Source organism: Phaethon aethereus (genome assembly GCF_964289735.1).
Source record: "Phaethon aethereus genome assembly, chromosome: 5".
Classification (NCBI taxonomy): Eukaryota; Metazoa; Chordata; class Aves; order Phaethontiformes; family Phaethontidae; genus Phaethon; species Phaethon aethereus.
Genome location: NC_138579.1, coordinates 69,425,531 through 69,569,709, shown reverse-complemented (window position 1 = coordinate 69,569,709; position 144,179 = coordinate 69,425,531). Strand labels below are relative to the sequence as shown.

General features: G+C 40.9%; 5 protein-coding genes across 5 annotated transcripts; all 5 read left to right on the top strand.

The window, feature by feature from the left end:
- Positions 1-22,589: 22,589 nt before the first annotated feature.
- LMO2 (LIM domain only 2) lies at positions 22,590-30,845 on the top strand (the record flags this gene model as incomplete). The annotated part of the gene is made up of 3 exons (XM_081999984.1): positions 22,590-22,630; positions 26,258-26,473; positions 29,245-30,845. The coding sequence occupies 3 exons, from the start codon at positions 22,590-22,592 to the stop codon at positions 29,462-29,464; spliced, it is 477 nt and encodes a 158-aa protein (XP_081856110.1). The 3' UTR covers positions 29,465-30,845.
- Positions 30,846-41,167: 10,322 nt separating this feature from the next.
- On the top strand, positions 41,168-62,871 carry FBXO3 (F-box protein 3). Its single transcript, XM_082000764.1, has 11 exons — positions 41,168-41,461; positions 44,784-44,873; positions 48,219-48,382; positions 50,852-50,966; positions 53,277-53,481; positions 55,089-55,134; positions 57,427-57,511; positions 58,371-58,493; positions 58,946-59,061; positions 59,458-59,648; positions 61,747-62,871. Exons 1-11 carry the CDS (start codon positions 41,355-41,357, stop codon positions 61,870-61,872), a joined length of 1,368 nt encoding a protein of 455 aa, XP_081856890.1. The 5' UTR covers positions 41,168-41,354; the 3' UTR covers positions 61,873-62,871.
- A 5,850-nt stretch (positions 62,872-68,721) lies between these two features.
- CD59 (CD59 molecule (CD59 blood group)) lies at positions 68,722-71,186 on the top strand (the record flags this gene model as incomplete). The annotated part of the gene is made up of 3 exons (XM_081999884.1): positions 68,722-68,788; positions 69,405-69,506; positions 70,993-71,186. The coding sequence occupies exons 1-3, from the start codon at positions 68,725-68,727 to the stop codon at positions 71,184-71,186; spliced, it is 360 nt and encodes a 119-aa protein (XP_081856010.1). The 5' UTR covers positions 68,722-68,724.
- Positions 71,187-83,938: 12,752 nt separating this feature from the next.
- LOC309406090 (uncharacterized protein) lies at positions 83,939-124,166 on the top strand (the record flags this gene model as incomplete). Its single annotated transcript, XM_082001115.1, is given in 29 exon segments — positions 83,939-83,983; positions 84,628-84,771; positions 85,859-86,005; positions 87,144-87,266; positions 87,933-88,100; positions 88,476-88,661; positions 90,142-90,264; positions 90,450-90,563; positions 92,226-92,547; positions 92,906-93,015; positions 93,410-93,527; positions 94,273-94,364; positions 95,243-95,393; positions 99,128-99,237; positions 100,114-100,237; positions 101,082-101,212; positions 102,797-102,906; positions 103,097-103,265; positions 103,634-103,738; positions 104,017-114,847; positions 114,850-114,908; positions 115,196-115,347; positions 116,882-117,041; positions 119,364-119,516; positions 120,582-120,749; positions 121,689-121,786; positions 122,141-122,275; positions 123,182-123,296; positions 124,008-124,166. Coding segments are annotated over 29 exon segments (14,622 nt in total).
- A 5,016-nt stretch (positions 124,167-129,182) lies between these two features.
- LOC309405517 (actin, aortic smooth muscle-like) lies at positions 129,183-143,132 on the top strand (the record flags this gene model as incomplete). Its single annotated transcript, XM_082000296.1, has 8 exons — positions 129,183-129,311; positions 130,909-131,037; positions 135,180-135,290; positions 137,948-138,032; positions 139,271-139,432; positions 139,995-140,186; positions 141,590-141,771; positions 142,989-143,132. The coding sequence occupies 8 exons, from the start codon at positions 129,183-129,185 to the stop codon at positions 143,130-143,132; spliced, it is 1,134 nt and encodes a 377-aa protein (XP_081856422.1).
- Between the last annotated feature and the right edge of the window lie 1,047 nt (positions 143,133-144,179).

Below are 144,179 nucleotides of genomic sequence, written 5' to 3'. Positions count from 1 at the left end.
CTCATCACAGAGGAAGACGGTAGATAAGAATAACCCTCAGCCTCTCCTATCTCTTTGATTTTTGTCACGTTTTGCCATGGGAGATGATTGAATGAGCTCAAGTCTAACCACGGCTTAGCAAGAAAATGTTCCTGTTATCACTTCTGAGCTAAAACTGGGTTCTTCTAAACGTTTTCCCTTTTGAGGTACAGTAATTGCTCTCCGATTAGGCAGGAAACTGTACCAGCATTATTGCTCTAAAGGAGCCAGCGTTATCAAAAAACAACACATCAGGGCCTGTCCTCACAGGAAGGGAATCATAAGTAATCAGCAAGGCTATAACGCAATTGGCTGCTGGTCCCTCTGCGCAGAGGGGACAGAGTGCAAAAAAAGCCATTTTAGGACTTGTGTTTGTGGCCAAAGCGTTTTAAAAGAGCCCCGATTCCTCTTTCCCTCCCCGCTTGGCTTCTCCAAAACTGCTCTGTTTCCTCAACAGAACATAAAAAAGCTCCGCGTGCGCAAGAACGTCCTTCCACCCCAAGGGTTATTTTGCGAACTGGTGCCATCCCTTCCCTGAATGCTCCACCAGTTTGCACTGGGAAAGCCAGTGTCATCGGGCAGCATTAGTCACGGGGAAGGGCTGCCGTAGTGTAGCAAGGTGATGAAGATCCTTGGGTGACGCAGTTCCTACGCTTTATTCCCTTTCAGGTTACCTCTCTCGGAAGCTCTTTCCCAAAGATAGGTATGCCACAACGTGTGTGAGTACGGCACAGGAGCAGTGGTGGGTGCAAAGTTGGTTCTCTTATAAAACTGGTTGACATAATGGCCTCTTACCACTCTCCAAGTGGTGAGATAGATAGCTTCATTTCCTCTACTGTCCGTCGTGAGGTACATCACTATTATTTGACCGTTAGACTGAGCGGGACCCACACGTCCATCTATCCACCAGTAAACACACCCACCCACCCCGAAGCACACGCTGTGAGAACGGTGCAGAGTACTTACATTTGGATTACGTAGCGAGAGCCAGCCTGCTCTCATCATGTTCTACAAAAGGAAACAGAAACATTTACTTTGGTTAATAATGCAGAACCTGACTGGAAAACTCAGCTTATCTTTTAAGCTAAATTCTACAGAAGCACTGGTTTGCTCTGCTTTTGCTAGCTGGGTGTTTTGGTATTTGTAGGGATGTGCAGAGATGAAGTCTACTGTTGATCTGTTCAAGTTCCTCACTGTGTCTTCACATCAGATCTATTTTTTTTTAACAATCTACACTAGTCCAGCAGTAAGAATCAGAGACATCAGGCATCCAGAAAAACTGCTGCATCTGTCGACGTCGGGTTTGACGGCCATTGCAGGATGTGTTCCCATCTTGACACAGATGAGGGACAGTCGCTCATCACTCATCACAATCTCAGAGGGACACCCAGGTCAGTCGCAAAGGGAGGTCTTCATAGCACCGCTCTGAAGCCTCAACCTCACAACTGTCCGGAATAGATAGACTCTTACAGAAGGGTGAAATAGTCAATCCTCAGGGCCTGTTGTGTGAGAAAATGGCAGGAGTTTAACTGAAGTAGGCAAAGCAACGAAGAGAACCCGCCGCAACAAAATGCAATGCAAATGTAATGTTTGCAAAAAGGCAGCAGGTAACGATCCCAAACGCTCCGAGGGCCTCAACATCTGCTGAAGGTGACATCTGAGATTTCCAAAGAAGAGATTCTTTGATGCCTTTACGATTTTTCTCTACCGTGATTAGCGTCAGTGAGTGAGCCTCAGATTGTTGTCCTGCTAGAGTAGGTTCCCAGGACTGGAATACTGCTTGAGCCTCTTGGACCTGCAAAATGCTGCTTGTAGGAGTCCCCAGATTCTCAGCACTGCACGCAGGACTCTACTGCTGTCCATCACAGGTAAGCTGGTCCCCAGCTGGTTCTGGAGAGATGGCCAGGGAGTACAGGATGGGGTCAAGGGAAGGCAGGGTATCCCATCTTGCTGCAACACAGGTGAGGACTTCTAGGTCCCACCCCGGTCAGGTGGGTCTGGGGACGTCGGGTTGTGGTGAGGAATAAACTGCGAAATTTGTGAAAACAAACGCAGGAGAGTCTCCTGGAGGAGAATTTTAACGGCTGTTTCTACTCAACTGAGTCTATCCTCAGCGCAGATCTTCTGACAATCCCTGATGGGTCAGAAAAGGAAGTAATAAAACAGAAAACAAAAAATTCTGTCAATGGACCATTTTGGAGCGTTCTAATATTTTGCTGTTTGGTGAGTTTAATTATGGGTAACGAAAAGGAAAATATGTGAGCCTTGAGCTGTCAGAGAAGGGGCTGGAAAATCAGATAGTGCCAGGGAGAAAGCTCACAACGTTTTATGCTTATCATCTGTCTACAGAAATAGAAATATTCGTGCTTCTATCTCTACTTTTCTTGTCTGTTTTTTTTCCCCATCTAGTATACATGGAAGTGCTCACCGCTTAACTGAGCGCGGTGGCTGTATGCAACGGGACGTGACCACGTTCCCCGGTCCTGCATCCCCCGCACAACCTCTCAACCTCCATCTCAGGAGCCTAGGCTGCTAAGAGTTCACAGATACGGTCTAAGAGCCAAAGTAAGAACATCCTCTTTGCCAGGGAGTCACGATTTCCCCATCTGGTCTGATCTAGGGGTCATCATCCTTCAAACCTCAGCAGAAGGCTTTTACCTCAAGGGGCGTTGCGCGTACCGAGCTGCTTTTACATCTCAGTTGCTCTCCCCGAGACGACTTTTGTCAGTTTGGTTGTTTGTTTTAGTGGTGATGTTTTTAAATTGAAGCCTGTGTGCCCAGAAGGCCCATAAAATAAGAGGCTTTTAAAAGCCAGAGGATAAATAAAACACAACCTTGAATAAACAACAGGCTTTTGTCCTAATTTCCTTCCATTCCTTAATGGATGCTGATAAACTATCTGAATTTCTCAGTGTATTAATGCCACGGTGACAGTAATATGAAACCCACAACCTCACAATAGCAATGATTTGACCAAATTATTCGCTTTTAGACAAGAAATTGTTTCATTCAGAGTGGTTTGTAGGCTATCATGGTCTTACCAGGCTGCTCCTTTCTCTACCCCATCACAGACTACTTCAGCGAGATACATTTATCAAAGAAAACTGCTAGACCCACTCGGGGCTAACACATTTCATAGGGAAAAAAAGTCTTGTTTGATCAGGTAAGAACATGCACATCATGTTTCATTACTGATTTTATACTCACCACCCCGTTACTAAATAATACCGCTTATTTCTGGATCAAAACCTTTCTTGGTATATAAGACTGTGGCTAACAGAAGTATTAATACTGTATGTTGGGTTTTTTTTCCTATGCAGAGCAGCAGCAAAGTAAAGACATATTATTTTCAGGGCCTAGGAATGTGCTCCTCAGTTGAGTAAGAGAACTGGAGGAACATGCCAAGGAGACATCTTCTTTGGGAAGCAGGTGCACACCGGGGTGAGCGTAGCCCATGTCGTTGCTTTTGTCACCGAGCACTTCAGGTCTGGTTATTCCACAGGAGCCGACTGGTCCCCGTTTTGCTGACTGAGGTGTGAAGAGGAGTTCCCAGCATGGGCTGAGACCCTCACCCAGCAGCAGAGATCGTAACAACCATATGAACCACAGGCCAGTTATAACAATGACATTAAGCTCCACGTTTTCCCAGAACCTCTTGGTGACTGTCCCAGCATATCACACACTTTGGCAAGTATTCCTGTCGCTGTACAACCGCCAGCAGCGCCCACGGCACCCTCGTCGTCCCGCACTAGCGTAGCTGCAGAAGTATCACCACAGCTCCATTTGTGCCTGTTGTCCTCTACAGCTACTTCCACCACGATGACTTTTCTGTTATTGCTTCTGGTCATTCAAAGTTCATGCTGGCCCGTCCTGGAAGACTATGGTTAATTCCTCCCTTCACCCAGGTTTGTGTATTTATATATTTTTTACGTTGAATCATACAATAGTTTGGGTTGGAAGGGACCTTTATAAGTCATCTAATCCTACACTCCTGAGGGTGGTGAAAGCCTGGCCCAGGTTGCCCAGAGAGGGGGTAGATGCCCCATCCCTGGAGACATCCCAGGTCAAGTTGGACGGGGCTCTGAGCAACCTGGTCTCATTGAAGGTGTCCCTGCTCACTGCAGGGGGTTGGACTAGGTGGCCTTTAAAGGTCCCTTCCAAGCCAAAATATTCTATGATTTTATGACCTTTCCTTTATTATTTCTGGTCATTCAATGCTCACACTGTCCCACCCTGGAAGACTATGATTAGTTCTTCCCTTCACCCAGGTTTGTGTATTTATATCTTTATATCTTTATATCTTTATATCTTTATATCTTTATATCTTTATATCTTTATATCTATCTTTCTTTATATCTTTATATCGTTATACCTTTATATCTTTGCATCTTTATATCTTTATATCTTTATATTTTTATATCTTTATACCTTTGTATCTTTGTATCTTTATATCTTTATATCTTTACATTCACTATTAATGGGAGAAGCCTGAGCGTTACTACATGAAGGAGAGGGGAATCTCTTGTCTGCATTCCCGTCCCTCTCTTGTTGATTCTAACTAAATCTGGATGAGGAGCGACACTCCCCCTTGCCCAAGCGTGGGTGCAGACCTTTGCGGATACAACCGCAGTGCTTTCAGCTTCCCCGTGGCAGATGCAGCGCCAGTTCTGCCGGCGGAGCACGGCTCCAGTACTAACCCCTAAGTCGCTAGTGCTAAATAAACGCCGAGACCTGTATTTAAGTGCAAGCACCGCTCCTGCACCAGCTTCTCCCAGTGCAACTCGCGAGGCACCCATTCAGCATTGCAGTTCCGTGGGGACTGGAGCCCGAGCCCAGGATTTCTGCTTCCAGCAGCTGCAATCCCCGAGTCCACTCGCCCCGTTTACGCTTTAGTCTCTGTACCAAGGGCAAGTCAAAACAGAGTGAACACCCACCCAATGTTTTGTTTTGAGAACCTTCCCAGGGTAAGTCACACCCAACTCATTTTTCTTTCTGAAAGTCTTGAAACAAAACAAGCTATGCTCAATAACATAAACACAGGCATACACACGCACTGAACGCGGCCAGAAAGAGGCAGCAAGCAAAACACACTTACAGAAAAATATAACTTTGGACAAGTCTAGACACGGGCAGCATTCATTTTGCACGGGTATGCACTTAATGTTTATTGCTTGGCAATGGGCTGCACGGTAGAAAAAGTGTTTCTCCTCTGTATTGATCCATTCACTTTTGTTTATTTATTTCAGGGCATGTATAACGTTTACCAAAGGGCAGTGATAGTTTTCACAACCAGATTTAACTTCGCTTCAAGAAAAACATTAAAACAGGCCAATTCATAAAAATACATTAAAATATTGCACATAAAATGACTGCACATGCAGGAATGAAAGCTGAGAATTCAGAGAGGAATGGAAAGCACAATAATTTGTTACGGGAGGAGCAGATGAGCATCGTAGCAAATAGCAATAATATTTTTCCACCTATTGGTTTCTCCTAAAGGCTTATTTTCTCATATAGCAAGAAAAAAAGCCAGACCTTACATCACCAGAGACTCAGTGTCTGAGCCTCCACGTGAGAATCAAGCAGGGTATGGATTCAAGTGTCGAAAGGAAGACAGTGCGGGGTTCCTAAACTATGTGCTTACAGAATAAAAAGGAGAGGAGCTCAGCTTCTGCAATGTAGACAAGCTGAAAAAAAGAGATTTAACTAATCTAAAATTAATATGCATTTCGATCATGAAGGCAAATTAAAGTTCTCGTATGCTCGGGATCTACCCAGAGCCAAAAGAAATGGGAGTCAAGCCATCCTCTTCCAGTCACGAGCCTCTGCTCTTTCATCCCTACAAACGTCTTGGACGTTGCAGCGTGCCCTCAGTTCATCCTTGGGAGCTGACAGCACAAAGCACGGCACAGGGTCAGGTCGGTGAGCAGCAAGCCTGGCTGTGTTATGATGAATTCCCTCAGTTATAATGATTTGGAGAAAAATACTGTTCATGGGCTACATAAACAATTTTAATTGGCTCAGGCACCCAAAATGTGCTTTTTTTGTTTGGCTGCCAAGGTTGCTTTCTCGCTTGCTAATTATGTTTCGCTTTAGCTTTCAGCAAAAACAGGAAATAAAGCATCCATTACTCGAATGACAACTTTTCAACAAGCCAACATTTCAACATCCATTGTGTAATTTCCGACCTAGAGCCAGCTAGGAGCTAAGTGCCTTTAGAACCATATGTCCCCTCTTACACGGGCCTTGTTGACCCCCCATGTGCTCCTAAATAACAGGGCAGGATGTTCACAAGTCTGAAAGACGGGCCAGAGATTTTTGCCGCTGCTACCCCCTGCCCCAAGAATACAAGAGTTCATGAATCCTGCAGCAGACCTTCTCAAGAGGCTTTTGCTTTGTCCCATGGGCTGGCTGGCAGCCACCTCCTGCGTCGCGCTCTGGATGACGCCCATTTTCACAGCGTTTCTTTTCCTCTCTCCCGTACGCAGTCACAGTTTTATTCTGCTAGCAGAGATAGCTGGTAGCTCAAGTCAATGCGGTAGACGTTCAATATTCACCTGCTGCTGGTACAGAAGATAAAGGATGGAGGGAAGCTGGGAACTGCCACCCATGTGTTGGGCAGCCGTTGGCTTTATTGAGCCATCAGTCCAACTTACTGGTTCATTTTCTTTGCCATTGTGCCCAAACAACATCTTCATCTTCTCAAGTGAAGTTGAATATAAATGTATTTGCAACTTTTAATTATCATCATCTGGGCCAGTGGACATGGAACTTGGTACAGACAAAGCCCCTTCAAAACTGTGGTTACAGATGTAACGTAAACTGACATAAACACTGGATTTACCTCGGATGTCTGCAAATCGAACTGGCGAGATTCTAAAAACAGATTAAAATATAGTCTCTCCTCCCTTACACGAAAAGAGGGTGATCCCAAGCCACACCAGCAGAGCAGGGTTCGACGGAGGAGTGCCTCTATTTTCCTTTTACATCTCTGTTTCTTTACTGCTGATACTGATTCTAAGCTCTGATGTGGTCTTTTTTTTAACAAGTCTTGAGTAAGATCTGGTTTTCCCCCTGAGATGCCCTGCCCTTTGTGGTTTCAAAACACACTGTCACAACCACCTAGAATAGAGGCTGTGTACCGACTCCCAGTTCGTGTGTGGAGAAAAAGCTCTTGCTCCTCTTGTTCAGCCAACGGAGCCGTAACTGGCAAAGCGAGCAATAGGTATATGCCACATTGTGGGGGTGAACGAGGATGCCCTTTAAATTACCTGTAAACCCCTTCGATTCAAACTGCTGATGTTGCCATAGGCAATTTGCTAAGTTTATTGATCATCTTCTGTTTAAATTAAAGTTTGATGTCCTGGAACAGGCTATTCAGCACAGAGAGCTAATGGGATGGGATGAGATACAGGGAGCATGGGAAACGCATGCACACAGGGGAAATGGATTGTGGTCAAAAAGAAAAAAAAAAAGACAAGAGGGTTATATGCTGAATCGGTTCCATGGGTCAGTTAGCAATAAATATCGTGGTGATAAAAGAGTCCAGCGTGGCTACTGAAGTAGGGTGTTTGCTGTGTAATGAAATGAAAATGGGCAGCTTGTTAGAAAACTAAAGTTTCAGAGAAAGGAGCGGAAAAAGAAAGAGTCAAGATTTATTATAAATGTATGCTTACAAACTCAGTGATTTCTGCCAGAAACTCGAGCTCCCCCAAGTTTTTGGCCAGTTGGGCTAGATGCAAGCCAGTACAGGCAAGAGGTGACAGGCTTCAGCTAAATGTCGGCCAAGGCAACTGGGAAGAGGTTGTCCCTAGTAGGGGGACTGGCTGCGTGCCTGTCTCTCCATCTGCCAGTCAATCACACAATCACTCAAGCTCAAACAAAATAAAAGCTTTAGAAGGAGGAAGAAGCAGGCTTCCATAAAGAATGAAATGTACTTTGCTGCAGCTGTACCTCGTGGGACTGAGGCTTTTTTCCCCCATGAAAATCTAGCTCGATTTCATGGTCTTAGACTGATTTTCAAACTTTTAAGTATTTTCATCGCACAGGAACGCACTTGTCCTAATATTAATGAAACCTATGCACTTGCAGAAGGAATATCAAGATCTATATTTGAGTTACCAAAGGTGTAACTGAGAGCGCAATTAAACTCGGAAACTGTGAAATCAGTCTTCGCATAGAAGAATTGAACCCTGCAGAGCTGTTGAGCAGAGGACCACTGGCAGAATGGTTTGGGAAGTCTTTCTAAACCAGGCTTTTCCTCTCAGCCGTAGCAGCAGCATCGCAGCGGGGCTGGGGATGTACAATGTGCGTACGTGGATGAAGAGCTTTTATTACTTACCCAAGAGGCAGGGAGGACAGCAGCTACTACTAAGCTTATAAGTACAAGCTAGGACTGTATGAAGGTAGAGCAAATTTTGCCCACGCTGAGTAGGAAGTAATTTAAGAACCTCCAAAGCTTATTAAATCTGAAATAGTCTTGGTAAACAGTGGTCCCGTGACATGTATACTAGCAAAAATCTCTTCAAGGTAAATTGGCTGCTGCTGTTGATTTTGGTAGGAAATTGTCAGATGCTCTCCTTTTTCTCCAATATTGCTGCACATACGTGAGGCAACGATTTCTTTTAAAAGGAAAGGCTTGCAAGAGACAGACCTACTTCTGAGCTCTCTAAGAATCCAGAATCTTTGTTCGTGACTGAGCCCATCCACAGCATCAATCACAGGACACGTGAGCAGCTTTAACTTGCTGGTTGCGGTGGGCATGTTGTTCCTCCATGCTAAAAGCCACCGAAAGGACCTGTACACTCGGTCTTGCCTCGTGTGTGCACTGTAAATGACAAAGCTCTGAAGCTGCGTCCCTACATTCAGTTCTTATCGATTTCTGTTCTCACCTGGAGTGGTCATCCCTACTAAATCATTCCTCTTTGTGATTTGTACTGTGGGTTAAATCCTCTACGTCCTTCTGTGCTGCCACATCCTCCTAGGAGATACATTCATACAATCATAGGATCCTAGAATCATAGAATGGTTCGGGTTGGCAGGGACCTTTCAAGGCCATCTAGTCCAACCCCCTGCAGTGAGCAGGGACATCTCCCACTAGAGCAGGGTGCTCAGAGCCCCGTCCAGCCTGGCCTGGGATGGCTCCAGGGACGGGACATCTACAATCAATCATCTCCCCCACTTCACTGCAGCTGACGTCAAAAGTAGCCCGGGAATGTTAAACCTGCTCAGGTCAGCGACATTGAGAAAGAAACATTCAAGCTCTCGCCCAGAGCAGAAACCAAACTGTCTCTTCTACGCTTACATTTTATTTCAGCAAACAAAATCTTTGTGGGAAGACTAATCATATAAAAATGCAATGGGAGCAAAAGTCTTGTAGCCCTAAACATCTACAGTCAGAAGTTAAAGCAAGTTCCCCCACCCCACCACCGTGTTTTCCCCTGTTTCACCCTCTTTGGCCACAGCAAGTGTGCACCTTTCCTGAACCTGCAGGAAATGAAGCCCAGGTATGGCTCGCGGCATTCGGAAACCCGATTTCCACACTCCGAAGAGCAGTCGGTGAAGCTGGAGTCCGGGGAAGAGTGCACGGAAGGAAGGGCAGAAGCCCTGACAAGGAAACCCAGATCTCTAGATCTTCTGAGAAGCCCGGCGTGGACTGCGTGGCGTGGAAAGGCAGTTGCACTATCTCCGCTGCATTTTGTGTTGCTGTGGGGTCCGAACTTGCCCTTGGTATAATGTGAGTCGTGTTCATATTTGGTGATAGAGAGACGTCTCTCCCGCTTCCAGTCAGTCCCAGGAATGGCGTAGAATGGCTTGCGTTGCAGCGAAGAGAGGGTTTTCGCTGTTAAGCGATGAAGGGCTTGCCTTACGTCTGATCCCGACGCTTACGCCACAGCAGCAAACAAGAAGCCGCCGCGCGCTGCGTCTCATTTGGCTTGGAAAGCAACAGGAGGGAAGAAACCCTGCGAGTAAAGAGACGAGGACGTGTGACAACAGCGATATGTCCTACTTCCCTTCACCCGAAGTGGTGCGGGGCAGAGGCAGAGGTTTGCCAGGAAAGCACAGTGGAAATACGAAATACAAGCTGTCGGCTACCGCACCATGCGAAGGCGCGCGGTCCGTAGCCCACCTCCGCTCCTACGGCCCCCGGGGCGACGTACTCGGTTGCCCCATCCCTCAGTGCACTGCTTTGTATCCCTCCTGCGCAAACACGGCGGACGGTGAGGTGTAAACCATCAACCCTTTGCTGCCAGAAATCAGAGAAATGCACGGGCAAATATTTGATCCGCTTTCTGAGAGAGGTCCGAGAAGCCCCCGTGACCCAACCGCAGCCTCAGCCCCAGCCCGCAGCCGCTCTACGGCCGTCAGACCCTCACCGCTGGTACCTACGAGCCGGTACCCAGCCGGCTGCGGTGCCCGGGAAGAGCTATCGCAGGAAGCCATCTGTGCAAAGGCAGCTTCTGCAGGAAACCCAGCCGGGCCAGCAACCATTTATTATCATTATTTCTCTCCCTGACAGTTTTCTCCTTGACACTTTCCCTAAACGACAGCGGGGAGGAAGTAAGTTGTCAATCGAAAATCATCGCTTATTATTAGCCGTGGAATGCAAAGCGCTTTAGTTAAGAAACCGATGCGTAACAGATTTGCATTTATTTCCTGTAGGCGTAGTTAACAGGAAACCTATTTGAAATAGAAATAATTAGAAAACTACAGTGGGCGATTTTTCTGAGAAGAGTGATTTTTGTCTGGCCAGAAATTCATGCACAGTGTTTTGGTGAATTCTCAAAAACACAAAAGACTTAGAAAGAGGGCTGAAGAGAACAGGAAAAAAAAATCAGTTAGTGGAAAAATTCTGATAAAAACTTTAAACAATTCGCAGAACAGCAATAGCGTAGAATGCGCCTGTAGGCTCTCAGCGGATGCTCTCCCAAGAAAGCAAAGCCAATCCCACCTTCCAAATTAAAATTATGACTTTTCCGTGGCTAAATAATGGCTGAAATGGCCATTAATTCTACAACACACAGAGGGTGGTGGGAAGAAAATACAGAAAATGACGCTGAGATTGCAAACTATCATATTGTTCATAACTGTCCTTGAAATATTGGGGGAGTTATCCCACCTTGGAAATACTTTTCCTTGGCCCAGGCCACTGGCTACGTAATTATTGTATTTCCTGTTATGTAAAATAACAAAATATCTTCAGAATATTCCCTGAGCAACTGCTATTCATAAAAATCTTCCTAGATGGAAAAATAAAACTAAAATCTAAAAAAGCCTTAAATCTATAGAACAAGGTTGATCAATTCAATGTAGGCAATTTTATTTTAACATTTTGGTGATTTTATTTGTGTTATCTTAAAAAAAAAAATCATAATTCAGCCTTTCTCCAAACATAAACTTAAAGTAAGCCTAAAGTATGTAATTTCTGCTATACTTACTGTGGGGAAGACCACTAGATTTTGTGTTCACCCACTGCAAATGGCCTCAGGTTGGTCACAAACGCTAAGCCTACGTTACAAATTTTGGCTGGCTCAGGGAGAGGCGAAGGGAGAAATGATGCCCGATCAACATAGCAGTGCTGGAAAAAGCTCCTAGCGCGGAATAATTCATCCCAGCAAAACCGCACTCTTGCCAACAGGGCAGGCTTCATCCGAGCGAGGCTGGAAGAAATTCCTCCAGAAGCAGCGACGGCTGCGAAATGGGTATTTTGCTGGTACGACGTAACAGCATAGGCAAATATTCCCCATCTAGGTCTCGCCCAAGTTTCCTGCTCAGCAGCTGGTAAAGGAAATAGGAAACCAGAAGTCAGGAAGGCAGTGAAGACACCTCTTGAATCCAACGGGGAATCTCCCAAAGCAGCGGTCCCTCCGGCGAAGAGGGACGCCGGGGACCTTCCCCACAGCCCTCGCAGGCTGCAGGGCTGGGGCGGGGGGGAATTGTGCAATAGGCTCAATCGGGGCTGAAATGAGGAAGGAAATAATGTGTTAAATGATTTAATTTTCTAAGTTCATTTTGTTCCTTACAGATAGACCTAGAATGGGAGGTGATTACAGTGTCTCGTTTTGATTAACGGCGAGAGATCTGAGACGGAGACATTGCTATCGGTCTCAAAGAGTTTCCACATCTTGTATTTCATTTTCATAGTGGGGTCAGGAATTCAAAGGACATTTATCTGTCATTCTTTATAGCTAAAAAATTATTCTCAACGATGCTAGTTTAACGCCAGTCAGCTTCGCTGACCTTACATTTCCCATACTTCAGTGGAATTACTCCAGATTTACGCCGGTGGAAGTAGGTACACTTTATCTGACGCTGAGTGAATTTACAAGCTTTAAGTGGTCTGTACGAGCTTGTTCCACTTCTTGGAGAGTTAGATGGAATTTATAGGTAATCAATTATTTCAATTGCGTTTCAGCTCTACGTGTTCCATCAGTCAGGTTTACCGTGTAACGTGACGGAGTTTGGAAGTTAATGGGCCAAGTGCGGTCTCAGATGCACCCTGGGATGCTGTTGAGATCTGGTCCCCCCCAAAGACCATCACTCCTTCTGCCAGTGCCTGACAAATCCCAGCACCTCTGCGGTGCCGCAGGAGATTAAAGCAGCATTTCTTTTGTCTACCCAGTAATCTTTATGCCTGGTGGTAAAGTTAATGTATGGGATTGTCACTCAACTCGTTTCACACCGGCTGCCAAAGAGCCTTCGGAGCAAGATGAGGTTCTGTCGCTACCAGCCTAGAGCAGCTCCGAGCCAGCGATCTAGAGGTGAAAGCGTTGCACACCCATCGTTCCTCGGTTTCGGAGGATGCGCGGCGCAGAAAGCAATCGCACAAATGACTCATTAAAAAGCATCTACGGATTCCTGATGCTCAGCCCTGTCCTAGCTACTAGAAAGTACCTCCACCTCCCGAAGCCTCTAATTCTCAGGAACTGCAACTCTCTTGAGGCTTGGTGAAAGGGGAAATGGGGGAGAAACGTGTATTAGACAGCTCTGTTCTTTAGTGAGTGTGTTCCTTTTAATAAGGAATGAAGACAGGCTTACAGAGCCTATTAGTTGTTCGACATACACATTCATTGGGACGGGGAATTAGTTCCTGGCTAGCCCACAGCCGCTGGGTAATACAAAGGAAAGACTCCTTTAATCTTCTGCAGCAGCATAGCAGTGTCCAGGCTTGCCAGAAGCTGCAGGAGGAGTGATGGCCTTGTTGCTGACAGCCTTCTAATTGGATAGTAGAAAGCATGTGTTTGTGCCAACAAGTGTGGCTTGACATCAAGAGAGGTCTGTTGAGGAACGGAGAGGGGGAGTGCGGCGGTACCGCAGTGCTGGATGCCGTCCGAGCCTAGCAGGGCTTGGGTTTTACAGCCAGCAGAGCTCGACTGTGCTGAGGTTACCCATAGCTGGTGGAAAGCTGCGGCAGAGAAGGTGGTGCTTGACTGGAACCAGAAGCAATCGGACGCGGATGGCCTGGCTGCTCTGCCAAAAAGGGGTCTTTGTGTCCTGGCAATGGGACTTGAGTTCACAAATTGCCTAGAAGATGGGAGACACTAGAGCTGCAAACACCGGAAAGCATACGCCCACCACGGGTTTGGCCACTGGTCACCCAGGTCTCTCGCGCTACGTAACCACCAGTGCTACCTGTTGCATTGCTGGGATCTAGCAACCTAGATCCACCAGGACCTCCTGTATCGGCCTCTGCTTCTCCAAAGACACTACAAAGCAGCAGCAGAGATGACAAAGTTCTCACTGGAAAACGCGGGCAACTTTCTAACGCTGCCTTCACTGAAATATTATCAGGAGATGCTGAATAATTCCACCTTGCGACCTTGACGGAAGCCATCTGAGCGAACCAGTCGGTCAAGGCTAAGCTGAGATGTATGTGACACCAGTTACTGCGCCTACACGTCACTGCGCTTAGTTAACTCTAGAACAAAGCCAACGGGGAATCGAAACCACAGTTTAATCTGAAAATGCTCAGGCCCTGTTGTCGTGGAATTAAACACTTGCCCTAAATAAAAATAAAGGCTGAGGAACTCACCGCCTAAAATACCTGTAGAAAGAGGTGCAGCACAGGCAGGACGGGGAGGCACCCAGCCGCGGGTGGAGGCTCTGGCTGGAGCAGAACATGCAGGCAAGCGTGCCCGGACTTCTTCAGGCTTTGCTGCTCTTCCTGCTGACCAGGAAGAGAAGCCGCAGCTTCGTGGTGGTAATTTGAGTAGATGACATCAGTGAGGGAGTCTAAAGGTCCCCAAAGGAGCTAAGAAATTAGAAAGGAGGGCTCCAGGGAAAGGTGCCCTCCAGAGCAAAATGTCTATTGTTCTTCTGCTGGGTGTATTTCCAAGCTGAGAGTGGCCCCAGCCGCGCTTCCCGTGGCACCGCGTCCATACCTTCTGTGGGTAACAGCAGAGAAGCAAAAATCAGCGACGGCCGGTGGCGGGTGCTTCAGAGCCACAGCCCGCGCAGGGAGCGCGGCGGCAGGACGGCGGGCAGCTACCGGCAGTGGATTCCCCCGTGGGTCGCATGCTGCAACCTGGTGAGGGCAAGAGGATTGCACCAGCATGACTTCAACCCTCACGGAGGAGGTCGCCCAGGGCTGTAAAGGCTATATATTTAAAAAAAATGTGTCGGGATTGATGAATGCTCCAGCAGAGAGAAGAGTCTGATAAGCCCGCTGGAAAGAGGAGGTGTAGTAACGGTGTGGAAGGAGACCGGTCGTGCTGCAACCGACGCCGTTTTCTCGTTTAAATGACGCTTACTTGCAGGCTGGCGTGTGTGGAGGGGAAGCCAGACAAGTCATACCCACAGCATTTAGAGATCGCTAATAATTTGGTCAATGGTGGAGTGCAGCATGTTTTACCAGCATCTGTGGTAGCTGGAAGACTCCCCATGCAATTTTCTCCTCTACCCTAGCCACAAAGGGAGATCACTCCGATCATTTTTCAGGCAGAATTAAGGCTGATGTGTACCATTATCTCCCTGGTAACCCTCGTCTCCTGACTACATTATGCAACGTAATTGTAAAGCTGCCTCAGCACGCTGGGGTTGTTATTAAATGCACTCTGCTTCTTTTTTTCCCAAGGTCAAGGTTAATAATTAGGTGGCTGGTATGCCTGCGACAGAGCCTTGTTATGTAGAAAAAAGAGCAGCAATTTAAAGGATGCATCAGACGTTCCCGAGTGATGGAATTTCTGAAGACCTGTTGAGGTGGGCAGGTGAAGTAGTGTGGATTAGTGGATATGGAGTGGTCCAGCACGCCGGTGCGTGGGTGAGGCTGGGACAGACTCACAGTATGAAGCACGTTGGGCGAATTCCTACAGGAACGTGGGAAAGCAAGTGATGAGATTTGAAGCTGAGCTTCAGCTTCTGAAATGACGAAGCGAACTTGGCTCCGCTGCGCTGCGGTTTTTATCTGAGCTGGTGTAACAATACTGAATTGAGCTGTTTGTTTTTCTTCTGGCCATTTTGTTCCAAAGGTCCATGGTTCTTGCACGCAAAGTGCAAGCACATCACACCGTCGCCAGGCCACGCATTTTTGGGGGTACGCGTGTGCCTTGGGATGCGACAGCAGGAGGTCTCACCGCTTCCATGGCCAGTCAACGGTACACCCAGAAATGCCAGACAAACACAGTGATTTGCCTGGATGAAGTTCAGGGGCTGGAAAAGGAGGATTCCTGGCCAGGAAAAGAGACGCCGAGGCACAGTTTTTCCCAAGGGAGTTCTCTACTCGGTGGCAGAGCGGGAAGCAAAACTCATCCATCCTATCTGCTGCCCGCTGCCCGCTGCTTGGTGGCACCAGCGTGGTCAATGCGAACCAGGCGACGCCAGACTTCCCCGTTAGAACCACCTCCTATTACATTTAATTCGGGAAGATTGCTTTATTGCATGTTAAAGCCCCAGAAGGAATTAAAAGCAGAAATAACAACGTTACATAGGGGAAGAAGAGGACGGGTGTATTCCTGGAACGATGACAGACTTTCTGGTGTCTTGCCAGCCGGTGCCAAGGTTACTACACCGACCTGGCGACTCTCTCAGGTGGTGGCACGAAATAGTGTAAGCGGTAAGCTTGAAAAGCTCCTTTTGTTTGGGAGACAGCTTAGAAAGCAGCAAAGCGTGAAACTACCCGACTTACAAGCCTGTATGTGTCTCTGTGTGTTTACAAACACGTACACACACACGTATTATACACAAATGTGTAATTACATACACACGTTGTACACACATTACATAGACACGCACGTACAAATGTGTGTATATATAAAAATACATAAACATATGAATATATCTATACGTACATGTGTATGTATATATAAACAGGGGAGCCTGAGCTACAAGTTTCTGGTTGGTCTATGACTCTGAAATCTTCCTGAGGGAATTGCTTTCCCGCTCACCGGTTATTTTCTAAGCTAAAAGTATTTGTGGGTCCGACCCAAAGCCCGTTTTGGTTCCTGTGTGTCTCTCCTCTGGTGTGTCTGGGTTGGGATGAGATATTTAATACCAAAATAAAAACTATTGCCAGTGCCTTACTGGGATGATTCCCAGGCGTAGGCACAGGAGAGAGTACTTACCATGGGAAAAGGCAAAATGACTTGAAAGGACTATACTGTAGAGTAGTAGCTTTATGAAAATCGTGACAGGCTAATTGGATCTGGCTTGTGTGCAAGGCAGTAAGGGCTCAATGGGAGCAAGAGAAATCAATAAGAGAGAGGAAATGGGGAGGGGGAACCTCTCACATTTTTGCAGTGAACTATCCCTTCATCCGCCCGCCTGCAGCTTACTTTTCATCATCCGTGGCGTGACCTGCAGTCGAAGATTTCTTTTCAGCTATAAACACGGCATTGGGTTGGGTTTTTTTTCCGTCATTGTTGCTTGTTGAAGAAAACGAGGCAAAACAAAACAAAACTTCGTAACTGCTCAAACTTCTTTATGCACCAGGCTTCTTATCTAATATCTGGACCTCACAATCCCAGGGCAAACCTCACCCTGAGTGTGGTTTTTATTGTTCTGGTTTGTTTTCTTACAGTTCAAAGGAAAGGTTAACACCCAAAAAGAGAAGTGTGTCCTTGGTCAGGAGTCTTTAAGTCCTCTGAATCACACTTTACCAAAAGCCTCCAAAGTGCGTTACAGTTAGTGCATGTGGTCATCACTCAAGGATGTGATGACCATCTCATCACATGATGATGATCAACTCCTTATTCTTGCTATCATCTCTTTTGTCCTCAGGAAAGTTAGAAAATATGCTAGCTAGGAGAATAGTGTGGAGTCTTTGATACAAAAAAACCCAACAAAACCAGCACTTGTGGAGACTGCACAGACGAGAAGAGAAATCACTGGCTAAAAAAGACATTTACAGATCCATGAAAAGGCAATCAATACACATTTTTTTCTTTGAATGATTTGGCGCCTCTTATGCTGTTAATATTACATAGTAACTACTGATATGGCATCGATTCTCCAGTGGCATGGTCAAATGTCCTCAGCAGTAGCTGGTTTATAGTCCTTCTCAAGTATTCTGTATTCAACAGGGATCAAGGTCCCAACTTGTTCTGCAGTGTCAAAGCTGTGTTCAAAAACCCCAAGCCAGCCCAAACTTTCCATATCTTTAGAGCATCATCCAAAGGTTTGGCATGCCAAAGCTTCAGTCCAGTGTGCGGTGGGAAGGAGGAGGATTCTTCCATTTTGCAAACAGGTGAACTCAGGAATGGAGGAGAGCGGTGATTATGCTAACACCGAACGATGAATCAGTGGCAGAGTACAGCCCAAATCCTATTCCTCTTTCTCTGCCACCTTTCATGTTAATAATTCACCTTTAGTCATGGTCTTGACTTTTCTATCCCACAGAAAACACTTACAGAAGATCTAGGCCACTGTCACAGAGATTTAATTCTTGTGTCTACACAGAGACTCCAGTCTTCATAAACTGCATTTTAGGCAACCAGCATTACTGGCTATTAAAGGCAGCAAAGTTAATCTTACGAACGCAGACTTCTCTAAATGAGGGTGACCTGAAATAGTTCAATAATATCCGTAAGTCCAGGGGGAATAAAGCACAGAATCACAGAATCACAGAGTCATTAAGGTTGGAAAAGACTTTTAAGACCATCAAGTCCAACCATCAACCCAACACCACCAAGCCCACTAAAGCATGTCCCGAAGTGCCATGTCTACACGTTTTTTGAACACTTCCAGTGATGGTGACTCCACCACCTCCCTGGGCAGCCTGTTCCAATGCCTGACCACTCTCTCCGTAAAGACGTTTTTCCTAATATCCAGTCTAAACCTCCCCTGGTGCAACTTGAGGTAGGAGATACTAAAGAAATAAAGGCAGAAGCAACCTGAGACTGAGTGGTGACGATGATGATGCTATGGCCTCGAAGGAGCAGACTTCCAAAACCCAGCTGAAAATAATTACTGAGTCCAAGAAGTGTCGTTTCGTTGGAAACAGGCACGTTGAGCTATTTCTTTTAGATGACACCACTCATAGAAATGATGCAGTTTTACATCAGATGTTCTTACTGAGAAATACATGGAAAAGTCCAGCCAAGTTATTCATGGCCTGTCATTTCAAGCACTGAATGCTTAAATGCAGTTAATAACAGCGGACTTCATCTCAGCCATGGTCCAAGAATTAGTCTATAGCGTGATCTATATTAATAAAAGTTAATTGAAACCAAAACTCATCCCTCAGGATTTTCAATCAATGAACACAAAAAAAGCTGCACTAAAAAGCACTGGAAAATGCAGCTTCACAGAGAAAGGGACAATGGAAAGAAAAGCTCTCACTAAAAATAGTGCTAGTCCTTTTGTCCCTGTGCAGGAAACGTCGGCACCACCAATTCTAGCGCTGAATAACACTTTGTCTTTGGGAACATTATTCAGCAGGAGGCAAAAGTAAATCAACAGCCAAGTCCGCTGAGGGAAGTAAACATTTGCAGATGGGAAAATTGAGGCAAAGAGATGTTAAGGGACTTGCTCAAGGTGAAAAAAAGAAGTCACACTTGATTACTGGTCATCTGTTCTGGTGGGATACAAGAGTCCTCAGCTGGAAATGCCAAATTTCACTGTCCAGAGCCAGGGTTTATTGTATGTAAACCCAATAAAGGAAAATGGATTTGTTCCAGAAAAGCATATGTCTGTGTTCCTCAAAGGTGTTAGAAGACGCAGCTCTTGGCTAGTATGCCATGGACCTTCCTGCTGGGCTTTTCACTGTGAATCTAGTGGGAACTGCCACTAAATGCCAGCACAGAAACATGAAGAAAAGGTGCTTCCAGAAATGCCACCGGAGCAAACCGGCCCCCAGCAGTCTGGTAGACACCCATCAGGCCAGGACACTGCTTCTTGGCACCTTCTCTTCATCTTCTGCCACACCAGTGCCCACGAAGCCATGTTTTGGTTTAGCTTGAAGCCCCACCTGACGCACGGTGTTGCCTGGTGTCTTTTCTCTGCGGTTTGTTCAAGATACCCTGAGAAGTTTAATCCTCACGCCACGCTTTCTGACTACTGTTTGTCCGGCCAGATCGCGTTCCAGCACTGTGGCACGGTGGAGCAAGACATTTATTACGTTACGTACTAGCAAATTGACTGCTTTTTTTCACTTTTCTTAGCTCATGACTTTGCCTTGCATGTCTCCTTCATAGGGAAGAGAGAAAGCAAGAAATAATCTTGCAGTTTTGATCAACAGTTCTTTTTAGATGAGGAGACAGGTGGCATCCACAGGACCAGGGCGCGATCCCATCGCTACCACAAGTACTGTGCTTAAAGATCTTTTCCTAGAAAGTTTGTTCTGGATCTGACTGGAAAGGATGATGATAAAATGTATACAAATTGTCCCTTTGGCTGCTTTATTGCACGCTGTTCCGCTGTTTTTATGCCAAAAAGCTTTCTGCAGGTTGAGGGATTGATCTTGCAAAGCAGATCTTGGTTGTCGGTCTGTCCAGCAGTGCGTGTACTCAACTGTGAATATGAGAAATATCTCATTAGCTTCAGGGAGATTATCTGCTAGAATTGAGGTAGTCTGATCAAAGCAAGGAATACAGGAGTTGCAAAAGCTTACAAACTGTGTTTTTCAATGATCACTGGCCACCGTGTATTATAAAGCCTCATTTTTATGGTTTTTTTTTCTAAAGGATTAAGTAATTCCTTATGTGCCAATGTCGATGTTTTTGTCCCTCACCAAAAATTTTGAACTAGTTGACCTCTTTCAGATAGACAAAGAGACAGAGGTCTTAAAGATATTAATGTCCTGTGAATTTGGGAAAAATAAATAGAAGGGAGGGAGCATGCCAGTATGCCTGTAGTGTAGGCACAACTGTGTCATCTGAAACCAGAAAATTTACCTGGCATTATGGAATTGTTCACATTATTCCATCAGGAGCTATTCAGAATAGGAATACCCCAATCATCAGGGAAATTTTGACTCAGTGTTTATACTGTATTAAACCTTGAGACACGGAGCCAGGGGAAACCAAGCTCATATAAATGTCTTTTTAAAAAAAAAAAAAAGTTTGAAGTCCTTATGCATGTTTTTGATCCACCTTTAAATTAATTTTCTGATTTTTTTAAACCAACAACATAAAGTTCCTAGCACTTTTTTGAGGGGGGAGTGGTGGTTGTCTCGCAGTAGTTTAATTGTTCAGTTTTCTGGAAAGGTTTACATTTTACTTTTCTGATCAGCGTGTAAATTCACCAGAAATTAAATAGTCGTCATATAATTCAGCCCTGTCTGCGAAAACCTAACAAAAGAGCCTTTTCCTTTGACAGAAATAAGACTGTCATACTGTAATAGCTTAAAATACATTGGAGATAATGTTTTTAAAGAATAAAAAGGATGTGTTCTAACGACCAGTGGTGGCTCTAAAGTATTGCGAGAGCTTGGTTCAAAGCCCCTTGAAATGAATAACAGCCCTTCTGCTGACATTACTAATCTTTGAATCGGGTTCATTAATGTATTGCAGATATTATATCCCTTGCTGCCAAGAGCTGAAAAAATTAGAATGTAGTCATAAAAATACACATCAAATACATTTTTCTTCTGGGAATTAATACAGAAGTGACGTATTTCTACTACTATTCACTAGCGCTTTGTTACAGATATTTCCTTACTGTTTTTAAAGGAATTAACAGGGCAAGCAGTTCGTCTCATGCAGACCTCTGCCACCAGCCACGGCCAGTATCTAACGCCACAGAGACTGGGAAATGCTGGAATTGCTGTAACAGTTTTCACTCCGGCACCATAAATCAGTCCTTTCCGGGATGTGCTGCGCTGATGGAGGGGAGGAAGGGTGGGAGGGGAAGCAGTGATATTCAGGCAAGACTTCTCCATCTTTAGCTTCTCTGTGATTAATTACAGATCGATACTTCGTACTCTCCGGCTTTTATAGCTCATTAACATCAAACGGTGTCACGATATAAATGTGTCGTATCGCTTGCCAAGAACTAGGGGATGTCTAGAAGCAGACACGCGTAAATGTTCACTAGGGGATATAAATGAGAGAGAATTTAGTGGACCAGTTTGAACCCTAGGTAGAGAAATAATACTTAGGTTCTTTACCTGTGGATCTCAACGTACCCTACAAAAATCCGCGTGCGTGTGGGTGGGTGCGTGTATATGTAAGAGAAGGAGAGGGAGCGGAGAGAGGGTGACTGTCGCGTCGGTCCTGTGTGGAGCTGCGAAGCAGCCCGCAATACGGAACCAGGCACTTATTTTTTTCCAGCCTTTGGGATCATTTTCAGGTTGCCTACCTGCCTGAGCACTGCCCGTCCACCGAGAAAGTTGTTAAATGCCCTTGTAGTGTGAAAACGCAACGTCAGCTCCCAGCCCTGGCTCTGGGGAGCCCCGGCTCTGTCTCTTTAAGAAACCCAGCGAGTCGTGATGCCGCTGTTTGTATCGCTAAATCCCCAGGAGCCCGCTTAAGAAACGGGCAGCTGTCTCTTTAAGCGTGATTTCCTTCCATTGTATTTGAATCGTGATCAGGAAAAAGGAAATGAAACCAGAGACCCGGGGCTGAGCCGCCGAGCGATCACAATAACAGCGATGCCGACCTGCCCCCCGGCAGCAGATCCCCCCGGCCCCGGGGCGCGTTCGGAGCTGCCCGGGCGGACAGCCTGAGCCGGGCCCGCGGCGCCCCGCGCTCGGGCAGCGCTGGCAGCCGCGTCCCCCCCGCGGCCGCGGGAGCTGCCCCGCCGGCCGGCGCGCGGGAGGAGCGCTGCGGGGATGGGAGGTCGGTTGGTTGGGCCCTGCGGGGCTGGGAGGTCGGTGGGTTAGACCCTGCGGGGCTGCCTGGCAGAGGCAGAGCAGAGGCAGCGGCAGCCCCAGCAGTAGCAGCAGCGGCAGCAGTAGCAGCAGTAGCAGCAGCGGCAGCGGCGGCAGCAGCCCCAGTCCGTATTTCTTTCTCTCTCTCTCTCTCTCTCTCTCTCTCTCTCTCTCTCTCTCTGGTGTTGCAGGAGGAAATCCTGTGAATGTCATTGGGGGGCGGAGGGGGAACTCAGCTGGTGAAAAGGCTTCGCGAGCAGACAGCCTTTGCGGGGGCAGCGGGGGCAGAGCCCACCACAGGCACGCTACAAAGGAACAATCCCTGCCAATGTCATCGGCCATCGAGAGGAAAAGCCTCGATCCTTCCGAGTAAGTGGCCTGTTTTTCTTCTCGGCTCCCCCCCACACTCCCTCTCCCCGTGAGCCTTCCACGGCCACGCATCCTCCCCACCGGAGCCACTTGACCGGCTCCGCCGGCGGCGGCATTGTGTGCCCGGCAGACCCCTTCCCGGCGGCGGGAGGGGGCTCGGCAGCAGCCCCCGCCGCCCCTTCACCCCCCCGTGCCCGGCCGCGGAGGGCAGCGGGCACCGAGCACCGAGCACCTCCCCGCTGCGGCCGGCGGCCCCGGCCCCGTGGCGGGGGAACGGGGAGCTGACGGTGCGGCGTAGGCTCAGGAGAGCTCCCCAAGTTGTGGGGGGAGCAGCCTCCGGGGGCAGAGAGGCGGCAGCCCCCCACCCCGGGCAGGGCATTTTCCATCCGCTCATCCGACCCCGGGGTGCTGGGGACGGCTCGGGGCGGGGGGGATGCCTCGCGCTTGCCAAATCCGAAGGTGTTTCTCGTTCGGAGGGACCCTCTCTGCCCCATCTTTGATCTGCCCAACTCGCTGTAGCCGATTATAGTGAAAGGTCAGAGCTGTTGTCTGCGGGTGCCCAACTTCCACATTTTCGTAACGCAACTTTGACGAGCTTGTGTCAACTGCTTTGGTGGGGGCAGGGTGTTCTGCAAAGGGCCCTGGAGACAGACTTGACTGATGGGATGCAGAAGATGAGGATTTCCCTCCCTGGGTTGCCTACTCAGGGAAGGGAACCGACTCCCGTGCCCTGATGCAGGCTTTCGGGCCGCGCCGCGCAGCCCTCCACGCAGGCAGCCCGCTGGCGAGAGGCGTGGGAGCCCTCCGTGGAGACAGAGACTCATTTCGGCACTGTACGTGCTAGTAACTGCAGTTACGCTTGCCTGCGATCATGATAAGGGAGAAGGAAAAAAAAAAAATTATAAAATCTCCGGTTTCAGATAATGCTTAAAACATTATGCTTAGTAAACTTGAGTCATTCGTGGTTTGTTTCCTGTGAGATACTAAAAATGCCATCGCTTGAAGCCCAGAGTGAACACGTGGGAACTGTTTCTTTTGGGGATTAAATCAATTCATCCCGTGTCACATCTGATATTTCATACGTTATGTTTTCTCTTATTTTATACTGCTTTGTTTTAAGAAACAATCATCCAGGCTCCTAGCTATATGATGTCCAGGTTTCGACCACAAAGTTTTAGTAATCTTTATTTACCTACCTTGTGTTCTAGTGACTTAAGTGCTGGCTTTGAAATTTACAGACATCAAAAAGCTGATGCATAAAACAGCAATTCTGTTCCATGTAAACATCCGTCAGGCTGTTTCGGAGTTTAGGGCTTTCAGAGAGACCTGGCTTGCGATTCCTGAACACTCGTAAGATGAAATATTTTGGGGTACAGCTGAAGTTTCAAATAATAAAGGATAATAATGTGCTTTTCCTTCTGTCAGAGGCTCTCAGAGCTTGTCAGAGTGGAGCCCACACGTTAGGAAAGGGAGCATGGGGCCCAAAAGAATAAACTTTGAAAAACTAGGGCCAAGTCACATAGAGAGGTGCCCATGATTTTAACAAAAACTCACAGGTTGGAGAGGGATGTTATGGCACAACTTGCAGGGCGCAGCAGTTTAAACTTAGAAGAGTGAAAACCAGAACAGAATATCATCAGGTAATATCTTAGGGCTCGGTTTGCCTGAAGAAAAACTGCAGGATCAGTTTCTCAGCACAAAAAGTTCTTGACCAGTCGTCATTCCTCCCTGCTGAAGAAAGTAATTTTTGCTCAGAAAACCGCTGACCTAGTAAATAAGCAGTAGTAATATAATTTTTTCTTGTTGCCTGCTGGAAACAGGGAGCAGCCTGATCCTTCTCTATCAGTGTAGGTCCCCTCTGCTCCCGCCAGCCTAAGGGAGGACAGAACAGCAACAGAAACAGGGTGTTGAGGGACTCTGCTACAGCGTGAACCCAGTAATGTACGAAAAAATTTGGGGGTTCACTCTACAAGATACTGAGCAGCTTGGTCATCATCCAGCGAAGCATCAATGGGTAAACATACGCCCTCCTTGCAGCTGGTCACGGGTTTAAAATTAAGCAAGTGCTTAAAGGGTCGATCCAATAGTCTTTTTATTGACTTCCCTGGGATCTGGCTGAGGGCCTCAGTGGCAGCAGCAGGTCACTGCAAACCTTGCAGAACGGAGCTCAGGCACCTTTCTTTCTTTTTTTTTTTGCTGTTCTTTTGGTGGGTTTTATTGTGGCAGAACTTGTAAAATTACACAAAAAGGCAAAGAAGCGAATTCCTTAAAAAAGCAGCTTTGAAGACGATTATTGCTTTATCTGCAGGTGCTACCAGAACCATCCTAGATTTCAGAGCTTTTTAAAAAGGGGAAAAAAGGTCGTGCATGAATAGTCAGTGCTAGTATCACAGTAAAGATTTGTGCCTCTTTCACTCAGGGTTGTGTAAATGCAAATAATTGTTTGAGCTATGTTGGCATAGACCCATCCCAGGGGATTCATGTCCTTAGCTGAAGGAAAAGAAAAGAAGTCCTGCAGTTAAATGAGGTAAAATTCTGGCTCTGCTAAACACAGCAGCAAAACTTAAACCAGTTTGGCAACAGTATCATGTGTTGTATTTATTCATTTCATGCTGTTCAGAGAAATGATATCCCCAGACTTAGTCCTCAAATTTACATTTCCCCAGCGGAAAGTTGACTGCATGTAAAATCCCTCAGGTGCCTTTTCTAGTCCTTTAAGCCCTTGGTGAGACAGAAATTCCCTTTGCTTCCAGCGGCACTAACAGTCAAAGCTTGCAAGCTGAGGTTTGCAATACGGACCCATATATTTTGGGGGTTCATGCATAGATGCTTTATGGTACTGCTGGGGTTCTTCAGTAACTTGTGGGTAAATCCAGAGGTTATCTGTGTGGATTAGGTCACTTACAGTTGTCTATAGGTTAAATCTTTAAAATCTTGCTGGGGGAAAAAAAAGCATTTTTTAATGAAAATGAAAGCGTTGCTATATGCTGTGGACAAAAGAGAATTATCTGAAAATGTGAAGAATATAGTAAGAACTCCTGGGACTTTGGGGTCGTGGGCATCATCAGTCTGCACGGACATAACCAGCATTTCTATGAAATGGTGAATCCAGGCAGCGTTTGGTTCTACTTTTGAAAAAGTGCAATCTTTAATCGTGGAAGAATCATGTTATGGGAAAGGTATTTCTTTTGTAAGAACTGCATGGATTGAGACACGTGACTGAGCAAGTCATGTTCTCTCCGGTAGAAGAAAAATGATGTATCTACACAGACACCAATGTCCTAGTAAAGTAGTAGATGCTTTTACAGTCATGAATACACACGGGTGATACAGACATTGGCATGTTTGTGCATTATATCTTTGAAGAATAAAAAAATAGCAAATTTTTTGATGCGCTTATTAACTCCTTACATTTTAAGCTGTTGTGTTTTTTTTAAAGCAAAGGAAGAGCGAAGTCCTGCTGCCTCTCATGTCAGGAGGGGATAAACCATTTACTCCGCTGGGAGAAAAAATGAGGACGTATCCCCTGTTCTAACTCGACCAACCTTGTGTTTTCTTTTTCCTCCTTCTTACGCGGGTGCTTTCAGACTGCGTTTTCCTCCTCCAACGATTCTTTCATTCCCCCAGGGAGCCGGTGGATGAAGTCCTCCAGATTCCCCCTTCGCTGCTGACATGCGGCGGTTGCCAGCAGAACATCGGGGACCGCTATTTCCTGAAAGCCATCGACCAGTACTGGCACGAGGACTGCCTCAGCTGCGACCTGTGCGGGTGCAGGCTCGGAGAAGTGGGGAGACGGTTGTATTACAAACTGGGCAGAAAGCTCTGCAGAAGGGACTATCTCAGGTACGCCGCCCACCCGTTCTACCCTCGCTCCCCTTCTTCCTATCGTTTCAGCTTGGCTTGGTCGTTTAATTAATACAGCTAGTGAACAAAGATCCGTAAAGAATTCATTTTCGATTACTCTTAAACGTAAAGCCTGACAGCAGTCGCAGTGGTAGCACAGCACCGTTCGCAAGCTCGGGTTTGCAGTACGGGCTCATATATTTTGGGGGTTCATGCACAGATGCTTTATGGTACTGCTGGGGTTTCTTCAGGAAGTTGTAGGTAAATCCAGAGGTTATCCGTGTGGATTAGGTCACTTACGGTTGTCTATAGGTTAAATCTTAAAAATCTTGTCGGGGGAAAAAAAAAAGCATTTTTTTTACGAAAACGAAAGCATTTCTAGGTGTTGTGGACAAACCAGAATTATTTGAAATTGTGAAGAATATAGCAAGAACTCCTAGCACTTCGGGGTTGTTGGCATCCCTCGGTCCGCAGGCATAACCTCATAGCCCAGGCGAACCGCGCAGCCTCCGCGTGGGATTCTGGCAGGTGGAAATTGGGAAAAGGTGATGAATTTCAGTAAGCTCCCCCTGAGCTGACAATGAACCAGGTTCCCCCGAATGGTTTCAAGAAGTTCTGTGCTTCTCCAAGCATTACCCTGGAGCTGAAAGGTATATAAAACCAGGTGCCAAGATGCGGCCACTGATGAAAGATCATTTAGCGCTCTCATTTAAGGACATGGTATCCAAGGTAACTGAATTGAATTCGTTTTCCGGATGCGGTAATACCAGCTGTATGAGAGACGCGCGGTTCCACCAGCCAGCAGGGCTGCTGTGCCTGCTTGGCGTCTGCAGTCACGGCCTCTCAGACACCGGTTGATCCCCGTCTTTCTTCTGCATCGCTGGTGAAGTTACCTGGGACCCTTCGAGCAGAAAGAAAGAGGCAACGTGCTCTACGTTTATTGCAAAGCTCCAGCCAGCACAGGAAAGTTTAATTGCACTAATTTGGATCCAGTGGGTTGAGTGGACTAATTTGGATCCAGTGGATTTTTAGCGTTCTTAAGGCTGGTCCTGAACAGAAAAGAACTTATCCAGTTTGCCGAATCAGATCCTACAAATACGCTTGTTACAGGTTTTTTCATTAACGTCTCTCCGCCTATCTGTTTTGCCAAAATTTGGAAATAGAAGGATTAAATTGAGATTAAGAGATTTCACAACAATTGATAACAAAGGATCTTTACTTTCTGGATTACAACTGAAGTGCATTGATCTTTGCTGTGCTGGTTGTGTGCCATTTCTTCTAACAGATCCCTCAAGTGTCAGGAGGTCTGTGGAACACAATAACAGCGTTTGATATTTTTTCAGCTACCTTACTGAAGGCCAATTTACCTGCCAATAAAAAATAACCCAGATCAAAATCTCAGTGGAGTTCCTAATTTACGGTGTCCCTGGGCTTTACGGATGGGAACTTTGCTAAGCAGAAAGGAAGAGCTGAGTTCTGCTAATGGGGCTGCTTGCCGATGCTCGGCATACACAACAGCCCACCGGTGATCCAGCGTTAGTTATACTTTGCAAATATTTTTCGTCTTAAAATGGAGGGAACAGAAAGTATGGCAATACAATTAATGTATTTTCTTGCGATGAAATTCAACGTATTTATTTATTTAATAATGCAACATATAATATCTTCCCTTATTAATGAAAAATTTGTCAAACTCGGCGTAACCTTAGTGTTACTTTCGTTGGCCAGAGGTAAACACTGACATCTCCTGGTAGACGAAAGGAATGATGTCTTTTCCCCGTAAAGATCTCTCTCAATTTAGTGGGTGTCCTTTTCCCAGTTCAGAGGGTGATACGAAGCAGACACAGCACATGTAAGAGAAGTGTAGGAGATGGAAAATCTCTTTCCAGAATTAGTATGGAAACTTAGAAGTCAAACTGAATAGGTGTATACTCTGAACAAGTAATACGTAGCGTTTCTCCCTTTTAAGAAAAAATTAATATATTTCTGCTTATTGATTAATGATTTGACTTAGAAACTCTGTAGCCAGCAGGCTGCATGAAAGGCTGGCGTTCACCCATAGCTGAGTATGTCGCACTGCTCCAGCTGAACGGTCGTGCATGCTGTGAGGGGAATACATGTCTAGTGCATTCATTGGAGGCTCCTTTTAATAGCCAATACCATAATGAGCTCAGCAGGGTTTTTCAATGTGGATTAAAGAGCGGTCGAGATCATAAAATTGCTTGGGCTAGCATAGGTATCTGGAAGGTCTTAGCATGTATCCTTCTGAAACCCAGCAGGGGTGACTTCATGGATGTTTGAGTTGGAAAGAATCTCCAATGTGGACGCAACGAGAAGAGACAGGGGGGTCAGACCATGGCTTGTGTCAACTCCTTTCTGTAAACTACAATAGTAACAGCTGAAGATACACAAAATTCATCAATGGGAAGGTAGTTTCTATCGATTACAGAAGTGGAAGCATGGCACAGCTTTATGCTATGATCTGGGGAACTTTTACTCCTCCTGAAGCTGCTCAGCATTTCAGGTTAAGGTCATTGATCGGAGAAGTCAAGTATATTGAAAATAGTTGAGGACCTTAGACTTTCTACTTCGGTTTTTGGTATTGCAAAATTTAGAGTTCTTTTGGGCAGCTTTCCGTGTGACCTCTATCTAACGTGGCAATAGTATGACTAGTGGATCGAGGCACTGATGTTGTGTTCTTCTTTTGGTTTGATTTTTCCCATCTCCCCAGCAAAGGAACTCTGCTTACTTCTCTGCTGTTGTTGTTTTAGGCTCTTTGGCCAAGATGGCCTTTGTGCCTCCTGCGACAAGCGAATCCGGGCTTACGAGATGACCATGCGGGTGAAGGACAAAGTGTATCACCTTGAATGCTTCAAATGTGCTGCCTGCCAGAAACACTTCTGTGTTGGGGACAGATACCTCCTCATCAACTCGGACATAGTTTGTGAACAGGACATCTACGAGTGGACTAAGATAAATGGAATGATCTAGCGAAGACATAGTCCATAAAAGACATCTCACGGGCGACACCGATGCATATCTGCAGTGAGGAGATCATCACCTGAGCTGTGTGCTTTGTCTAAAATGGGGGGAAATACCGCAGAGTCGGCCCTTTTCAGGCAGTGCTACGTAGAATCTAAACTACATATAGGTGAGGAAGGGAGACCGACGCAGTAGTAGATAGACTGACTTCTGTTAACAAAGGCATATGGACAGTAACTGACATCAGCCACGTAGGCAAGAGTTGGGGAACAAACACAATGCGGTAATGAATTCTCATAACTGGAAAAAACAGTAGGGACTTCTGTAAAGAGATGTTACGTCTTTGTCACCTGCAGACTAGGATTGTGCAATGGAATTTTCTTTTAGTCTTGTTTTAGTTACTGAGTTTAGACGACAGCTCCTAATGTAGACGTGAGGAAGAATACTGGAAGAAAAGGGCCGTGGTCATTCTATATGGCCTTACGCTTTGGGTAGGAGAGAAAGTGGGAAGAGGGTGGGGGTTATTTTTGCATGGATTTTTTTTTTTTTTTTTTTTGGAGAATGAACAAGTGCATCCTCTAGTCCCAAACTCTTCTTTAAAAAAATATCCTGCTGAATAGTTGTTTCTGGGCACTGCTGTTTCAAGATGAGATATTCCACAGATCATTTCTATACAAATATAAATCTAAAGAGTTGTTCAACTATTTTATTAACTTAGATTATATCAATAAAATGTTTGTTGTGTGTAGTAAGACTCTGCAGCTTTAATAAAAATGACAGAAGATTGGAGTGTGGGGTGGTTTTTTTGGAGTTGGGCTGGATTTTTTGTTTGTGTTCTTTATTTTTTTTGTAGCAGTGTTTCTACACTTTGTCTATGGCTGACGCCTGCTTAAGGTTGCTTTTCAGAGCAGTAACATGAGAACACTGAGGTCTCGGTAAACCTTGTAGAGTTCTTCATGATAAGGAGAAATTAGATAGTATTGCAGGAGAAATTAGATGGTGTTGTCTGACACTGAGGCTCTTTGGTGTTTATGAGGATGTTTTGAGGCTGATGACCCACAGAGAAATACTTTTGGGTGTTCACAACAAAGACAGAGCCTATCTGATCTCAGAGGAGATCATGTAAGATTAGGGTCTCCCAGAAAGGTAGCTCATCCTGATTTTGCTCTGGGTTATTGAATCCAGTATAATATCACTAGAGCCAATCAATACTTGCTAGTGTTTAGAAAGAATGAAGTTCAGAGCCTTTCCTGAAAAGACTGTTGTCACTTGCTTCTTAAGCAAAAGGACGTTTCTTAGCATTGTAGTAATACTAAGAACACGAGAAGTATGCCTGGTCAGGCAAAAGTGGACATTCAGTGTCTTATTCCCACAGAGGCAAGTAGTGGGTCTTCAGGCAAGCAGGGAGTGACCTCTGCATGAAGCCTTTCCGATTTGCAGGAAGGTCCAAAGGGCTTTTTGTGAGCTTGCCTTCAGACCCCTCTGTTCAACACCGACCCACAGCCCCATTCTCCATCAGTTTGCCTCGTCCCTTTTTTGACTCTTTGTCCTCCACGAAGTCCCAGAGCAACGATTTTCACAGTTTAGTTCGATGCTGTGTTCATTTCAAAACCCGTTGCTTGATAACTTCATTGGTTGACCACCATATTGTGAGGGATAATGAATAGTCATTTCCTATTGCCTTTTTTTCCCACTATTCTTGACTTTAAAGACCTATATCATATTCCCTCCAACTTATTTTTTCTGAGATTAATAGACTAAGTTCCTTCTTGCATGAAAGCTCTTTCATTCCTCTGATAATCTCTCTCTCTCATCCCTGTATATTTTCTGGTTTTACGCTATCATTTTTGAGAGTGTCACCAGAACTGTGCACTGTGTTCAAACACTCTAAAAAAATAAAGCTTAATACACAGTCAAACAAGTCTGTCAGTCCACTCAGAAGACAGCTGGCATATCCATTCACCCCATCAGTACTAACACACAAGGAATAGCACCTAAGCGTATGCATATCTATTTGTCTGATTATTTTTAATAAGCTTGTCACCTGAGGGGTCTCTCATCCAAGTGGCAGTACGGACCAAGGACAACATTTTGCATTTTACAATGGATATTCTGAGACCAACTTTTTCTTTTCTTGCTTTTGTTGTCACAACTAGCGTTGGGGACAACACCTTTAAATCTTATTACCAGTGCAGTTGGAAACTGTAGAGAGGACATAATGAGATCGTGCTTGAAAAGTCTAGCTTGAGCGCGCTGTGGTTTAGCTCTTCTCAAGTGATATGCTGACCTCTGGAGGCCACAGGCAGCTGGTATAATTTTAATTCTTAGCCTAAAATGTATCCCTACCAGCACAGGCAAGAAAGCTATGTACCCAAGGAAACTCGTTAACATCTGGTTTGAGATGACATAAGAGTGCCAATAGTTCAGGGAGGCTTTGTGGTTTTGCACTAATGAGTGCAAGATCTGTGTTTTGTTCCCACCTCGGAAAGTATTTCCTGTGTGACTTTTGGCCTGGTAGTTAAACGTTTTACTTCTCAGTTGCCCACGTGTAAAATGGAGATATTATCACTTATTCTGTAAAATATCATTTAAAACTTCCTACTGGAAATACACTCATTATTTTGTGTAAGGTATCATTTATGCAGGAAAACACATTTAGAAACCTAAATTAATTTATTTATAAAGGGAGGACGCTGAAGGGTCCACAGTGGATATTCTTACTTTGTTGTAAGACCATCAGCTTTATCTAGTCTATGTAACTTCAGAAGGGGCTTAAGCTGCTCTGGAGAACGACAGCTTGTGCCAGAAGAAGAGCCTCCACTTGAGCAGTAGTATTACTCTACCTGTATGATTATACCAGTCTGTTGGTGGACTTTTCCCCGCCAGATTCCTAACTCTCGCTCTCCAGATCCAGGAGGAGAGAGAGCAGATTTCTCTTGGAATTAGTGTAACCAACACTTCGCCTCCGTCCTCATCTCAAGTATGTACGGACTCTCTCCTGAAATCACACACACAAAACATTGTTTCAAAAACAACGGTGAAAATAAAACCAAAGATAATTTATAGGGCAAAAGCACAATAATCTGAAAAGGACTTCATCAGCTGATATTCAAATGCATTGTTCTTTGCATGTTTTCAATATCAGCAGTATTTCAAAAGGCATATCATCCTTCAAGATTTCCCTTCTTTGTCTCCATTATTCAGTGTCATGGTGGGAAGACGAGAGCATTACCATCGATGTCACTTTTTTAATTCCATGCCCTTGAATAAGGGCAATAAGAACCCCGCATAACAGAGTTTTCAGCAGAGAGAGTAAATGGGAATCGGTTGTTAATTCAATACAGGATACAGAAGCTGTCTCTCCCATCTCTTTTTCTCAAGGTAATACTGTGCCTCCAATCGTCATTATACCCAAGAATCAAATTATTTGAATTCTGGACACATCAGCACAAAACCGAAGACTCCCTGCCAATTTTGTAGCCTGCTTGGAAGAGAACATCAGAGAGCATCACTCATTTATACGACTGCCAGCCTGAGACTGTAAATTCAGAAAACAAGGCGGCCTCAGGTGCTGCACTTTAACACGTCTTTCTGCTCCTGAATCACCCCCATCACATACGAGGCAACGTTTTCTCCCCGAAAGGCAAAGCTTTCAAGCATCTGCCAGGGCCAGCACAGACTCCGTACGGCCGGAATGTGAATTGAAAATGAGACTATTCAGTATATTAATTGATAACAGTCACTTGCGACTTTGAAGCAGATTCATGACACTTGGAAAAATAAGCTATAAAGATTATTGTCGCTTTAAAAAGACAGTGCAGCATCAGCTTATTTCACTTGCAGCAGGTTCATCTCTTTTATAGAGCACACTGCACTGCAGGCAAAGGGAATTTTAATGGACACTGGAAACAATGATCTATTCCTCTGTCCCACGACAAAAAAGAAACCGTGAAAAGACATTGAACAGAGATTGAGATACGATACCAGAAAACACTTAAGGAACTATAATTAAATTCAGATTCAGAAGTCTGTCAATGAGATGAAGATTAAACTGGCAGAAAGTTGAACCTGGTTCGAAGCAACTTGTTCCCTCCTGCTGTGGCTTGTTTTGTACCAGGCTAAGGAGAAGGCACATCTCCGAAAGGTTCCTAATAAACCAGCAGATTAATTAATAAACATATTTTGCAGGAGTTGTCTATGTTCTGTTTAACACTTTTCAAGTGCCTTGCAAGCGCTGATGCATTAATGCATTGCTCTTTCCTTTTTTAAGCTACAAGCCCCACTCCGTAGGTGAGGAAACTGAGGCACAAAATGAACACGACCTGTTTAAAAATCACGCAGTAACTCAGCCAAACTTCTACAAGAGCAGAAGTTAAATCTCTTGGCTTGAGTGTGACCGTTCAACCACGGACCATCTGGCAACCGCTGACGAAGCAGGGATGGGTACCGCATGGCCTCACCTGTCCCACAGCGGGGATCTCAAATACACTCCGAACGTCGGAGAGCGGTCTCAAATAGCGTTTTGCATGGACCCTTTCTATGAATTATGCCTGACAGTGACATAGATCCCGCCCTGCATGACAGACAAGGCAGTATATAAAGCTCAGCCGTGTTTGCGGAATCCGGAGTTAACAGCCTGTGGGGACATTTGGGCATGGGTGGTAAAGATCCATGAACTTTGGCTAAAATAAATGCATTTGATGACATCTATGGCTTATTCTTCAAATACAGAGAACGAGCCACCATTTCACTCTCTGTAGCACCCTCGAGGCACCCTCGAGCCCCCTTATCCGTGTTCTTCGCCAACAGCAAAGGGATGATCCAAAAGGTCTTGTTGAACTGTTTCTCTGTTAAAAATTTAGTTTTCAAATATTTAATTTTTGGGGGGCGAAAACCAGATCACGCACGAAAAACCCATTTCAGATTTTCAGGGAAGAGGTTTTCTTTTTTTAATGAAAAGGTTGAATACGCTTTTCGCTGAAGGCTTCCTGATCATCTCTGCGCTCTCTCTGGCATATTTCTGGTTTTATTTATACATCGGCATAATGCAGCGAAGCCCGTAACCAACCGCAAGAAGTTTGATTTCTGTGGGGGTGCTGGAACTGGGGAGCAAGGAGGGATGCTGTGACAGCAGTGGCTGGGGTAGTGAAAAGTAGCCGTTGCTCTGCAGTGGTGAGAGAGGAATAGCCTTTTAAAGCCATGACCCAAGGGAACTAACTCCTCTTGTAGTCCAGTAGGTCTGTGCCAGCTAACTTCCACACGGCTGCTGAGATGTTTCCTCTTCAAGGCTGTGTCTTCTTGGGTTGGTTGGCAAAAGCTGGCCGTAAGAAGGCTACGAAAGAAGCCTGAAAAGCGAGGCAGGCTTTTGCTTTTTTGTTTCAGTTAATCATTGCAGCCCTCTGTCTAAAAGACAAAAAAGTAAAAGCATTTCTCTTACATGAATGCTACCACAAATGTTTGCCAGGCTACTCAAGGCAAAACAAGATCTGGAAGCAGGGGTGCAGCAGACCAGCAAACCAGCACCTGCGATACAAGCAATGAGGCAAAAGCCCCTGGGTATAACAGCTGGGAATTTAGGAGAGATTATTAGTGAAATACTGTATAATGACTCCTGCTCTCTGTGTGCAGCTCCCACAGCACAGATGTCAGCGGCAAGATGTATTTTCCCTTTCAACGGCAGTAGATTTGGATGCTTGTTAGTACAGAGAGTAGCTTTTCAACCATGACAGCTGAGCCCTTGACTTCAGTCTCCAGCCTTCTGACTTTTTTAGACCTCTGATTCTGGGCTGGGATTAGGGGTTTGGTTTTCTTCTCTCCTCAGATACGTGTCTTGCATCTCATATCAGATATCTTTACCAATGTATTTCACAGCACCTGCAAACTGGTTTTGAGATATAGACACTTTAGCTATTTACATTTATTTTAAAGTGACAATCACAATAAAACTGAAATTATTCTACATTAAGACACGTAGTCTTCAGTCTGACAACATCCCAAAACATCCTGACAGCTACCCAAAGCTTAGGTATCACGTTGATATTAATGTTCTTGATTCTAAAACATTTGTTTGAAACATTTAAACCAACCGTGTCCTAAATAGGAAAAAATGGTTCTATGATAACCCATTAGCAAGCTCTAAGACCTGCAATCATCAGCCTAAGGATGCTTTGCGACACTGGGGAATTCTTGGTCGGCTCATAAGACAGCGCTCCATCACAACATGGTTGGGGTGTTTTTGCAGTCGGTAGGTGCGAGTAAGCACCGACTGAGCTGTGGTGCAGTCACCCTGGAATTCTTGGAGCTGGACCAACAGCGAGTTTGACCCAACATGCACGAGAAGCGTGTTGTTCAGCTGATAAGGAAGCCGAGAACGTGCATCAGCAAATACAGTTTGTTTATCCTGTAATAACTGTTTTTGAGTAGTATGAGCAAAAAGAGGCCGGGTCTGCACTAGGCAGATAAGAGCTCTGACCAAAAGGACGACCAAAGGTCGCACCAAGCCTCCTGGAAACTTCAAAGAGAAGCCTTTGGTGGGAATGGATGACTAAGGGAATTGCAAAGGGCTTCTGGAATCTTTTATCTTTGTGCTGCCTCTTCAAATCCAGCTCAACACTTCAGCTATTTATTGTTGCCATCGTCTGATGAACGTACACCGGGCTCAGTCTTGTTCCTACCGCACAGGTGTTTGTGGCCAAAAAACCCCACTGCTGTGGCCGCGGTTAACTGGCCGCTTCGTTAAAAATCTCAGCTAATAACCTACCAAAAGAGTGAGTGGGCCTGAAAAGTGAGCTGCTATCTGGTTCATACAGATGTTTTCTTTAGGTCAAGAAAGACCCAACAGCAGCTGAATTTTCTCTAGGAGTGCCTTAATATTCTCCATGTTCCTCAGGTAAAGAAAGACCTTCTGAACTCCCACACAAAACCACCAGAATCCCAGCACCTTCCACAAGATCATGTTTACATTTGTAGCAGTATCTTATATTTGATTTATGTAAAAGAGCATGATATGAAAGGAAAACCATCTCTGAGCTAAGCAACCCTGGGAAAGAATAAAACTTGGGTATGTAAGTTCGTGAATCACAGAATCTTTCATCTGAAGAAAAAAGCTCAGTCTATCATAATTACTCTCTAAGTGGGACTCCAAACTCTGCAGACATACATAAATATTTTAGACCCATTTTGGAGTTAAGAAGCTGAGACAAAAAGATTTGCTAATAAAAAAGGACAAGCCTGAAGTCACAAAGCACCCTGACTCGGGGCTGTGCAGTGCAACACAGGGAAAGACCAGCGGTGGTTTTTGACAATCTTAGGCAACCGATGTAGACAAGAGCATCTCCGTAGGGCTGTCTGACAATTCCAGATAGACCGCCCACAGTCATAGTGCCACACTGCTCCTTCCCATCTCCGCATCAGGACCCGCAGGGATCTGAGGCAGGAGGACATGAGGCTGAAATTCAGCTTGCAACCTTCTGCGCTAAGGGACCTGCCCGGATCGCTGCACATGACGTACCTTGTAGGGTCCAGAAGGACGAAAGCTGAGAGTAGACTCCAGCTACGGTCGTTTCAAGTCTGTCACCGTAACCGCTAGATAAAGTCCATTGGCTGAATAATTGGTGATTCCTTTGACTTCATTTGACCTTGGAGCTGGCAAGGCTAATTTGCCATCATGTGAGAGAGATTCAGGAGGGATGTCATCCTTGGTTGTGTCTACGTGGCAGTAACGAGGAAGGGATTTTTCTTTTTTTAAACCGTTGTTTCATTCTGTTAGAAGGCAGCCTGAAGCTGTATTCTGACATATCCCATTTATTGCTAAAATGTCCAACCAGCTCATATGTAATATTTAGTTTATTCACGTACGCATTTCGCTGAAGTTCTGGCCCTGATCCCTTTAGCTACTTCCCTGTCATCTTTCACATCCCATCTGAGATCCACTCCTGTGAAGCCCGAGAAAGTGATTTGGTTATCAGTTCATACGTAAACCCCCCACCTTTCAAAGGACTGCTGAACTATCTTTGTGTCATTCATTGGAGTCACTGCATGATCATACAGCTCCCATTTTTAATTTTCTTACCTTACTCCTTCCATGCTCTTTATTACAGACGCTCATTGTGTTCTGGTTAATTTGAGATGATTGGATTTCCAAGCAAAGGTCGTTGCCTATTTGTTCCTGTGAAGCCCTGACCTTATTGCATCTTTGCCACGGTGAAGAACAAACCCAATAACAATAGTGTAATAACAACACACATTTTCTGGACCTCAGCTTCTTTCTTACAACCAATTCCCCAAGCTGTCTAGTCCCCTCAAAGTCTCAGTTTTGCCCGTTTATTATTGTCCATTACGAGCACTAAGAAGCTGATCTAGTGAAAGGTAGACCATCCCCTGGTGGTAAAGATCCCCAGTGTGTCTTTTCATTAGCTTTTCAAGAGGTAAAAGTAAATGAAGGATGCTAGAAGTCCCTTCATCTTTCAAAGGTTAAACACGGGATGCACGAAGCAATGTGAAAAATTTTCAGCCTGAGGCCACTGATGATTTAGCCATTTGGGCTCTACAACTGGGGATAAGGGAAGAAAAACTAGGCTCCATTATTAATGTGGAAAAGAACCTTTATGTCTAGAGCTGGAAAAATGCCATGATAACTTAACCTGTGTCCACAGTTTGTGCAGCTGTCAGTTACCTGATGGAGAATGCAAAGCCTGCTGGGGGTAAAACATTTAAATGCTACAATTTTAAGTGGTTTTATATTTGCTTTTGGATTTTTGGGGGGGGGCTTGTTTGTTTGTTTCTTTGTTTTTTGCAAATTTTTTGTTCAGCTTCAGGAACAGGTATTTCTCTTTTACTATGTGTTCTTTGCAATTGTTAGGAGATCCATATAGTATATAGGTATAGTTAAAAAGTTAAGAGCAATTATGAACTTTTGAAAGGCGATGTTACAAATTGCCCCTTTTTGGAATGGAAGATGATTGTTGCGGTATGTGATTATCAAATTTCATAGCTTCATATATTGTTATGTGTTTTCTGCTTCCTCAGCAAAAGCATGAAGTCACCTTTCTGATTCTTTTTGTATTTCCTTCTGTTACAGTTTCTATTTTGTTCTCAAATTTTGATTATTTGTCTTTCTTTTCACCCACTGAATTATTTTTTTATTTCAAAAATTCCAGAAGTGTTTTAATTGTTCAAGGTAATACATGCTTTATGTTATGCATAAAGGATAACATATACAGGAAGCATATGACATATGAGTACTTTTTAGTCTGTCTGCTCTTTGTTTTCTAATTTTTTTCAGTCTGTATGATGTCTCATACTGCTCTGACAGACAAATGTTATTTAATGCTGTAGGCTGTCATTCAGAATGCAAAGGAAGATTCAGATCATGATGTGGCATTATACCAATACTAAAGGGATTTAAACATTAAAATAGGAGCAAACAGCAAATGAGAAAGAAAGGTAAGGAAGGAATTTGAGAAAGAAAAAAACACAGAGTGTAATTTGTACAATTTTATGAAATATCTAACTTGGCTGTTGGAGGGACAAAATCCTCCCCAAAATATACATGCTTTACATGGAAGGTAATGTCTCATGTCAGTTTACATGGAATTACATCAAATCAATCAGAGCACAATAGGAATGGAGGAAGATGGATTCAGCTGTTGAAACAACATGAGAAAGTTCAAGCAAGTTTTCAGAATGCAAATAGAAAAGTGGCACAAAGGAAGAGAAATCCCCTCAAGACAATATTAGAAAATTAAACAGAAGATTTTAATTATCTGCAAAGAAAAAAAGGTAGCAATTGACAATCAATACAAGCCTTAGAACTATGCAAGTACTCAAAGCAATACTATCCAGGCTTTGGATCTATCTTTTGGCAAAACTTGACAGAAATAAAGAATTATGTAGTTTCTCTTAGCTCTGCATTGTTAGATCTTCATGGACCATAAAGCCAAGAACAAGCACAAATACAAGTAATAGCATTTTAGTAACATTTTAAATATACTTTTATTATTGTATTTTCTTCTCTACAGGGAACTTTACAATTATACAAATTATCAAGGACAAAAATCTCCCCAACAGGTAGCAAAAACGCAGATGTATAGCCACTAGCTTGTTTCTTTTCAGTTCTTATTTGAATGATGTTGCTAAGACAATTGACTGTTTCACCAGGATACTACTGGTATCTGAAAAAGAAGAGAGAAGCAAGGATTACTAGTGTAAAATCATGCGGTAGAAACAATTCCTTCTCTCAAATAAGATTATTTAACTCACTAAAAGTGAAGGACATAAAAAGAGTAGTTTCTAATTTTTTCTGCAGCTGTCACATATCGTCTGTCTTTTTCCACAGAAAATATGATCTATTTAGCTACCTCAGAGGATGCCTGTGAAGCTTAATTCATCGTTTGCGAAATGCTTTGGGATTATTAATTTTACAGGACTATAGCATGATAAATTAATCATTTTTGTGACTGTATTATCTAATAGTTATTTTTGCTGAGCAAACAGATTTCGCTTGCTGAGCTTGAAATGTTTCACCTGCAACATCTTGAGTTTGACACATTTTCACTCAACTCAAGATTTCTGTGGGCTAGCTGATGGCTGGAAGGGTCCGTGGTCTGTGGCTCAGGAGAGGACGTGGGCCATGGGTTTGGGTTCCAGAGATTTCAGCAGTGACAATGCTTGGCAACACAGCAGTGTCTGAGACACTGAGCTTCCTCACACAGACCACCTTGGCACCACAAGGCCTCAGGTTTGCAAAACTTTCAGTATTTGTATTGCAAAGCCCAGGCTCAGAAGCCTCCTTGAAGGCCTTAGAGGAAATCAGTTTTAGGGACAGTGTTATGGAAAAGATGTTTTTCTGAAATTAATTAAAATGAAATGAAAATATGCTTTCTCTGAAAACATATTTCTTTTCACTAAAATGTGGAAGAAAGTTAAAAAAATCTGGTATTTGCATATACCCTTAAGACGCCAAGGGTTTTTTTTGTTTCAATGATCTTAATCTCAGTAAGTTTATTTTCCCATCTATATGTACCATTACCTTTCTAATTTCAGTCCTAGTGGTTTCTAATCATCCATTAGAATCAGCCTATAGAGGCCAATTATATAAGCAGGTTTGTATCTGTCTCATGCTATTCCAACATTAATTCTTGTTGCTTTGGTAAACAGAAAACTATGAAGCAATTGCAAGCAATCTGATGTTGGAAGTAGTCAGTACCCTCATCTTCCAGGAACGTCCATGGTCTGATCCTACCCACGTGAAGATTTGGTGGTCCATGTACTCCAGCTGAACACAAAATATTTTTGTTTTAGGGAAGCTTGGTCCTTTAATATTCTTTAAAATCAACATATAGCTTTGTGTGCACGTGTAGTCCCAGACTGCCTGAAAAGTGGACAAGATGGGCGGCAGCCAGTTGCCTAACCACAGGAGCCAGACACCATCTGGGATGCTTTAGGGGAAGGGGGACACCTGCCCAGGCCTCGCAGATGGCCACGCTCCGGCAAGGCCTGTGCTGTGCTGGAGCAGAGGCTGAAGGCCCGGTGGCCTGAGCTCCCCAAGGCGGGGGACACCTCTCCCAGCGCGCGGCCTCCACCTCATCGCCTCCGTGTGAGACGAGCGTCCTTATGGGGACACGTTTAACCGCCGCGATGGCACTCGGGTTGGTGATGGCCGTCTGCCCCGGCCCAGACGCTGCTCCGGGGACTTCCACGGGGCCCGACGCTGGGCCTCAGCGGGCGGCGCGGTGAGGGGCCGCCGCCCTCGGGAGGAGGCGGGCGGGCCGCGGCCGGCAGGGGGCGCTGCGGGCGGTGTGTGTGTCCCCCCCCCGCCCCCGCGCCCCGGCGGCTGACAACGGACCGGCGCGAGGGGCGGGCGCGTCCGCGGCAGCGGAGCCGCGGGACGTCTCGCAAGATGGCGGCGCCCCTGGACATGGAGCCGTCAGCCCTCAGCCTGGAGCTGCTGCCGACTGACCCGCTGCTGCTCATCCTTAGCTTCCTCGACTACCGGGATCTGATGAGGTACGGGCCGGGCCTGCGGCTCCGCCGGATCCGCCTGAGCCGGGCTGCCGGCGGGGAAGGGAGGGCCGAGCCCAGCCTCGGCGGGGGGTGGGGGAGGCAGCGCCGGGCCGCGGGCAGAGGGGCGGAGCGGGGCAGCGGGCCCCCTGCCGCGGCGGGGCTGAGGAGGCGAGGCAGGAGGCCCGGCGTCCGCTTACCGGTCTGTGAGCCGCGGTGGGCTGCTGGGGTCGGCGGGAGCCGGGAAGCGGTGGCGGGTGAAGCCCGTGGGAGGTGGGTGAAGCGCTGTGGGAGGGGGGTGCTGCCCGGTAGCTCGGGGTTACACAACTTTTCGGTGCGTGGATCGCTGTGCCAGTAGAGCGGGCCGCGGCGGGCGGGCGGGCTGGGGAGGGCTGTTGCGGGCACCGCGGGCGAAGCACTGCCAGGGCCCCACGCCGTGTAGGAAGACGGCTTGGAGGAGCTGCTGTGTGGAGGACATACCCTAAAGCACCGTTCCTTTCCAGGAACAGTGGCGTTCTTCGGGTTTTTTGCCTTTTTTTTTTTTTTTTAAGCAAAAGGGAATGTCGTCTGTTTTTCTCTCCCTCATGATATGTTGGTTTTGTGTGTTGCTAAGTTACAATTTAAAGATGAACCAATAAGTGAATTTGTGAAATCACTAGTTCTCTGAAACTGTTGTGTGTCTGTCGGCAAACAAAGGGCGGTTTTGTTGCCAGTAAATATATTCAATTATTCGAATGAGCTGTTGTTTGAGGAAATCCAAAGGAAATGAAATAGGACGACTTTTCAGGAAGAAAAAACATGAATGGAAGTTGCAAGCTCCCCTTGGACAGTTTACTAGATGACTGAAGAGTTATGAGTCATAGAATGAAGATGAGAGTATGTTTTTAGCTAGAACCTTACCAATGAAGTACAAGCAGTGGCAGTGATTGAAATCACAGTATATAATCAGAGGGAGGAGGAATAGATATGAATAAAATAGAATATTATCAGAACAGTTATTGCTTGGAGTTGCCCCCCCCCCCCCAATATTCCTCAAGAAATCTAAAGATATCAGGGACAATACTGTTAGGATAACAGCAAAAAAAAAAATTAAGCTTATGTGAAAATCGAACAATTGTTACAAGTCAAGTATGGATGATTTAATAGTAGTTGCTAATGGTGTAGTAAAGGCACTACCTATTTTTGTTATTATTGGACAAAACAGGATGAATTTTGCTGTGTAAGGTCAATTGTGTAGACAAAAGGACAAAACTGTGTAGTTTTCTTATTTATAAGAAGGTTTTTTTATATTTATAAAGTCAGTAATGTCAGTTGTGCATAACTGGCTGTTTGTAGTACTCAGCATCAATTGTGGAGATCTCTAGCTTGCTTACATTTGTTTTAGCGATACATATATCCTCTGACCATTACAAACATTACAGTTTCCCTAGTATTCCACAGGTTGGTTAGCCTGGTGGTGACCTTCAAATAATGGAAAAGCTGACAGGTGACCAAATACTTATGTAATTAATGAGTGGCTTTAATTGCACCTTTGATCATGTTTGATGCCACGGTGATGTCTTTCCTACCAGAAATTACAGGCTTGATTGATAAACACCAATATAATAGAATTCTGTAAGGGCTTTGACTTTGGGATATTTCTGTTCTGTTCCCCCTCCCCCCAAATAATAAAATATCCCCATGTCATGAATGAAGTTCTTACATGGCCAAATATCAAGGTTTGAAGTGAATGTGTTTATGTCTCTGTCACTGCAGAGGGGAAGGGTAATGGCAGGACATACAGGAGAATCACTTCACTTTGTTGAGTTTGATTTTGAAATAGTAATACAGTTCTAGTTTAAACAGATTATAATGGATATTTGGGTGAGGGGGGGAAAGATTGGATTGAACAGGTAAATAGGAATAATTCTGTAGTCTCAGGGCAAGATGCTTTCACCTGCCCTGGATTTTGACTGATTTTACTTATCAAAGACAAGATTGAGAGGCATCTTTATTTCAGTATGCATCTATGTCCCTTTACACTGTTGGTCTTTCTTACTTACTAGTTTCGGAACTACACTGAAAAAAAAACCCCAAAAGCAGTAACTGGAAGCTTAAGTTTGGTAACCTCATTTGGGGTACTTAGATGTTAATCACAGCCATTAAAACACACACGTTAACTGTTACAACAAGCTACCAGGGGAAGTGATGCTGCCACATCTAAATTGGTGGTATCTTTTGGAGAGTTTCTTTAAAGCATGACTGATAATTCAGCTCAAACATAGAAGAAAAAAAGGTTTATTGTCTGGTGTCCAGGTTAGATTGAATGAGGCAGTAAATTCTTTTAAGTTCTTTGAATAACACAATAATTCCCTGTGTTATTGCTCTGCACGTTGCCAATGCTTTGCCACTCAAATGAGTTCCTATTCATATAAATACACAGAAATGTCTTGCTGTCAATAACAGTCGTATGTTCCAGAAGGGCTTTATAACTGTAAAAGTAAATATGGGAACAGACTCTATTTGATGCTTTTAAAGAGCAAGTTGGCAGGCATTGGGATCATAGGTTAGCTTTTGCTATCTCATTGCATCAAGCAAAGACCAACTTCATTGATTTCTGAGGATGGTTTTGAGACTTGTATCCTACAGGTTTTCTAATACTGCATTTGCAATAATTCTTTTAATTTCCTGAAGTAGCAATGTTACCTGTAATGAAATGGCAAGACCTTATATCGTCTTCTTTAAAGTGAGCTTGCAGTACTTATGTCCAGGTCCATTGTCCTTTGTATTTTTCCTCTGTCTGTTTCTGATCATGAAGTTTGTTATTTAAACAACTTAAACTGGAAAGCAACTTTTTAATACTCAAACTGTATAGTTTCTGTAGCTTGCTGTTTGAGCTTTCAGTAGTATGGAAACAGTGGAAGAGGTGAGGTAGAGACTGACAAGCCAGATAAGAAAGCAATTTAAATCATAATAACTAGCCTCTGCTACTGGAATGCTTACTGCTGGTGGAGTGGAGTCATGCTGGGATCTTTCAGACAATGTTTATGATGGCATATGTCTGCAGGATGACCTGCTTTACAAAATTACTTAATTGTTGGCAGTTCTTGAAGGGTGTAGAAAAGTGCTTCACAACTTAAACACAGCTGGAATGAAGACTTTTAACCATTGTAAGCACAACTCTAAAAAGGACAGCTAGCTAACTTTCAAAGTCTGCATTTATTTCATGAGCATGCAATACGTAATGTACTAGTCAGTATTTATTTTTTTCTCCTTTTATAATTGTTATAATTATTTTGTTTATTTTGCAATTCTTCGGCAAACAAATTTAATGCTTTTATATTTATAGTTGCTGCTATTTGAGTCGAAGATTAAATCAGCTATCAAGCCATGATCCGTTGTGGAAAAGACACTGCAAGAAATACTGGCTTATTTCAGAGTAAGTGTGGTGGTTTTATGCCTTTTTTTTTTTTTTTGCTATGAAAATAAGGCTTATGTTATTGTGCTGTCTGTTTATGTCCACGTTACTTCTAGCAACTCTAAGATTGAATTGATGTTCACCAGCTTCAAACCAATGAAAGGTTAGAGGTATCAAAATGTTAATCTCCTAAAAAAGCTTCATGAATGTACAACTGTTAAAGTTTTGTGGATGGGTGGAGAAGAGGTGCCCTGTTAATACCTAGGCTGAAGGAGAAGCTGCAGTTTGACCTTATCAGACACCAAATATTCTACGGAGGAGTAATATTCTGAGTGCTGTAATTACGAGGGGTAGAACTGGATGATTGTGTCAAGGGTAGCTGTGACTGCAATCACAGAATAGTTGAGGTTGGAAGAGACCTTCTGAGATCTTCCAGTCCAACTCCCCTGCTTACACAGGGTCACCTAGAGCAGGTTGTCCAGGACCGTGTCCAGTGTTGTATCAGTGGCCACTGCTGAGAAGAGTCTGGCTCCATCTTTACTCCTTCCCATCACATAATTGTACACATTGATAAGACCCCCCTGAGCCTCCTCTAGGCAGAAGAGTTCCAGCTTTCTCACCTTCTCCTCATGTGAAAGATCCTCCAATCCTATAATCAGTTTTGAGGCCCTGCACTGGACTTGTTCAAGCATGCCCATATCTTTCTTGTACTGGGGAGCCCAGAACTGAACACAGTACTCCAGATGTGGCCTCACTGGTGCTGACTAAAGAGGAAGGATCACATCCCTTGACCTGCTGGCAACAATTTTCCTACTGTGGCCTAGGATACTGTTGGCCTTTTTTGCTGCGAGGGTGCATTGCTGGTTCATGGTCAGCTTGGCGTCTGCCAAAACCCCCAGGTTCTTCTCAGCAAAGCTGCTTTACAGCTGGTCAGCCCCCATGTGTACTGGTGTCTGGGGTTATTCCTCTCCAGGTGCAGGACGTTGCATTTCCCCTTGTTGAACAGGAGATTCTTCTCTGCCCTGTTTGTGTAGCCATTCCGAGAGACCTCAACATCTGCTGTATCAACCACTCCCCACAGTTTTGTAGCATCTGCAAACTTGCTGAGTATGTACTCTGTCCCATCATCCAGGTCACTAACAAAGATATTAAATAGTATTGGTCCCAGTATTGAGCCCTGGGGTACACCACAAGTGACTTGCCTCCAACTGACCTCCCTTGGGTCTGGTCATTCAGCCAGTTTTTGGTCCACCTTGCTATCTGCTTATCAAACCTGTACTTTGTCAGCTTCTCTGTGATGGTATTAACAGAGAGTCAGTGTTGAAGGCTTCACTAAATTTGAGGTAAACAACATCCGCTGCTCTCTCCTCAACCATCAGGCGAGTCACCTCATTGTAGAAGGCTGTTGGGTTGGTCAAGCATTATTTACTCTTTGTAAATCTATGCTGACTGCTCCTGATCACCTTCTTGTCTTCCATGTGTTTGGAAATGCTTTCCAGGAGGATTTTCTCCATCATTTTCTCAGGGGAATCACACTGGGCTATGTAAAAAGTTTCACATATGTGGTTCTTGAGGTGTTGTGGTTTGTGTTTGGTTTTTTTTTCTGTTCTGCTTGCTTGCATTGAGCTCAGGATGTCTGTAAACTGGAAGCTAACTATAATGCTATCAATCCATATCTTTGCTAAAAAAGAGGTTTTCTCCAAGAACTGAGAAAGCTTGTGGAGTTGACTGAAGTGAATTAGCAACCAGTTTTGTTACTGCTTATCCCCTCTGTGTCCTGTTTTCTAGACAATATCTTTCTTTTTAGATTATAAATTGTGAGCAGGATTAACTATTTATGACTTCAGTGGTCATTTCCATGTATTTTTCCATTATTCAGGTTATGCAGGTGCACCTTGTATTACATGAGTAGCCTAAGATGGCAAGACAGCTAGTGATAAGGAGTTAATATATATGCATAAGTGGGTGGAGGAGGTAATTTAGCAAAACATTTCCCAAGTGGTAGTTTGTAATGTGTATTATAATGTGTATATCATATGGACCTTATTAAAAATTAACGGCAGACAAAGGTGAATCCACAAAGATAAACATACTGTGTGTATTCTAATGATACACAGCTTATGAAGATATAACATAATTTGTAAAATTTTGTCTTGAGATTCTCCGCATAAAAATCCTAAGCGATATTCATACTAGAATCCAAACGAGAAAAGAAAATCTGGGGCCGGGGGGGGGGGAGGGGCATGCGGGCAGGGAAAGAAGGAAAGGAAATGGGACGTTCAAGCTGAGTACCTGATGCTTTAGAAGAGGAACTTCACGTAGACCGGGAGGAAGATGAGGGGGTTGTAGGGCTTTGCTTAGGAGAACTAGCTCAGGGTTAGTCTCTGAGATGCTGGCTTCTCCATAGCCAAGACAAAATGAGTAATGAAAGCTGTAGATAATTTCTACAAATAACATTTGGAGGGTGAAAATGCTGAGTCTTCTGTTGCCTGCTGACACATAATTCACTTTGGGATTTTTTCTTTTACCTCTTTTGGTTTGACATTAGTCTGGGAAGTTAGATAAACTAAACTTACACTAATTTTTTTCCCTCCTCAACTCTTTTTGAAGTAGTAAGGTTCTTCTCTCCTTTTTAGAGCTAGAGAGATCTTAAAGCTTGTGTGAAGACTTCTCAACTGTTACATTTTTATTTAGGTGTACAAACCTGTACTAGATCTTTTAGATACAGCATGCTGATTGGAGTTTGAGGAGTTGGAGTATATCCTAAAACAAAGATGCAAAGGCAGCTACAATTTGGAGGCAAGCATCCTTTGTAGATCTTAGTCAGCGCTTTTTTGGCAGCCTGTCTTCCCGTAGCCTGCTGTTGTGCCTGTGAGGAGTACTGAATATGCAGTAATTCCTTAAGAAACTGCCTTTCCAGATCAGTGCACAGAGTTCTTATTTAACTCTTTGGTTTGCTCCTTAATCCTTCTTATTGGGTAGACAAAGGAGTTTGTGACTAATGCAATAAATCAGAAAATGAGATTTATTTTTTTTTAAGGCCTTCTCTGTGCGTGTGTAAAATGTGGTCTGGATTAGCTATTCAGCAGTTCTAAAAGTTAATAATAGACAGCACTCTGTTTAAAGGAATACTTTTTCCAAATTTTACTTCGATACTAAGTACCCCTAATGTTTTCTAATTCTGTTGCAAGTTGCTGTGGAATAGATGCCAGAATTAATTGAGTTTGTGTAGCTTCACGTGACTCAGTGTTCCTGGCTTAATGTTATGCATACTGTTTCTGCCAAATAACAAATACTAACTTCTTGGTTTTAGAAGTCAGGGTTTTTAGGCTGGTCTTTAAACTTACTGTCTTCGTGTCCACTTAGAGAGGAAAAAAGTCAACGAAATCAGAGCTGGAAAGCCATCTTTATCAGTACCTACTCTGACCTAGGAAGATACATCCGGTACTATGCTACATTGAAAAAAGCCTGGGATGACCTAGAAAAATACTTAGGACAGCGATGCCCTCGGATGATTGGTTCTTTGAAAGGTACGGTGTTAATACCTGCTTTCTCTAGTAGCTTGGCTGATGCGACATTATCTGTTATTAAGTTTCATAGTGCTTTCATCCTAGCTCTGCACCTCAAGTACCAGAGCCCTGAAGTCAAGTAGATGTGCTTTCCCTTCCCCTCCAGTAAATAAGTAAATCAGACTACATGCGTACTCCTTGCCCAGTTACTAGTGATGCAAGGTTCTCTGAAGATTCCTTTTCAGAGAAGAAACCAAGATTTTTTTTTTTTGTTCTAGTGACCAGTCTATCTTCTATATCTCCTGGATAATCAGGAAGTTAATACTCTTTTACTGTTTTTGTCTTTTGTTGCTATGACTGATTTTTTTTTTCTGTTTAATTAAGTTTTAGTTTAAGAATCCCACTGCTGCAAGGACTTGGGACCTGTTGGTGTGATTTTATTTGTAAGACCTTTTTTAAGACCCAACTAAAACACCTTCACATGAAAACAGGCATTGTAAACTAAAGCCAAACAAAAAGGAAGTATTGAGTTTTTTTCTCTTCTGTAGGTCTTACTATGGTCTTCTAATGAAGGTAAATTAGTGGCCAAAAAAGAATTTTTACTTCCACTTCCCCCCACCCCCACCCCTGAGAGTATTTTTAAATTAAGTTTGTTTTTTAATACTTGAAGTACTTCCAGTATTCTGGTTCATAAGACATACAGCAAGTTTGGGATTTTCTGGTATAGGGACAAAATAGCTCTTACATTTTCAGCTGTACTTCAGTCTTCTGTGTGAAGCTGACTGTTAGACCAAGATGTTTGATTTAACATGATTTGTGAACTCAAGAGAAATCTATAGAACGTGATCTCTTTATGATGTAAATCTTACATGTTTCTTGGCTTGCTCGATAGTGCCAGATTCTTAAGTTGTGCTAAGTATTTGTGAGTAAAAGAACACAGTTAGAATTTAACGGTTACTGTTTTCTTTAAAGATTTTTTTGTTTGTTTTTTGTTATGTCTAAGTGTTAGTGAAGGAATGTCTTTTTAGGAGAAGGTCAGAAGGGTTATATGTAGCCTGAATTCTTGTGTAACAGAGGCCGGGATACTTGATGTAGAGATCCATGCCTTGATTCTGTAATTTCCATGCTGCTCTATTGAAAACATAGACTTCACTCAGCTATACAAAACCACTGAATTGTCAGTCAAATATTTTTGTTAATAAAATGGAAAGTGTCTGTGTTGGTGGTGTTGAAATGAAGAGATTTTTACTTTCAAAATCCTCCCTAGGAATTTGATGCAATGAAGCTTCTGTTTGTCTACAGAAAGGCAAAAATGAATTTAAAATTATCAATTTCCACACTTGTATAGTGATGGCAGATTTTAGCAGGAGCTCTTCCATAACTTACACCTTTTTAAAACCATTTGTACAGGATCTTGTCTCAATGCATTGTTAAATTATGCCATATAAATGAAACTGATAACAAATATGAAAAGGGCTTAAAAAATAAAATTCCTCCAAAAATTTTGATTGGAACAGACCACACAGGCCACCCAGTTGACCTTTGGTAGAAGTGAGGGTGTGCAAACCCCCTCACAGTGTGTGTGGAGGTCTAGGTGTAGTCACTTCCCACCCCTTCTATTGATGATGATATGAAAATGCCCCTGTTACAACTCATTTATTGCTTCAAATTCCAGGTGAATGGTGGCTGCAGCCAACATTTCTTTGTTACAGATTGGACTGGAAATTGAAAGAAGCAACCCTTAGAATGAAGAAAGTAAAATCAATATTGCCTAACAATTTTAACTGGGACTCTGTCAGCTAATGACAATACTGGGGAAAAGGTTCATTTCACTTCATAAGTACTTTCGGCTTGTCAGGCCTGTTGAGATTTCGTTGGTGGAGATTGGTGCTGTATTAAGTAATCGGTTAATGTAACCAGCTTCCTTTCAAATTTATGTATGCTAGGTGGCACAGAATGAAGTCTCCAGAAATTGACTTGAGTCCATGTTTGTTTGATCATGGCACTTACGATTTCCATGCTTTGTATTTGAAATACTTGATTTCTAGCGATTCTGGCCACTAACATGAATTTAATCAGTGGAAGATTCTTGAGACCATACTAGTAGACAGCTGTGTCCCAAAGTTGAACTGAATTTATCTTGCTTTTATATGTCTGTTAGTTCACTTTGTCTGAATTATAAGTGGCAAAACACTTCGAAATATGTATTTCTTCTATGGTAACAACAAAAAAAAAAATCCACAGTGGTAAAGTTGCTGGGGCTACTTAAAATTCTCTTTGACAGTTGGAAACATGCTGTTATGCCTAGAATGTAGCTAGTTTTTTGCCTTATTTCTAGCCATGCAGCTCTGATGAAATGATGTGAAATAAAATTTTAAAGGAGAGGTCTTAACACGAATTCTAATATTCACCTTTTTGAGGAACAGCATACTGTACTTGATTCCCCCTCCAAAACTGCCACTTAATAGTCTTATTTCTTTCTGTACACAGAGAGTGTGCGGGAGGAAGATCTAGATGCTGTGGAAGCACAAATAGGTTGCAAACTTCCTGATGACTATCGATGTTCGTTTCGTATTCATAATGGACAGAAGCTAGTTGTTCCTGGGTAAGGAGTGAAAACTACATACCAAGTTACTAATTCCTTTTATATTCCATTTATATTTATGGATACTTTATTTATTAAAAAGATAAAACATCTGCTGAACAGGATAGATGAAGCATTAAATGTATTGTAACTGAGTGACTGCTTGAAGTGACACTTCTAGATTTGGCTATCTTCTAGTCTCAGAAATAATTAAGAACACAATATAGATTTCTAATTGCTCAAATTACTACTTTTCCTAGTGAAAAGCTTTTTTTTTTGGTAATAACTAAAACTTCCAGCTGTTAGGCTTTTAATCATACAATTGCAAGTTGCTCCTCTGAAGTTTTGCTTTGTATTACATAAGTAAATTAGCCTCTTGCACTCTTCAGGTATCATTATTTAATAACTTTTTTCTTTAAAATAGTTAGGGAATAACTTGCAAACCAGGTAGTCATTTTAAGTAGAATGAAAAGGTCAGTTCTGCAAATTAAGTTTTCTCAGTAGAAGATTTTACAGTTTTATGCAGTTTCAGCAATTAAAAACTCCTTTTACATAAGGTTAGAAGGCGAATGACCAAACAGTTTCCCATCTTGCGGCTATAGAAAAAGTTCGCAGGTCAGCACTTCATTAAGTGCCGCAAACAACAGCAGAAGATGGAAAGCTAGGGCAAATCATTGCAGGGTCTGCAAGGCGCAAGGCGTTCATGTTGCTCTGCCAAAGCCTTCACTAGTGAAGAAGGTGCAGCTTTCTCCAATTCTAGTATTGTATGTGCAGAAGGGATATGGGAAACCATTTTTATGCAACCATAAGGATGACTTTTAGGTCTGATGTGGGACCCTGGAGCCAGAAAGGCTGCCACACTGCGAGTGGAGGGAGTAGTCTTACTGTTGGGGACAGGCTTGCTTTCTTGTGGGAGATAAATACTGGAAAGATCAGGTGTAGGTAGTGGAAGTCTATGCAGCAAGTTGTTGGCATGTTAGACCAGAAATAGAGATTTGGTACTAGTTGTCATTGTTTGATGCTTCAGGTTTCTGTGTTTGGATGTTAGCATCGCTTTTTAAACTGTAGAACATGCTAATTCCAGGCAAGACTACGTAAGGAAAAAGAGGAATGGAACCTGTTGCCCAAGATTGGAGCAGCTTATATCGTGCTGACGTGTGGCAGCTTGTGCCTGAGTCACTGCTTTCATAACACCAGTAAAAGCTTAGCATCTGCAAGCATTTACTTCTGAGAACGTCATGAAAGGCAAATTAGAAGGGAGTATGGGTGGGGAGGTGTATATTACAGGTTTGTGCACTCTTATTGCTAAGCACACTGCTGTAGTGTGTGCCCTTGTAGTTGATTAATTTGCTCATGTTACCCCCTTTATCATTCTTCCATTGTCTGCTCCTTTATTACATTGAGTATAGGTTGCTTGTTTTCTTTTATTTTCAGCCTAGCTCTCATCTAGCCCAAAATTCATATCAATGTTAACTTTAGCTTCCGATGCTCACCTCCATTCCTAATCTGTTACGTATTTCATATTAGTACTACTTTTTTCCAAATGTGTACATTTTCTTATGTATAGAGAGGCTCCTTTTACTGTCTTGAGTGTCACTTCCTTATTGTCAAAACCAACCAAACGAATAAAAAAAACCCCATCCTTTGCTGTGATGCCTACAAAAAGCTAGAGGAAAAAATCAGACAGACAGTTGATGGTCTTGCCATGTCATGCTGATGAATATTGTCTCATTCTTTCCTTGTATGTCTATTTACTTGTGTCTGTGTGCCTTAGCTTTTACAGTGAGATTACAATTTCTCTTCAATGGTAATTTTGCTTGTTTACTGCTCAACCTTTTCTCCAAAGCATAAAGCACCTTGCTCACTGTAGTTTTGATCGATGACTGTTACTATAGCAGCTTGGTATTTTCATTGAAAAATCCTGGGTGCTTTGATAGTATTGAAATGAACTCGCACAAAATTTGAGATAAGGAGCACTGGTTATTATCATATTATGCTACTATAGGAAGCTGCATCAGCTGTGAACGGCTTCTTTGAAGTAGTTGCAGACTTGATGGGAATCACCAACACAGTTTAAAATGGTGTTTTGGGATGCATAAAACATACAAGGAAGTGTTTATCTTAGAGCCATCAAGCCTCCCTTTGTGAAGGTTGATGTTGAGAACTGATAACAGAGTTCAGCACCTGGATATTAGACTTGGACTTCATCTAAGTCTAATACGCATCTAGAGCATTGATAGAATCAATGCTTAGAAAATATTTAAAGCTATCTTTGCCTTGTAAGTGGTATCTTCTGTTTATCTTTCCTTTTTTTTGTTGTTGTCTCTTAAGTTTGATGGGAAGCATGGCACTGTCGAACCACTACCGCTCTGAAGACTTGTTGGATATCGACACAGCGGCTGGAGGTTTTCAGCAGAGGCTAGGTCTGAAGCAATGCCTTCCTCTTACTTTTTGCATTCATACTGGCCTGAGTCAATACATGGCCCTGGAGAGTGTGGAGGGACGAAATAAATACGAGATCTTCTATCAATGTCCAGTAAGGAAGATATGTTTATACATGGGAATGTACTTTTCTAATGATTGATGGTGTCCCTTTGCATGTTATCAGATACCTGAAATATTTTACATGGCAGAAGGTGATCATGCTAGTTTGTTGCTTGCCCTTGAGTTGCCATCTGGTTTGCATCAAAGCCCCCAAGTGGGATGGTTAGTAAGTGAAAGCAATTTACATGAAGTTGTTAGTGGCTGTAGCAGTTTCTGTAGGTTCATGATGGTGGGCAACAGTCATTCTTATTGGAAGGTATTTTTTTTTTTCCACACTATGGCAAGTATATACTCTTGTATATATTCTTTCTGTAAGGAAGAAAAACTTCTCCATTATGGAAGATCAGATATGTTAAATGTAAACTTACAACAATAAATGATACCCCATGGTTTGTAAGCGAAACTTACTCTCCAGTGAAAGAACAAATTGCTCTTGAACAGATTCTTTGTAGAATGTAATTATCTGAGTATTTTTAATAATTCTTATAGCTGTAGTATTTTAAGATGGCTATATTTTTGCTAGTGAAGGTTAAGGATATTATACCTAACAAGAATTTAGCACTTTCTCTCCTTATCTGTGTCCTGATGACTTTCCCCCCACCAAAAGAAAGTGGGGTGAGTAAAGGGTGTTTCTTGTAAAAAAGGTGGGGATCTTCATCTTGCTATGGAGTTCCTGGCAGGTTTTGGGTTTTTTTTTCCAAAGCCTGTAGCAATGAGATTTCTAGGGAATGCCTTGATAATGGATCACTTGAAGGATCTTAAGGTCCCACTTTCTCTTATGCCGAGTATTTAAACCTTCTGGAGTATTTAAACCTGGATAATGCTTCGGAACTTGGAAGGTTACTGACACACTTAGATGTTGGTTCATCTGTGGACAGCCCTGCTTTTTTCAGGGGAGAATATGGTAGTACAGGAGCTGGGATTGTTTAGCCTGGAGAACCTCGGGGGAATCTTACCAATGTGTGTAAATATCTGATAGCAGGGCATAAAGAAGTCAAAGCTAGAATCTTCTCAGTGATACATGCCCAGTGACAGAAGAAGAGGCAATGGGCACAAGTTGAAACACAGGAAACTTGATCTGGACGTACACAAAAATATTTTTACTGTGAGTGTGGTTGAACACTGGAACAGGTTACTCGGAGAGGTTGTGTAGTTTCTGTCCTTGGAGAGTCAAAACTCAGCTGGACATGATCCTGGGCAATGTGCTGTAGCTAAGCTTGCCTCAAACCAGAGGGATTAGACAGATCAACTCCAGAGGTCTCTTCCAACCTTAGCCTTTCTGTGCTTCTGTTTTAAGGCAGTATTTTTGGGGGCCTTGTTTCTTGAATGATGCATTAAATCTGATTTTATATGCATGAGCCTGAGTGGAATGTTCAAGCTGTATATTCAATGATCACATAAGCACTCACGGGGACAGGCATGTGTGCTTTCTATGTTTGAATATCTGACTGGGAGTATAATGATGTATTAAGCAGCCAGATTTCACGTTTAGTGAATATAGGGAAAGGGTTCCCTGTATCCTATTTCAGGTGTTGCATTTTAACCTTGAAAGTCTAAGGCTGTCCTTCTAATACATCCATAAACTTCTTCCCCTTTTAGGACCAAATGGCTCGCAATCCATCTGCTATTGATATGTTCATTACAGGTAATACTTTAGCTAAAATATTCTGCAAAATGTTTTAATTATGCTGTTTAGAAAATGCATGTCAGTATGACTTGAACAGAGCAAGCGTTCTGAATTTTCTGTGCTGCTTGTAAGACTCTAACCTACTTTAAAGTATCAGTGGTTACTTGAAATGAGATGCAAGTTTTCTCTATTAAAGCTTGTCCTTCTGTGTGTCCTGTATACAAATCATTCGGTGTACTAACCTGTCTAACAAGATGAGCAAAACCTTCAAGTTAGCCATCATGGGGATGATGTAAGCAGTTATTAAATACAACACCCAAGTGGACAGAAAGATTTTTATATTTTTTTTCTCCAGTAGTTTTTGCAGCCATGTTAGAAGTTGGAAATATTTTGTGTCCCTTGATGAAATCTAATTAACTATAAACGTGGCTGCAGAAGATGACCTTTCTGAATTTTTTATTTGCCTGGTTGGTTTGTTCAAAGGATAAAGGAGGGAAGGGGAGAACTGTGTAATTGTAGCTTGGTTGTGTAGCAGTCTGTCATGATCATCTGTCTGACATGTACGTTGACTGGAATAGTGATTTGATTATTTCTTTTTGTTAATCCACTGGAATCTGGTAATTGTGGCTATGTGTAAATTAATTCCTTTCACTCCGTGGGAAAGCAGATGTGTAATAAATGGCACCAAAATTAATATTAAAATTTAGCCTTGCACGTTTCTTAGGATATATGATTTAATATTACCATGAGAAAGCATGTTAGGGAGTGCTGTGCCATTGCTGGTTTGGGTTGAAGGTAGTCAAACTCTTAGCAACACTAATTTTAGGAAACCTTTTTATGTACTGATTGATTGTATGAACTGATTTCAATGTGAAGTAGTCAACCTGTCATCTCTTTTACAAAAGGATTTACAAAGGATTTTGTGTGCTTTAGAACCATCATAGGAAAGATATAGCAAAAACTCAAGAGTTTCATTACTTGCCTCTTTCCACCTGACGATGATGTAATACTTTAAAGGTACTCTATGGTGAATTGGTATTGCTGCTCAAGGTTGCTGCTTTTAAGGAATTGAGTCAATGGTGAGGTGATCTGACATATTTAAATGTATTCCACTTGGCTGAAAGGGTTAATCTTGGCTTATCGCAGGGTGGAGGGGAAGTTTCATATACAGCGTTTATCTTGTAATTTTGAGGGTGGCAGGGTAAATTGGTCCTCTTTCTCCATTTGGAGTTACTTTATACAAGGTTTGCATTTTGTGGATTAGTCGTAGAAAGGAGGATAATAAACTTGGAGTTCCTTAGACTTCCAAAAGATCAAAGGACAGGACACATAGCTCTTGCTCAGAGGAAGAAGTGGTAAGTATGCTTAGTCTAACAGGAATGGTAGTACTTGATAACACGTCAGTGAAGGTAAGGATAACGATTTCTTAGTATTTCAGCTTAAATCCAGCTTTGTATCAGTAATACTGACAAATAGTCAGACAGACAAAGAACTGTACTTTTTCTATTGAACTTTATATTGCAATGCTTGGAAGATTTATGGTTGAGCAATTCTTTTATGGAGAGCTGTTATGTCTTATATGAAACTCTCGTCTCTGAGAGTTAAATTTGACAGCTTGACTGTCCACTTGGAAATCAAGCTGTTCCTAAATAATGGCTCTAGGTGGATGAAAAGCTGTTCTCAGACAATGGCTGTAAGTGTATGAAAATCACAGGTTCTTCGGAATGACATACAGCCTTAGTCTTCTGGGTTTGTAGCAGGAGTGCGGAATATATCTATGACTTCTACCTGTTTTTAAAGAGCGGGAAATTCTGCAACTTTCTAGCATGTTTCTTGGAAACTCTGTTCATATGGAAACCTGGATATCAAAACTACATCCGTAAATCCACCAGTAGGCTTGCATGCCTCTTGTAGGTAGACTGGCTGGAAATAGGTATACAAGTAGTATAGGCCACTATACCTGTCTTCTTTCCCAGTCATAGCAGAACAGTTATGAGCTGGCAACCAGACGATGACAGACACGAGCTTTTGAAGACCGTGATTGTAATGTGAAATACTTAGCTAAGAGATTCTTCGTTTGCTGTGTCATTTCTGGAGTATGCACCCTTAACTCTTAGTTCTTGATTGGTTTCTCCAAATGATCTTTATTGGTAGAATGGACTGGAATATTGACTGACTTACTTAGATAAGTCTGAGAGTTTATTATAAAAATATTCAAAGTTTCAAACTGTTTCCTTGAAGTATTTATTGTAATGTGCTTAGTGGTAAATTTGCCTGATCTTATGAATTCTTTTCTTCTTTGGCATCTAGGTACATCTTACTTGGAATGGTTTACATCCTATGTAAACAAAGTTGTAACTGGTGGTTATCCGATCATCAGAGACCAGATTTTCAGGTATTGCTACTGGGATTTATAACCTCACTGCAAGGTTTTGATACTTTTAGAATGTTGACTTCTTTCCAAGTAGTTATGGGTATCTGTTACAAAAGCTGATGGTGGAGGGAGAAGAAAGCATGTGAAATGTATTGAAGATAAAGCTGTAAAACAGAATGCCTAAAGAAACTTTTTTTTTTTACCAGAAGCTTCAGAGTTTGTAACTTTGCATTAATGGGACCAGAATTCTGCATCGTAACTGATCTGAAGTTCAGCTAACAGTATAAGATTTATTCTCCTTGCCATGACTGTGCTGCTGCTGCTGCAGGACTGTTCTGAGTTATTAAAAAAGCAATTGTTTCTGCAAGCTTGTCTCTAAAATAACACTGTTAAATATATATATAAAAACAGGACTTGTTCTGGTGTTTGAATCTTCCTGCACTTTAAATTTCTTCTAAGTACAAGGAAGAACCTTAATTCTGTCAAATTAAGATGCTATAGAACCAAGTTCCTGATCTGTAAATTAATTTGCTGTAGGAGTTTCTAGCTTGTTTTTTTTTAAATAGCATAATGACACATCCTTATCAAACAAGTGTGTTTTCCTTGACTTCAGATCAGATTATACACCTAGCTTAATACAAGCATTAATGGAGGGACAAAGAGATCCACAGCTGTATGAATTTAGGTGACAGGGAAGTATACATCATGAAGACACTGCATACATACATCCTTTATTTAACTGCCAAATGGCAAGTTAAGAATTACTTTTACCTTAGCACCACAGTGCTCTTATTAGTAACTAACTAATCACTTCACATGTTTAGTTTTCTGTGTTGAATTTACAGAGCTATTTGCAGAGTTAATGTTTTCCTTTTTGTAGATATGTGCATGATAAAGAATGTGTTGCTACCACAGGAGATATTACTGTTTCTGTGTCCACATCTTTTCTACCTGAACTCAGTTCTGTACATCCACCACATTATTTCTTCACTTACAGAATCAGGTAAAAATAACAACTGAATTAACTCTTACAACACAGGAGAGATCTATGTGATGTTCAAAGGATCAGTTATTGCAAATTTATGCACAGCATTCATAAACATACTGAAATTAATAGGATGCGCTCAACATTTTAATAATACTTTTTAATAAAAAAATAGTAAATAATTACCTGGTAAGGTATGCAAAGTGCCAGTCAAATTGGTAATTGGTAAAGTACAGTGGTTGGTGGGGGAAAGAAGTTATGAGTAACTCTTGAGATTTAGAAGGGAGTAGATGACAATAGATAGGAAAGCAGAGGCATGGAGATGGATCCTGACAACTGATTCAGTACACTTTACCTTAGGGGATTTTTTTTCCCAGTCTTCTTGGAGAGAGATCCTAAGAATACTAAAGCATTTCTTAAAACATATGAAAGTAGTTTCATAACCATTAAGTATGCTATTTGGCTTCTAGAATTGAAATGTCCAAAGATGCTCTTCCTGAGAAGGCTTGTCAGCTGGACAGTCGATACTGGAGAATAACAAATGCCAAAGGTGACGTAGAAGAAGTTCAGGGTCCTGGAGTAGTTGGTAAGTAAAAGATTGCTTTTACGAAACCAATAGAGAGAGAGTTTTTGTATTTAATGTACATGTTATGAAAGTTACGTTGTTAGCTGTTCATCATGGTGACAGAGAGTAGTAGTTGTATGGTTTGTATCAAAATCATTTTGTTGCTTGAAAGAAAGAGAGATGTATCCATCCGTTTTGTCTTGCAAGTTGTTTTGCAAGGGATGTCTGAAGATCCTGATAGTTAACTGCTCTTCAGACAGTTTTTTGAGATAAATAATTGCTGAGAATCATTTATGCATCCACTGGATTATAAAATGATCTGCCTAAATATGTTGTGGAGTGCAAGTGCTTTAGCAAATGGGTGAACTGAAGTTTTACTTCAGTCCTTACTATTGTCATCTAATACTTTACCAACAGGGGAGTTTCCAATTATCAGTCCGGGGAGAGTCTATGAATATACCAGCTGTACTACGTTTTCCACAACATCTGGATATATGGAGGGGTATTACACCTTCCATTGCCTCTACTACAAGGACAAATTCTTTAACGTCACAATTCCCAGATTTCATATGGTGTGTCCAACATTCAAGGTGTCTACGGCACGAATGGTAAGTGGAGATGCAGTTGTGCTTATCCTAGATTTCTTTTTTCCCCTGACCTCTTTTTTTCCCAAGGACGCTTGGATTAATTTCAACAGGACAGTGTAATTGTGTTTAAACTTCAATGTCATGTAATTTTTCAGTTTTGATTCTTTTCTTGAAAATCCCTGCTTTTTTCAGAACTGTTTGTCAAAAAAAAAAAAGTCATCTAAAAGTATCACTTGGTCTCTATGAATTCTTTTCAGCCTCTGGAACATTTATTGATAAGAAACACTCCTGGTGCAAAAATTACAGTACTTTACATATCAGATTGGAGCATGTTTTATGTGGAGTTATCAATTAAGACTAAGTCTAGCAACTGTAGTAATCTTTGTAGGTAGTTTGTACATTGGTAAAGCCATGTATCCTTATTGGTCTGACTGTAGTGCTACTAGTTTAATTCAAGATCTTCAGCCGTAGCTTTCATAGGACACCATACCTGGCTATGGGTCTTCCTCCTCAAGTCCCCACCTTGGTATCAAGGTCACACCTGGTTGTATCAGTGAGATCAGGGGCCCTGTGGGTTCTCGACAGAGGTAGAACGTGACCGTTCTGTTGTACTGTGTCTGAAAACCCCTGCCCCTCAGGATGCACAGAAATACCTATCTGTGTGTGTGTATGTATGTCTTCAGGGCATTTTTCTGATCATGCCGACTACAGCAGTGTTGAGCTTGCTTTGCTTGTTTTGCTTTAAGGAGCTATCTCACTTCTTAATTTGTACCTAGAAGCAGGGCATTGCATTAGCTGTTTGGATTTGGTCTCTTCCTTATCTCTTCTCCCAAGTAACTAGCAACAAAATGAGAGGAAATGGCCTCAAGTTGTGCCAGGGGAGGTTTAGACTGGATATTAGGAAAAATTTCTTTACTGACAGAGTGGTCAAGCATTGGAACAGGCTGCCCAGGGAGGTGGTGGGGTCACCATCACTGGAAGTGTTCAAAAAAACGTGTGGACGTGGCACTTCAGAACGTGGTTTAGTGGCCATGGTGGTGTTGGGTTGATGGTTGGACTTGATGATCTTTAAAGGTCTTTTCCAACCTTATTGATTCTGTGATTTCATAGTTCTTTCAAATATTCCATCTTGGTATGGCCACACTGTCATCTGTTTTAGTCATAATAGCTGATTTACTTTCTCCAAGGAAAGTTTCAGTTAATAACAATCTAAAAATGATAGCAGTCCGTATGACGTTCATTAGTTCTCACTGAAAGTGCCTTTCATAAAGTCATTTAATGACTTTGCAGATTGTCAAGATACTTAGCTTGCTGTTAATTATAATGTAGTTTTAGTTTGGAGATTGCAGGTGAACTATATAATTTCTTCCTTTGCTTTGGCACACTTAGAGAAGAACGCTCTATTGCAGGGGGGTTGAACTAGATGACCATAAAAGGTTCTTCCAGCCCAAAGACTCTATGATTTATTTTATCACTAGCATAGCCCTTATTTAGTGACTAATTCAGAAAGAACTTGAAAGTTTTTGTGCGAGCATGGAGTCTTTCCGTGGGGGTGGACATCTACTTGTACACTTTCTCACGTTTTTCTAGGAATTTGAGATGCTTGTTACCAGTAGCTCTAACAGTAAGTGCCAGCAGATGTCATGCTTCTAACAGAAAATGGCATCTCTTAACTCTTGCTCACATTTATGGGAGTTGTAACCTCCTTCTATTCAGTTGACTGTAAAAATAATTTGCTTTACTCTTTTGCTCTACTTCTGTTTTAAAGGTAGTAATGACCCTTTGTTTTTAAACTACTTTTAATAAAAGACAATGTAAGCCACCAAGAAAATTGGTGTAGCGAAGATACTGAATTGTGGCTTTACATAGTTGTATGTATGAAATAATGACGGCTAATGGATATTTACTGAGTTAAAGGTCAAGCCTTTGGCAAAATGATCTCTATTGCAAATTAAACTTTGTAATTGTAAGGAGCTGGTTTTAGGACATAGCTCGCAACGTCTACTTCAGCTAATTGACACAATAATGCAGACCAGATTTTTCCAGGCAATTGTTAGTGCTTTCTTATAACTAGCTGGAATAGAAGATTTTAATTAAATATGGATGTGTTTTGAATTAGGAAACAAATCATAATGAATACGCAGTGGATGAAGACGAAGATTCCACAGACACTGATGAATACGAAGATCGACGTAGAGTGTTGGACATTCCTGCACCTTCTGGACGCTGCCCACGTCATACCTGATGGGACTTTTTTCAAAACAAAATAAACTGTTTTCAGAATCTGAACTCTTTGGGGCTAGTGCATAAGAATATTTCTGACTATTCTAAATGAACTTTCTGTTGCACATCAGGGCAACTAGCATGAATGTTGGTGCCAGTTCTAATATTCATCAGAGTATAACTTTTTTTTTTTTCCCCCTGGTTTGGCAGTGGGGAGAGGGCTTGGGGGGGCAGCGGGAGGGAGGGAGAGGAAAAGAAAGGTGTTTGGGCTTTGTTCACTTTTTTTCAGAAGTGCAAAACAGCTTGATAGTTGGAGGTCATCATATCTTACATTTTTAAACTATTGCCTATTTATGATCATATTGCAAATGTGGTGTGGGGATTTGTTTTTATACAAGCATTTAAAATTAGCAATAGACAAGATGGCAAAAAAGGTGTATACTATTGTCCTTTCTCATGAGTTTCTACTCTTGATAACTCCTACTAAGAATGAAACTTGCAGTTTGGTCTGTGTGTCCCATTTGGGTGAGATCAGGTGCTCTTATGCTTTTTTTTTTTTAATTAACATAGAAGTACCAGAAAATTCTGGTCATCAAATGCATAAATTAGGAATGAAACTGGCCTTACTTTTAGACAATCTGTCTTTCAGCTTAATTTTATGCTAAGTGACTCTGATTGGATAATGCCTTTGGAATGTAGTGTATATGCCAAATCTACCACTCGGTAACCAAGAAATTTCTCAATAACTACAAAGTATGAATTTGTAAATACATTTTGGTTTTTTTCTTTATATGATGTTTGCTGTTCTGACTTTGTCACAGGTGACAAATTTATGTTGAAGTATCATGTTTCCCTAAATCCTCTGAAATTTTGTAACTATGCCTGAATAAAAAAAAAGAAAAGAAAGAGCCTGACAGAACACCAGATGACTAGAAACTTTATATTTAAAGAAGTATTTGTTTGCTTTATCACTTTTATTTTGTTTCCATTGTCACTAATAAACAACTTAACTGCCTCCTTCGCTCTGATGCGCTACATGGGATTCTTCTTGCCAAGACTCAAACAATAATTGTGTGACTATCATCGCTGTAGTCAGTTCCTCTTTTTGAAATCCAGAATTAGTAGCTCCCATGAGGAAACCCAGTATATTGTGGTTCCAGCTGAATGTTTCCATTATTGACTAGTTACTGCTCATACAGAAAGCCTGGTTTGGTTGGTTGTTTTTTTTACAAGTCATAGTATTAGATTATCTGTGTGCTCATCTTTCTTTAGTGCCACCCAGCATTTGGATCTTCCATGGTGGTATAAGGTACAAAAACAAATACTGAGTATGATCCTTAATGAAACATCTGGAGAAACAAAAAAATTTGTGTTGTCCCTCACAGAAGTCTGAACAGCACTGTGAATTGCTGGAGTGGTTTAAAACTGTTTCCATTTTAAGGATTCCTCAGTCTTAATATGAAAATGTGATGTTTGTGGTATAATGCTTTTTCTTCACAGAAGTTTAATCATCTTTTAAAAAGATCAGTGGGAAAAAAAAAAAAAGGGTTTAGTGGAACTAGAACTTACTGCAGTGCTGTAAGTTTGTGCTGTGTTTTTAAGCACAGATAACTCGTGGTCGGAGGCTTGCTTGGTACTTTTCCAGGATCTGTATGTTCTAGTGAAGTGATACCAGCTGAAGGTCATAAAGCACTACAGAAACACTCCCAACTCATGGTGACTTTAGTCTTCTCAGGGAGTGGTTCTCCCTCAGGTTGTTAAAGAGGAACTTTAATAATCTCTTACTGTAGAAGAAGCCAAGATCGAGGACAGTGCTATTCTGTCAGCTTCTGAGCACTGAGATGTGAGGGTTTGAGGCCTCTGAGGTAAGCTCAGCTGGTGCTCACAGGACTCCTGTGAACTGTGCATGTATGAAGCGAGCAGGCAGCCAGATGGAGGGAATGACATGTCGCTGTTACTGTACCCTTGTTACAAGAAAAAGGTTATCCCATTACTTCAGGCAGCTGTTTCAGCACATGGCACGTCACCTAAAGTTACCAGATGCAGTGTCGCTGCAAGCATTGTAACTCTGCATTACGTGCATTTGAAGTAGAACCATGCCAGCGGTTCTCTTCACCCCACCCAAAACTCAAGCTTATGCCAAGTTGGTATGAAAAGTGAGGCAGCTGAGTCCGCTGGAGAAAACAAGAGGTTATGCTTGCCAGCACTGCTGGACTGTAGAAATCTTCACTGAGAAAGCGGGAGAGAACTGACTCAAGATCCCATGTCGGAAGGCTGCACTTTGCCAGTGCTCTGACTGAGCAAGCAGTACAAGCCACCATCCTTCAGGTTCAGCCTGAAGTTCTGTCAGTACCTGAAGGGCCTACAAGAAAGCTGGAGAGAGACTTTACAAGGACATGTAGTGATAGGACAAGGGGTAATGGCTTTAAACTGAAAAGGGTAGGGAAGACTTTTATTTTTTTATGAAAGGGTTGGTGAGGCACTGGAACAGGTTGTCTGGAGAAGTTGTGGATGCCCCATCCCTGGCAGTGTTCAAGGCCAGGCTGGATGGGGTTCTGAGCAACCTGGGCTAGTGGAAGGTGTCCCTGCCCAGGGCAGGGGGGTTGGAACTAGACAATCTTTAAGGTCCCTTCCACCCCAACCCATTCTAGGGTTCTCCTGATGCAGATCCTGGCTGACACTGGTGCTTGGTTAGCACTTCCTCCTGTCAAGGTAAAATAAGCCTTGTTGAACCATCTACGAATTCAGCATATGGTTAAAAACCTCGCACATCCAACGCGAGTATGTCTAATCTAGTCTTTTTTTTTTTTTTTTGTCCCTGGAAAAGGCCTACGCTGACAGTCTCATATTTATAATTGCGCTGTAGGATTCCTTCAGCATTTTTGTGGGCTTTTGCTGACTGGATGGTTTAATGGAGAGAACCTTTGGCCACCATTTCCTTACTGTGACTGCATCACACGAGAGAAAAACAACTGGTGTGCATGCCAGTGGGGAAAAAAAACCCCAAACCAAAATAAAAGTTGCCCTGCAAGTTATTCCAGTGCTGGATTTTTTTTTCTTGTTGTTGTTTGAAGTAATTTCTCATCATCTATGTGAAGAATGTAAGGTGGAAAATTCAGGCCAAGTTGGAAATACCATGTGTGTGTGACGATACCAATAAACACATCCTCTGCAGGATCTGTTCCCAGTTCCTCACACAGATTTCAGGATGGGAAAACAGGGAAATGTTCAGCTATGGCTGAAATTAACTTCCTTTTTCCCAGTTCCTCACTGCAAAATTTTCTAAGTGAATTAATAAATTAAGGATTCTTTTTATATCAAGTCTTAACTGAGTTGATTCTCATTTAATGCGTTGCATACCCTAACACACAAGCATCTTACTTGCACATCCCTTTGCTTTTATTTATGGCTTAAACAGAGGTAAAATGTTAAAGACATTTATAAGATCATATGCTGAGCTGACTGGTAATCATCTTAGCTACCATAACACACCAGCAGAATCTGGTTTACGTTCTGAGTGGCTTAGGGTTTACTTTAGGTTTAATGAATGAATTGGCAGTTGCGCTGTGGTAACAAAAATAAATCCAGAATACTTTTTAAAATACAACTGGTAGTTACAGGTATTTCATATTGTACTCAAGTCAGCACCCAATTTTTTTCCTAAATAGCATTGAGCTGAATCTCTTAATGTAACAAAAAAACCACTTTTCGTGTCCTCAACTACATTCAGTTGCTCTCCTTCAATGTTTTTCTGCGTTGTGAGTGTTTAGCTCTATATTCCACTACCTCTGGAGGAAACTGCCACCCTTCATCCCTGGCTGGTTCCCTTTGCATGTTCTAAAGCTCTTCATAATTTTCCTTAGTCCAGTCTATTAATTCGCACCATTTATTTAACCCCAAGTGGGGATGCATGACAGGCGTGGCCGCATCGTGTGTTAGGCAGGAAGCGTTTGGGGGTGATGAGCCTTTGGTTGCAGTCCAGCTAAACCCCATTTTCTTACTCCATTACTCTGTCCAGCCAAGAAGCAGGGGGACCCCGGTCGTCGTGGCTCTGGGGCTGCCCCCCAAGTGCCTTTTGAAACCCAGCTCCTGGGTGCAGAAGGGAAGTGTGGTGGGCACGATGTGCAGCTTTAGCTGCTGGGCTAGAAATCAAGCGTAGGAACAGCTACACCCGATGAGGGGTGGGAGGAATCTCTCCTTTCGCCCACAGAAAAAACTAGACCTGGTACCTACGCGGCGTTAGGCACATACATACGTCGTCTGCAGGTCCGTACATAGGGGAGATCTATATCGGGGTCGTGCCAGGGCCGCTGCTCCGCCCCCGGGGGGTGGCACAGCCGGTAGAGGTAGCGCCGCCGCCGCAGCCTCCCCGCCGCAGATGGTGCGGGGCCGGCCGGCAGCAGGTACTCGGGGAAGGAGCGGGGCGAGCGGGCAGCCTCAGCGCTGCGGCGGAGCCCCACGCCGGGGGCGGGCGGGGAGGAAGCCCGGTGCCACCCCGCCTCGTCGGGGTGTAGGGGGAGCGGGGGGCAGCCCCTCGTCTGGCCGGGAGCCTGGTTCTGCTCGCCGAGGCGGTAACGGTGGCCGGGGCTGCGGGGGGGGGAGGGGGGGGTATAAAGGCTTTTCCTAGGAATTGGGGGGGAGGTTTGGGGTGGAAATCTGTGTGTATATGTGTATTTACATGTATGTATATACATTAACCGGGGGCGGGGTGCGGATCGTTTTCAGCCGTCCCCGGGTCTGAGTCACGCCGGCGGAGCAGCGGCACCGCACTGCGCTAAGCGGGGCGGGCTGCGGCGTCCCGGGGCGCTCGGCCGAGGGTCCGGCGGGGAGCCGGGAGCCCTGCGGGCGAACCCCCACGCGCCCACGTACGCCCCCTCCAAACCAGACGGGAGGGACCCAGGCTGCATCTGCCGGGGGGTTGCTGGCTCCGAGGTAGCTGGGCAAAGGTAGCGGGGCGGCCCCGAGCAGCTGCTGAAGTGCCCCACAGCAATGGGGCTCGTAGCCCTGGTTAGCCTTTTCTCGCCTCTTTCTGCTCTGAGGTTGTGATGGAAGTAGCAGCCTGGTCTTGTCCCTGTGCTCTCTCCCAGGTGGGACTGCAGAGGAATTCGCTTCGGTTTCACAAGCAAGGCAATACGCCTTTCTTGCTGTTGCAATTGCTATTTCTTGTTACTGAGGCTGGTCGGCTGCTTCAGTGTAAACAGCAGTTTAGAAAACTCAGTTTAGGAAATGTTTTCTGCTTTGTTTCTTCTAAGTCATGTTGTGAATTGTTGTCTATATATGTCTTTGGTTTTTCTCTTTAAGCTAAAATTTTACTGTTGTCTCGTCTCTCTGTCATTCAGGAGCACAGAGGAAATTGCTCATCTTCACAAAAATAGATTGGCTGAATTACTACTGTCAAAGCTATTATGCTGGCTACAATGACTTGTATTAATCTGCCTTATATTTATTCTGGTCATGACTTGGTTTTGCTGAAAGGCAAAACTGTTTTACTCTGCTGACACCGTTATGCGACTGAGGGCTCTTGGAAGATGGAGAGCTTCCCAGAGACATTCTTGTTGCTGTCCAGAATGGCTCTTGCTTTAACCACCAGACTAATGGCACTCCTGCAGACTCACGTCACTGTGGGATGAGCCTCTGGTCTTGGAAGGCTTCTCACAAAGTTGTTTACCCCAGAAAATCATCTTGTCCTGCACATTATGGTTTTCTTTTTCTTAGTTTTCCTACTCAACAGTAGGTCATGCAAACAGGAAAAAAGGCGCTTTTTTTTTTTGGGGGGGGTGTTTTTTTGTTGTCAGTAGAAAAATTAACTAAACTTAAGGTTGAGAACCATTTCAGTACTGTTTTACTATGAAACTGTTTTTTCAAGCCCACAGTCAGTCTTCCGGGAAGAAAAAAAACACTGTACCCTGACGTGATTATGGTCTGCCATGCTGCACTCTTAGCTGCATACAGGAATAGCTTCAAGCAGTATTAACAGGGTGAAGAGCAGTGATGTGACTGTTTCACTGCAGTCTTATCATAAGTGAAACTTGTTATCTGAATGCCTTTAATTCTTTGGGACTTTCAAGCCCACTTGAGCTTTGAAGCCAAACATGAAATCATGCCCCCTTAGCACAAGTATGGTCCTTCTTCCGCCCCCCAGCCCCATATCTGCTTGATAACTAGTCTGAATAGCCTCCTCTCTGCAATAGCAGAGATTTTTTAGTAGTAGATATTAATGTTTGTAGTTCAGACTCTGTGTGCAGAAATCTATCTAATAATTCCTGCTTTGGAGTTGCCCATGTTAAAAAAAAAAAAATCCTGCCCTTCCTATCCCATTGCTACCTATGGATTACAGTAATCGTGGAAGACTCGAGCCACCATTGCATGTGTCCATCCCTCAGTGAGAGGGAGAAATTTTGGGAGAGGAGAGGCAAAAGCCCCCTTAGGGCAGACAAATCTCTTGCAACCCCATGAGAGAGAAGAAAGGAGCACAGTCTGGCTCCAGGGTTATTGAGGAATTGCTGTAAAAGAAAAGGCAATCGAGAATGAAACAGCCTCTCTTTTTCTTAAGTGCACTTGCAGCTGTAAGAAACTGGGAGACCTGTTGAATGGTGTAATCAGAGGGGAGAAAGGAGACTCATCTACAGTCTGTTGGGGCCCAAATCTCAGTTCTCAATAAAAATCCTGTTCTCAGAGCAAAAATCCCCTCTCAGAAAGTGCAAAGTTACTTTTTTCTCCTCTTTCACTGCTTTTCCTGGCCAATGCCTTCAGTTCCATACTGAATCAAGTCTTTAAACCTCGATTCCTCACCATGTATTTTGCTAGCTTCGTGTGTCTTTTAAATAGAACAAACACGTAACATCTGTTTATGCCTTCAAATTAGGGAAGAACCATGATCAAGATGAACGGCATCCGCTTAACCGCCTGCATTGTTCTGGTTGTTTTTTGTAGTTCTGGTGAGTATAAGGGAGATACTTTCCTGATGTAATGTTATGACAGGGACTGAGAAAATCCTGGAAAAAACCATCAGAGGAGGAAAAATAACAAGAAAGGCCTGGACTATTTAATACCACTTCAGGGAGTGACAGTAACTGTTGAAGAAGGGAGAGTTGGGTGCAGAATATGATGCTGCTTAATATGGCAACAGACTGTTGTGTTTTGCTGCTGGAACATTGGATTCCTGTTGTGTAAATTGGAAACTAGGTGTATAGCATGAGAGAGAAATGGGATGAAAAGGGATAGAATAAAATTCTGCTGAAAGTGTCTCTTGTCTGTCTTTTTGGAAAAGGCAATCTTTAACAGTAGATAAAAGAAGCAGATTCATACATTATTCTGTAGGGACATGAAGGTAAGTGTTTTTAAAAATGATGTAAGTACATGCTTCAAAATTGCCAGGATCAATTTGCACGCTGACAAAATGTTATAAATTTTAGCTGAAGTCTTCAGTCTAATAACCAGGCATATGTTCCGTGACAGTTAGATGCAGACAGTGGTTCTTCTTTTCTTCCTTGTTAATGCTGCTACTGTTTTGGTACTTTATTATTCAGTAAAGATAAACCCTTGTCTCCTTAGGCTATACCCTAAGGTGTTACCACTGTGAGAACAGCCCTTCCTTGTGCAAGACCAATAGTACTTGCTTAGCGACTGAAGATACCTGCTTGCAGATGAAATTTGGTATGTATACTGTCCTGCAGACCTAAAATAAACATGGCTATATCAGTTTTCATTGCCTGTACGCTTCTAATCTGGCCTTAGCATGCGTTTCTTAGCCTCACTCAAAAGAAGCTTGTGAATGCTTTTGAAGGTCATGCTTATATCCAAGTAACTGATAAAGATAATAGCTGATTTATACTTGTACAAGCATACACAGATATGTTTATCCAGATTAAAAAAAAAAAAAAACAACCAAACAACAAACCACCACCCACAGACATAGACACCCACCCATAGGAGACAGCATTGACTTTAAAATTCAGAACCTTTGCCCTGAATTTGTTACACTTTAGAAACAGATAAAGCACGTGTGACTTGCAAAATAAGCCTGCAGATGAAGACTCAGTCGTTTATGAATTTATACTATTAAAATAAATTATCTTTTCCTGAGGGTGAAATCACCTGCATCTCAAGAAGCTGGTCAAGGAAATTCAGGACAAAGAGTTACTGTTCTAGTTGTTAAATAACATTTAAGTAACTCTTTTACTACGAGTGATAGAGTTTCATTGGAAAAAAAACAGGAGTACTGAGTCAACTGAAATCATCTCCTGCTTTCCCAACTGGTTCCCTCTGTCCTAGAAAGACCATTGGGCTGGCTTTGGACAGCAGGAACCAGGGCGGGATGGGACTGCTCTGTTCCCCGGGACAGTCCCTGCTAAAGCTCATGACTTGGTGTGGAGGAGGGAAAGCTTCTAATGCCGCCGGACCAGGACGCTGCTCTGTGCTGCTTGCATCCGAAGGAATTTTTTCTTTTGCTGTTTCCCTTGAGCCCAAAGCTTCCTGAGCACTAACTGTAGGCAATGTCCATTGCCAGAGTCAGGAGTCAAGTACCTGAGGTGTCAAGCTAGGGAAGATGGAACAGAAGTTGTTTGGTCTCTGGTGTCCAGGGGAATGAGTGAGAAAAGGGGAAGGCTATTCCGCTCTTCAAGCTCCGTCTTCTGCATGTGGCTTCTGGAAATGAAGCTGGTCAGATCTGACGGGACTTGCCTTCAGCAGGAAAACTAGCTTGAGTTACTGGACTCACTCTGAGCTTTGTGGAGGGTGAAGTCCCGTGCTGTAGGACAATGCAAGAGCGATGCAAGCTGAGCTAGATGGTGATGCACTGTCTGTCTCTGTCGGGAGCCACAGAGAAGGTATCACTCAAGTTCTACCCTGTATCTCCCAGTAGGTCGTTTGGACTGAATTGGAAGCACTGGTTAGCTTGAGCTAGAAATTTTTCTTAGCCTGTGGCTAAGAGCTACAGGAGAGTGCTGTGGAGGCAGGACTATGGCTTGCTGTCGCTATTCGCATTGCTAAATTCCTAGCGAAGGCAAATTTGGAAACATCTAAATGCTTGAAAAGGAGCCAGAAAAACAAGTATGTGACAGTATAGACAGCGATTCTCTCTCTGTACCAAAAATGGTATTACTTTCAATATTCTCTTAATCTGTTTAATTTTTTTTTGTAGGTAAATTGAGAACTTCCTCCTGTTGGAAGGCATCCCAGTGCAGTATGAATGATATTGCTGAATTTTTCCAGTTGGATAATTTTGACTACTTTTGCTGCCAACACGACTTGTGCAATGAGAGCGCAATTACTGGGGTTAACAAAGCAGCCTTCAGTATTGCCTCTGTAATGACCATGTTATGGATGCTTCTGTAATAATCCTGATTTGTATGCTGCACTTTCAAGCTGAAATTATACAAAATCATTAACTCTTTTCTGAATTGTACTTCTCGCATTTTCAGTTCCTAACCGTGGGCTGAAACATTACCTTTTAATTTTAAATTCTGTTTCTGAAAGTTCCATCTGTTAAATCACTGTCTCCATTCATGGGAAGGAGACACATATTGTTACCAGTTATAGGGAAATTTGGGTATTTTGGCCTGCCATATTCATGGTGAAAGGAACTTGTTATGAAGCAGTGTTATCCTGTGGAGAACCTGGGCAAATTTCAGTGGATGATATGAAAGGAAAGGGATATTATGGATTTTTATGCTGGAAAACTATCATTTCTTACTGTCCCATAAATTGTAATTAATTTTGGTTGGGATTTCTGGGTTTTGGGGTTTTTCTTCGACGCTACCTTGTCATACACAAAGCAGTGAATTTGGCCTCAACACAAGAAGTGTTAGATCATAAGTATAAACTTGCTTATAAAGCCTTCATAATCAGTGTGGAAATACTTAGTTTCAAGTGACGTAGACTCTGTTCCCATCACTGTAACATTTTTTTTTTCTTTGTACAAATGAATAATATAACCTTGTAAGTACTGTTATTTTGGGAGAAAGCATCTACATTTCTTAAACCAAAACAAAAATAATGCTATAAGTGAGAAGCACTTTTCCCTCTTTTTATATTTTTGTGAGCATGCAGACATGTGCTATCTCTCTTTTTTTTTTTTTTCTTATACTTTATCCATGTCTAGGATTTTAGCTAAGCATGTGCTTTGCGCTGAGTATTTATTGGTATACTGACAATTGTTTACAAAATGCTATGGAATTCAAATGACACATCTAGTTTATTTTCCCACATAGTTAGCTGCTTTTTTGTTGGGAACAGTGACAGGTAAACTTAACACTTCAAGCTTCCACCTAAAAGTACTAAACAAAATCTTGCAGAACTTTATATTTTGACTTTTATGCAACTCTATAAATGCCAATACAAAATACACATGTATTTATATAGCATGAATAAAAAAACGCTCGGTTTGTATGTGTAAGAGATCTGGAGCTGAAATATTCTGCATGGTGTTCTGCCTTGGTGGTGGAGACAGATGTTTGATACTTCACCAGTACTTAGGGACCCTCTGTCAGGTACAATGTCAAATTCTCCTTTTTCTCTTCTGGAGCTCTTGGCACGTCCCTGCAAGAGTTGCGGTCTGTTGCCAACAGCATATTCTCTTTCTGAGGACCCTTGCTCGTGTTACGCAGGGTGTCAGTGACACCAGTTCACCCAGTCATAACAAAGGGTTGTTTCTCCGAATCCATAACGTATTCTGCAATGTATCTTTTGGTTAAGCTTATCTTGGCTATGAAAGCATCCTGAGATCTCTGATCACTTAAAATATGGAAGTTCTGCTGTCTTTGATTAATAAAAATGTCCAAAAAGAGAATGTGGACAGTGTGGTTATTTATCAGCATGTTATTTACAACTGGGTATCAGTCTAGTTGTTTCTGTGTGAGATGCATCCATGCTTCTCATCCAGAGACTCTCAACAAGTGCGAGTAGACTTCTCTCACCTTTTCTCTGGAGGTGGGCGATATGCGTAATCGGTTAGTTTTGGCAGAGCGATTTGCTTTAGAGCACTGTTTGACAGGACACGGGGTAATGGCTTTAAACTGAAAGAGGGTAGGTTCAGGCTAGGCATGAGGAAAAATATTTTATGATGAAGGTGGTGAAACCCTGGCGCAGGTTGCACAGAGAGGGGGCAGATGCCCCATCCCTGGAACCATCCAACATCAGGTTGGATGGGGCTCTGAGCAACCTGCTCTAGTTGAAGATGTCCCTGCTCACTGCAGCAGGATTGGACCAGATGACCTCTAAAGGTCCCTGCCAACCCAAACCATTCTATGCTTAGAAATGAGGAGAGGTTTCTCTAGGTGAGCTAACAACGATGTAGCACTGCAGGAAGCAGCAGAACATGTGCTCCCTCAATCTTTTCTATTTGAGTATCATCTTGTTGGAGATACAAATATCCCATGATTTGGGGAAAAAAAACCCCAAGAGTTCTCCCTGTGTGACTGTTTTAACATCTGAAGCATGGCATGTAATGTGCTTACTGTGATGGCTCTTGGAGCAATCACGCCTGCAGTTTTCCACTATCGCATGTTTTTGTTCTCCTACATACTGATTAGATTTCTTTGTGGAAATACTGGTTGTTTCTTCTCTTCTCCTCCCCTGCTTAGTCCTTAGCTTTAGCCTACTTCTAATACCTGTTTCAGGAGGGAAAACAGTTACAAATGATACTCCTCAAGTTGTAAATGATCTTACTAGAAATGGGTTGCTTGAAGTGTGTGGACAAGTTGAACAGGAAGCATTTTAGTTCATATTTGTAAATTCAGACAACTGGAAAACAATCTTTTCCTCCCTCTCCCACAGGCTAATTATACTTGTGAGCCTTTTGATGTGCATTCTCAAACTAACAGGTACTAGAAATGGTGATTTGATGCTGTGCTATACAGAAGAAAACAGCCCTTGATTTCCCACCCTCTTGTCCTTCCATCTTTTTATTTCCCATCTGATTAACAAAAGCAGACTCTTAAGGGACAGTAATTTCTGCACAGTGACTTTTTCCACTGATGCACCACCATTTGTCAAGCTCTCGCTCATTTTAGATGAAAAAGTGGTATTAAAGCACTGACTCAATATACAGTTGGGGGAAGGTTTGTAGCAGAGAAGGTATGTTGTGTTAGACAAGCTGGTAGATTACTTATTTTTAAACCATTTTGGTTGCAGCGTTTTTGCTCTACTATACTGTCAGTGTCTCGCTTTTGATGGTTGGCACTTTTAAAAGTTTGCTGTATGGTCTGCATACATAAAATATTCTTTTTTTTTAATACACATAAAAAAGAAGCTCTGTATTTTGTCTGTCTAATAACAGTTCAAACAATTTTTAATATTTGTTTTTTGACAGCGTTCAATACTTTCTTGTCTAATTGTATTTCTCCTTCCTTTCTCTTCTAGAAGCAGCTTGAGCAACAAGTCCTTGTGTTTTGCGCTCTAGAAGGCCACTTATTTTGTAAAGATCAACAGGAACATTGTTTAATTCTTGTGGTGAGAATGCATGTAGCGAAGTAAGAGAATTTGCTATGATAGCAAACAACTTCGTAAAAAATGACTAGATTTCAAATGGAAAGCATGACTTCTGTCCCTCTCCTGGCTAGGGTAGGTTTGTTACATAGGTAATTCTCATTTCGTGACATTTACAAGCTAAGTGGTGATGCAAGGTTTCATGTTTTGATATATATTTGCATCTTCTAAGCCCGTGTGGTCTGACTGGTGAACTCTCTCCTTCACAAGGAGCTGTTGAGCAGCGACTGCTGCTTGAACGTTGGCACCTCTCCCATTTGGTGCTGTATTACGTCCAGATTTGACGGCCAGCCCTCAAAGGTGGGTAACCAGAGCCACCAAAACCATAGATCAAATACAATTCCATTTAGTGATAGTAAGACAGTAGAGTACAGGGTGCCAGGGATCAATTCTGCATACAAGTATCGCATCAGTACAAATAGTTGGTTTCCGTACACTGTAGACAGCTCCATCTTTGCTCCGAGTTACAGAGCAAACCACCCTCAAACAACCCCGTTACAACATTTTCTGTAGCAGTAATTGGTCATTTGTGTGCATAGCCTTGGGAGACCTTGGTACAGTCTTGTGAGTGTTCACTTTTACATATGTCCCTATTCTTCAGTCAATGATTTTTCACTCTATGTAACAGTAGGGTTAATGTGTATGATAATTTCTTGGCTCTTATTTATATCTAATTATGGCACTGTTACTGGATGGGCTGGACTTTATGTCTTTTCCAGTGGTAACAGCTAATTACAAGGATCTGAAGAGCTGGTGGGCAGTCACAGAATCACAGAATAGCTGGGGCTGGAAGGGACCTCTGCAGGTATCTGGTCCAACCCCCTCCTCAAGCAGGGCCACCTACAGCCAGTTGCCCAGAACCATGTCCAGATGGCTTTTGAATATCTCCAGGGATGGAGACTCCACCACCTCTCTGGGCAACCCGTGCCAGTGCTCAGTCTCCCTCCCTGTGAAAATGGGTTTCCTGATGTTGAGAGGGAACCTCCTGTATTTCAGTTTGTGCCTGCTGCCTCTGGTCCTGTCACTGGGCACCACTGAAAAGAGCCTGGCTCCGTCCTCTTTGCACCTTCCCTTCAGGCGTATGTGTACATTGATAAGGTCCCTCCTTGAGCCTTCTCCAGGCTGAACAGTCCCAGCTCTCTCAGCCTTTCCACATAGGAAAGATGCTCCAGTCCCTTCATCATCTTGGTAGCCCTTTACTGGACTCTCTCCAGTATGTCTGTGCCTTTCTTGTACTGGGGAGCCCAGAACTGGACACAGCACTCCAGGTGTGGCCTCACCAGTGCTGAGTAGAGGGGAGGGATCACCTCCCTTGACCTGCTGGCGATGCTTTGCCTAATGCAGCCCAGGATACCATCGCTGCCTTTGCAGCAAGGGCACATCGCTGGCTCATGTCCAACTTGGTGTCCACCAGGACACTCAAGTCCTCTTCTGCTTTCCAACCAGCATGTACTGGTGCCTGGGGTTATTCCCAGTCTTCAGGGTGGGTGTCACAAGATGGGGTTTGAACTCCAGGGACTCCCCAGTTCAGGCCATCCTCGCCGGGAAGTGCAGGTGCCAGATATTTTGCGGAGTTTAGATGTGTCCTGCGAGATAGAGGATAATACAAAATCTATTTGGGGGAACTGCTGTGTCACTATGCAATGTGCCTACTGCCCTCTGGGTAACTTGCCACTATTGTCTGGGCAGGGGGTTTGTTTTTGTTTGGTAATTCTCTAAATGGTTTGCTCTGCTCTGAATTAGTGGCATGACTTAAAACCTCATCCCTAGCTGTTTACCTTTGAGCACGCTTTTTTTGCCAATACACAGCATTTATATACTATGGCTATTTAATCATCAAAGAGAATTCTTGTCTGCATCTAGTTCTCTGTATCCATTGCTCTCATAACAACTAGTCCCTTTTGGGGGAGTATGAGTTCGCAAAGGAGTTATTTTTCCCTATAGGTATATAAAGAAGGAGCTAGCAAATGGAAGCTGCAGTAGCAGCAATCTGTGTGCAGAAATGTGTCCTTGTGACTTGTCTTTGCCACTAATTCCTCCTTCAATCCCTCAACCTGCTTCTTGCCTTCTGTGTGGTGGTAACTAGCTGTCCTTTGACTTGAACTTGGCCATGGAGAGCTTGGAAGCCCTGTGGTACTGGTGGGAAGGTGGGGTTGACATACCTGGTTGGTAGAGATTTTGTTTTAACCCTCTCTAGTTTTACCATTACTCATCAAAGATAAAGTGGGATGTCTCCGTGCTATTTCAGGATGCAGGAAATTGTGAATTGAAGCAGATGCATGGGAAAATACAGAGAGGCAGAGCAAGCAATTTCCTCCCACTGCTTGTTGGAGTGAGAGGAATGAGGAGGCTGACCAGCAAGGAGCTTTTATTTTGTAAAAAGGAGGAGGAATTGCTAAGATAAAAAAATAGTCCCAACAGAGAACTGCACATTAAGTAACTCGTTATTGCGTTAACTGGGGCATCTGGATACTGCTGTTATAGAAATATTAAATGCATTTAATAACAGTGGTGCTCCTCCATCTGGAAGAGGGTTTAATGTGTCTGAATCTCGACGTGTCTCTGAGTGACTTGGATCTTGCTGGTCAACACAGTCACTCCTAGGGTTAGCATCATAGCAGGGAAGTTAGGCGGCAAGCTAGGCCTAAACATCCAAGCCAGCGTTATCTGTAAGATGCCCACATGTGTTCGAGCAGAATGTAGTACACTGCGCTTTCTGACTTGATAACACGATGTTAATATTGCACTAACAGGACAGTCATAACAGTATTCTGCATTTTAGAGAGGGAGAAGAGAGCAGCTAATTGCCTGTGGGATTCCTGAAAGAAATAGGTTGTCATTTCCACTCCTGTCTTTCCAAGAATAATTTATACATTGGGATAAAATAAAGACTTGCAGATGATATTACCTTTATGTGTTTATGTGTTGATTATTACAGTATGACAAGTAAAAGCATAGGAAAAACTGTTCTGGAACCTAGAAAATGGAAAGCTTAAAAATGCTTTTGGTTTCTTGCACTGAAGTGGAATGAATAAAAAACGTTTGGAGCAAAGTTTCAGGAAAGAAAGTTTTCTGAAATGAGAAACTAGTTCTGAAGAGTCAGTTGAGATAATGATACAGGTGTAAATATGAAGCAACAGGGACATAAATACAGAACACTCCCCCAGACAACCCTAATATGCACATCCTCATATACAAAAGCTGAAAATTCTGTAATTTTTGCTTCCTGCAGAGACTACTGGGCAGGCTCTACTCAAAGACCAATCTTTCTTTACATGTAAGCCATCTACATTGATGTCTTTTTGCATATACCTTCTGCTTCTGGTGCCCTTGGTTTCACCTCAAAGCCCCTGGTGTTTGTTTACCTATGGCTGAGGACGGCCGTGCTATAACAATGGCTGTTAGCAGAATTCCAATATTTCAGACATTATCATTATTTATATATAATATTTTCAGACTTCTTATATATAATTATAATATTTTCAGACTTAATGTTTTGGACTATTGCATCTGAAGCCTCCTGCATATGAAAATCTCTACATATGATCCAATGTTGCTTGTGTTTAAGTGGATAGGAGTCTTGCATGACTTAGATGCTCCCAGGATTCAGATCCCAGCACTGTTCTGAGTCTAGCTCAGTTATTCATGGTGTGTAACTGCTGTTCAGGTATAATTTCACCGTTCCTCACTGCACAGGGTTGGTCTGATGCTTGATACAATTTAAATCAGCCACGTGGAGCACTTTGGTTGCTAGGGATGTGTGTGAAGCACATTCATTCCTGTTTTCTCCTTTCTGACAGCTATTCGGAGATGCTACTTTGGTGCAGGTTTTGAGAAAGACAAACAAGGCTGTGGAGGTACTGCAGGATGGGGTTAAAACCATGAAGGTTACAGGTTCAGTAGATGGAGACTGTGGTCAGATGCACTCTGGTGTTTGTTTTGGAGACTGCTGCAAACCTAAATTGACTGAAGGAAGAAATACTGCAAATACTGACTGTCTGCCTTGTGCTCTGCTGGATGCATAACTGGTGAGTGTAGTAATGCGCATACTGGCTTAGGAGTTTCTGTTGCTTTTTAAGGACCCAAGTTTCCTTTGGGTTTCATTAAAATGCACAATATTTTTTGAATCATTAGCTAGCCCAACAGTGTTTTGAGGGTGTGACATGGCGCTTTTTCCCCCATTTGTACAATTCCCCAAGAAGCCCTTATTCTCATGAGTGCTCTGCGCTGCATTCAAGCCCACAGTGCTGTAGCTCATTTCATGCTCAGGATCCTATTCCCAGAGATGCTAATGTCTTCCAGAGAACTTCAGGCACCCATCAGCATCAGCTGTCACATTACTAAATGTTCAAGGCATGGATGAGAACATGCACAACGCAGTATAATCATTTATCTCGCATCCAAAATGGAGTGCAGCGTTGCACCAGGAAGAGATTAAAGTGATTAAAATGACAACCACATATTGAAATCTATTCACTTTTAAAGTCTGATGGATTTCTTTCTTCCTGTTTCCAGTCATTTTAATGTTGTAGCCTCTTGTAAATTAAGGCTTATTCTCTGTTCCACATACTGTAGGATGAACTTGTCTGGGAAATGCTGGGGCTGTAGCTGGGACACACCAGAAACCAGACAGTGCTAAATACTGCTAGGAAGCTGCAATTTGCACAGGGAAAAAATGACTATCTAAACTATTACAGAAGGCAAAATACAAAAGCTGCTGCTGTCAGACACAATGTACAGCTTGCTTTTGTACTCATGAGTATGTTCTACCCCATAGAAAGCTGGAGGTGGTTTTCTTTTTTCTGCTTAGAAAAAAGGACTTTCAATCCATTCCTCTCCCTGAAAGCAAGATCAATACAACTATTGTTATGAAAATTTCCTTCCCTAACTATATAGCAAGCAGTCTTTAGAGTATGAAAGTGTTTTAACTTTGTTAATATATATGTTAGTTCACATTATACACTGTAATGTAACGAGCTAGTGGAATTTTACTGGAGACTTTGGCATTGTTCATGTGTAAGTATAACAAACTAAAGGACAGCCCGTCCCTGAAAAGAAGGACTTTGCTTCTTGGAAGCTTAGAGCTGTCCGTGAAGGCTAAAAAATACTCCCGAACAACCAAGATAATGCCAGCATCATCTTGTACCTGAACGTTTGAAGGGTGCAAGGACCCTGGGTAAAACCACGTTTGGAGTGCCCCGGTTTGGCTGGGACACCTCACGCACATCAACTGCTTACTCTTGGATTTCTCTCCGTTGCCTCCTAGCCTCTCTCCTTGGCCGGCGTGGGCCAACTGCCAATTTTCTTCACGCTGTGTGCACCTGTACCCTTACTAACCTTCAAGACTGACTGAAATTCCTTCTCTCTGCAGTAAATTTATCAGAAGGCTTCACTTTTTCCTCATGTTTAACTTCTTCTTCCTTGCTGAGATGTACCTCCGCTGCTAGCATAGTCATGTACACGCAGAGGATATTCTGGTCCTTTTTGCAGGGCCTCCTTTCTCCCCCATACAAATTCTTCATGACGTTGGGAAAGCACCAGCTCATTCAGCCTTTCCTTGATCATTCTGTTCTCTTCCACCGACTAACTACCCTTATCTCACTGTTTTTATTGTCCTGGGGATCATTTTGTGTCCCCCTCGGGTAGCATGCTGAATCCGGTTTCGCTTGCTTGCCGGGAGATGACATTCCGAGCGGTTCACAGGCCCCACCGACCACGCCATCTTCTCCGCACCCCCGGCGGCCCGGGCGGGCTGCGAGTGCCGCCGCTCGGGCTGCGGGCGGGCCGCGGTCCTCCGCGCCGCCAGGGGGCGCCGGCGCCGCCGAGTGACGTCTCCCGCCGGGGTGGGGCGGATACTGCGGGTGCCGCGCTGAGGAGGAGGTGGCCGCGGCGGCGAGCGGCTGCGCAGGGCCTGGCCGCCCCACCGGCACCCCGCAGGTGAGTGGGGCTGCAGGGGTCCGCTCCGCTGTGCTCTATTGCGTTTCCGCCGCCGGCAGGCTCTGCTGGGCCCAGGCGAAGGGCGTCGCGCCTGTCCGGGCCTGTCCCCGCCTTCCGGGGGGGCGGCCGGAGCCGCTTGGGCCGCTGGCAGCGCAGGCCGTGCCCAGGGAGGTGGGGCGGGCAGGGAGGCTCCCGGCCAGCCCGGTCTCAGCGCGGGTGGTGATGTGGCTCCCTGCCTTGTGCCTGCGTCTGAACCGGGCTAAAAGGTGCTCCCCGCCGTGGGGCTCCCCGCGGTTAAGGCATTCACCACGGGGAGCGCCGCCGAAAACGGAGGGGGGAAGGAGGGGGTGTGTGTCCTGCACCTCCAGTCACAGGCTGCTGGTAGCGCTGCACTACAGAAGCACCAGGCAGGAGGAACTGCACCCGGCTGCTCTGATGGAAGGGGCTGATTCTCTGCACTGCCCATGCATCTGCGCTCCGCTGGGAGCTCTGCACTGATCTGTTACTTCTCCAGTGGTGCACTGTTACAAAATAGTACTTCCCTTGTATAGTGTTTTTAAGAGGAAAATGTGGTCAGTGTTATCAAGAAATATGTTTGTAATAGACACAAGAAATAGCTATATAAATGTATCGTTATATTAACTTTACGGAGTGCTTGTGGTTTGATTAACACGGCTTCAGTCTTTTGCTGCTTTGCTGAAGGTCATATGTTTGTGCAGTTTTTACCCAAGATCTTTTAAGTCATAGATAGCACAGACCGTTTGAAAATGAATTTAGCTTTTTCAGCAGAAGAAACAACATCCTGGCAAGCTGTCAAACAAGGATGCAAATGAAAATGCATGGATTCAATAAGAAACTAATTACATTAAAATACTTTTCTTTCAGTGTGCGTATTTAAAGCAGAAAATTGTTCTAGGAAATGGATTTAAAATAATAAAACACTTACCTGAGTTTTTACACGCTTCTGCTATTGTCTGTTTTCCTGCTATAGCCTTGTGGAAGAGAGGGGAAAGGAGACTACTGTTACTTTCCTTGGTAGTAAGAGGAGCTGAGTTCTACCTCAGTGTTTTTTTCCATTGTCTGTCATTCTGCAAGAGAAGGGGGAAAGGTCCTACCTTGATAGCTTCATCATGAGAACTCATTTGATTGCTCAGTGAAGCTATTTTTCGTATCAAAATGATTCTGGTAATAGATATGGGGAAAGTTAGACAAACATGAGTAGTTCTGTGGGAGTCAGTGGACTGTTTCTCTGCCTGGGTGGTCATCCAAATAGGTATTTGTAACAATGCAGTTCAATATTTTACCATGTAGATTGGTCACCCTCAAGCTTTGGGACTTTTGTGACCCCTTCAGGATGAGCTGTTGCTGAAATCTGTCCTGTCTGCTGTTGTGTGCCCCTTAGTGCCCCTTGTGCTGGGCCCTGTGATATCTAACTCAGAGGAGTAAGTAGACTGGAAACTACTCAAATGATTAGGGTTTTTTTAGCTGAATTTGGCTGCAGCTAGTGCTGGGACAACAGAATAGACAAGTATGAAGGCAAAGCTGCCATTGGACTTTTCTTTTTGGTAACATTCCGTTGTGATAAGAGCCGAAACCTTAGTTGTACTTTGAGTATCAGAGGAAACTTGTTTCATAAAATTAAGTGGGCCTCTGTTCTCAGTTCCCTCGTGGAATTTGTGGAAGGTTCGACTATCCTGCCTGTTCTTCAGTGAAGAAGAGATTAACAGAAATGAATGCATAGTGGATGGCAAAGAATGGTTATCAACGCAGTGGAATATGCAAGATGAAGAGCAGGATGAGGTACTGGCAATGATGAAGTGATGTGAAACCTTGAAAGTGAGGGTGAGCGGTTTGAACTTCCAGGGGAAAGAAAAATTATCTGTCACTGTGAAAACTTCAGAAAGGGTAGCCGCAGATAATTTGGACTCCCTGCTTCACTTATGCTCGATGCCTGATGGTCCAGGATGTTTGGAACAAACTCTTTGGGTTTGAAACAAACTCTGTTTCTTGATTTGGAAAACTTTTCAATGTTTAGTGTCCCTGGTGTAAATAAAATACATCAGAAAGTAGCAGTTAAAGTATTCAGGTAGGAATGCTGGCACATGAAGTGAGCAAAAGTGATTACATCAGTCAGAGCTGGAAATGAACTAACATATTCATAAATTAAATACAAATGCACCACCACGTTGCATCTAGTGAGTCATTTTGTCCTCTTTGTACCTGGGTAACCCTTTTATGTATTTGGAAATGAGCTTTTCACTGAGAACAGATTTGATGTTACGGCTCTGAAGAAGTTATGAGAGGGGTTTTTACTTACAAGTTCTGTAATTCTGATCCCCAAGCCCGTGGGTCATTTGCTGATTTTAATGTTATAAAAGATTCTTAGCATAATCCAGTTTTGCCTGGTTGATAATGTAGGCCAAAGATTGCAGTCTGTGATTCCTGGTTTTAGCTTTGAAATGATGAACAGCTTTAAAAGCAGCCTCTGCTATCGTACTGCATACTTTTTAAGATAAGCTATGTGCTAATGTTTATTATAAATTGCTTTCAGTACTTTAAGGCAAGCTATGTGCTAATGTTTAATCATAAACTGTTTTCCAAATTCAGGACTGATCTGTGTATGCATATTTCAAAAGTCTATAATGCAGATTAGAAAGGACAGATTATTTTCCTCTGGATGTCGCTAGTTGAGAGTGAAAATTACAGAACAGGTACAGCTTCTCTTCTCCCTTCATGCTGCTGTGTGGAATGTCATCCACAGGCCAAGCAAGATATGTTTGTCTGCTCTTAAGATTATATCTCCAAGACACAATTTGGAATTTATGACGTGGGCTATTTTATAGACTTTGCCCATTTTTTTTCTCGACCAAGTTTGTCACTATTATTCAGCAAAGGTCTTAACCTTTGAGCTGCCTTGTACCTACACAATCTTTAGGATTTTGCTTTTTAAAACCTTATTATGGCCTATACTTGTGTTTACTAGGAAGCTACAGCTATCTGTGGTCAGGAACTGTAATTGATGCCATTTAGAAATTTGTGGTACTTGATTGTGAGCAAAACCAGCAAGGAACACTTGCTGTTCCCGGGGTTTCAGACGCGGGCATTTTATATGCTGATCAGTGACCTCAAGTGTTGCAACACTCATATTTTTCAGATATACAGCAGTCACACAGCAATTAAACCAGTTTAATGTTCTTTAATGTTTTTAGTCTTTATGTATGATTTTATAGAAAAATGCATTGATACAATCTCTGTAACAATTGCAGTGGCAGGCAGTGTTTACAGTCAGGTTAAATATTAGCAAACTATTTGTGGTTTGTATCTTCTATTTATATGTGGGAGAAGCAACTATGCTGAACAATGCTTTGTGGCATTTACTCTTTGAAGACTTCTTTGGATTATCTTTGATAGTATTGACATTTTACTGACTAGCTGTTTTCAGAAAAGGCATATTATGCATGTTTTATACATAATTTCATTATTTCTCTATGACTAGTAGTGTGGTGGAGATCAGAGGTGCTGTCAGAATTGAACAACTGAATCAGTTTAAAGTATTTTACAGTGAAATATTTAGGGAGAAGTGCAAGTTAATTACATTTATTGGAGAGTCACTGATACTTACCATGGTATTATTTCATTTATGTTTTCATAGCCATTGTGAAACTATGTGGAAATGGGGTAGTGGAGATGATTCTCCTTCCAAAACAGTAGTAAGTATTGAATTACTATTAAAATAATACTTTCTTAAGAATTTCTGACATAGAGAATCTTTAATTGATGATATACTAATTGTATGTATTTGCTCTTTCGTAAATAAGTTGCTTAACTAGTTTTAGGACTCTCAAAGTCAGGTTGGGTTCTTGCTTCCTGTTTACTTGGTATTTAATCTCTCATATGTAACACAGCTGCTGTATTCCTTCTCACTATGCTTATCTTGCTTTAAGAAAACATCTGTAGGAATTACATAAGCTTTATCCCAAGTGTATTTTTTGTGTATAGTGTGTTCAATATCAATATTCTACTGCCACTAGGTTCAGTAATGCTACTGATTGTTACAGTGCAAATCCAGAAAATGAGGAGATTCAGTTTTAAGATACCTAGGATGCTTTGGTAGTTTTGCTGTATTGCAAACTAATGCTCCTAAACCAGTTTCTAAGATTTATAATTTCATGTGTTTATCAATCGGTCTGGTGTAAGTACATACAATATATGTAAGTTTTAGTATTACACTCTAATAAGATTTGCTGAATGTTTAAAAAAACAAACAAACAAACAAACACAACTTGAAGACTTCTTGCAGAAGCAGTATTGTCTGCACCATTTTGTTTGTTCAAACTATACTTCATGTCTGAAGGCTGCAGGCTCACAAGATGCAAGAAGCATGTCGGTGACAGATTTGACTGAACAGCTGGCAAGTACTGAACAGCTGGTTACACAGCTAAAGGAGCTTGTCAGAGAGAAGGATGCTGAGCTTCGAAATAAAGATCTTCAGTTAAAGGTACTGTGCGTGTATTCTTGTCAAAAAGGCTGTTTATAAAAACCCTTCAGTCCTGTTTAGCACGAGCTGTTTTTGTAGATACAGGCTTATAGTGAGTTGTGCAACTCTAGGAATGCAAGAAGCCTTAGTCACAATTAGCTGTCACGATTCCTGGGCATTGCCGCATTTTGCTAGTGTATCTTCTGTTCCAAATTGTAACTGGGTTTGGGTATTACACAGGCTACATGTGTTCTTTGCCTGAGCAGATGCACTTAGTAATTGCAAGGGACAGACTGACTTTTCCGAGAGCTAGGGGTGCTTGGTCATTTTAGGCTAAATACAGGGAAAAATACTATTCAAATCATTACTGGACCTTTGGTGAGATGCCAGCTTACCTCAAACTGAATTTCTGTAGATAACTTTTTTTTTCTGCTTCCACTATAAATGACTCTTTGCTGTATAATGTTCTTACTCTTAATGCTACTATATATTGTCCTCTGCTTTTGACTGGCATTAGGAAGGAAGGAACTAGAAAAAATTTATATCTAATATCCTGAAGAATTCTGAGGGTTTGTTACTGTTCTTTACTCTGTTGTTTTTTAAACAGTCATATGGTTGGTGTGTTCCTGCAAGAGACTATTTTTATATTTAAAAAAAATAAAAGCCTTCTCTGGACACTAGCAGGCAAGTGTTAATTGAATTTTCTAAAACTTACTGTAAATTAAGTTCTCTCTTTAAACAAAATGAAATATGCTTTTATAGTATTATGAAGGTGTCTTTGCATTAAAAAAAATTAAAGTTAACTCTTTTTGTTAAAAAATCAAGCCCTGAATTTGTATTGCTATAAAAAAATAGGAACATTTCTAACGTTATAATGCCCTGGATTCTGTACAATTATAATAATCATGTGTAGAAAGTTTAAATAATGAAAGGAAGGTTGTTTCGTGTATGTAGACTTTTTTGCATGTGACATTATAATGTCTCTTCAAGGGAAAGGTCTTTTTGCTAATCACTTCAAATTTCTTTTTTTTTCTTTTGTAATGGAAGAATTGAAGGATGCAGTTATTCGTGTAGCTAATTTAGTCCTTCATGGCTTTGATGTTTGTAGGAGGAGAAGGAATCTGCTGATGCCAAACTTTCCAAGTTGAAGCTGCAAAACAAAGCCAAGGTTGCATCATTAACCTCACAATTGGAAGAACTTAAGAAACAGTTATCAGTATCAGGAGGCTCAGAGGCAAAAGCAGAACAAAAAAAGGTAAGTGTTCTTACATTGTAAAGCAGACGTAATTTCTGTAAGGCTGTAAACAGTTGGACGTGCTGGACTCAAATCTGGAACTTAAGTTCAGATTTTGAGCTGAGTCAGATTAGGATCAGGGTAGACTGTGGATACTGTCAGTCCATGTGGGTATTTTTATTTCATTCTTGTTTTATCTTTCTATAGAAGTTTAGAAGATTGTACATTCCTTTCAAATTGCTTAAGTAAAAAAATCCTTACTGATCTTCATCTTATTGGCAACTCAAACTTCTAACACACGAATCGAGAAGATAAGTTTTTGAGAAAAAATAAAAACAAAAACTAACTTGTTTCTGTAATGTCCAAGATAAAAACGGAAATATAAAAATATCCTTGGTAGCAAAACGTAAATTAAGTGTAGGAGTGTCTCATTTAAATGGCCAGTGTTTTACCATTAACAAAGATTCTCAGGTCAGTTTTTAGTAGCCCAGTTGTATGAATAGACTTGATTTTCTTCAAAACAGCATCTTTTCACTTCATACAGTTTCTAAAATAACTTTAGTGAGGCTTTACTGTTTCTAGGACGTTTGCTAAGGTATGCTTAAAGTGAACAGAAACAGATCAGTTTGTTGAAGTCCCTAGGTGTCCTCACGGAGATGCAGTGTTTATACTTGCGATCTGTTTTGCTAATGAAACATATTCTTAGCAACTGCACTTGATTTCTTTTGCAATGGAAAATAATTTCTATAACCCAATAGTTACAACTATTGAAATTCTGATCAGAACCATTTGCTTAGGAACAGTTTAATTTACACTTTTTTTCCTCCCAATAGTCCTTTTTTTCCCTCTGAGTTATATGGACTACACTTGCCAGCTTATATGGGTTACGATTACCAGAGGAAATGAATGCAGTTACTGCACATTCCCATCCACTTTGCAGCAATAATTATCATTAATAATTTAAATATGAAGATTTTTACAAGCTTGATATAAATTCTGTGCCTGCTTTGTCTGGCTTCTACGTGGAATATGTAATATAGAAGATAAATGAAACACAAACCCTTAGTAGAGTCCACTTTTTCCTCACCAGTATTATCTGAAGAGGTGTGGAAGTTGGGTGTTACCTATTTATGGAATGCAAAACTCCCTGTTTTTGCAGGCATCAAAAGATGGCGACCAAGAAAATGCTGCAGCAAATCGTGGGAAAATATTGGTACTGAGGAGGAGAATTGAAGAACTAGAATTCCAGATCACACAAAAAAATGAAGAGTTACAAAAAAAGGTGATGTTTTATATGATGCTAAGTGCATGGCTTTTCACATTTGTGGTGTAGGATTATGTTTAAATATATTTATTTAAATATATTTATGTATGTAATTATATGTTGTATTACTAAACAGATATTCTGAGAGAGTTTTCTGTTAGTAGACAGAGAAGGTTATATACTACAATCTGTCTGAGCAAATGCTGTGAGAATTCTGTCATCGGGTCTCCAGTGAGCAGTAGATCCTCAAATATGCTTTTGCAGTCATTTGAAAATGAATACATTAGGATACACAAATATGAACTTTGCGGGTTAATGTTATATTTAAATCTTGTATTTTGAACAAAAATGCTGTTTTGTTTCAGGTTTTTCTTGTTGCAAAAATAAGTCATGACAGGAGGAGATGTAGGCAAGGAATGATTTCATGTTATGGTTTGCAGCTGTTCTGTGCAGTGGACGTGACTGTTGACTGTGGAAAGTGGCAAGAATGTGAATGCTGCAGAATTTCAGAGAGAAAGGCTCAGTAATTAAAGATTACAGCTAAAATTGAACCAGGTTATAAATTTGATTGTAATTTTTTCAGTACCCTGAAACAGACAGTAAGGAACTAATGCAAACCGTTCTTCTGTGCTGTAGATGGTGCAAGTACAGGTTACAAGCAATGCTGTCTTTTTTCATTTTCAGAGTGTTGAACTGGAGGCCCAGCGCTGTCGTGGGACTGAAATGGATGCCATGCTGGCAGAGAAAGAAAAGAAGTTAGCTGAAAGAGATGCTTATATCATCGATTTACAAATAGCATGTGGATCAAGTGGTGCTGCCAATGAAATACTCTTGCCCAATGAAGAATTGAAGGTATATTAGCAGCTCAAATATAAAATCTCCCTAGAGGTTTCAAGGAATCATTGAATTCTGATACGTTATACAGTGGATCCTTCTCTGAAGCACAAATCCTCTGCACTTATTCATGTGAATAAACATTATTTCCTGATTATTTTCATTTCTGTTAGTAGATCTACATATATTTACTACTTTTGTCAGTATCATTTATATGTAGTATTATTGACTTCAGAAGCCGTTGGCAAATTTCGTTCAAATTAAAACCAAACCTGAATTTTGAGTTTAATGTTGCTTTAACTGAGGGAGGGGCTAGGAGGTGGCTTCATGATCGTTGCTTTATCTTTTTTCTGGGCCCATTCTTTTAACTGTCTTTTGATTTGGATTCTAAAGAATCAGCTGGCTGTTAAAGAGTCGTCACTACAAAGCATGCAGGTTCTAGTTCAGAACCTTACCAAGAAGGTTGGAGACAGTGAAGAAAAATGTAGCTTGTTCCAGGAACAGATTGAGAGTCTTAAAAATATTCAGAACAAAGAAAGAGAGCGTTTCCAAGGAAAAGAAGCTACATATATGGAAAATGTAAGTAAACACACTGTAAAAATATTTACGTTCTTTGGTGGAAGAAGTGGTATCTTGCCTGTAGTGTTTCCATCTCGATAGTTAAGAAATGCCATTTTTAATTTTGGATGATTCTTGAGTAAAGATCTGTATGGTGATCATGAGACATGAGAATAATGAATCAGTACATGGTTTGTGCTGATGATAATTGAAGTTGAAAGTTTTATGCAAGAAAGGAGTTTAAGGATGCGGCTGGTGTTTGGGCACGGAGGAGCTAGTGTGTAAGTGAAATGAGATGTGAAGAATTCTCCTTGAATCTGCAAACATCTCTCATGTAGCACTACATTTGAAGGTGCAAAAACGCACACATGCAGTGGGTGGTAGTGGTTTTGGATTATTGTAATCATTCTTGGCACAAACAGCTATTTGGCAGATCATTTTCACTTGCACAGTGAGCTATTTGGCACACTTGTGTGAGAGCATGGAAAAAAATTGTGTTTTCCTCCTGGCTGAAAAATCGCTGAAGTAGTTTGTTGTACTTAATAGGAAACTTTTCTTGTACTTAATGGGAAACTTTTCTAGAAGTTAGCAGCTGATTAACAGGCCAAGACAAACAACAACTTTGTTAAATAATATTTAAAAAAAACCCCTCAAGGGTGGAACTAGGGAGCATGCTACCCATTCCCTGATGTTGCCAGGCCTTTCCAACTCCCTTGGAAGCTAAATCTCTGGTTTTAATGTGATGTGCCTGATCTCTCAGCATTTGAGTTCTACCATGTATGAAACTATTCATCTTGGTATTTCCCACATCATTTGATGTCTGAGTTTATTTTATCTTGTAACAAAAATGCTACTTTTGATCCAGAACGTGACCACACCTGTGCAGTAGCATACAGGGAGTTAGTTTTGATACAGAAAGAAAGAAAATACAAACAGTTAAAAGCCATTTTGGTAAGCACAGTGTCATCACTCAGATATAAACCTGGGTAGGACTTTATGTGAATTTATTCAAAATGTCATTAGTGAGATTCCAAAAATTATATCCAGTTCTTATAAAAGTTGTAAGACAAGTTGGAGGTAGAACACAAGTTGTTGAGGAGAAGGCAGCTAGGTTTCAAAGTTGCCATTTGGGCTTCATTGACAGAAACTTGCTGGAAATGAACATGATCAGTGCAATCTTTTAGAAATGAAGAAGTCTCATGACAATGGCATCCAAAAAAGAAAGGTGAAGATCTGTGTTATTAAACAAAATGAACAGTACCATGATTCTCATTTAAAGCTTGTTATTTTGGAATTGAGACAAATTTTCTGTAAGTTGGAGGTTTATCTGCGTATACCACTGACGTCATTAGTCACTGACTGATTGGTATATTTACTGTTAAGTGGAAGCAAAATTCAGACTTAAGGTAGAATATGTTATCTTGCTGTATCTTTAGTTAGACAATTCAGTGTACTTACCTTTTGTGGACTGGTTTCATATTTACTTTCTATGTTGTTTTAGGTACGTGTGTTTCAAAATATTATCCAGGAAAAGGAAAAGGAACTGGAAGCACAGAGAGAAAAGCATGAGCAGGAACTCTTTAAGTTAGCAGCTAAATCTGATGCAAGTGCTGACCTAGAACAGGTATGTTGCTTTGGAAACTCAAGCTTGCTTAGATTTAGTTAGATATGGGAATTTGGAATCATGTAATTACTAACCTCTGCGGCACGGTTCAGATGTCTGGTTGGGAAAATAAAGATAAGTCTCTTTCTCTTCTGAAAGTTTTAACTCCTTTATTGATTGCTTAATGGTTTGCGTTTTTTTGCTAGCTACTAAAGGCCTTGAAACAGAAGCTCCATGAAAAGGAAGAAGTCATGCTGGGAAGGACACAGGTGATAGATGTCTTGCAAAAAGAACTGGATGCCAAGGACCAGCAATTGAAAGTAAGAAATAGCGTGTATGCACAACTAAATTCATCAGGTCAAATACAAGTTGAAGAAGCTGTTCGGTTGTGCAAAAAAGATAATTTTGCATAATATATTTAGGCAGTTCTTTGGGAGGCTTTGACATGTGCTGATAGTGTAACCACGGTTGTGCAAGCAAATATTAATTCCAGTTAGGAAATTAACTTGAAGGAGAGGTAAAGTCCATAAAATATAAAACTGTCAACTGTCACCCATGGTTCGTCTTGATTCTTTTTGGGAACTTGTCGTGTAGGGAAGACTTTTTGGTGTCAAAAGATTTCAGCTTCTCTAGTTAGAGACTGCAGTGAGCCCCAAAACTGAAGCGCTTTTTTTTTCTTCCCCCCTAAGAGAGTGTTTTTTAGTAGTGTGCCTTTCCTTTTGCTGTATTTCTACTGATTGCAAAAGCAATACCTAATCAAGATTGTTTGTCTTTAGGCAGCTAGCATAAACTCTGATTATAGTCTTTGAGTGCTGCTGCTTCAGTTCAACAGTGTAGAAAAAGGATGTTGCCATCCCTCGGATAGGCTTTTGGGACTCTTTGCTGAAACAGGCACATTATAGCCTGTCTGGAGTGCCAGGCCCAGCATTTTAGCTATACTATTTCCAACAAATTTTCTGCAAATTTACCAAGAGGGCTGCCAGAATCAAAATCTTACTAGAAATAATTGAAACGATGTACCCAGGTAGATGTCCTGCTTAGGTACTTAAGATCCATGGTAGTTTAAGCCTGTTTAATTTGTCCTTCCCATTTGTATGCCTCCTGCCTTATGCAGGATTTTGTTTTTTGTTTTTCTTTTTGGGTTAGATGCATCTTCCTACAGTGATGCTCTGCAAGAACTGATGGTACCTAGTGCTAGTGCGTTGAGGGGACAGAAATGTACACCTTGAGGGTAGGGGGAAGCTTTGACTATGACAACATGAACTTAAAGCACTTTAAACTGTAATGGAATCTCAGCTTTAGTATTAAAATAGCAGGAAGCCTTACTTTATTTACATAAGCAGTTTTAACCATAATTTGGAAATGTTCCTTCTGCTGTTCTGCACAGCTTCTTCACTTGGACGGTTTATATTCCTAGGTTTAGGTATCATGAAAGTAGTTTTTTGAACAGCAGGTCTAGTGTGAGTGGACTGCTCTGCTACAGTGATCTGTAATCTTTTCTACCTCTTTATGTATTAAAATAACTAATGTAAAGGCACTAAAAGCACTATCAGAAAATTAGTTAGCAACAAAATATTGTAAAGAAGAACTAGATCAATTTGCCAACTTTAATTTTAATTAGGTAATGTAGGTGACAACACCTGGGAGGCATTGTAGTGAGCATTCTTAATCTTTTCGTTCACTGTTAAAGATCTTCTGCAGTTTCTTTTCATATTCCATAGAACCAAACATTCTTTTTTATTCCATGTTCTTCTGTGGGAGAGGTTGCATGTAGCTTGCACTCAAATAGTGATGCCATTTTTCTGAAGTCCCCACTTCTGTCTTGGAAAGTCAGAGATAAGTAGCTTTTGTCATAGAGCACAGTTACCAACAGTAGTCCCGATTTCTGATTATAATGTATGTAAGAATACAGATACAGCATTTGTCAGTGGTACTAAAAATGCTTTGCCTTAAAATGTAAATTTTTTTTTTTTTTATTACAGGAGATTAATGAAAATGTGAAACGTCTTCTGTCTGAAAAAGAAAACCTCCAGTCTAAACTGGATGCTGAGAAACATGTAATGAGAGCCCAGTTAAGAGACATGATGGAGAAACATGAGCTTGAAATGACAAAAGTTAAGGAGAAATATAATGCTGAACTGCTGGAAATTCAAGAGAAACATGAAACTGAGCTGCAAGAGAAAGATCAGGCCCTGTTTCAGCTTAAGAAACAAGTGGCAGAATTAAGTGGTAGTGGACAGACTAATTCAGAAGAAGCTAGAGATCTGGAGTCTACAACCAAAGAGAAGATGGAAGATTTAGAAGGTAGCCTATGTAAACAGTTGTTACATCTGAAGGGTTCCTTTGCCCCATACTGTTACATATTGTGTGCCGATTTCATACCTGTTGCAAGTAGAACTACATTAAATTTGGGGGAGGAGTTATTGCCATGCTAATTCAAAAGTGTCTATTATTAAATACTGTGATAATGAGGTTTATAGGAATACCAAGATAATCACATGAACTGTAAATTTCTCTCTACAGTTCTTAGTGTTATGTTTTTCTTTAAATGTGTTTGTCTTGTGTAAGCGTATAACTTGCAGTTGCTAAAGGAATTAAATATAGGTGTTGTATTACTAATCTTGGTAGGGTTTTAAATAATTTTTTGTGTCTTGTTTCTTAGTACAAGTGAAATTGAAAACAGAAGAGGCCAGCAAATCTGAAGCAAAGTTTTTGAAAATGAAGGCTTGGTCTAAATCGAGAATCAAGCAACTGGAAGATGAACTAAAAAATGTATGTTTAACATTGTGTTTAATATTACATGCCTATTTTTAAAGCTACTGTGCTTGGAGATACCACTGAAAAAAGTAAAATATGGGGTAAATAGATTATCAAAATAATTTATTTGAAGTGTCGATATATGAATAAATATATGTTCAATAACAAAATTGAATGGACATAAAATGTTGATACAGGATGACTTTTAAACAAAAATAGTAAAAACTGGTGTTACCAGCATTCAGGAATAAATTTGTCAGACATTAGCTAGTTTATTGCACTTCCAAATATTAGAAAAACAGTTATTCTAAATCTTATTAAAAATCAGGGAAAAAAAAGTTGCACTGACTTCCCTGTGTTTCTGGTGTTTTGATGCATTTGAAAAACTCATAACTTTTCATTCTTTTAGTTTTCATCAAAGAATAATGATGTATCTGCCTTAAACAATCGTGTCTCAGAATTAGAAATTGAAAATGAAGAACTACAGTCAAAACTGCAATCGTTACATGAAATCAGAACTCAAAACGGTAGGAAAAAATACCTGTTTTCCTTTGCAGATGATTCAAAGTAAAGAGAGAAAGATAAATGGACTTTCTCATTTTAATTTTCAAAGTGTATTTTTTTTTTAAAAACAGATTCTGAAGTAACTTCATGCAATTTTGAACAATAGCGTGCAGTATTTAAGTGAAAGTTACAGCTCAGTTTTTCCTTCGCTAAATCTAGCTGTGCATAATACTTGTTGCATTTTGGCTTAGGCAGAGTATGTGTGAACTGCTCCAGGAAGTGGAATAGGCACGTTCTTGGGAGGAAAAATGAGACCAAACTTATTTGGAAAATCTATCAGAGTATGCACAATAAACTTTTGAGAGCAGTGAGTTGCATGTAAATTAAGAATTATCTCAAATATTTTTCTCGTGTAAGGATTTGAGAGAGAATTTTTGCTTAAAACCTCAGGTAAAGTAGAGCTCTGCGAGAGATTTTTCTGTTTCACCTTACAGTATTTTCTCTGACTTCCTCTCTGTAAATGGAAAATGGTAGAACCTTTATTTAATCAGTCTAAATTGTTAGCAGGTTAGATGTAAAGCACTCGTCAATATTTAATAAACAAGAAGTCAGTTCCATGGGTGGATGGATAACACAGCCCAGCAGAGGTCTTCTGACTGAAAGAAATTATCATCTGTATTTTCATTTGGAATCTTTTTCTTTTAAATTTGTATTGAACTTCCTAAGAGTTTTGTGTCCTAATAAGCCAAATTTATTATGTTTTTATAGAAGAGTTGCTGACTAAGCTAGAAGTCTATGAAGAGCAGCAAAGGAAGTTGCAAGCTGATCTTGACCAAGTTACAAAGAGGGCAGCTTCACAGGTTAACTTTAAAATTGATTTGTATGAGTTACCGATTAACTCAAACAGTGCTAATTAGACTTTGAAAGTGTGTTAGCTGGATTTTGGAGCTGACAGGTTTTGAACTACTTAGAAAGATTGATTTCTACTTACTTTTCCACATACCTTAAATTATATTTTTCCAAGCAGTTTACTGTTTATTTAGTTACATTTAACCTGAGTCTGGTGGCTGTTATTTTGTATACAATACGAATAGCTTTCAGAAGAAAATAGTAGCTGTAACCTTGACAAATGTACAGGCCTGGATAACAAAGTGAGAAAATTCAGAAAATATTACAAAAGGGCTTTAGATGGATGAACAGCATATATTAGTCACGGTAACTTTGTGCGGTCCTAGCAGCAGAGCCAGTTTGAAAGAGCTAACTATGTTTTACTAAAAGATAATTGTTTTTTCCCAAATTTTGGGGAGAAGTTGTGTTTTTTTGGTAAAAATCTTAAAATGGGAAGGCAGAAACATTTTTATTCTGTTCACGGGGAAAAAAGTTAATAGAAATGTGTTATCCCACATAATGACAGTTGAATATTGTTTTAGTTTGAAACATTGCTATGATTAAAATGTGCAACAAAAATATTTTGGATAAAGAAGCCATTTTGCATTTAAAAATATTTCAAATTAAAAGTGCAACTGGCAGTAGCATTTTCAGTATTTTATAAAGTGGTGAGGCTTGCTTTTTGCATAATCTACAATAGCAATTATCTCCACTTTCATATATTTTTATTTATGGAAAGTGGTGAATTGTTTGATTGTTTACTCTGTGAATGGTTTGCCGACTTAAAATGTTGTTTACATGTACAGCAGGATTTGTTAAATATGTTTTCATGGGCAATTTCTCTTGTTAGGCCAGTGAATCGGGTAGTGTGGATGAATTGCAGAGTCAGCTCTTGGAATGGCAAGAAAATGTACCAGAGTCAGAGGAGTCCCGCGATCAAGTCAGAGAAGAGAAATCTGCTATGGCCTTGAGAATGGCTCAGATCGAGGAGGAGAGAGAAGGTGAATTGTTTTATTTACGATAAAATTATCTTACTTATACATTAGAGAGAGAGAGAGAGATGTGTGCATGTGTCTGTTGTACTTAAGACTGAATTGATAGCACACCAACATGACTCATTTCTGTACTTATAAGATTTGTATAGATAGTGAAATTGCTTACATTTGCAGTTTCTACTTTTTCCTACTGCCTTGAATCTCTTTTTCATTCATTCATCTTTTTTGCATCATTTTTATGAGTAGATGTGGTGGTTCTGTTTGCCATCTGAGTTGCTGCTCTCTGAGACTGCTTGAGCTTACTTTGAAAGCTTATTTTCTGCATATGAATGATCAATGAGAAAAAGTTCACCACTGAAATATTAAAGTTGCCTGCCTAGAACAGCGGGCAAAGGTGTGGGGAACTATATTGTTGGTTTGAATTTGATGAATGATGATGGTGCTTTAGTTAAATATACCTGATAGAGTTTCTCTTTAAATATAGTTGAGGAGAAAACTTTCTTAGAATATTTAGTAATCTGTTACTAAGTGTCACTTGTATAGGTCAGCTGAGTAATATTAACTGGCAATGGTTTGGAGCTAGTTAAAAATACTAATTACCTACAGAACGTAACATGTCAAGTGATCTCAAAACTACAAACTTTTGTAGTTTTCTAAGTTATTAATAAAACAGGTGATGAGAAAGTGAAGCAGCTTCTATTAAAACTTGTAATAGTCTGGTTAAATTTCAGATTTTTCAATGCCATCTAGTACTTTATTATAATTTTTGTCCTGTTAGTTAACTGTGTGGGGATTTATGGCAAATTTTAATGTGCACAATCTACCATCATAGTTAATCCAGTTCGCTAATTTGAGCCTTGTCTTTTTAATCTGCGATTGAATTATTTTTCATTTATCAATTTGGAAGCTCAGTATGTAAGCATAGAAATGTTTTAAGGATCACATCGCTTCTTTTTGAGGGATTTACACGTGTAATGCTTTGGAACTGAAAGAGAATAATACTCCCTTCATTAAAGCTACCTGTTATCTGTGGTAACTACAGATCCACATGCAATATTAATAACAGTTGTAAAATTTCATCTGTGTCAGTCTGTGTTTAATTTTGCATTTTTTCCCCTTGGGATAAGCATGACCTTTCTGTTTCTTTTTTCCTGCCGTTACACCTGATGAGCCCTCAGCGTCCCTTCCCCCTCCACTCCTACCCTACACTGCGATTTGGTCAGCCAGTGAGAACATAGTTTCCCATCAGTTTTGTGCATGCAGGTTCCTGCGGCAATGGCAGTTTGTAATGTACTGTTGCTAATTTCTTCTGATGTTGCTGCCTTTGAGGAAATTGCCCGCAGTACCTTATAAGATTTGCCATTGACGGTATGTGGTTTTTAGCAATACATGTAACAAATGCTGGTTTTAACTTTTTTTTTTCTGCCTTGCAATACCTCTTTCTTCATTTTTCTTTGTAGTAACAGCTGACTCCATATTTATGTTGTAACCTTATTTAGAGAAAAACTTGGCTTGCTGCAAGTCGTTGTGACTAAGAATCAAATTAATTTAAATATTCTTAGCGGTACTTGAAATTCAGTAATATTTTTTTTTAAATTATATTCCATCCCATAAATTGCAGAACTTTGCATACATTAATATTAGCTACCAGTAAGCAATATATAAACCCACTACTCATTCCATCATAGTCTATGACACTTTGCCATATATGGCAATTGTCTCTTTTGGGTTGGATGTGTGGGGAGCTGCAAAAGTGCAGAGAGTGACGGTATTGATTACATTTATAGAGTGGGGCTTGTTTCCTCTGCAAACCGCTGAAGATTGTGGTATTTAGTCTGAATAGTGACACAAGAAAATTTAGACACATCATTTAAATGCAGTGTGTACCTGAGGAAAGGTGTCCTGGGAAGTTCTTCGGTTTTTATGTCAGACATAATTGCAAATGAAATGCTCCCTAAGCTGCTGTAAAACATTAGAAAATGTGTTTACTTACTGATTGTTGTTAAAGCAATGCTTGATTTAACTGAAAGTGTTCTAACACTTGCCTAAGTGCTCTAAATCATTCTAAACCTCCGATTTCTATACTTTCATTTTTCATGTGACAATGGTAATTTCATTCTCTTTTTCATTATCAAATACTTAGGAGCCTAAATATTTTGGGTTCCTGAAGGACAAGTCCAAGAAATAGATTTTTTTTTATTTTTTTAAATTATTTGATTTGTTTCTCCAAAGAAGGGGTTAAGTTCTTACCTGGAATAATGCTTGCTCCTTGAATTGCTTGACTGACTTCAGTGACAGTTCTTGTAAACAGAGGCTTAAGTAATCAAAGGCTTTTGTGATCAAAATTTGTCATTCGTTTTTATGGCTTTGAAGAAGTATGTATAATGACTTAAAAATAACAACAAAATTGTAGACTCTACACTTGAAAATAAACAAAGGTGTGTAAAATGAATGCTGATAAAGTGACAGTGCCAGAAGCCAAGGTGTAGTTAAAACCAAAAGTAAATTGGTTAAACTAAATTGGTTTAAACTAAAATCCAATTTAGCAGTCCTACTTTAAAAGGGTCCTTATTTTTTTTTAAGCTTTTTTCCTCTAATCTTTTCTGAGAAGACTGTAAATATGTAATTTTGAAATATTACAGGAAGAACTTAAATCTAGTAGGTGTTACAGAATTGTGTTTTAATGAAGTTTGTCGTATAAGTAATCCTTGGACAGCTTGGATGAAAGCTGAGTATTTGCAGTAGGGCTGAATCTCCTAATAGTTTCTGGTGTTTACCTCACAGATGCATCAACGTAAGTTCTCTGCATTTTGCATGCTGTGAGGGCAACTGTGGACTGATGTGGTTAAATTGAAAGCTAAATTTGTAATTAATTAATCTTAACTTTCAATTAAAGTATGGAGCCACCTTTACTTTCATATCTCTTCACTGGCTGTTCTGTCTGCTTTGCATGAAACATCTATTTCTTAATCTATTACCCCAAACATGTTTTGTCGTATCACAAAACAGATGGGAATGTACTTTAAATGAAAAATAATTTCTAATAATGAACAGGATGCATACCTAAGCTTTCATATTCTGAATTTATCCAGTGTGTTTATTTACAAGTGATTCTGTATTTGCTTAAAAAGAATGATATTAATAATTTATGATAAGATGGTTTGATGGCAGTTTGCAGTGTAACACATGCTTGTGACTTCCTCGAATTATCTGGCTTTGTAGCTCATACTAAAATTAAAGTTGAAAGGGACACATGTCATTTCCATAAAACTGAATGTGATTGTTCAGATTATAAAAAAACACAGCTGTTTCAGCTGATGCCTTTATCGTACAAATTAGGTATATTTTAACCTAATAAATTGAAATGAGATTTAATTTGGCATTTTAATTGATTGGCTTTTTTTTTTTTTTTAGTATCAGCATAACCTCACTCTTTCCAGTCTCTTGCATAAAGTCTTCATTTAGACCTGATGAGGAAGTAAACTTAGACTTCAGTTTGCTGCTTCTTAGTGAGATATGCAGACTTTATTCTTATGTTCTGCATAGTAATGTTGGAGGGAAATCACAAGGTGAACGCAATGGATTGCTTCTTTAATCTTATTCCTGTCAGTCATTCATAGGGACTTCAGCCTGTCCCTGGTCTCTCTTTGTGTAGTAATGTCTGATATAAATGTAATTGCTTTCCTGTGGCACAAAACTGATTGAGGATGACTGGTTCTTTCCTGGCTGCTCTGATCCAGCCATAGTCTCAGGGCAACAGGAGCTGGAGGAGGAACTGACCACAGTTCAAGGAATGGGCAGGCTGCAGCAGTCAAGAAGAAAAAGCAATCAGACCAGCAGAAAGCTTCAGGTGGGTTAAAAGAGATAAGAGTTTATTTTTACCTGTATGTTAGTAAAAATGTGGAAAGTACTATTATTTATATGGTGCTTTACACTTAAAGACATTAAGGGCTAAGAACTTAGATTAGTTAAGCTGAAAACTTAAATTTAATTTAAGTAAATTTAATGATTGCATATGTAGCCAGATGAGAAATGCCAGTGGCATCACACCTCTCTATTAATTGAGTAATGAGTGTACTTAATTTTACACTGAAGAATAACCAGCTTCCCTCTGGAGTACTTCACATGCTTGAAGCTATGTGCATGCTTAATATGTTAAGGCCATTTTTATTTTAAATACAAATTCTACAGATCTCTCTGTTGGTGGAGCTTTACTGAGTAATTAGTAACTAGTGTCAGTTCATCCAGGTGTACTTCTAGGTAGTTGGTGCTGTAACTTGCACGAAAGAAATGATAATCTTTTGTAAGAAGAGTTAGGATGTCATTGTCGTGTTAACATAACATTGGAAGAATAATTTTGTTTAGTTAACTCTAATACTTTACCCTGAGATTCAGAGAACCCTATTAACTGTAGAAATCAGGGGACCAATTAAGGTATCCAAACATAGTTACCCGTTGGCATTTCAGATGCCTGAGACTGTCTTCAAAGGCCTGGTGGATACCATACAAAACCTGTGGGAGACTTGGCTTTTCTGGAAATAATAGCTGGAAGCAGGACAGGTTACTCTAGTGTCCACAGTGATCCCATATACTTACATTTAGGCACCTGAATCACTTGCTGGGTTTTAGGACTTTTAATTGAAAGTGCACTTTTAATAACAGAGCATGTATTTTACCCTTGCTTCTGTTCTTTAATTTAAAATTCATTCTCATGTTTTGTGCATAGGAAGAATACAACTTTGATAGAAAACAATGCTTTCAAGAACTGAACGTCACCTTGGATAGCACTGATTCAGCTGAAGGAGAAAATATGGGAGGTTGGTGGCCAGAGTACACTTCACCTAATGCAGGTGTGATAGCGACTAGACAGTTTATTAAAGCATGCACAGCGTCTGTATTTTGTGTCTATTTTTGTTTTCAAATTCAACTAACAACCCATTTGTGGTGTATTCTAATCTTTGTTCAATTTTTTTGGCTTGCGTTTTCTTCCTTTTTATTTTAAAGCATGTGCGTGCTGGATGAACTGCCTAGTTCAGAAGTAGAATATAAATGTGACCAAACACTGGAACTGGTTGAGCCTTGGTGCCCATAAAATAGCCTATGTTGCGAGATCATGTGTTTTTTAAGTTATGAGTCTTGTTCCTGTGAATGTGTTCCCAATCTATATAACAGTTATGTTGCAAAGCAAAACTGCATTCCATTGCTGTATGCTTTTAATTTAAAAATCAAATTCTTATTTTTTTAATGCATATGTTTTTATATTGGTGGTAAAGGCTGCAAATATATTTTATTGTTAAAATGGAATAGACTTACTTGCAAATTTTGATTTTGGCCAGTTTACTTTGTTTATTAATAATTGCTTAAGATGTGGTCCTGCAAGTACATGATTAACTTGTGATTAAAGTAACATGAGCCACACTATTGATTAAGCCATCATATTGTGTAAAACATTTCTGCCAGGTTCTCCAGGTTCTTGAGCTGTGCAACTTTATTTTGGTTTTTCGACAGTTCAGGATACTTTTGCCATCTAATTTTTGGAAATGCAAGGCCTCAGGTATTTCCAGTGGAAATGCCTGAGGTCTGATTGTGCCCACCACTGGTGAGAATGGTGAATAAAAAGCTGAAACTGTTTTTAGACTTCAGGAATTTTAGTAGGCCTTTCTTGAAATAATTTTTCTTCTTTGACTTACGTAGGTTTACGGAGTGTGGTTGAAGAGTTGGAATTGGAAAGAAATCAACTGCAGGAACAAATTCTTTTTCTAGAAGAGCGTTGTCAGGATTTGGAAGATAGGTTGCAGCTTCAAGGCAGAATGGAGGCTCTTCAGGTGAGCTTTTGTAGTTGTGTAAAACCTGATGATATAATAGAATCATTTTATTCTCTGTTTACATTCTTACAATCATAGCCTACAGTAGGACAAAAATGTCAATTTGCAGCTAGCAATTCTGTCTAAAGCCTGCTTTATACTTAATAATTATGGTGGCAGAGAGTGTACACGTACTATATTACGCTCTGAAGTTGAAGTCTGTCACTTCTGTTTAGCAAAAGTAAAAGTTATTACACAGAGAAACTTGCTTGAAAGTAAGCTTTGTTATTTGTTTTAGAAACACAGTAAAAGGCAACATGATTTTCATTATTCTTTGTAGAGGGCCTTTGTCAGAAGGTCCAGAATTAGATTTTGTTACTACTGGCATAAGTCTTTCTCTTCTTATATCTTTCAAGTTTCTTGTCTATAAATGTGTGTGTATATACATATGTTAAAAAAATGGTGTGACTATATTAAAAATAATTAATAATTTAATATTTACTTATATATGCACAATCTAAACAGCAGATATTAATTTCATGTATATTTATATTGTAAAATTATTCAATGAAGGCATCAAAACAAACAGTAAAGTAAATATTTATCAGAAAAGATTTTTTAATATTTCATGATTGACAAGTTACTATTTTTGATAATTTGCAGACCTTCTTTTCACTAAACGACACAACTGATCTCTTAGTCAAACTCCTTCAGACTTGGTGCATTATTCATAGTTCTTTACCTGTTAAGTTGCACATAGATAAAAAATGAATGATTTTAAGATGAAAGACAACCTTATATTAATTATTACTTGAGATTCCTGTAACAAAGCCTTTCAATACAGGTAACGTTTGGTGTAGATGAAGAAGGGCAGCTATTGAGGGCGGTACAGGTGTGTTCTGCCTCCTCCAGAATGCTAGCTTATTTCCATTAGAGGTGACAAGTTTGCCATGTTTGTCCTATTTGCTGTTGATTCTGAATATGTGTTCTGCTTTTGGTTTTTGGTTGCTGTTGTCTTTTCTTTTTTTGGTGTTTTTAATTTTTGAGTTGGTGCAGTGGTTCTGGCTAGAGTAGGAGATTTATACTGTGTTTAAAAAAAAAAATAAAGCTGTGTGAATGAAGCTTGCTTCCTTTTTCTTTTCTCCACAATCCCCCACATGCAGGTTTTTGCATTCCTTCAATGTGGAAAAAATAGGTAAAAAAAATTTTCAAATTTGGTACTGTCTTTAAACCAATGAGCAAAGCATTTTTTCAAAGCAGTAGCTTCCCCTGTTAAGATAAGTAAGCTGCCTTAACACAGTATGAGTGTGTGTGTTGTTTTGGGTATACAGTGATCATCCTTGAGTTCATGCTGTCACAGCATTGCTGAAGGAGATATTTCTGAAAGGTGGGTTGCATCTATGTGAACTAATACCACACGTGAACTTGTGATATTAGTGTTGTGTTTTGCACTGGTATCTGCTAAAGTGCTAGAATAATGGTCTGTACCCTGTAAAGGTTCAGGATGTAAATATCCTGAAGAGTCAGATTTTTATGAGTCCAGTTATCTTTTGCTGTTCTGCATGTTTGTATGTGATGATCTTCGTCATTATTATTTTCTTGCAGAATGAAAATGAGCGTTTGCAAACTCAACTCACCCAGTTACGCAACCAACAAATGCGAGATGCAGAAAAGCATCAAATTCTGATCTCTGGCTTGAATGAGCAGCTTAAAGGGTAAAATAAAGGCTCTTTACAACTCCGTACAGGATTAGCTTTCTTTGCTAAAGCTTAAACTTCTAATGAGAAGTATTCTCAAAGTGTGAAAATAATTAATCTTTTAGGAATATAGTTTGGAGCTAGTAAGTCTAGAAAGCTTAAAGCAAGCTGGGTTTTCAAAATATCTAAATACATGTTTTCTTCTTAGATTAAGTGACAGAAATAGCTTCCTTGAAACGTCACTTGGAGAAAAAGAACAAAAACTGTTGAGCATGACAGAAAGACTAGAACAAATGGAAAGTTTGAGGAAACTGCTTCAAGAAAAGGATCTTCTGAACAAAGAGCTTGGTGAAAAGTTTGTGCATACTGAGCAAAAAGTAAGTTAAAATTACTGTTAAATGGTATTTAATTTATTAGAACCGGTGAGCGTTAAGCCATAACTTTCTATTTGTGTCCCAGGAGCAGTGTTACTGTTTTCCATATCTGAAGGTTTTTACTCTGTGTCTTTGCAGTTTTGTTCACTTCATGTAATTGCTTTGCTTTATGTTGGGTGTAAGGATTTCTTACACCCAACACAGAGCTTTGCATTGAAGTATGTTTTATTGGGGTGATAAGTTATCCTTGTTTATTAATGTCAAAGTATAAAGTCCACTGTTATGTAAACTCAATATTATAACTCTAACATCACAATTTTAATATAATTCTATATATTTCTGTCACATTGACTTTTATTTTTAATACTAAGCTGAAGGAAGCCTTAAAGAAATGCAGTGTTTATGAAGCGGAGAACACTGAGCAGAAAACAGTCATCAGTGATCTAACAGAAAAAGTTGCTACACTGAAGGAAAAGGTAACTCATTAAGATAAAGTAAGGGAAGAAATTGTATGTTCTTTTGACATGGCCCATTTGAATGTCAGCAAAATAACAACATTAGCTGCTGAAAATTTCATACACTAAACTTTCTCTATGCTAAAACAATCTAAAGAATAACATGCTTATCTTGTGACTATACAGTTGGGTACAGATTGATTACCTTTGATACTCGTTCTGCATGTGGATTGTAACTTCCATTCTCCCTCTAACATATGTTTGAAGTAGTATTGTAACATTATTTTCTTGATGTTTAGACTTTGAAACAAGATGGCGTGATAGAATCGATGCAGCTGGATCTGGACCAGACAAATGAAGAGCTTGACAAATTGAATACAAGCCATTTAGATGAAAGATCTCAACTTATTCAAGATCTCCAGAAACGTGAAAGAGAAATTGATCATCTTAAAGAAGCACTGGCAGAAAAAGACAGGGAGATGTCTGTCCTGTCTTTGAATATGACGGAATATTCTGAACAGGTTATCATCCTGAAGCATCAAGTGCAATGCAAAGAGGAAGAAATACAGGGGATGGAAGAGGCTTTATCAAAGGCTGAAAGGGAAACTCATTTACTGAAAGAAGTACAAACAGCTGATGTAAGAGATGCAAGCGTGAAGATCTCTGTCCTTTCTGAGCAAAATAATACAATCAGACTAGAGCTAGAAAGAGTTAAAGTTGAGAATGAAGCTAAAACCAAAGAAAATGAGGAATTAGTAAGACAAAGCAGTGAGAACAGCATTACAATTAAGCATCTCCATTCTGAAATCAAAGCCAACAATGTTGCATACCATAACAAACTTGCGGAGTGCGAGTCACAAATTACTTTGCTGAAAGAACAAATTAGTAAAGCATCTGAAAAGTTACAAGAAACCCAGGATAAACAAAGAAAAGAAACTGAGTATTTGATATCTCAACTTGAGGAAAACAATACTCTAATGGAAAAATGTAACAGTTTGCTTAAAGAGAAAGAGAGTAAAGCACAGACACTTGAAAATGAATTAAAATCAATTAAAGATTCATACAACAAACTGGTTTCGGAAAATACTAAAAAAGTTGAAGAATTGGCTGAGTTATCTAGGAAGCTTATAGAACATACTGAACATCAGGAAACAATTAAAAAAGAATTACAGGAGAAACAAGAGTTCATTATTTCATTAGAGCAGAAGCTTGGGGTTTTGGAGCAGCAAAATGAAGAGACTAAACTTAAATTAACTGGAGATCTGAAAGCCAAAGAGACGTGTTGCAGAGAACTTAATAACCAATTAAATGAAATACATAAACAAATTAACAAGATGGAAATAGAGGTACAGGAGAAAGCTTCAGCTAATAAGCAATTGCAGGCAGATCTTGAAGGGAAAGAAGAAAAATTGGTGGAGCAAATAAAAGCAAATGAATATCTGAAAAAAAATATAGATATGGTGGAAAAAGAGAAGGAACAGCTAATCAGTGAAAATGAAAATTTGTCCAAACTCCTGGATGTAAAACAGTGTGAGTTGTCAAAGAAAATCCAGGCTGTGGCAGAAGTAGAGAATAAGTTATCTGTTAGCACTGCTGAGTATGAAAAAACTCTTTCAGTACTAAATTGTGATAAAAACACTCTGGCAAAAGAGATTCAACAACTTTCAATACTTGCCGAGCAAAAAGAAAATTCCATTGCAGAACAGCTGCAGGAGAAAACAAAGGAATGTAATGTGCTAGCTGATCAGTTGTTCGAAAGCAAGGAACAGACACAACAGTTGCATGAGCAAATGCAATCACTTCTCATTCAGCTGAAGGATACTAGAGACAAAGAAATAAAGAAAGAAGAAATGTTAAATAATAAGTTATCTGAATGCAGTAGCCTAATCCAAGAGCTCAGCCATAGCAAGGAAAAGAATTTACTGCTACAGGAAAAAATTCAAAGCGTAACTTTGGATTTTGAAGCTGTGAACAGGTCACTAGAAGAGAAAGTCCTTCAAAATGATTCATTACTTAAGGCAGTGGAAGAGAGTAAGTTTTGTATTGTAGAGTTGCAGGATGAAATTAAAAACCTTAAAGATGAAAAAACAAAGTTATTGCAGTTGGTAGAGGAAAGAGACCTGACTCTAAAAAGTCAGGGTTCAGAACTTGAGAAATTTCATAGGCAGGTTTCTGAAAAAATGGAAGAAAGTACAGTGTTAAATAATCAGCTGCAGCTACTAAGCAAAGAAATGGATGTGCTTAAGCATGAAAAGGAGGACTTTTCAAGCTTATTGAGTGAGAAGTCACGTGAATGTGAAGTTCTTCAGTCACAGTTGGCACAGCAACAGTCTGAAATTACTTCAGCAAGACAACAAGCACATACAGCAGCTCTAGAAAATGAGAAGTTGAAAGTAGACATTGAAACAGCTAATGTTATGGTAATGAAAAAGTCAGACGAAGTAGCTTCTTTAACTTCACACTTGTCCCAACAAAGTCATAATATTTTAGCTCTGAAGGACCAAATTGATGGCCTCTTGATTGAAAAAGAAAACTTAAAAATTGTCTTCGAAGAAAAAGAAACTCTCCTTTCTGAAAAGGAAGCTTTGATTCAGAAAGTAAAAGATAGTAAAATGGCAGAAGGGCAAAATATGCAAATAATTTCAGATCTGCAAAACCAAATACAAGCCCTAGGTTTTGAAACCAGCCAGCTTAGACACACAGTGCAGGAAAAAGAAAATGAATTTAAGAGGCAAGCCCAAGAATTAAAGTTATTAAAAGACAAATCTGAAGAGTCTGATGTACTTAGGGTTCAACTGTCTGAGAATATGGAGGTTATTTCCGACCTTCAATATCAGCTTAGAAATGTGACAGAAAAATCATCCCAGTTGAATGATTCAATTATACAGAAGGATGAATCTTTAAAACAAAAGTTAGATGAATACATCAGCTTAAAAGCACAGCTTTCTGAGGTACAGGAATCTGCTCTTTTGCAGCACAAACAGTTGGAGCTTTTAGCCTCTGAAGCAGAACAATTAAAAGTACTTGTTTCAGAAAAAGAATTAACCATCAACAATATTTCATTATCTGGTGAGAATTTAAAGACGCAACTTCAAGAGAAAGAGAACGAATGTGAGGTGTTAAAGAAACAGGTGGTAGAGCTGGAGGAAGTGAAAGTAAATTTACAAAAAGAAATACAACATCAGAAGAGTGTAATAATTGAGATGGACCAGTCCTTATCGGAAAAGGAGTCATCTCTTACGGAAAATAAAAGTCTCCTCAAAACTCTGAAGGAGAAAGCAAGGAGAGATGAAGAGAAGACAAATTTAATTTCTCAGCTCAAAAGTCAGTTGCATGAACTAACACAAGAACTACAGCAATCTAAAGAACTAGTCCATGAGAGAGAAAATGCCTTTTTATCTCTTCAGGAGAAAATTGAAACACAGTATGAATTAAGAACTGAGCTGAATGTGGCTCTTGGGAAAAAAGAAGAAGTTATTGCTGGACTGCTTAATTCTTTAAAGGAGAAAGATACCAGTATACAGCTGGCAGATAGCAACGTTAATGTTCTTTCTAGTGAGATTGAGGTTCTCAGAGGAAAATTAGAGAAAAGTGGCACAGCCATGAAAAACCTTACTAAGGAATTTCAGGAAAAGAATGAGAAGCTTGATATTAATCAGAAGAAAATTGGTTGTTTGACAATTGAACTTGACTGTCTTAAAAATGAACACCAAAAAGCACTAGACCAAATAAGCACATGGGAAGAACTGCTACAGCAAAAAGAATTGGCCATGGAGTCTCTGCGTGTGAAGTGCACTGAGCAGGCAGATAACATAGCACATTTGAAGTTTGAGTTGAACAATGTAAATTCCAAATCATCTCAAGACTGCCATGACAATGCGCTTTTAATAGGTAGTCTGCAGTGCCAGGTAGAGTCTTTAGAGAAAGAAAAAAATCGGTTGCAGGAAGATGCTGATAAACTGATGGCTGAAAACGCACAACTTACGACATCTCAAAATCGTTTGCAAAAGCAATTGGAAGAGCTCCAAGAAATCAATGAAAAACTAGAAACCAGTGAGAATTATTCAAGAATGCAGATAGATGCTGTCAAACTGCAGATGAAGACTGAAAAAGAGAAGTTACAGATGCAGGTTAGTGTGAAAGGTGAAGAACTTTCTAAATTAGAACTTAAATTTGGAACTTTAGAACAAAATCTACTTGAGTCAGAAAACAAGTGGGTGACAGAACTTGATAGGGCAACTTTACAAAATGATAATCTTACTGAACAATTGAGCAGTTTAGAAAGTGAAATGAAATCAAAGGATAGCAAAATCCAGTCTTTGCAGCAAGAGCTGGATCTTATAAAAGAGGAATTAACTCAAAGCTTGTCTCTGTTACTTAGTAGTAGGCTTTCACGTAAAGAAAAGGTGGCACAAACTTCAGATTCTGAACTGCAGCTAACTGATAGTAAAATTCAGTTGGAAAAATTCTCCACTCTGATAGCCACTATTTTGAGCAAAGAAACAGAAGGAGAACAATTGCAGCTGGTGCTTTTAGAAAAACAGAAGGAAATAGACACCATGAAAGATGAATTAAAAAGTATGCAGTCACTTGAGAAGCAGAAGGAGTTGCTGCAGAATGATATTGAAAAGATGAAGGGCAAATACAAATCTGAAATTGAATGTCTGTCAGAAGAAATGGCCACAGTCAAGGAAAGATTACGTCAACAGCAGTCTCTGTTGCAAGAAAGGGAAGAGTCTTTTGCAGAAATAAATAAGCAGGTTGAATTTCTTCAAGACAAGATAAATAAATCAGAAGAAATAGTAAGAACCACTCAAGAAAAACTGCACACTGAAGGTAAAAAAGTAGCAAGTCTCCTTGAAGAAATGGAGAAAAAAGATGAACTCATTGAAAACTTAACTTCCCAGGTAAATCAGCAGAAGGATTTAATTTCTGGTCTAAGCCAGCAACTGAAAGAAAAGGACTCTTCTGTTACCCAGATCATGGAATCATTGTCTAATGAAATGCTGATTTTTTCTGAAGAGAGAAATACATTAAATACCAAACTGCAAGACCTTGAAGCTCTTCATAGTAGTTCTATAGGAGAGCTAAACCGAGTTTTGCAGGAACTTGAGGATTGTAAGAAAGAACTGGAACATAGTCAGGTTACGTTAAGCAGTAAAGAAGCTGTGTTTAAAGATTTAATGAATGAAAAAGAGGAGATGCAGTTTAATCTTGAGAAAATGTGCAAGGAAAAAGAGAATCTGAAAAAGAAGCTTCAAGCAGCATTGATAATAAGAAGAGATCTAATGCAAAAAGTTGGAAAACTAGAAGAGAGTGGACAGGAGGAAATAGAAAAAGAGCAAAAAAAAGCAGAGGAGTTGTTGAAGAAAGTTAATGAGTTAACAGACAAGCTGAAACTAGTTGAAGTACAAAATAAAGATTTCGAGTCTCATCTTGAAACTTTGAAGCAACAACTTTTAGAAAAAGATGCCAAAATAAGTGATATGACTGAAATATTGTCTGCAAAAGGCTCTTACTTAGAACAACTTCAGGACAATATTGCAGAACTAAATGATGTCATTGCTGAAAAACAAAATATATGTGAGCAGAACCTAAAATCTTTAAAGGAAAAGGACTGCATGCTTGCTCATATGCAGTCTATGCTTGATGAAAAAGCAAGTGCATATGAAGAGGAACGTTCTCAGCTGCTCTTAGCTCTTGAAAAGGTGAAGTCTGAAATTAAGAAGGAAGAAGAATTATTGAAAAATTCCAGTTCAGAACAGCCCGATTTAAGTGCTGGGGACAGGAAGACGTGTCTGGACCCCAACAATGACATTAATGTCATGAATCAATTAAAAAAAGAAAAAGAAGCCTTAGAGAGGGAGCTTTTGGTCAAGAAACAAGATATAAAAAAGTTGCAGAAAGAAAAGGAAGAGCACATTCAACTTGCAGCAGATTTTGATGAACAAAAAAACCACCTTGAGAATCTCAAACAAGAACATAAAGCCCTCTGGGAAGTTCTTCAGACAAAATGTAAAGAACTCGACTTCAGTCAGTTAGAAAAGCACCCTTTAGGGAAAGAGCTGGCTTCACCTAAGGCAGTGCAGGGAGAAGAGGCAGCTGATCTAAGGAATTCGGGATCAGACAAACCAAGAAGCAAGGTTCAGATTGCATCCTTAAAAGAGCCAGAAAACACAATCACTTCAGTGGCAAGTAAAGACACTGAGTTACAAGAACTAAGAAGTAATTATGCAAAACTTCAGGAGGAAACAGAAATTTTAAAGAAAGAGTTGAGAAAAATATCAGTTGAATTTGGTGATGAAAGAGAAGAAACAGTCAACTTAAACGCTTTGATAGAGCAGGACCAGTACCAGGAGCGATATCAGGGCAGCTTGTTGGAGGATATAAAGCAGCTCCAGAAAAAGCTGAAAGCATATCAGGCTGAAGCTATAGACTTTAAGACAGCGCTTGAACATGTAAATAATGAGAAAGAAGCACTTATTAAAAAAAGTGAAGAGGATTACAAGATGGGCCAGGAGAAACTGCAGAGGCTGAGAATTGAAGCTAAGAAGGAGGTTGCAGAAAAGAATGAGGAAATAGAAGTGTTGCGTTGTTCACTTAGAGATTTCAAAGATAAACATGATCTGGAAAAGGAATTATTAAGCAAAGCTATAAAGGAGGGTGAAGAAGCAACCCACCGTTACAAAATAGCATTTGAAGAAATGAAGAATGAAAAAGAGAAACTTGTCAGTTGTTTGGAAAAGTCCAATTTGGAACTAATTACTATGAAAAAGGAAGTGAAACATTTCAGTGAAGAAAACACAAAACTGCTGACAGAGCTATGTATGCTACACGAGAAGGCTGAGTTGAGTAGACACGTGGGGTCATGCAAAGAGCTTAAGGAAGAAAATGATACTCAAAAGGAATTGGGAGAGTTTTGTTCAGAAAGTAATTCCCTTCGAGGAAAGCTGCAAGGTGAAGGCACCTTTTTTCAACTATCAGAGACTGATTACTCTGGGAAAACTAAACTGAGAGAAGCAACAGAATGTCAAATCCAGAAACAAATGCAAATGATTGAAGAGCCGCCGCCAAAACCCGCAAACACAAATGATTCTAAACCACAAGAGCAAAGAACTATAGCAGAAGAGAAGTCCAGAGAGCGCCTTCAAAGAAAATTGCAGGCAGCTTTAATATCACGTAAAGAAGCCCTGAGAGAAAATAAATGCCTAAAAGACCAGATTGATAAGCTGATGTTAGAAAGAGAAAAACTGGTGAACAAGACGGGTATACTTGAACACTTGTTAGAGCTTGGTACAGAAAAACAAAGTTCAAGTACTGTCTCTCCATCATCTGAAGAGGAGAGCCTTGTTTCTGAAAATGCTAGACTGTTGACCGAAAATGAAAACCTCACCGCAGCATGTGAAAGCCTTAAGTCCACCATGGAGACTATAGTTCAGGAAAAAGAGGCCTTTTCTTGCCAACTAAATACCTTAAAAGATTCTCAGACAGTTGAATTAACAGGATGGAAGGCTAAACATAGTGAATTAAAGCAGGAGTATGAATCACTTCTTCAGGCTTATGAGAATATCAGTAGTAAAATAGCAGACATGAGGCAAGTTATTGATCTTACTAGAAAAGAGAAGCAAGAGGCTATTCAAAAACTCAGGGAAGGAGAATCTGAGAAGGAGGCTCTTGAGAAGTGCTTACAAAAACTCAGTGATGAAAATGAGGTTATTAAGAATCAACTGAAACAACTCGGCGAATCCAAGAAAATGGAAGTTGACGAATTACAAAGGAAAGCAGAAAAGCAGATCTGTGAGCAAGAGGCAAGGATGCAAGAACACCAGGATCGCCTTCGTGAACTCACTGATCAGAATCATCGGCTAATGGAGGAAAATGAGCAGCTGAAACAAACTTCTGAAAATTTAAAGCAGGCTTTAGAGAAAATTCAGAATGAGAATGATATCCTTCATAATAACATCACCGTAACTAAAGCAGCTTTGGGAGAGCTCCAGGTTCAAATGGAAGTGTACCAAAATGATATGCAATCTAAAATCAATGATGCATTATGTGAGAATGAATCATTGTTAAAGGACATTAATGTGTTAAGAGATAAACTCTCTGAAAAAGAACATGATGTGCTTGTCCTAGAACAAGAAACAAAATCAATTTCAGAAAAAGCTAAAGAAACTGAAAAGTCTTTGGACCATAAAAGTCATTGTCTAACAAAGCTGGACGTGGAATGTAAAAGTCTTACACAAGAAATTGTTAATCTAAATGAAAAAGTTAAGATTTTAGAGGATGACAAATGTCTGTTACAGGAAGAATTAGAAAATGTACAAGAAAGTTCTTACAAAGTAAAGAATGAGAGGGAATTTCTTGAGACAGAATTGCTCAATCATGTTAAAAAAGTTGATTATCTTACTGATAGAATGAAATCAGCGCAGGTACAGAATAACTTGCTGTTACAGCAACTGGAAGAATTAAAGGCAGAAAAATGTAACGTGGTTAGAGAAAAAGAAGAACAGCAGTTACACCTTGTAAAAATATTTGAGGAGAAGGTGAAAAGTGCTCAGAGGGATAATAATGGAAGTAAAAACAAAACGAAAGAATTGAAAGAACTCTTAAAGGAGAAACAGCAGGAGATCAACCATTTACAAAAGGATTCTATAAAGTTCCAGGAGCTGATCCTGGATTTGGAAAGATCTGTGAAACTGTCACAGTCAAAAAGTGAAAAATTTGAAAAGGAATTAAGTAATACGTCAGAAAAGCTTGTGAAATCACATGAAGAAATATATAATCTCAAGGGAAAGCTTTCTTCACAGACGGACTTGTTGGATCAGTCAAAGAATGAAGTGGACAGGCTTACAGATGAGAATCTAAATTGGAGAAAAGAACTTAAGAAGAAAGAGGATGAACTACAAATTCAAAAGAGAGAATATGAGAGAAAGTTGGAATTTAATCTTCAACAATTAAAATTGGTTCACGAAAGAGAGTTTTTGAACCTGGAGGAAAGATACGGTGCCCTTGAGAGAGAAAAAGAGAGGGCAATCAGTGAGGTTCATGGTTTGCAAGAGGAAGTTAGCATTAAGGACTCTCAAAACAAGAAACTTCAAGCAGATTTGAATGCAGCTTTGGCACGCTTAGCTGCTTTTACAAAGTGTATGTCCTCTCTTCAGGATGACCGGGACAGGGTAATCACTGAAATGAAAACCTGGGAAATGCAGTTCAAAGAGGCCATCCAAAATAAAGAGAAACAGATAGAAGACCGTAATAAAAGAATAATGTCTTTACAAGATGAATTGAAAGACAAAACTACTCAGATTCAAGAACTGATTATCAAATATTCTGTGGTAGAGGAAACAAAGGATGAACTGTATTTGAGGCAAAAATCTGTTGATATACAACGGTATGAAGAACTCTGCAGAATAAAGGAAGAAAACACAGGTTTTTTTAAAAGGCAGCAAGAATTGGAGAGTGTTCTTCAGTCCAAAGAAGCAGCTTTGCAAGCACTCCTTAAAGAAAATAATTCTCTTAATCATCTCATAGAGAATAATAAAAGTGCAGGAAGAGAGATAAAAGCTCTGGAAAGTAATTTTACAAGACAGGAACAAGAATTGCAACAGCTTCTAGATGAGAAGGAAAAACTTAATGCTGAATTGCAAAAGCAGATTACCATTTCTGAGCAAATGAAGATCATGCTAAATGATAAAGACAAAGAAATTTCCTTACTCATTTCTTCGAAAGGTGATGAAATTTCTGACTATCTGATTCAGGTACAGACTCAACATAGAAAACAAATCAAAGAGTATGAACTTCAGTTAAGGTCTTTGCAGATAGAGAGACAACAATCTGAGGAGTCCTGTCAGAGGATGGCAAATGAATTGAGAAATCTCCAGATGAAAGCAGACAAAGCAGGTCAAGATAAGGCTGCAATTGCCAGTGAAATAGATGCCTTTAAAAAATCAATGTCATCTCTTCAGAATGATCGGGATGATCTTTTTTCTAAATACAAAGAGCTGGAACATCTTCACCAAGATGTCTTAAATCAACGGGACAGTCTTATAGTTGGCAATGCAAGTGAGAATAATGCTTTGAAACAAGAATTAAGGATACTTCTCAATCAGAGAGACGATCTTCATTCTGAAAATGCAATGCTAAGTGCACAGCTGATAAAGTATAGGGAAGATCTTAACCAAGTTTTATCTCTGAAAGACCATCAGCTGAAAGACTTACTTAAGCAGAAATTGGATTGTATTAAAAGCCTTGAACAAGAAAAATATGATCTTCAAAAACAAATAAAAGAAATGCAACTTTCCAATGAACTGCAAAAGGATACTGCTGTATCTTTGGAACATGAAAATAAAAAATTAGTGTCTAAAGTAAATGATTTAGAATCTTTAATTGCATCATTAAACAAAGAGAAACTTATTTCTGAATCTGGAGAGAAACTGCTAACTAGCGATAGTGTTCAGAAAAAAGAGTGTGTATCAAATGGACAGTATGGAGAAAATCTTCAGAAGACGATTCAAGAACTCCAGAAATCAGGAGGCAGAAATACTAAGGATGCAGATGAGGAATACAGTAAGACTCTTTTGACACTTGAACATGGAGGTGAACCTGATGCTTTTGCAGAGAAGATGATATTAGAAGTTCAGTCTCAAAATAATGAGCTGAAGTCCCAAAATGAGGCCTTTGGGAAAGCAATGACTGCTCTGCAAAATGATAGAGAGAGGATAATAGAGGACTTAAAGGTACTTCAGAGCAAATACACATCTGAACTCAAGACTGAAAAAAAGAAAGGAGATGAACTTGAAGCTGAGTTGGATGGCTTTAAATTACATCTTATCAGTATGCTCAAAGAAAATTCTCTTCTGAATCAGGTTCTTTTTGGTGCTGCAGATAAGGTTACACTTGATCAGATTGCTGATGAAATTGAAAATCTCTGTAGGACGTTAGTCAGTCGAGAGGTGGAGGTTAGCAGGCTCTCATCTGAGTGTGGGAATTACATTCACCAGATTGAAGCATTTTCCAAGGCTATGGCCAGTCTTCAGGATGACCGAGACAAATTGCTTCAGGAACTCAGCGATCAGAAGGTAACTTCTGAAACCAAACAGGGCACAGCTTCATTTACCATTGGTTGCAACAGCATGAGGTAAATTCTTTTAAAAGTAATTTGGATATGCCTCAGAACAATAGGGAAAGATTGGTGAGTTTTAATTAGCTGCATGACTTTGTAATTTTTTTGTTTTATGCAGAGAATGCCTAGAGACATTACGGATTCTGAAGTTTAACTTTGTAAATTATGTGAGTGCTGAGAAAACATTGTGTGACTAGAGAAGGTGTGCTTACATTTATGGGAGTTTAGGTAATTAGCCTGATAATCAGGACCAAACAGGGAGAAAACATTATTCTGTAATTAGGTTTCTAGCACTAATAAAACTTCCAACTGTATATTTTTTATTCCAGTTCACTAATCATGTTTATTAAACGTAGGCTAAAGAAGGAGGCAGCCTTGCAGCTGTTGAGATATCAAAACTGAAGATCAAGGTTGATGATTTGGAGAAGGCACTGCATCAAACAAAAACCTTCCAAGCAGAAACTGAGAGAGAGATTGCATCATACCAGAATGAGCTTGCTGGATTGAGGTATAAATGTTAAAATTAACAAATAGTACATATGGCTCTTGTTTAGAATTCTTCAGTGACTTCACAACCTGACGTAAAACTGACACAAAACCAAAATTATGAATAATTTAGCAGGAAGTAGGATAAGAATATTTCTGTAATGTGCAAAATCAACTTCCACAGGGTTGTCTTTGTTTGCGGTTATCCTTGTATCTTTATGTAATGGTCTTTTGGCTTATGTAAAGTTTCAGGCAGTCTTAATTGAATGTTTTCTGCTCTGTTGGTGACTTGGATATACGGAACTACAGTTTAAGAATCTTATTTCAATGCTTGGTGTTATATTCTCTTTTTATAGCTGTATCTTATATCTATAGCGATTGATATGGCTGAACATTTCCCCCCAAATCTCTTTTTTAAAAGATGGCTGAGGTGGTGTGTATTTGGCCTAACGACATACGGAAAATTAACTTCATTTCACATTTGAGCATTATTTTTGTAAATTCAAGAGTCCACTCCAGTGCTAGCATCATCTGTCACAAATGAATAATGTGACACCTTGGGCCTAACTTGGTGAATGCCTCATGAGGTCTGCTGCTAAGAAGGCAGTAGGCATTTTTCAGTGGCACTCTGTGGAGGCAGGGCAAGATTTGGTCATCTTAGACTGCTGTTCTTGTTCAAGGTTTTAAACTAGTGCAGATGATTGAAGTGCAAAAGCATGTTATGATCAGTTCAGTGAAGATAATTTTGTTAGAATTTGAGGCCAGTAGGCAGTATCCTAGTGCCTTAATGCATTTTATTGTCCGTAGTGCAAATTCTAGCTCTCTAATTAAAGTCTATATAAGATAACATCTGTTTTATACTAGAAGTTCTTGGGGGAGGGGTTGTAGATCAAAAGGACAGCCCCAAATTTATCTTTGTACAGTGATCAAGTTAGCATGAAATAGTCAAACGTTATTCTAACTTGTAGACTTAACCAGTGAACAGCATGAATAGTCTTCCATTTTTTTCCCCAAACTTTAAAAACATAGATTGAATTCAAAAGGATTTAAATGACTTTTATGCCCTTTGTGATATCGCCTGTATCGACAGCAGTTTCTGTCATACATGTTTGTTTATTTCAGTTCTCTGGGTCTAGGATGTTCCTTTTCAAACTTGTGTAACTGCAGTAGGGTAGACTGGCTATCTTGAGCAGGGCCTACACAGCTGAGACCTAGAGTTGCTTTGCTGCGCAACCTTATTCTTTAGGTAGCTGAAGTATGTACTGTGTTAACAGATGTTAGTATCTTTACAGCCAGTGAACTTCTCTCATCTCCAAGCCAATGAAGCGAATGTGATGTTATCACTTTTCAGGCTTCATTTTCTGATTTTTTTTTTTAGCAGATGTCTTTAAACTGAGGTATGTATTGAGAATGTTCATATAATGCTTCATATTTGCATATAACTGCTCAAAAAATACCATTATTTCAGAAATAACAGTGAGTACACCTTTATCCTTTTCATTCACTGGTATGCAGTGTATTATCATTTAACATCTAGTCTAATATTTTATGTTCAGAATGGAAAACAACCTCCTCCTCTCAGAGTCCCAGGCACTGCGAAATCAATATCAAATCACAGTTGCTGAGAAAGACCGACAGATTGCAGAACTACAGAAGCTGCAACAAGACATGATTTTTAAGAAATCGGTCTCCGCTGGCAGCAATTACCCAGTCAAGGTAAAAAAAATGAAATGTAGCAGGAGGAACAAATCTACCTCCATCAGGTTATTGTATTAAATTTGCAGCTTGCTTCCCAAATGAGAACTATACGGCATATGATAGTGAAGTATGGAAGGCTGATGAGTTCAACAGCAGACTGGGTGCTGATAAATAGAGAGGCATACTAGAAAGGGAAAGAAGAAACAGTGCAGTTTGCAGGTTTCTCAGTTAATCCTTTCACATCAAGAGGAGGATTGGGAACTTTCATGCAACTTAAGGAGAAATTCTTCTCATGTAGTAGCTGAGATGAAATGTGTTATATCCACAAGTGGAAATACAATCCTGGCTTCTTGTGCCAATTTCATATCTATCATGCGTCCTTTTACTGTTCACTCTGTTGTAACGCCAGTGTCGTTACTTGTTCCTGTACCACACTTGTTCAAAAGAGAATCGGATGCTGTACTATTACTTGTAGGATGCCAACAATGCATGTATTGTCACTGAGTCCTTGCATGCTGATTGACTTAATCACCTGCCAGACAGCCTGTACTATACCTGTGTTCTACCTATTTCTTTTTCTCTCAGTAGGTAGTATCAAGTTGGATCTGTCTTCCCCCGGTTCAGTGATTATTGCACTAAGTATAGAAGCATTGTAATTTTTTGAGACATGAACCTTCTTTTAAAATCCAATTTTAGAATTGGCTAGCTAAAGCAAATAGTATTGGTGGAACAGGTAGACAAAAAAGATGACTTGCATGTATCTTATCTTTAGAAAACCAGTCTAAATCAAAGTTGTTTCAAGTTCTTTGTATGTTGAAGAACTGGTAGGAAAAGTGGCACAGAAAACATAATTCTTGAGTGTAGATAATTTGTAGTACAGTTCACCTCAGCTTCACAGTACTATGACATTGCAATACAAAAAGACATGTCAAAGGAGAGAGGTGGAAGGCATGAGACAGAAAAACTTCTAGGAAGAAACTTCAGAAAAGATGGGGATTGTTTACATTAGGAAAGAAAAAAAGGAGCGGGGGGGAACTCTAGTAGTACTGTGGGATGCATGTGAAATGAGAATCTACACTTTCACTTCGTGTAAGCCCAGAATAGGGGACATTCAGTTACAAATACAAAACTAGTAAAAGAATGTGCTTTTTCGGGCAACGTGAACCTTTTTTCAGATACATTATAGCTGCAGCCTATTTTCAGGGACACAGTTTTTAAGAGGAACAAAAAAAAACTTGGTAGTTTACATTGACAACAGTTTTCAGAATTTGTATACTTGATGCTAACAAATTTTAAAGGTCTAATAAAGTTCATTCTTCAGAACCTAAATCAATCTGTAATTACTGCAGATTAGGATAGGACCTAATTGGGAGGAGAAGGGAGAGATGTGCCTAATGGAAGTGTTCTTGCCCTTCCCCTGAAGCAGCTGGAGTTGGCTTCTGCCAGCAACAAAATGCTAAATTTAGAAAGGCAGCAGCTGAGACCCAGTCTGGCAATTGCTGTCTGCTTTTGTAGACTGTCGTTACAGGTTCAAGGAAAGTGAACCTTTATTATACTCTTAGAATAATGTTCTTACGTGCCTTTTCTGTCCCAAAGGAAGTAAACCATATTCCTTTTCATTTCATTAAAACCAATATCTTCGTTGGTCAAGTTTGTGTGTCTCATGCTGTTTACTTTCTGTAGCTAAAATAATGAATGAAAGCTATTGAACAGTAATGTCTGTTGGGTTATGGAATATTTTATGTGGTTGAAGTCTTTATTTCATGACTGCATAGGAAAATAGATTACATAAAGCATTAGAGATGGCACTCTTCCCTCCATTATTGGAGATTAACATCAAAAAATTGACCTGCCAGAAATAGGGGTGGCCAAAGCTGTGAATCAGTGATAAAGTTGGGGTTTTTTGTGGTCATTTTTTTGTCAATATGAGCTTTCAGCTTTAAATTTATATTTACAAATTAGCTGTTCTTCTACAAGACATGAATACCATACGTTATTAATTTGAAAATAATCTTTGGAAGGTGTTTAATATTCATCTGGCTTTTTCTGTTTTTCCCCCTTTTTTTTGTGCTTCAGACTATTTGCAAATTAAAAATTAAGTTGGGTTGCCTTTTCATGGTAATTTTTAATTTGAAGTATTTAGGTTGAAAACACTAAGTAGAAGATTTTTTTTTTGTTAAATATAATGTGTCTTGCAAATGTGGTATTAACTTGTGAGAAGGAAATGATCTTGTGAAAAGGAAATTATTATGTAGTCCGTATGTATATTTAGTGTTGGTGGTGTATATTATTTCAAGAACTCCTATACCATTTACCCTGAATATGCTAATACTTTTTAAGGTTTTAGAAACTGCCTCCCTCGCTGGCAGTGCAGATACGCCGCAGGAAATCAAACATGTCTTAGCTGAGAAGAATCAGCTTCAAAACGAGCTCCAGCGCTGTCTTCAGGAGATACACCAGAAGGATCTGCATTTTCAGCAGATTAATTCAAAGGTAACTTAGAACAACAGCAGTGTCTTGTGTGACTGACAGTTAGTTTGCCTTGAAAATTAGATTCTTCAAAACAACCCTGTTGGCTCAGATTAGAAATTGCAAACTAAATGTCTGTATTATCTTTCTGTCAGGCTTTCCTGACTTGTTATTTGACTCAGAGAGGTTTATTTGAATCTGCATTCTGAAGACATTGATGGAGCACTGCTGAACTTCAAAGTAAAATGTCTTTCATTATAGACAGAAACAGATGTCTGTCTTAGATGGAACAAGATTTTAGCTATCTCATACCAAATTTTAAATACCTCAGAATGTTTCCTTACAAATTCTTGATGAACACTTTTGCGACTGTTAAGACTGTAAGAGCGTGTGTATTATCTGTGTGCACATGTGTGTGTGTGTTCAGTTTTGTTTGTAAATGTTCTTGGAAATTCCCTTTTTACGTTTATCTCTTTTTGTGTGACCTGGTATTGGAAGCAAATCAGATTTATGTTACCTTTCATCTGTCATTGTGTCTGTTTTCACTCCTTCACCCAAACATTTAAAAACCTAATAACAATTTTAACCAAACTTTGAAACAGGTGTAGGAAATCTCAAGCTCCTCCAAGTGAAGATGAGAGTTTGGGTAATGGGTGGAGACGCAACTTACAGTCTGTTTTTTGAAAAGATGAAAACTCGACTGCTGAGCGTTCCTGGACTGCCTGGTGAACATGTTTATACTGTCAGGCTTATTTGGCTCTATGCGTTGTCCTGAAGTAGCAGCTACATATACTGTCTGCTGCCAGGTGGTGATATCATAGCAAACATGGGGAGGGAGGCACTGGGGTTTAAAACCCTGAGTTTCTGGTTTGGGCATATTGATGACAGGGGAAATCAATACTCAGGTCTCATTATTTCCGCTGGTCATAAAACAACTAGTTAAATCTTACCACTGTGACCTTGCCAAAGAGTTGATGCCATTTTGAAACTAGTACTTGGTTGTTTTCAACAGCAGGTCTCAAATCTGTCGTAATTTCCTGGAGGAGATAATTCCTAATTTTTACTTACTTAAATGTTAATTTCTTTCAGGTTGTGCAATCAGCAGAAGAGAATGCTGTCTTGTCTGCCCAGCTGAAGACTCTTTCGCAGACTCTGAGGGATAACCAGCTTCGTTACACTGACTTGCAGAATCGTTATTTAAGACTTGAGAGGGAATATCAGACAGTGCAAGTGACATCTTTCCAAGGCACTGTTCAGGTAAACAAATATATGGAAATGTTTTTGTTTGTTTTTTTCTTCTGTGCTTACATTTCTCTGGTTTTCCTGCTAAAAATGAAGTAAACACTTTTTGTTTTACTGATTTGGTACTTTTGCTAGCCCATGATGTGCTGAAGATAACTGTTGTTGTAAAGCTGGTTTTACTTCACTTTTCATTTAAGGAAGCTGTTTATACATCTGTTTTTTTGTTTTGAGGTATCTTCTTTTTTGAATTAGTCTACAGCTGGCAGAGGTAATTGGATGGTCACTAATCACCGGATCAGCAGCATTTAGTGATAATTTCATGTCAGTCATAAATTGTTTTGCAAGGTGTTTGAGTAATATTTTCAGAAGAGAGATCTGTATCACCAGTTCAGCATTTCGGTACCCTTTGCTCACCCCTCATACACATCTGTAAGGTTACTCCTTTGTGGTATCTTAATGTTAAAAAAAAACTTCTATATTGATTTGGTTATTCAGTAACAATCAAGTAATATAATGCCCTAAAATATCATAGAGATACATACGTAAAACAACCCTTACTCTTCCGTAAACAGGAATAAACACAAACAAGGAGAACTGTAAACAAAAAAATAAATGAATAGCTGCATTACTTAGGAAACACAGTCAGTGCTATATTACTATGTGGCTGTGTAGATGCATTTCTTTCACTTCAGACGTTGCTCAGATAAGAGATTGCAGTGTTACGCAGTGTACATGTATCCTTCAAGTCCTGCAGCACACACAGGCAGTATTCGTCAGCTTTCTGTTAGAAAACAGGTTCGGAAAATTGCAGCTCCGGCAATGAAAAGATTAAATGGGACAAAGATTGGTTTGTTCCGCTGATTTGTGATGCTTATGGCTTCTTTAATTGAAATAAAGATTTTTAGCAACTAGAAAAATGGTGATGGGCTTTTTTACCTCTTTAATATTTTCTAGGATGAAACCAGAGCAGAAGTTCCTCCTGGAGCGCCACAGGAAAGATCTGCAATTATTGTTGAAATAGACAATATGGAGCTAAATGAACTCAGAAGAAGGTCAGGACTGAGAGCATGTTATTAGCAATATTGTTTTCCTGATGGCTGTGTTCTAAGTGTGAAAGTAATGCTTTTCTATCCCTCTGAGGCATTTTGGGGGAAAAGGGAAAGAAGTGCGTTTACAGTGGATTAAATGAATCATAGTTATATTTTTCATTTGTTATTATCTGCTAGGATTTGTGGTTTGTTTCTGTAAAGATACATATTTGTTGGTGACTTTATTTCGATATTGAATCTAAAGCATCTCACTATAATTAAGTCTTTATCCTTAATAAAATATCCTTAATAAAAAAGAACAAGAAATTAATTCCTGAAGTACGTAAAATACTGATTTCAGATTTCATTTTGTCATAGGCTTGCAGAGACCGAGCAACAATATGATTCAGTGCAGCAGGCGCTCTCACAGCTGACAGAAACACTGTCGGAAGAGAAGAGGAGGAGAGAAGCTGCGGAAGAAGCTCTTGGGCTCTCTGAGGAGCAAAGCAACAGGTAAAATACTCCTGTCTGTAAGACGTGGAGTTTTTTTCTTTTGAAAGGAAAGTGTAAGACACATTTCTTTATCTTTTCTTATACTTTTGAAATATGGGACAGTTAGATTGCTGCATTAAACCCTTATGTGGGTGTGAAATAACTTGCATGTTCAGAGAGCCGAAGCCATCTTTTGCTTCTGCTTCCCCTTGGACAACTGCATGGTGAGGTTTTCATTTACACTATGCCTGGAGGAAACGCAAAGTGTACTACAGAACTGGAAAATGGAGTGTCAGATTTTTTGTTTACCTTTTATTTTTAGTGAGGTTAGCGATTGATTTTTCTATGGGTGTTAGATTTCTGAGCAAATAATAGTACAAATAGAGCAAACAAATAATAGAACCTGTTTGTGAGCCCGCAGTACTTGATGCAATGAAGGTGCATGTGTAACCGTTAAAAAGCTAGGTCTAACTCTATGGATCAAGAAAATGTTACGGGCTTTGGGATTTTTTTTTTTTTTTTTTTTTTAATTTAATTTCTTGGTTTAGGTGTTGAACTCGGTAGTCAGCGGTCTTTCTTTTTTTACAAGTTAGGAAAAAATCTGACATAGAACAGCTTTAGTACAGCCACTGCTTAGATTTAAAATATCATTATCCATCTGCCTACATAAAGTGCCCATCGCTACCATCATCTGAAAACCACTATTCCATCAGCTAGCGATGATGGCAGTTACTCTGCATAAATGAAACACCTTGAGAGTAGATTGTAAATAGAGACTGAAAAAGACCTGGCAAAATAAACGAAGTCTTACTGCTTTTTGTGGGGACCTTCCCACAGTAATGTAAGTAGACAAAATAATGTGAATTCAGTGCTTTAAAAGAGCAGATAATTCAGTGCTCCATTATTTCCCTTCAATTTTTCCTGTAGATTTGAAGTAAGCAGTTACAGGTCTGTACCCATGGAATACAGTGTTCAGATGGAAACTGAGGAGGAAAGGGAAGCCTTAATCATCAATCCTAGTGAACATGTTATTGTGCGAAAGGTAAGTAAACGAAAGCTTTTAAAACCCCTGAATTATAAGCTACGTAAATGTGGCGTACATCAATGCGTCTTCGCTCTGCTATACCTTTCAACTGTCATTCATTCTTGGAGTGCAGATTTCCCTTTTGAGTGACTTGAAATCACTGATTTTGGGTTGTCCTCTTCATATGTAAACACTGGCATGAAGCAGCTACTTGTCTAACCTGCTTTGTCTCTGAAAAGCTGACTGCGAAGTACTCTCTTACTGTGTCAGATATCATGGGGGTGGGTGGGCCGTAGAGGCATCCATTCAAAGTAGCAAGCTACTACAGAAACTACATTGGGTCGTGGATGGTGAGTCAAATACAGGCAGCTGTGTAAACCATGCCATAGAACACATTACATATGTCCAAATTAAAATGTGAGTAATAATATTTATATTACCCACGTGGCCATGAAATAAAATGTGTGTGCATATAACAATGCGTTGTCATCTCTAGTAATCATATGTAATTGCATAATACACAAATATCTTGTGTCCGTTCCTCTCCCCTTTTATTAATGCTCTTTTCTTTGGCCTATAAATCATTTATGCTTGCAGCCCGTGCTGTGGCATCCGTTGCTGCATCAGAGGCAAAAAGCTTATAGTGCCTTCAAAATCTTAAGTTACATTGGAGCTGCTTCTCCTCCGTATTCATGATTACTTACTTGACTTTTTTTGTTCCTTAACCAGATGAAAGGAGGAGCCCTTTCCTTCAGAAGATGGCTTCGAGGGCGAAGTCTTTACTGTTCTAAGCTGCTGACCTCCAGAGCAAAATCCCGCTATTTATTCCTCACGTACCTAGTTACACTACATCTTATTGTTTTACTGTGCCTCACTGGTGTTCTCTGAATACACTGCATTTTCTGGGTAAATTATTTCCCTCTAGGTAATCGTGTGCCATTCAAGATAATAGACTTTTCACATGCTGCTGTTAAGCTATGCACTGGACACAGTTGTACATATTCTTGTTAGACGACGTGAATCTTAAGCTTCGTAAAAGAAACTTGTGTATATCACACTTGCTCCAAAGTTGACTTGAATTGCTCTTTAACAGTGGAATATTATATTTGCTAAGGAGAAGATATTCCCCTCTGTTTGCCCTATAAAGAAACTGCTGCATACAAGTTATTTAATATTGTTTGTGAGTACATAATGATTGATTACTACTGAATGGGTTGTAAATGATATCTTTTCTATATAAATTTTATTTTAAGAGTTAAAATTATAAATTTTAAAGGAATATCCAGCTATTACTGTTTATTGGCTTCTTGATTATAACAAGAAGTTTTATAGAGTGCAATAAAGGAAGAACTACTGGATTTTTTTTTTTTTTTTTTTAATTTTTTTCCTGAAAATAAAGATTTAAGAAGGTTGTTCTTTGGCCATACAGTTTGTAATGGCTCTGACAAGGTGCACAGATAGTATATGGTAATGAGATAAGCCAATGATTAAAGATTCAGAATTGAGATGACGTGAAGAAATGTCTTCAACTTCTTATATTCCTTTACTGTTGTTTAAAGGTGCAATTTCTGTAGTTTTTCTTGTTTTTTTTTTTTTAATTTGTTGGGGGGGGTTGTGGGGTTTTTTTTATTCGTCTTGGTGGGTTTAGTTACTGCATATCTTTGGGGCAAAAAGTCACTGAGCAGCTCAACATGTGAAATTCAAGCTTATAAAGACACAACCTTACATATTTGACATACTTGGGCTTCAAGATTCAAATGAATAAAGGGTACATTTTCCACTAAAAGGCTATAAGAAGCAGAGGATTTGTGTTCAGTTTCTGTAGACGTGTAATAGTGTTGTGTGTTGCATATTAATACATCCATGTTTTCTTACAATGTACTCTGAAACTGCACAACTGTTTCTCCAATTCAGAGAAGAGCTTTTTTGTGAAGACTCTGGCCACTGGAAGCTGGAAGGTCGTTTTTTACACCCTCTATTGTTTGTTGGCATTTGTTCTCTCTGTGTTTCCACTCACATCTGTGTAAAATGGAGATACAATCAAAACAAGCAGAGTCTAGTGGAGTAGGCAAAGTTGCAAAAAAGAGTAGCCATTTGATTTCCCGTTTGCTAGACTAAAATACTAAAAACCTTGTCAGAAAAGAAATATCTAATGAGTATGGAAATGGAAGGATTCCAGCGGTTTTACTGATGGGCAGATACAAGGTTGGCTTTGAGCAGATGTTAGCGAAGTGAATTATGTGCTTAAGGTCCAAGGATTCTTGTATGGATGCCTGGTGCGCGGTCGCATAACGGGTAAGAAAGAGGGATCAGTTGGCATTTATGTCCGCAGAGGTTTTTTTTACCAAATTGTATCTGATGTTCTGCATAACTTGTGTTTATCATGTGGAACGGGAAGTATTGCCAGCCGTAGTTACTGCTGTAGGTAAATCCTGTAAACTTTCATCTTCTGATGGTTCTTTAGTATTTCTTAGTCTAGTAAAGGTCTGGATTTCTGTATACATCCAGTATATTCCTATGTAATTGATTTTTTTTTTTTTTTTTTTTGGTGAAATGGTGATGGCTCATCTCTTTGGAATGGCTGATTGCTGATTCAGTCCCTCTTTTCAGCCATCGTGTCACCCAAGTACCGAGATAAGTCAGCTATTTTCGGTCTTTGCGCCACGCAAACAGACAAGTACAGTTGAAACATGAGTACTGTACATGGTAGGACTTTCCCCTTTCCAGCTTGAGGGTGGCTGTTAACAGAATGATAACGAGCTATTCTTAGCTAATCATGTTATAATGAAGCAGAACGCTTCCCAGTGACAACAGTGGACCTACAAATCCTTCCAGTCTTACTCATCTCGTGTGAGGGATTTTTGTCTTCAGGGGAGAAAACAACCCTCTGTCATGAGGCGTAGCAAGTTAGCAAGCGGGAAAGGAGCCAGAGATGTTAGAAATTCTGCCCTAATTTATCCAGGCCTTTGTGCTGTCACTGCGATAAGCACAAACTGAAAAAAAGTTTCCAAAAATGGCTTGACACATGTAGATATTCTGTGAACTCCTTTCCAGAAGCTGATATAAATGTAATGGAAGGTGAGATCATGTCATTTACAAAGAGGCTTTTACAAATCGTCACCATTTCCCGGGTAAGTATTACCCTGAGAGTTTTTCATGTTACCGTTCATGATTTTAATGCTTCGCTTCACTTGGTCTGAGATCTTTCGGGGGTCGACACGCTTGCTGGACTTGGATGCTGTTTGCCTCAACCTTTGAAGGGGTTCCAAAGGGTCTCCTTTGGGCACAAGGTAATTCAGGTTTGACTGCGTGGTTGCAGGGAAATGTGCACATGTTCCTCATCGCTGGAAGGATGAGTAGAGTGCGATGAAACCTTCTTAGTCTATCCGAACCCTGGAAGAACACTTTAACAGTGCTTGCTGTCTGGACATCAGGCCTGATGCAGAAACCAGAAAGGAAGTTCTCTGTTAATTGTATTTAATTTTGCACTGAGAATTAGAAAAACAAAAATTGAAAGTAAATAATTAAGCAAATTTAGGAAATTTATTTAGGGATTTCATCTGGTGACAAGATTTCCAAATAGCTGCTTTGAGAAAATGATTATTAAACCTATAAATTCAGCGGCTGTAAAGCAATAATGTGACTCAATCAATGAAACTTCTAAGTTGTGCTCTTTATTAGTTCATTCACCTCATAATTCAGTAACGGTAAGGAAAGCAAGATTTTTTTTTTTTTTTTTTAAATAATGGGAAATGACCAAATTCAGCCGTTGATTTTATTAGTAAGTGTCAGCAGCTTCTCTGGAATCTAATCGATAGCGAGTGAAATTGCAAAACTATTGCTGCCAGCCCTCCAAAGTGTAACGTGAAGGGGTCAGCGGGGGTTTCCCTATGAAGTTTGTTTCTCCAGGGAAGCCTGTGCTGACCTTAGTTTTACGTGTAGACCTGTACGTGAAATGCTGTGTGTATGAATGAATGGGAATACTGTTTCTCACCACGGAGGATTAAACATCTTGGTCCTATCCAGCCTTCTTTAGAGCCAAGGAACGACGCTGAGCTCTGGGAGCTTTGCAGCATTCCTCCACTTTAAAATTCTCTACTCTTAAATCCTAGTATCTCATCTGATGTCATTTCTGAATGTATTTAAGAACTGAGTTTCCTTCTGTTTTACACTGATGGAGCCAGAGTCTGGGTGCAGTTCTATAATGTCGGATGCTGCTGATAAACGGTTGGCTTACTGCGTTCTTAAAAGCTTTTGCCTGAGGGTCTTAGAAGAAACTAACAATTCATGGCAACACGAATGAATGTTCCAAAATATCAGCTGCTAGAACTCATGGCTAAACATCCCTATATTAAAGATGTTAACAAATGTATATGATAAAATTATTCTGCTTCCTTATGCGAAAAAGAATCTTCCGGTCACAGGCACATCAACAAGAATTAAAATGATTTTTTTCTTCTTCAAAATCATGTCATATTTTCGAATTACGCTTCCATTTCTCCTGCAAGCGTTGGGATCGGTCATCGCGCTTCGTAAAGCGTGAGGGAAAGGATTGAACACCGGGAACTTCACGCAGCTCAAACTTTAAAAACCAAAACTCCTCCTGTTTGTAAATCTCCGGGGGCTTTGGTATTCTTGCAGGGACCCTTGGAGCCCGAGGTGTTTTAAACCCCCCAAACAGGACGGCATGAATTGGTTGCAGGGCAGACCCGAACGCTGGTGGCTGTTCTGCCACCGCGCCTGGCCTGCCTGCACACGTAGCGCTCGGGTGGGACCGTAATGCCCTCAGAAGTCAAATGCCTTCCTGCATTTATCGCAAAAATGATACTTAATACATTTTTGCATTGTTAGGGACCAGAACTTTGCTGGAGAAGTGGTGTTTTTCATTCCTTTCCCATTTCTGAAGTACCCTTCCCTACAAAGTGAAGTTGCCAGAGAAGGAAGAAGAAAATCCTTCCCTCTCCTTGACTGCCTAAAGAGGTGATCGTACAGCCCTAAAAATAACCAAGGAATCCGAAACAGAAGTCTTGGTGAAATTCAGGCCCCCCCTTGGTGGGAGTTTTGCCATGAATTTCAATGAGTTCAGGGCTTCGTCTGATGTGTTGGCCAACTGCCGAAGTTGAGTTGTTCCTGGGCGGTTGTGCCAGCTCCTCGTGTTCGGTTTCCCAGAATATCCACTTCAATAAGGTATTTGCCACTGACAAATATGGGATAGGTCCTGTAGCAAGCTCTTCACAGTACAGAGGAGCTGTCATTTAAAAACACACGGCAAATGCTTCCCTGAAACCTTTTGTGTCGGTTATTTTTAGTTGTTTAAGTTTTATGATGACCCTCTAAGAAAAAAGCGAATTTAAACATGCCGCTAGGGATCAGCTGCGGACTTTGAAGCAATGAGTGTTCAGTGATTCTTATTTCCCATCTAACTACTGACGTTACAACTGGTAGGTGCGTATGATCAACTCATTTTTAGCCAATGAAATTTCTAGACAATGACAATTCAGCCTTGGAAGATTTGGGGTTATGCTTGCTTAAGGCCAAGTGGAGCTGAATGTGTATCCTCTAGTTGAACTTGTCCCATGGTCGTGAGGCCAATTAACAGAATACCACAGGACCCCTTGAGGCTACAGCAGAAGCGATTTCCCTTTTGGAAACAAAGGCTGAGCGTCCTGATTAATTTGCTTCAGTAAAACCTATTCAAGCTGAAATGTATGTGGATATTTAGCATGCTTTGCAAGATCGGAGCTTTAGCATAGACTTTGCTGCTTAGGTTTATTCTTCTCAAAAATTACTCTTTTGACAGCAATTTGCTCTCTAAATAACGGAGTGTTGCTCCTGTCCTATTCCCTTCCATTGCTCCTCCTCCCCCCCTGCAATTACTGTTTGCAGCCAAAATCGTGAGGCACTATGTGCGATGATGATGAAAGCACTGCCCTTGTATGTGACAACGGTTCTGGGCTTTGCAAAGCTGGGTTTGCAGGAGATGATGCCCCAAGAGCTGTATTTCCATCCATTGTCGGACGTCCTCGACATCAGGTCAGTTGGTACCAAAATGAAAGTGCTGTCTGGTTTGCGTAGATGTTTTGGGTTGTTTCGGGGTTTTTTTTGAGACTTTAGACCTGGCACTGAGAAAGCATCAGACTTACTCAGGCAAAGCTCCCGCTGGCCTTTGTCGGAGTTGAACTTGTTAAGAACTGGAGGACTGAGCTGCACTTCTTTACTACTACGAGGTAAACTTCTTCATCCTTTGGAAAAGGTGTCCTTCAGCCATAAAATGTTGGCTATAGAAGCACATGAGTGTTTTAATGATACGAAGGTGTCTTATGGGAAAAAAATCCACAACTTGCAGGATTAATTAATGCTCACTGTATCAATACAAAGAAAAAAGATAGGGTAGAACATTGCTAATATGAGAAACCAAATGAGTAATTGTGCTAAGTCCCTTTTCTTATTCCATTAAGCAGCAGTATGGCCCAATAAACTTCCAGAAGTCTCTAGCACATCACTTTATCAACTCAAACAAGACTGGAAAGGATAAATGTGGCTTTTCTTGACCTTGGAAAGGGTCTTGCTGCCTAATTAGTTTAATAGTTCCTTTATAAATAGAAGATGCTGATTTTTGTTCATTTTAATAATATCTGAGTCAGATTTTAATCTTCTGGGCTGTTAAAAAGCCTTCCCTGAAGTTCTGTGTGTTCCTTTGCTGAGCTAAATAAGCCTGGTTTGACGGGTGTAAAATACTAAGCGTTTTAAGGAATGCATTTTGAACACCTCCATGAATTGCTTAAGTTGAATATCAGCGGTTGAAAACGTGTCCATTCTTTGACGTCTCAAATTGTTCATTGGCTTTTATTAGTTATCAGAGTTATCATGTAATTTTGTACAGTTATGCAGCTCATCAGCTGTGTTATTGAATCCATGGAATTAAAATGTATCCATGAGAAAAATAAATGTCTTCATGCCAGTTGTACCTCGTATGTTGTTATATTATTTGGGGCATTCATGGTAGGCTTCCTAAGACAAGCATGATAAACTTAGTAAAACCATTATTTAATAATTGAGTTTTCTTTCTGAAAAATCTGTCTCTGTTCTATATAAATTAATGCTTTTTTTTTTGCAAAATGTATGTTTTTCAAAACCATTTCACTTCCAGCAAGGGGGAATAATGTCACGATTTAAAGGCATTAGTGGAACTGCCTACACACAAAGGGCAACCAAACATATACCGTAAACCTATAGGGAGCCAAAAAGAGATTCTGTCTTTTTCTCCTGCAATTCCTTCCCTTTCTTCCTTTGTGCAATGACAAAGGACCCGTCCCTTGTGGAGAGCCGTGAGTTTGCTGATGCCCGCCTTGGCTGGGCTCCTGCACGGGCACCGGTTGCACCAAGCGTGAGATACCATCCTTCGCTTTTGAAGCTGCCTTGCTCTTCCTGGTGGGTGTACACAGGGAGGTGGTACAGAGTAGGTGCTTACCGATAAATTCACATTTTGGTTCCTTGCACGTTTTGGGGGTACGTTCTGGAATGGCAGTGGCAGGTACAGTATTTCACACGAAGGTTTGACTTAAAAATAGTATTCTCTCTCTAATGGGTGTGATATACCGCACTAATATTAGAATAATATACTTCGCAGGGTGTTATGGTTGGAATGGGTCAAAAAGACAGCTATGTAGGGGACGAAGCGCAAAGTAAAAGAGGGATCCTGACGCTGAAATATCCCATTGAGCATGGAATCATCACTAACTGGGATGACATGGAAAAGGTGGGTGTTTATTTTTAATGTAATTTGGTTGAGGCATCATCTTACCCAAAACATACAATTTGCCATTAACCTTCTTGCAAACCAAAGCGAAAGTCCTTGAAGAATTTGTAATTGCAGTATGGGTGAAGGGATAGTACGGTATGCTAGCACAGGAGTTGATCAGGTCTTGGCACATCTAGAGTTACTTTTCTTTTAAAGCCTAAATGCTTATTACTCATCAGAGTTGTTGTTATAAAAGTATTTTATGCTTTATACATATTCTTTTCAGTCTTGACGTTCATACTGAGGCGGAACGTTTGACAACGATAGAAAGTACCTAAAGTTAAAAAAAAAATACAGGTTGCGATTCATCAGAGGTGAATCAGAGAAATACTAAAGATACATTACTGAAGTTGAGAACAAAAACTGTGAGGTGGAGGGATGATTTTCCCTCCTCAGTACTTGCTTACACGAACAAGATGATGGGTGATGCCCACGTCTCGTATTGCATATGACATTCTCGGTGTCAATTAAAGAGGAAAAGACAGATTGGGGCTTCCTATCCCTATGCTAATTCTTTGAGAGTGGGATTTTTTTTTTCCCTGAAGCATGTTTTTCTGTTGCCGATTCCAGTTAGCTTTTAATGCCTGGATGCTGAGAAGGTGTCCTATTCCCTGTCAAGCCCGACTTTCTTGGGACGTGGCCACTGCAATGACCTCTTCGTGAAATACCCGCTTAAGGATCTTCCAGAGCAGGCTCGGGCAACGAGTTGTGCTCCTGGCAGACGCTGGAGAGGCAGGAGGAGTCCTAAGGGCTCTCTCACTCCCCTCAACGTCTCCGACGTCCCATACATCCCGGTCTCCTTGGGAAGCCTCCGAGTCTGTATGTGGAAATATTGTACCTCTTCTCTAGAGACAGGGTTGCCACTCAGTCCCTTGTCTCCAGGTGAAATGGTGTGGGAAGGAAACTCCACAAGCAAACGCTTCTAGTGATGTTGTCCTGTGGAAAATACCACTGAAAGGAAGACCCGGGGCTGGTGGTGGTCTGTACTCACGCCTGCTGAGACGAGGCGTATACAATTATAACGCGTACATCTAAAGTCGGTTTTGGTGTCAGATCCACGATCCCAGCCCGGTAAGTGCCGAGTGTTCCAGAGGAACAGACCCAAGTCCGTACAGGAGCAACGGGATTTCCCCAGTTCGTATTTGGAAATAAATTGCCCACCTACTCCTCTAGATGGAAGCACAGTATTTGCGTTTCATTATTTCACTGCTTGCTGGGAGGACACCTTGCTCGTTTCTGCAGAGTAGAAAGTCTACCTCATATGTCCCGCTATCTTGTCCTTCCTGATAATTTTCCTGCTGTCTGTATTCAGCAAGAAATTATTTTTCCCTGTAGGGAAAAAGAAATTAAGATAAAATTGGAGGTCACTATTTTATGTTCTTTCCTCAGTGACTGGTCTCTGCATCTGGAAATTGTCCTGTGTGTAACACATCCTGGTATGTGTTCTTCCTCTGGGTAACGCTGGGTGCTAGAGCAGACTATCTAAAAATCTAGTTAGGAAAAGGAGGTAGAGAAGGTAAAAAAGGTGGCATGTGCTTTACTGTGGTGTAAAGTCACGGCTAGACGGATTGTTTTTAGGGTGTAATGTGGTGGAGGCTTCAGGCGGTGCTGCAATTCAAATAATGGTCAGATACGATATGGGCTCTTGTAGTTTGAACTTCTCTTTGTCACTTAAATGGATGAAGGAATGACCTGTGAAAGTGGGTCCCTTTCTTCTGACGGACAGCCCAAACCTTCTTCTGACATCCAGCTTGCGACACGCTGGAAAGATGCGCCAGCTCGGAGTTCTCGCTGAGCCCGGGAGCGAGGGGGACGGAGCGCGGGGGCTGCGCTCCAGTCAATGAGCCACAAAGAGAAAAGAGAGGCGCGAGGGAGAGGCAGGGGTGGAGAAGAGGCAAGAAACAGCGTCGCTAACGTTTGTGATTACTGCAAATAAGGAAAAATGCATCTTTTTTTTTCAACATACGGGCTCCCTGGACTCAGTCATGTGATTACACGCGTGTATCGACTTCCTCTGAAGCTCTGTAACACACACACACGCACAAACTCTTCTGCCTGAGAGAAGTTCTGAGATGGCAAGGGAGTATCTTTTCTGAAGGTATATATATTTTTCCTGCCCAAGATTTTTTTAAATCAGTTGCATGAGTCTGATCCGAATGACACATTTCTTTCCAACGCTTGGAAATAATACTACTAAAACCATCGCAATACAGAAAAAAGAAGAGAATTAGTAGGTTCCGTGCCACAAATGGGACGAAGGCATAATGGCGCAGCGCCCGCCCATCCACACGTTACAAAAAAGAGGGGGTCATCAAAAGATGAGGCTGCGCGCGCCTGCGTGCCAGAGAAAGCGGGAGCGAGGATGCCACGGGACACGCCGACGTTCGTGCGGGTGGGGAGGCAAGCCTGGAGGCGACCAGCGGAGCATTCTTCTTCTCCCGCGCTCCCGTTCATGATATTCAAATGGGTCATAATACAGGGCGTTGGCCATGGCTGTTAATCCATTTGCAACATCTGAGCTGACAACGTACGGGAGGGGAAGCGTTGGGATGGAGCGTTTTCCGGCTCTGGTGGCTACGTACATGTTTAATATAAGTGTCGGAATCATTCTTCCTCAGTAATTTCTCTTTGCTACTGTTCCTGCTGCTTACATTCAATTCCTTGTGACCACCAAAATCCAGCACTGGACTATTTTTGTTGCTTGTAGAATAACATTCTCCACTAACATTATGGTTATCATTAGGTCGAATCCAATGGGCTGGACAGTGCCTACTCCTGTCTGGTTTTGAGGAGAAACCTGCAAACTGCCTGAGGGTGCGGCTTCAGGCGTCCAGGTTTGTTCCTCACTGCTGAAATTGCCAGCACTTTGTTAATTATGCAAGCACTGAGGTTTCCTTCTCTTCCCTTAGTTCTTTCCTGTCTGAAATGGCAGTCTTTTTCTTCTTATATCCGATTTCTATATATATTTTTAACCTTTTACATGATTACGTTCTGTTTTATTCAACTTCTCCATCTGTTTGCATTCTAAACCTTCGAACGGAAGCCGGCCTGGCGTCCCAAGCCCCAGTTCAGGAAACACACGTGATTTATTTTTTTTTAGGGGACTGAGACGGAACTGAAACTTTTTTTAGAGCTGATTATTTTTCTTAATAAATAATTCCAGCTCTGGACCGCTGTTGACTTTGTAGGTGCTTCAAATTTAGAAAAGATCTTTTTTTCCACTTAAGTTCATTTTCAAGTGTAATAATACTCGTTTCTAGGATATTAATCAAATAAACTTGACCATAAAACTATCCTGATGTTTTGTGCTCGGAAATAAGCTTTGTTGTGTCAGGTAACGCTGAGCTAAAAAGAGAAAAAAAAAAAGGAAGTAAGGGTAGGAAAGAATTAAATGAGAAGATAAGAAATATTTCATCGTGTTACTGAACAGTCTGTCTTTGAGCTGGCATCAAGAAAAAAATCCCTCCGGTTCCTCACAGCCGTCGTCCTCAGACAATCAACGCCAGCATCGTTCGATACAGGTGGCACCTTCGGACACGAAAATGCTACGGTACCTCACAGACTGTGACCAAGAAATTTAGTCACTCTGTAGTAAGTGAGAGTTTGATTCAAGTCTTACTGGACAGAATATCCGTGGCATAAGGGGCCTTTCGCTGCTGTGGAAATGATTAGATTTCTAAAGACCATCCTGGCAATGACTGGCAAGTGGATCAGTCTCCAAGCAGCCCGAAGTGGAGAAGTCTTTCCGGGTCTAAGAGGTCAGTGCTTGGCTCAGCTTCTGTGTCGGAGCACGGCGTGTGGGAACTAACTGGTGCCCCTGTTCAGAGAGGAACGATCTATGTTCTCGTTAGGGAATCCCAACTGGAAGGACTCTGTTGTGTAGGTTACGTTCTGTTGTTACATGCCGTAGACACCCAACGGTTTTGATTCTAAGGTAGAATTGAATTTGGCAGATTCGCTCTTGCATGCTGTCTATTTTAATAAGTCTGTAAAAAAAAAAGAAAAGTCACTCAGACTGTGTTTGAAAAGCTTTCTGTGTAGTTCTATGGACAGAAGAAATGATTTTCAGAACACTTTTCTAAAGCTATTTTCATTTTTAGATTTGGCATCATTCTTTCTATAACGAACTCCGGGTTGCGCCGGAGGAACACCCCGTCCTGCTGACCGAGGCCCCCTTGAATCCCAAGGCCAACCGCGAAAAAATGACTCAGGTAACCGTCTGAGCGCTGTGCCGCAAGCCACTTCTGCATGGAAGGAGCTAGCAAATATAATTGTATATTTATATATAGTAATTTTTATATAATTATATATTATATTATAAATGTATAAGCTAATAATTACAATATAAATAGTCCTGGGTATCCAACTTTCTTGTCAGTCTGGGAGATAATCCCTTAGTGTTGGGGTGTGTTAGCGTGCCGGCTAAACCGTGATGAGGGAGCAAGAGTTTCTGCTGCTCACGCAATACCAGTTTTCCGGATGGCCCTAAAATGTTTTGTAGTTTTGTGTGGCAGACAGATACGTGCCAGTAGCCTCTTAAAGGCTTGAAGTCATTTTCGTTGTTCACAAGACCGTGTGTGTGCTCAGATCTGGAAGTGGGGAAGCTGGAGGTGAAGGTAGCTTCTGATGCCGAGTTTCGGTGTGTGGATAGTGTTAACCCAGGATTCATGTAATTTTTTTGGATGGAGTTACGAGTTGTTGACGTATTTAAATCTGAGGTTTGCAAGCGCTGTAACACGAGTCACGTACCAGCTGAATCACACTTCTGTGTGAGTGTCGGATCAATGACGCCTTTCATGCGCCTACCCCTGTCCACCGAGAGTGCTCAACTTCCAATAGCCCAACTGCTCAGCTCATGCTGGACCAGCTCCCGCTTTCTACCTGGAAAACTGTCACTTTATCAACACTTTTGCATCAGACAAAATGCTAGTTATCATATCAGAGTTGCATTTTTTGAGAAGATTTGAATAAATATGTTTGAAGGCCATCATGCAGATGACTTTGTGGAGCTGCCAACTGGAGCACCTCTTCAGGGATCAGGGGAAAAGTGTTCAAAAACTGGAATGTTTGCGCTGGCTTGGGAAAATGAGCTGTCTGCGTTCAAAACTTAAATGACGCTTGCTAAATGCTTTTGCCCGTGACATACCCCAGCCCGATTTAGCAAACTCGGATCAGAACCAAAAGTCGGCCTCTGAAGTTTGTATATTTTAAAGCAGCCTTCTGGCCAAAAGACCATGTTATAGGTTTAGCCAGTGATATAACCAGAAGGAAGTGTGATTTAAACTCAGATAAAGGTATAAAATCACCTGGGGAAATTAGATGTGGCTCTGCACTTCCCTTTGTGCCCACTGTTGGCATATATTTAATAGGAAGATTATGCATCAATTTAGGAACAGTGTAAATAAACTAATTAAATAATGAGCTTGACAGCACGCATTACTAGGAGATAATACAACTGGGAGATAATAAACAAGAACAGACCATAAGAAAAGCCTAGCTTATAACAACTGGGAAGTTTGGTTCGTACAGTAGACATGTCTAGGACTGTTTCTCTGTCATTACACTCTAATGATAAATCCTGCCTTCAAGATTGTTTAAAGGCTTATTGTTTATTACTGATTGCATTAGATTAATTACATTAATTAACCATGAAATGTCATTAATTTGTGTATTCTTTAATTGAAAGCATACTTTTAATTAAAAGTAGAATTCATTGGCAAAGGTATTAGTTTATGAAATCCAAAATTTACGTTTAACCCCCTGATGTCAGTGGCTCTGAAGGGTATAATGGTGATGGTTGAGTCACCATCCCTGGAGGTATTTAAAGGACAGGTAGGTGCGGCGCTTAGGGACATGGTTTAGTGGCGGACTCGGCGATGTTAGGTTTGTGGACTCGAGGATCTTAAGGGTCTTTTTCCAACATAAACGACTCTATGATTCTATGAAACGTGGTCACAACAGCACCGCGGGTGGTGGGGTAACACTGCCTAGGGCTGGTGGCATTGGTTTAAGAAAGGATGCAACGCACAGGCTTGTCCACGGTGTGTTAGTTCACGGTGCGCCCTTAATGGTTTTCCTTAGCAGAGCTCCAGCTGGAAGCAAATGTTATTCCATCTGCTCAGATAAAATTGCAGTGTGTCTGAGACAGGAGGTGGAAAGAACTGGAGCTTGTTAGAGTAGAGGAGGTGGGGGATGAGACAAGCGAATATGGCTCAGGTCACCATAAAGAGAAAAGATAAACTGTTGTGTTAGCTGCGGGGGGCAGAACGAGGTGGAATGGATTTAAACTAGACCAAGTGAGGTTTTAGCTGGACACCAGGAAAACCCTGGTGTTAGTAAGGATAGTGTATCATGAGACTTGTTTGCTGGAGGAATCCGTGGATGCTCTGGAAGAGGAATTTCTGAGACAGAACCAAAGCTGTGTCAGGAATGGCTGATTCTGTCTTGAGATGGGAATAGCTAGATGATTCTTCGTGGCTTCTTCCAGCTGTGTCTTCTATAATTTTGTGCGTGTATGTGTGTGTGTATATAAAAATATAAAACTTAGATTGCTGCATTGATGCAGTCCTGCCATCAGAGTAAGAAGTTATCCCAAGGTGTCGCCTTCAATTAATATTATCAGTAAAAATCTGACCTAGTCTGAGGTTAATGGAAAAATATCCACTGACTTCAGTGATTATTCTTAAATTTTTTTTGTGTGTGTGAAATCTTAAAGAAAATAGAGTGTTCTGTTCACAGAAGAACCATGGTTCAGGAGGGAACTCGGGAGTAGTAACTGGCAGCATTCATTTAAAAAAAAAAAAAATTTACTGTCTCGTCAGATACTCTTAAGTGTAAATCCTGAAGGCTTTCCAATTCTTAATTCCAGATCATGTTTGAGACATTCAATGTGCCAGCCATGTACGTAGCAATTCAGGCAGTGCTGTCTCTGTATGCCTCTGGAAGAACGACTGGTGAGTCTTTCCGGGAGTCGTATTTTCCACCTGTCCTTCTCTCGTGGATGGTAGACGCACACACACGCGCGTATGTGTGGTGGTGGTGGTGGTGATACGTGTTGACGATGATGCACCAGCTGTGTGTTGGAAGACCTGGTAGCCATATGGCAACTGAATATTTCCCACCGTGCTGTGCAAGTACCTCTTTCTTGTTGTCCGCTTCATGGCAGGTAAGGGTGTAGATTCATGACTTGCTGCTTCAGCAGCTCAAGTGACTATGGCTCGACTATATGAACAGATGAGAGACGGTACGGTTTGATGCTGCCCTTAACTGCACAGCATGGAGAAGAGGCTGTATCTTAACTAGATTCTTCCAAACCCACAGTTCCTTCTTACTCTAGAGCTACCTCTATCGTTAAGCTCCATTCCCAGTAGAAAAAAAACCCCAACAAACCATTCGGTAGCGAAATGAAAATATTTCATTTAAATGTTGAATTTCAATCACCTAATGATGTCTGCTGTTAAACGATCATTAGAATTAGCGTGGAGGTCTCTTCTTATTGCCATTTAAAGCCTGATCAAGCATTGAGATGGTAAATTACTTCTTAGCAACCCTTGAGTCTTCATATACTTTGCAAAAACATAAAATGCCATCTGTCTTTGTAGCCTGGTGCCACAATATAATTTTGTATAAAATTATAACAGGGATTATGATCGTCATAAATACTTGGTTTATGTTTAAAATTCAACTATTTGTATGCATGTTTAGTATCAGAAATGCGTTATTTGTTTTGAGTGGAAAACATGTACTTCATTTCCTATCCAAGAATAACAAGGCTGTGCACAGGTAAACCGTAGTGGTTGTGGTTTATTTTAACAGCAGATTCAAATTTTTAATTTTATAGTTAGATTTTTATTTACAGTTTGTACATTATTTCATGTCTGCAAAGTGCTAGGGGTAGTCTGAAATGAAAGCCTCTGCGTACATGTAAAATCATTATCGCTAGCGTTTGTTCAGCAAGGGCAATACAATCAGCTGGCTGAATGTTACATGTCCTTTTTCCCCGAATGCAGTTGCTGTTTAGCTTGTGCTAATGATTTCGTCTCACTTGAGCAGCTCTTTAGTCATAGGAATGACAGCAGCAATCATCATGTGAGCATCTTTGTTGTTGCGTGTTTCAGTTGAGAATATGAGGTACGCGTAGACCCTATATCAGCAGGAAATAACCAGCTTCTCCTTTTCTTTCACTTTCCAGGAATAGTTTTGGATTCCGGGGATGGTGTCACACACAACGTGCCTATCTATGAGGGCTATGCCTTGCCTCATGCCATCATGAGACTCGATCTGGCAGGCAGAGACCTGACTGACTATCTCATGAAAATTCTTACGGAGAGAGGCTACTCTTTTGTCACCACTGGTAATGAGTTGTGCCTTGGGTGCAGTTTGCAGACGCTTGCTCTCTTAGTTGTCTTATTGTGCAGGATGCGTGTACCTGGTGAGATGCATCAAAATCCCTGTCACTATGTTGGCCCGGGAAAACCAGTTCACCTTAGCTAATGGGATTCCCCTGACTTCGGCTTTCAGCGTGTATGTTGAGCGTCAAGGACAAGGATGCCGCCTCATTAGGAATTCCTAAGTCACTGGCAAATTTAACAGGTTATTGTGTTTGATCGCACCTCTTCCACAAGGGAAGAAAGTTGGTAGCTGGCAATGGATGAACCTCTGGAGACTTGATCAAGGTTTTGTGACAGAGCCTTGTAAACTTTAATCTTTATCATATTCTGTAGTACAATATATCTTTTATTTGCTGATGAGGGAAACCTGGTAATGCAAAAGGAAAGTAATGTTTTTGAGACAACAGAGAGGTCAGAATCCAATGGACCGTATGACCATCATGAACTTGGGGAAATGTATATGAGAAAATCAGTGTCCTGGCTGTCATACTGTATGTTGATTAAAAACTTGTTGACTGTCTGCAGCGGAACGGGAAATTGTGAGAGACATCAAGGAGAAGCTTTGTTACGTGGCGTTGGATTTTGAAAATGAAATGGCAACTGCGGCTTCCTCCTCCTCCCTTGAAAAGAGCTATGAGCTTCCTGATGGACAAGTCATCACCATTGGGAATGAGCGGTTCCGATGCCCAGAAACTCTCTTCCAGCCATCCTTCATAGGTGGGACAGGACTTTTCTTTCTAGGGACTTGACAGAGAATGGAAAAGAAGAATTTCTTAGGAAGTACAGACAACCTTCAGCTGTAGGAAGTGGGTATTCATTCTCAAATGTCCTTAGAAACATGTAGCTTCTACCGACTTAATCAGTTCTTTAGATGCTCTGGACACTGCTGCTACAGCTGATGGACAAAAAGGTGCCTCTCACTTTAGAAATACCTGAATCCTAAGATGATTTCAACCTCTTATGAGTGCAGTAGGGTTCCTACGGTGATGTTTTAGAGTACTGTCAGAAGATCATGCTTTTTGTCTGGAGTAGCTGAAACCTAACTGCACAGTGCTGCTTATGTGGGTTTTTTATCTAGGTACTGCTTCTGTTTATTATTCTGTTTTATTATATTAGTCTGCAGTTTAATCATACAAAATCAAATCATACATTATTTTCCATAGCTTTATCTGTAGTGTTAAAATTCCCATTCTATCCAGTGGATGACTGACGCTTTATGTGGTCACTCACGCTGCCCTCACAAATTTTGCATTTCCCACTTCAGTTCCGCTCTTGAGGACTGGGCAGAACGGCTGCAGGCAGTTTGGCACGCTTTGCATTAAACTAAGCGGTGAAGCTAGCTACGTTTGTGCGTAGAAAGAAAGCGATTCAAGCATTAATATAGCTCCAAGTTCTGTACGTGAACGTCGGCAGGAGAAATTCTCTTTAGAAGATAGAGGCATTTGGCTACCAGAAGTGCAGCGGGGATCGCGGTTGGTGATAAACAGTGGTCAGTATCAGAAACGTAGCGATGGAAATCAGGATTTCCTGGATCACAGATCTTTGTCAAAATGTGCATGTTAAGCTAGTTAAAAAGTCTAGTACTTAACGGTCAAACTGTATTCTCCACGTTGCATTTGGTCTGTTCCTTTTCTTTAGCAAAAAATAGAGCCATAAGTTAGCTTTACTGTACTGGTATTCCAGCTAAACCAACACCTCAAAACCGAGGTAGCTCATGGAAATGCCATGTGGGCTTCTACTTCCAGCTAATGGCATTGTAAAAAATTATAAAAATGGCAAACTATTGCAGTAACACATCATTTTTAATTTTTCCTTAAATAATGTTAATTTTTTTTTTTTGTACTGGAGGAAGTGAAAACACCCAGTATGAAACCATAGTGGGGATCTTTCTTTCCTTACGTGTGTATTTTACTTGTGTAACTATTACGCTGAGATGACAAAGAAGGTGAGGAGTATGTCCTGTTTTTCTCCTTTCTCTCCTAAGCATCACATAGCTTTTTTTTTTTTCCCCACAGAGTTTTAAGGGAGACAGCTTGGACTAGTGAGCTTTACTTTCATTTTAACAGTAATAAAAAGAAGGGATGAAGAAAAATAACATCTTGAAACTGCTTTCCACTCAGGGATGGAGTCTGCAGGTATCCATGAAACCACTTACAACAGTATTATGAAATGCGATATTGACATCCGTAAGGATCTCTATGCTAATAACGTCCTCTCCGGAGGAACCACGATGTATCCTGGGATTGGCGATCGTATGCAGAAAGAGATTACAGCTTTGGCTCCAAGTACTATGAAGATTAAGGTAATTTTGAACAGCTGCACTTACAACAAAAGAAGCTTTTCTTGGAAGAGTTATGTCTTATAAACAAATCAGAATGTCCGTAAGAAAATGTCCAGGTCTTGCATCCCAAGTCCTGACGTTAGGAGAGCCTCGGACAGCCTGCTTGGTACCTCTTTTCTTCCTACCAGCTAAAGCAGAATTAAAAGAGGAATTTGAGAGGTACTGGGATAAAAATGGTTGCTGAAACCATGGGAGTTGATGAGATCATTTTGAGTAGATGTGAAACAACAGTTAAGGAAGAGAGTCCCGTGGGATTCCCAATGAAACAGGGTTGAGGGAGAAAGGGGCTACTTGAAAGACACCACAGGAACAACAAGGGGTGAACCTGGAGGAGATGGAGCTGTAAATACTAAAGGGGGCATGAACAACTTAAGAAGATTCTGGGAATATTATAGACTTCGAGGCTTAGCTATCGGTGAAAGTCATTAGTGAAAAGAGTGAAAGAAGTTCTAGGTACGAGTTCCTTACTACTGAACCCAAAGTCCAAGCAGCGTGCAAAGTCTGCAGCTTGTTAGCTCTTTGGAAGGACCCTTTTGGCCTGGACTCAAGGTAGCGTATAGTGAAATGGGCCCTTTTTATCAGGCAGCAGGCGGCATGCTGAACAGGCGGGAGACGGAGCAGCAGGAATGGAAACAGGAACACGCAGAAGCAGGGGTACACCCAGTGTATTTCAACAATTCTGTGGCTAAGGGGGGAATCAGCGGGAGGTCTTCTAGCTCTACATCTAGTGCTTGGACAGATGCACAACGCCAGTGTATCTCAATGTTTTGGGTTTTGTTTTTGTTTTTTACATAAAAGATTTCTTTTATCCTTAAAAAAAATGCTCAGACCATTCTGTGCGGTGTTGTCCCAGTGGTCTGTCTTTACAGTCAAATTAGGTTAATATTTTAAAATTTGAAATTTTTTGCATATATGTTCATAATTTCGGGGTAGCTGTGTTATGGGCCACCTTTAGATATCTCATGGGCTGCCATATTTGTCTGCTTATAGTAACGTTGTAGCATCTCTATTGACTTGAAGTAGAAGACAAAATATGGCACCCCATCTTAGGGGCTTTACGTCATTTGAGTTGCCCTCTGATAATGAAAAGGCTTTCACCTAGTTATTTCATCCAAAGAGATGTTTACTGTCTTGTCTGCTTGTCACTTTATTTACAACAGATTGCACTTCTCTTCTAGATGATTGCACCACCAGAACGTAAATACTCTGTCTGGATTGGGGGTTCAATATTGGCATCTCTGTCCACTTTTCAGCAAATGTGGATCAGTAAAGACGAATATGAGGAAGCTGGCCCCTCTATTGTCCATCGCAAGTGCTTTTGAATACTTCCATCACGTACTGTCACTGATAAGTAGTGCTGTTTCTCTACGCATCACCTGCCCTCGTTCACCTCTGAGGGTGGTTTGGCTTTCTTCCACGTGTTAAAAAAAACACACTGTATGGCTGTCATGCGAATTAGCAAATACTTCTGATTTTCAATGCTAAAGTGAGACTAACATTTCAATGATGGGTGTTTTCCAAGCTTAATAACAGTAGTTTTGCTATACATTTGTATAGACCTGCCTTCCCCCCGTTTCTGCGCGTTGTACCGCCATCCGGGAGGTGACGCACAGCGCTGCCCTGTGTTACCCTCTGCTAACCGATGGTGGCTGAAGTATGCACATAAGTGATTCTTCCAAACTCGAACATAACCCAAGATTGAGGTACCAGAGAAGGCTTATTTTACGCAGGATTCATCTAAGGGGTTTTATTTTACTGAGGATACAGCAGATTTATGTGGGTACCGATGTGCACATGTTCTTTGGGTACCAGTTCTTCCAGTAGAGCTTGTATGGATGCCTTGCCTTGGTACCCTGCAACTGTTTGGCAGGAGACCTTTGTCACCCTGTGACCACCACTCCCCATCAGTAAAGAGCTTCAACAAACTATAGTACTTCTGAACTTAACACGTAACGGGTTAATTTACGGGATGTATTAGTCCTTTCTTCATCTCTCTTCCCAAGCAGTTAAGCAGTTAACTGATGTTTCATCTACTTTTGCTATATATGTGCTATGCTAGGCTAAGCTAATGATTACAGAGTAAATAATAACCTTTTGAATATGTTATTAAAATATTCTGGGTTAATGAGTCAATAAAAGTGTAATTATCCACGTAAGGCTGCCGTGGCTTACATTAATTTCATAGTGACTAGTTTATCAGTTAAAGATAAAATAATAATTACTAATTTTTATTTTAATTTTATTATGGAAAAGCTTTAATTCCCCCTGAGTTTTCTAGCTAAGCAATTTAAAAATGAAAACAGAATTGTTTCACAGTTTCTATTTAAAAAAAAATAAATCTTTGTGGATGACAAATTTTCATAATGTTC

Excerpts from the sequence above, each read along its gene's own strand:
- FBXO3 (XM_082000764.1), top strand. The coding sequence starts at position 41,355 with ATGGCGGCGCCCCTGGACATGGAGCCGTCAGCCCTCAGCCTGGAGCTG. Across the intron at positions 57,512-58,370 it reads ATCAGAGACCAGATTTTCAG|ATATGTGCATGATAAAGAAT; the intron begins GTATTGCTACTG and ends TCCTTTTTGTAG. Across the intron at positions 59,649-61,746 it reads AGGTGTCTACGGCACGAATG|GAAACAAATCATAATGAATA; the intron begins GTAAGTGGAGAT and ends GTTTTGAATTAG.